The following is a 144,179-nucleotide window of genomic DNA, read 5'->3' as shown; positions in this document are numbered from 1 at the left end:
TTTTTCTCTATAAAGCAGGTGAGCTGTCTTAGCTGTCTTTTTTTTAATATGTACAGGTTCATTTTGTTTTTTTAGTATCTTCTGCTTTCTAGGAACCACCTATTTACCAATTTATTGTCACAGTCACAACCCAAAGCACTTACAGTATGTAATGAACCACTAACGAAGTAGAAATCAGTTTAATTAAGATGATGATGCTGAAAGGAATAGCACTGTATTATGTTGATTGTATTGATTTTCTAAGGAGCCCCAATTATTAGATTTTTGTAATTCTCTTGTTGTTAACTGTGACTGAATATTATCAGTGTGAAAATGTTTTAAATTACTCTGAGAGAAATGTTAGGTCAAGACATAATGTGTTTTAAACACACTTGCAAATACATAGTGAGAAAGCAGTCAAAGATTGCAAAAAAATACACTACACCTACAATTATTAACAATGAGAATACTAATAAAAAGAATGAAAAGAAAAATCCGGAATTTTCTAGCTCTAACCCTATAAAAGTTAGGAAAGTGTTGTACTGCATTTATATGAAAAAATAATTAAGAGTTTGGTGTTTAATTGTAGACATACTGTATCAAACAGGGATTGCAACATCCACACAACTGAAAATGCGGCTTTGGTCCTTTAATTTCTGCAGATCTTGTCAACCTGTGAATTTTCCTATCAGAAAAGAAAGAAAAGATGAAAGTGATTAAATGCAATTTAGGTGAGAGCTTTACTTGCGTCATATCATTGTGACTGGTGTTAACATGTCTTACGAAGTTGAATGTGATAATATTTAATTGTGGTTTGTTGGGTATGTGAAGAAGGCTTTGCAGGAAATGAAGGAATTATCATGTGGGCTCATGCAAGCACTGGATTTTCTGATGCTCCAGTTAAAGAAACTGTGCAATTCATGTTAGATCAAGTAATTGGCTACATGTGATTTGTGAGTACCCTCAGGGTTTGGTTTAATTTGCTCACAGCTAATTCAGCTTTAAGACACAAGGACTTACAAAAGAGGGAAATTAAGTTAAAGGCTTGGGCTACATAAACCAAAATAACAAATTTTCCCTAGCTTTATTTCCCAATAAATAATTAAACCAATAATGATGCTGCATTATTGCTGTTAACTGTTAACATATATTGTTAAATGGTGTTAACTACATATACTGTAAATAGAAAACATTGATCTCATGGGAAAATAACCTTGTTTCTTGTTACAGACTGTACAGCTCCATCTTTCATGCCACAAGCACAAAACATAGTGTTCTTCAGGTTTCACGTTTTAAAAATGTTTTCTCTAGAAAAATCTTCCTGATTTGTTAAAGGATTGCTGTGTTAGTGGACAGTCGGGATTCCAAGATTAGTAGGTTTCACAACTGACTGACAGGTTTTGAGGGAAGATAAAGATATTGAAACTTTGTACAGTAAGTACTTCTTGGTATGTTCTTTCTGACTAGGGTCAGAATTGCTGTTTTTCTGAAAACTCCTAAGTTAGTTGGTGGCCATTGTGTGTGATTATTCACTGTATGTCTTTAATATCATCATACATTCTTCGGATAACACTTAAATACAAGATTTAATATTTCACCTCATAACTTCATCAGGACCTTCAATATGTGTCATATACTGGAAGTAACCTACCTAGCACCAGCCTTCCTCACTCATGCTAGATGATTTGATAAAAGCCTATGTGCAGGAATTTCTTTCCTTTTCTCAAATTAAAATTGTATTGTTTGAGAGGTTTTTTTTTTGCTTTGAAACAAATATCTTCACCTAAGACAGGGAACTGCCTGCACAGACAACAATGTCTTTGTTGGGGGTAAATAAACAGTCTGAGTGTAACCTACTGTACACGAGGGTTTGACAAAATGTAAAAAGACAGTTTTCGACGAGTTTGACAGTATCAGCTGTAAAGTGTTATTGTACTTTCAGAAGGCAAAGAAAGGTTTTAAAAAGCTCAAGCTGTAGTAATTTAAAAAGAACAATTCAGGTGTGATGACGCCATACTATACATTTACTTGTTTATCAGCTTTATTTACATTATTTACACAGAACAAATACTTGTTCTGGTCTTGTTGATACCCATACAGTATAGCCTTCAATTGGAAATAAGCCCAAAATATGCTCAGTGCTTTTTTTGCTTACAATGTAATATGCACGTTAACAGCAAAGTGTGTCCAGCTTTTTCTTAATTCCTATACTGCATGTGTTTTTTTGTCAACTGCCAGTAAACCCTTGAGACAGCTCGAGCTGACACATTAGCCAGGTTTGCTATTACTTTGAGGGATACTCCAGCATGAGATGCACTAATGCTAATTTTTTTTTTGAGGTCCCACACCTTATCCTTGTTTCCTATTACACAGCTCAATAAGGAAATTGTTTGGTTTGTTACTGTTTTATAGTCCACATGAAACAATCATTTGGAAGAATGAAAGAGGGGGGGGCGCTTGAAACAACTATTGAATTAAATTTCATTTTGCCATAAGGATGGGGCCACCCAGGTTCACCCTCTATACTGCAAGGACTGAGCAAGGGAGTTGCTGCAGGGGTGTAGATGGGGGAGAAGAAGGGGTTCAAAAGCAACACTCTACAGGAGTGGGTTTGAGACTTATAGATAAGGATCTAACCTTCCCATAAAATATCTTTTATAACATTGTTATAATTCCACCAGCAGCGCTAAAATAATAAATAACATTCAGTCATTAAAAATCTGTTTTTTCAGCTTAAAGTATGGTCTAATAATAAAAATATTAAATGAGGAGTTATTTCAATATTATGGTAAGCAGCCATATCACCCTGCAACCCACTGAAGCTCAGCAGGTGTGAGCCTGGTCAGTACCTGGATGGAGACCTCCTGGGAAAGCTAAGGTTGCTGCTGGAAGAGGTGTTAGTGGGGCCAGCAGGGGCACTCACCCTACGGTCTATGTGGGTCCTAGTGCCCCAGTATAGTGACGGCGACACTATACTGTAAAAAGGCGCCGTCCTTCGGATGAGATATAAAACCGAGGTCCTGACTCTCTATGGTCATTAAAAATCCCAGGGTGTTTCTCGAAAAGAGTAGGGGTGTAACCCCTGCGTCCTGGCCAAATTTCCCATTGGCCCTTACCAATCATGGCCTCCTAACAAATCCCCATCTATGAACTGGCTTCATCACTCTGCTCTCCTCCCCACCAATAGCTGATGTGTGGTGAGTGTACTGGCACACTATGGCTGCACAATTCAAGTTCAAGTTTAAGTCTGTTTGTCAATCCAGCCATATACAAGAATGCAGATTGCTAGATATTGTTCTCCAGGTCTATGGTGTGAATACAAACAAGACAATGCTACTGTATAGACAATGTAGACACAGACATTTCTGACAGTGTACAGGGTACATAAAGTCCAATGTGCCTAGTGCAATTTACTTTACAGGATTGTGCAAAAAATACATTAGTCAGTATGCCTGAAATTAGGCAAAACAGATCTAAGATTCCAGATTTGGAGTAGGTGCAGTAGGTACCAGGGTGTTGAGGAGCCTGACAGCCTGTGGAAAAAAAGCTGTTTCGGAGTCTGGTGGAGCTGGCCCGTATGCTGGGATACCTTTCACCAGATGGTAGGAGGGCAAAGAGGTTGCAGGAGGGGTGGGAGGGAACGTCCACAATACTGGAGGCTTTGTGTGTGCAGCGTTTGTGGTAGATGTCCTGAATGGACGGAAGAGGAGGCTCCAATGATGTTTCCTGCTTGTGGTCTGAGACCTTACAATTCCCAAACCAAACAATGATACAGTGTTTCAAGATGCTCTCGATGGTCCCTCTATAGAATGTGGATAGCGGGGGGGGGAGTTTGCCCTTCTCAGTTGCCGCAGGCAGTGGAGACGTTGTGCTTTTTTAGCTAGGTGGTGGTGGAGGGGAGTCCCCATTACCTGTAAAGTGCTGTGAGTGGAGTGTCCAGAAAAAGTGCTATATAAATGTAAGCAATTATTATTATTATTAACATCCTGACCATTTGTTCATTAAAGACGCCACAGCAATCACACTCAAAGCTTGTACCTTCTGGGCTTACCTAAAGTTCTAGTGAAGCAATTTCACAGATCCACCCGATCTGCTGTATTGGAATGAGTTGTAAACTCAATCCATCTTTTAGGTACCCACTTAGTTGCTCAAAGACAACTGAAAACAACTCATTTTCAGTTTGCAATAATTTCTCAATTAAAAATGACAATGCGGAGACTCAGTTATCCACCTTACTGGAACAATGTGGTTGAGTTACCTCAAGGGAACAACAGCAGCATCCCACCTGAGATCTGAAGCCACAACCACTAGTCCACACTTCTGCCTAATAGTTATCACACCCTAGGCTGGTGGTGCATTTCAGTAGTAGATGAAGTGAGTCGATGAAGTGAGTCCCCTCCTATATGCGAAGTTTAAGGCAATACATATCAAATACAAATTGAGACAGTAGTGGTAACATACTCAGAAAATCTTTCATTCAATCTGCAAACTCACTCTCAATGTACTGTAAAACGACTTTGACAACTTTGTTGGTGATGTTTGTTTGTTTTTGTTGTAGGTTTTTTTTAGGACTCGAAATAAAACACATTTCCCCCAGGGGATAAAAAAGCTTAAATTGAATAGCCAAGTCTATTCTGCTCTTTTTAAAGTGTCTGCCTTTCTGCTGTGGTCTGGACATATTAAAATTTCATTTTGACTTTCAATATTATTGTAACATACACTATACAGTATGTGAGTGAAACTAAATTATCCCAAAAGGCAATCGTTGCATTGTGACTCCTGGCCACACTCAGCCAAGGCTACCATGCCATCTTGGCTTTCTGGAAAAGGTATATCTACCAAAATGTGTTATACAGTAACTTGATTTAACACAGGCTTCTGTTTAAAACTTATACTGACCAGATAGATTGGTTTGCAGCAATTTCACTCAAAATGTCTGAAAGGGCTGGCATCTTGTTTTGAAAGCTGAAATGCGGTGCATCTGCCAAAATAAAATCTAAAACAAACTTCAACATGCCAGTACACTCTCAAATACTTTTGCACTCTTCTGGAATGCTGCGGGGATCAACGACAATTTTCAGATGGGTTTTCAACACTTAAATCAAGAGCCTTACACAAAAATAGAAGTAGTAAATGCAGGACAGGCTTGAAAAATTTGTGTATAAACCCTTATAACATGTAGTACTTAAGAAAAACATTAATAGTTTGTCATTAACCTGGTACAAAGTGATCCTTACTAATGAAGGATCACTATTTGACTATTATCTTGTATGTTTTAGTAACGACTGATTGTTATCAGCTGTTTATTAACTAATGTTGTATATTTATCTTTTATAAAAATGCAGTGTCTGGCTGTTTCCTTGTTAATAACTGTTTGTTAGGCCCTGAAGTGGGATTTGTTCTTCCTAGAATAAAAAAAACATACTATGGATGTTTGCAGAGTTTAAATCTTCAGAAAACTAAAAATATTTATCTTTGTTTCTACTTCATTTTATCAAATTAATTTACAAAAACTGCAGGTATTTACTAAATCAAGTAGGGAGCTGCGTCAGCATGCATAAGCTGCAAGGAACAAGTACTGTACATGTTTATTCCCTGCTGAAAAGAGAAGCAAAGAAACACAACGTTTCATCTGAAGGAGGCTCCAGAGCCGTTTCTTTTCTTCTCTCTCCAGCAGGGAATAAAGCTTTACTTGTTATTTACAAAATGTTCAATATATATATACAGATATCACAGAACCAGAAATTGGCTCTGTTCAAAATGTTGGGTGATCTTTTATCCAGTATGTGCCAGCAATAAACTGGATTATCCAAGGTTTGGGTTTCACAATGGCAAATGAATTAGTTTCAATTATATAAAAATATGTACTATGATATTTAATACGATTACCTTGTTTCAATATAATTTCCAAATCTTTTATATATAGTCCAATATATTCAATATACTATGTATACAAAATTATTTCCCAAAATATTATAATATTACTGTTTTCTTTGGAAGAACAGGAAAAATGAACTGTAATTATTACTTTTTTTACAATATTCAAATTTAGGAAATTACATCGTGGGGGGTTATTTTCAGTTGTCTGCTTTAGGCTTTCTATGTGTCCGTTTTTTTCTGTAAAATATCGCTTAATTGTGTTTAAAAATGGGTGAATATGAAGTTATTCGAAGAGACTTCCTGTATCTTTGGACTGGGCATCTCTCCAGGTACTAAAATAAACCACTCCATGTGCCGTGTGCAGATTAAAATAATGTTGTACAAGTCTGAGGGACTGTTAGACACGTGAATCCTTCTTTGTGTAAATTCTTTATTTTCATGGAGGTCATGCATCATGATATGCAAACTAAACGAAGCAAGAATTCGTTTAAGAGTGAGCAAACACTGTTTTACATCTGATGGCACGTCTTCTGCAAAAACCTTTATGTCTCTTACAACAATTCAGCATGCGTCTTTAGATGGTATTTACATTTTTCAAAGACAAACAGGAAGGACGCATTAATATTCTTTCTTGTTATGGTTGTACATAAGTTATCTTGGTGCTTTACTTACTTCAACATGTTTTATTTCTAATATCCAGGCCAGGCATTTCCACAGATCTGCACTCCTGAATAATAGGCTGTACTTACAAAGTGATAGGCTGCAGGACTTATCAGAATGAGGGTCTATTGACAATGTGCAATGAACTACAGTATTTTAATCTAAGAGGCATCCTCTTGGGTGGCAAAGTGGGAACGCACAAATGTGATTGTACTGCAAAATGTAAAAATAGACCAGCTATGGGTTGTGTCAATGCAGGCTAGTTGAAAACGAAATCTTTTATTTGCAAAGGAAAAAAAGGCAAAGCTCAGGTATTTTTCCCTCTGCACAGTTCTCTTCACCGCAGATGGGTCAAACAATAAGAAAAACAAACATTTTCACAAATTTAAAAAAATAGACCAAGGTTTTTATAAAATGCGTTAGAACTTGAATGACCCCACCAACTGCACCATTTCACTGTATTAATGTTCATATTCATCTGAATAGAAAGATTTACATGTGGCTTAAATATCCATCTGTTTTACTTTCTCACAAACCATAATTGAAACAGTGACACCACTCATTATTATTCTGGTTTAAATAAAAAACTAAATTAAATAGGAGGATATTAAAGTACTTCATGTAATGTTTCAGATTGACGGACACATTATCACATTTCCTTATTCAAAATGAAATTATATTAATTATAGTCTGCCACTGATTCTGTAATTGCTCTTGCATTGTGATCTGATGAGGGAAATGTTCAGAACAGTAAAGAAAGAAGAATGTTAGGAACAAATACTGTATGCTCTGTACAAGCAGAAGTAACTTCAAGAGGTTATATTTTCCATTGAAGAAGGTTGGGATCAGTGCCTTCATGTACAATAGATGTATTAATGAGTTTCATTTGGGATTGTTTGATAAATCCACATAGACTGAAATCACATTTGGAAAGCTTCTGTCGATTTTTTGCCACTTTTCACATTCACATAAGATTGTTTTTTCTTTTTGTGAATCAGTTTTAAAATGTTGTTTCAGCTTTGAGAGCTGAGCAGACATTTCTTGCCAATTTTACCTTACTTTTCTCAGATCAGAACTGATAATATTCAGCTTTTTGTTGCAGTAATTAAAGGAGTTGTTTAGTATGAACGACTATTGCTATAATTGTTTCGCTAATCATATAATGGTTTCTGTTGTTTTTAGTTAAGATTAATATTTGCAAAGCTATTTGGAAAAGCTGATTGTCACAGAGAGCAGAGAGAATACAGCAGAGAGAACCTGACTTTTGCAAATGCATCTTTGCCTTTAGATAATACACTATGCAGCACAAACCTGCAATATTACACTTCAATTTGTCTTTTCCTCATACCAACATTTAGTTTTCCAAAGCATTGATTCTATTGCAACAAGCATGAAACAAGTAAAAACAGCAGATCATCAATCACAGAATTTTCTTCTGTGACAGCTTTCATTGAGAGTAAAGGTCTGTGGAGTTGTTTGATGAACTGTACTAAAACCCAATGAATGATATTCCTTCACAAAGACATGGTGATTGAAAGCATAGAGGTTGCACGGGTCTTCTATTCTAACTTATATACAGTATATGACAATAAATGTTCAGTTCTGTGCAATTATAGAGTATCCTTTGCTAGACCTGTAATATTATAAATACTGTAGTTAAAATAACTCATCCACTTAAGTTTTCCCTACCCTTTTGTGAATTGAAATCAATCTGTCTTTATGTCACATGAGCATAAGCACAGATAGTCCATCACAGTGTGTAACCATGCTACATACAGTATTAAGATGAGGCAAGGAATATTGGACCTCACTAATGCACAGCTGGTAGACATGTATGGAGTAGCTGAGTTATTATAATTAATGATGTCATACTATCAGCAGATTTAGCACTGTGACTCCAGTTCTTAATACATAGACTCCCCTCTTCTGGACACCTTCTGCAATCTTCCTTCTCATGCAGCAGAGCAGCAGTCTTGCCAGAGTTACTGAAATTCCCGGCTTGTTCCTTGCATTGCCCTCCTACCTGTGCACTGACCTCGACATCCATCTTATAAAGAAGTACAACGGTCCGCATTTTTAGTGGCCAAATGGGAAATCGTTTTTCCCAGAAAGCAGTGGTGTTCAATATCCTTTCCACCTCTTAAATCTTGAGGGGAATGACTAGTCTGTTGCAATTTGTGAACAACTGAAATCACACAAAGATTCTTCAGCAATGTAAAGCAAAACAATAAAGTAAAGGAATGCTTTCAGATATAACAATCCTTCTAGGTTAAAGCCCTTTGAAGTTAAAGAGATATTTAACTTAAAAAAATATTTTTATTTACATGTACATATGCACAACAAAACAACTGCTTCTAAACATTGTAGTAAGAATAGCTCACACGGTGTAGTATGAACTCTCATATATTGCTCACAGTCACACCCGAAGAAGTCTCCAGCTGAAATGTGTTTCTTTTCTTCTCTTTTCAGCATGGAATAAACCTTTACTTGTTATTCTATGCCTTTATATGCATTAGCCTGTTTAGCTGATATTAGAAATTGATCAAACTATTAAATTAATAAATGCAGATAAATCTTCCCATTTTATGAAAAAATACTTAGAACAAATTCTTCAAATTTTTGAAATAATATGAAGCATGTAACAACTAAGGGTAATTTAACAGGATTAATTTACTAATTTTACATAAGAGGTAAATTTTTCATTAGTCTTTTTCATGAGACATTTTTTTTGATTAGCCAAAAAAAAACCTACACTGGATTTCAGTGTCCTGTTTGGTGAAAGCTTCTTGCACCTGAGCACTGGAAAAATGTGATGAAGAAGAGACTTCAGGACTGTGTAGGTGAGTGTTCACCTTCAATTAATCTAAGCCATGGTGAAGCAAGCAGTGCTGCTCTGTGATGACCAAAGTCAAACTTTATTGATCACCAAACACGCCTTGAACACAATACAAAAACACCCTTACAGAAATGTCTATTTTAGAGACAGGGCCACTTTATTGAAGACAGCATAATAATTCAGTGCTCTATCAGAACACACTTATTACCATTAATGGGGAACATCACAGAAAATCTAGGCAATATCTGATAATGTGTGCCAACCATTAAATGCGCAAAATAGTTCACGCAAAATATTTTTCCTTTTCTAAAATAGACCAAGTGTTGTTTTATTTTACTTGACATCATGTTTTATGGTAGGTCTTTTTCTTTCTATGAAATTTTATTTAATTGACTTCAGCTGGCTTTATTCACAGCTTGCAATTCAAACTGAAGGGTCTAAATCTGGTCGCATTACATAAGAAATGTTTTTCATAAAGCAGGAATATCTGTTAAGAACTAGGGTGTGATCCTTGATTATGAATTGATGAGTAACATTTCCTTATTACCCAAAATCTTTTGCTCCAAACTTTTCAGATGAAGACTAAGTTGTTGTCGGATTTACTTTCCTTTTCATTTTCATCGCAAAACAGATGCACATATTATGAAGATTCAAAACCCAAGCTATGCTGAAGACTCAGATGTCATAATTGCAATTTTAACCATTTTGTGGATGAAATAAAAGCCTTAATGATAATGAATTATTATCTGAATCAATGGAAGCCTAATAACAAAACTTAGCTTATTTACCTTCTAATCAATAACACTATAATCAATAGATTAACACATAAAAGCTAAGTGACTAATTTGGCTGTTATTTTATATATCATGTAAAGCAGTGGTTCTCAAACTGTGGTACGTGTACCGGCAGTGGTACGTGGAGTGCCGCCAAGTGGTACGTCAAATGACCCTGGAACTGTGTCGTGTGCGCTGAAAAATCGGGACGGGTTTTCATATTTTGTATTTTAATACGTGTCGAATACGCAGCCTACGCACTACGATACAGTGCGCGCTAATACCTCAGTGGACACAAGAGATACTCTGTAATTCTATACCACTCTATAGGAATGCGTGCTACGGATGCAAGTGACCAATTGTATATAAAAAAGCTACTGTATCTCCAGCAAATAGGGAGAAAGGAGAATGTGCGTGGTTTTGGAACAATGCTAACGTTGTAAACACAGGAATGCATAGAAATACGTGCTACGAACGCAGGTAATCTTGTGAGCACACGAAAGCGTGATAACAGAAAAATATTTAAGAACTGTTCTAATTTGAGAAAAATACACCGAGCATCTCTGTGTTTCGCTCCCATGCGCATGAAATAAAAAACTTTAAATAAATACGGAAATAAAAACGGAAACGTAAAAATGCAAGCTTGCGGATTGCTAAAGCAGGTAAGCCGCACTGTTTTTGAAGAACCTTATTTATCATTGGCAAAAGAGCTGACACGTATTATGTGTAGAGAAAAAGCTGCTAAACAGCTCGACCTGCTGCCCCCCTCCCCCTGAAAGACACAGTCATTCATAGAATTGTTGAAATGAAGGATTATATCAAAAGTACACTGATAGAGCACGTTAAGATGAGCAGATGTTTTTCACTGCAATTAGATGAGTCTGTAGTCGATTTGGCCAATTTGCTCGTTTACGTGAGATACGGGTTTGAGGGCATGTCCCATGAAGACTTTCTGTTCTGTAAACAGCCACCAACAGGAATGGCCTTGACTGGATAAAATGCGTCTGAGTTTGTACAGACGGTGCTAGAGCAATGACAAGCCGACATAACAGTGTAGTTGCACGGATTAGATAGGTTGCTCCAGAAATTAATGTACGCATTACAACATCCACCGCGAGACCTTTGCCGTCAAGAAAATGCCTGACGATTTAATATGTTAGACTGTGTTGTGAATTGTATCAAGGCTCGAAAAATTAATTAACATCTGCTTTGCTCAACTAAACAGGCTCACCCCTCTCACTGAAATGGTGCTTTTTTATTAGTTGTTGTTAATGTTTTTTTTTCTGTAAAACACTTTGAGAAGCCACCTTTAAAGGCGCTATATCAAATAAAGTTTATTATTATAATATTTATTATACAGAATGTATGTGTGAGTGTGTGTGCACGCTCATGTTGGTCATTGAGAATTTCTGGGGTTCCTATGAGAAGATGACTTGTAGGTGGTACTTGGATGCTTTGGTTGGATTAGGGGTGGTACTTGGTCCAAAAAGTTTGAGAACCACTGATGTAAAGTATTGTGTGGGAGCAATTCCATAGGAAGTAGCCACTGAGAGATTCTGGTTAAATTCAATATTAAGGGATATATTTTCTCAGCTATTAAAAATTAATTTGGATGGTTTTTGGCACCATGTCCCAGTGATGAAGGATTGCTGTGGAGTCTTGACCTTTGTACGGTCAAGTTTGACATAGTGTGGAGTGAATAAGAATACCGTATGCATAATGTACCGTATGTGGTAGTGGAACCAACAAACAAGATCATTGAGACTGGAATTCTGTGGGGTTCTGCAGAAGATTTTTCTACCTGGAGAGAAGTCATAGACACTGACGTGGAGGTATCGATAGTGAGTAACCACTTGTTGATGGTTTCTGCGGCTGCATGGATGGGAATGGATGTGGAGCACACTAAAAGAAAAAAATAGTAGCATAGGCAATGTGATTATCCTGAATAATAGGATTCTGGTGTGCTAAAGAGGCCACAGATGAGTGTGGGTAGAGTCGAGGGTAGAGTCGAGGGTCAACACTCCACCAGTTGGACACCTGCTGCAAGGTTACAGGTTTGGGGATCAGCCAAGGCTGTGATTGGCATGGGCTTGAGGAGTCTGAGGTGAAGTACAACTGATGCCATGAACACCTTGAGAGATGTGTGGACATCAGAGACAAGAGGGGCTCCTATGTTGACAATGAGAAGGAAGACTGGGAAAGGAGGAGAGATGAAACAACAAACATAGGCTAGAGTGGGAGGTGAATTGTGCTGGACACATGTTTGACATGGAAAGGTTGATATTTAAGAGTAGCTATTTGCTGCTGGTTGCTTGATTGAGAAAAGGTGAGAAAGTACCTCCTGTCCTGGCTTGGATGAAGTGAATGGTGGTTTGATCAACAAGTTAAAAGGCTGGGAAGTGTGAGGAGATGATGAGGTGAGAGAGGAGCAAAAACATAAAGGTAAGGCCTAGCAGCTTCAGTCCGGACCCTAACAATTATTGTTTAATTCAAATTTCTATTGGATAAAAAGACATGTATTCACAAGCCTACTTGTTTACAGTGGAATAGGGCTGTGCATGTCACCGGAAGGTTTGCTGCCTTGTTCTGAATCACAGAATAGGGTGCTGTGCATACCTGGAATTATTTTTGTGAAAATAAAATTGTAAATCGGAGATTTTACAAGTTACTGTGGACATTGTTGTTTGAAATGCACTCATCAATTTTGATCCTTTCTTACTCCTAAAATATGGATACTGGCATCTGTCACGGACGTCCAAAGGGACAAACCGTGGGGAGCAGGAGAGCGGAAAAAGACCCATATGCGTAGCGGCGAGACGGGAAAAAGGCCCGGGCTCATAGTGCAAAGAGTTCAGGAATGCCGTATAGAAACCTATGCCCTCAGGGAGCGGACGTGGGGCGCCCTGGTGCTAGGCGGGTCTCAGGACATCCGAACGTCAATGCTGAGCGAGGACAGAGTGCAAGACCCGGAAATATATAGCCCAAGGGAAAGAGAGGGACAGGAAGGACAGCAGACCGGAAACTAGGGACAGGACAGAGAAGGAGCGCCCCCTGGCTGCAGAGGGCGTGACAGTATCCTCTTCAGGGTGTATCCTGCCTTGTGCTCATTGTTTGCTAGATTAGATTCATGTTCATCATGAACCTGTAGCAGACTAACCATCTCATGAAACAAATGCAAAATACCAGTTTTGAGAATGTTGATATTTCTCTTAAAGAAACAACTGTATTTTAAAATGTAGTTCAGATAAAATTCTAGAATATCTCAGTAGAGAGGATCTTTATTTGTACTGAAGAATGTAAACGGAATGTTATGGAACACCGAGGCAATAAATGTTCCATACAGAATATTTAACAGAATAGTTAAATATTAACAATTGACAGTTAACAGAAACCTGTCAATGACAAACATGTCAATGACAGGAACCAGCCATATTTTTCAAAAGAAATGTATTGTTTACATTGTTTAAATATGTATTCTAACTAAAAAAAATAGAGTACTAAGAACAAGTACTGCATCAGATACAAGTTTATTCCATGCTGAAAGAATTGAGACACAACGTTTCACTTCCTTCTTCAGGAGTGAGCAGCGTAGAACAAACCTTTAATAATAATTATTATTAATTATTATTAATTTACCTGTTCCTTTGCAGCCTATGCATGCTGACACAGCTACCTACTGTACGTGAAGTAATGTATCATATTAAAATCCTAACTAGATATATGGAAAATATGTGTGGATTCTGGACAAAGACAATGTTACGATCTGAATAGTCATCGCTTTTAGAGGAGTTCTGAAACCCCTAAGCAAGGACGCAGACAGAGAAATCAGTATGGTCATGTCCATTAGAAATGGGAAATTATGGATTTAGAGAGATCTAACATGTTCCCTGAAACAGTCTCCCAGTCATCTTCCTGTTTCAGAAAGAGATCCAAAACCAAAAATATCCTGAAACTAGGATCACACCTTCCCCCATCTCTCAATGACAGACTTGTATCCTTAATGTCACGATCGCAAGCCCCTCCTCTTAAGGGTGCTCCATCCCCTCCTCGTTTGTCTCATTCCCCGCACCTGTTCCTTGTTCCTACCCCGTTTCAGTTCACCTTTAAAAGCCAGGCGCTCACTTCACTCGAAGCTCTGCATCTGGTTTCCTAATCGTGCCAGCCCGGGACCTGGTTGCACCTGGCTCCGTTATGTTTTTAAGTTTCTAAGTCTGTTCCTGTTCCCCTCGCCGGTTCCGACCCGGTTCCTGTTTTTAATCCTGCGTTTTGGATGGATCACCTGACCATGGACATTTGCCCGTTTCTTGGATTCGCCTATGGATTTATTCTTCAGATTGTTTGCATCGGCCACACCTCCCCGGATCACCAGTACTTTATGGACACGCCCCTGTCTTTATTCCCGTCTCCTGCACGACTTTTTCCCTTGTGTTTTCTCACTTTAACCCGGATTGTGTCGTCCGCATAGGGTCTGGAAAGAACTGTACGTGACACTTAAATTGTTTTAAATATTGTCCTAACTCAGTTCTAAATTTTTCAAGGCCATAGTACATAAGTAAAGTGATAGAATTTACTATTATATCCAGTGCTGCTTTACAAATATAAGAGCATCTGCATACTGTATATATAATTTGGAACTAATTTGAAAATGCTACTGAAGGGCACACAAACAGATGGATACTCCTTAGAATCAGTGCTAAGTTTCAGCCAAAGTGTGTATGTGTACATTGGACTCCACAACACATTTCTGAAGACCACACAGGTTAAAGCAGAATGTCCAGATCCCTCTGCTGCCCTCTATCTGAGTCTAAAATGCTCTCCAAGGAAATGAGGTCACAAGTTCATTGCCAGCAGGGAAGCCTAACAGTGGCCAATATATTCAAAACGTTTAGTGTACAACTGCTAATTTATAAAAACTACAGCAGCTTCTGTGCACTGTATCAGCTACCCACATGTTATTTTTCTCTTTTCATCCCCTGTCTACATCTTGTTAATTTTCTTCAGAAACATATGGTTCCAACCTGCTCTTTGCTTCCTTATTATACTAACCATTTTTTTATCTGCAAATCTAAAGAACCTCAGGACGGTTTAAATAAATATACTAGCCAGTGATAGCAAAGCAAAACCACTAATTCTTGGTCAATTGTACTCATGTGCAAATAGACAGATAAATAGATGATTTCATTACCTACATAGCAGGCGTCAGGACTGGGGAGGAGGGTGAATGAGTAAGTGATCTCACTGAAAGTGCTGAGGTCTGTGTTATAAATGAGTTTGTCATACCGCCGTGCTCGGCAATAAATGATCTCACCAGACGTGCTTCTGTAATAAACTAAACTAATAAGAATGTGCAGGAAGGAAAATACTGCCTGTGGTGAGCAAGACTACTAAGGATCAAGATTCGCCCACTAGAAGCATAAATTCTTCCTTGATAAATCTCAATGGATGCCTGTCACTCGACATGCAAGCCTTGTTGTAGTAGGGCTAGACACAAAACAGATTATGCCCTGGATATCCACTGCAGTTCAGGACACTCTCTCTGCTGTGAAAAGAGACTTCCATATGTACTTGTACTTTCTGTGCCCTTCTAACCCAGAACAGATGTCCACAATAAATGTCTGTGACCCGTGGAAACATTTCCACCCCACATTCAAGGCCACGTTTTGTAGGAGGCAGGACTTGCATGTAGGAAACCTCACTGGTCAACACCTGACTAAACTGAGAGGTTTATAATCCTGATGTTTAAAGCTTTTTTCGTATTAGCCCGGGTTTAAAACTTTAGGAAACTGAGATATATTAAAATCTAATTGGGTAAGGGTAACAGATTAGCTTGCATACACTGGTGAATCTCAAGGGAGCAGTTCCGGAACAGCAACAATCTACCTCCTGTTACAAGGTCTGGTACTAAGTTATGACCTATCAACTTGCTGTAATAATCTTTCCACAAACATCTGTTATAAGAGATTTACATGTGCTGCTGTAATTTATGGCTGCATCTCCTCGTGTTCTGTCTGCGCTACAATCGTAATTTAGACAATTAAACGTGGTACCTCACAGTATTTATTTTGCTAAAGAGTGCAATTATTTCCAATTGTCTAGTGTATACTGCCTCATTAGCATTGCCAATAGTATCATACTGTACTTGTTGTTTGTCTACCTGACAATTGAATGGCTTAGGTTTTAGTTAGAATATTTGAATATCTCCAAATAAAAGAATGTGCTTTTTATGTACCCTACTTGCACCACAGACATTGTGTCCAGAATAATTAATGAAAAATGCAGAACAAAAACACAGAAGGTAGTAAGAGATCAGAAATAATTTAATTGAAATGGAAGCCACATAAGAAAGGCTAAAAATACAGTATGTTGATAATGAAAGTCTAATGACCTACAATATGGAATAACTATTACTGAATTATTCCAAAAGAAAACATCTATAATTAAAAGTCTCACTGCCTTTTGTAAATTTGAGAAAAGCCTACATTTCTGCATAATGTACCAATATACTGTGAAAATCATCACATCCACCCCCATTGCTAAACATTAAATTGCAACTTCTTTTCTTCACAAAGGCTTGAGAAAATGTGGCAATCAGACATAGGGACAGTGTATTAGATATTCAGATTCATGGACTAGGCAACATCTCTTTATGTACTGTAATGACACAGTCAGACATTCTAGTGCAGACTTTGACGGATAGTCACAGTCTCAAACGTACCTGCTTTTTCATGTGATAGGCTAGTCATTACCTACCTGTACATTTGCTGTCAGGTGTTAAATCCTTAAACCTTCTTTGGAATGCACAACTGTTACAGTGTATTGTAGTGTTATTATTCTAGTGTACATTGTCAGAACATTAAATAAACACAAACTAGTGCTGCAGACAGCACTGGTTGGTAGTTTCTAGGGAGCAAATATAGCTGGGGAAAGAATTTAAAACAGATATAAGCAATTATTATCACAGTATCATTTAATCAAAAACAAGACATCTTAAAGAACTGCTTTTCATTGTCTTTAATGGTGGTCCAACCTCATATAGTCATTCGTCAACAGGTCAACAGGTATCTACATGCTTTTGAAAAATATCAACGTCAGTTAAGAAGACGAATCAGCTCAATATTGTTACAAATGGGATATTACGAAACTGGGGGAAATCAGGGATTGACCAAGCAGTTTAGTCAATAAGTGAAATAGTTATTCAAAGCCCCCAGCTTCTAAGTGATTTTCTAGCGATATGCCCGAAAGGTTGGTATAATTGGAGGCACGTGAATTCTTTGTTATCTGGCACAGCTTTGTTGAGAGGAGTAACAATCCAGACACACTTGGTTAACGAGTATTTATTACAGTGACAAAACACAAACTACACTACACACAACATACTGTACAACACACAAGTTACTTTATGTACAGTATTTACAAACAAGGCGTTTCAGAGGCCTAACATGCTGGTCACCCAGAAAACCCCAGACTGCTACTAAGCATTTAACTCTTAATATACCTGCAGAGGCCACACAAAAGATGAGCTGCCTTCTAACTAATTTCAGTACAATGCACCCTGCAGTTAAATCTCTCTCTCTGCACCCCGGATGCCACATAATTAATGGGAGCCTATATCGCTATCCATAAAATGCACCCTAAGCAGGAAAGACATTTCTAACTGAGGTATCTTTTTCCCAGGAAACCCAAGTTCCCTAAAACACAGAATAGCACGCTCTGTCTAACAAGGTTCAAATACTTAGCTCCAGTCAGGTTTGATTTGGATGACCATGAAGTAGGGGCTCTCACCTGGCACAAACTTCAAGTCCTCACTCCTGAGGACTCCTCTCTCTTCTCTCTACTTCTCCTTTTTTCTCCTCTTTCTCCTCTCTACGCTCTTCATGTGATCTTATATTGTGTGTGTGTGTACTACTCCTTGCCAGTCATTAATCCACAAATTACCTAGGTATACTAAGGTAAACTTTAGGATTCTTTCTGCTCAAGAGACCCCCAGACCTCAGCAAACATCCTCTCCCACTTCAAAGTTAGAAGTGTTTACTATTCCAAGTGTCACAAACTTTCTGTATAATCTAAGAGACACTTATCAGTCACCTAAAGCTGTAACAATATGTAACATGTGGATTTTCTGGGAACCTCGAATGATTTAAAGATAATGTTCACAGCAGAGCCACGGTCAAATATTTTGCTTCTTTTCCAGGAACTAATGCAACTATTTTCACATACACACTGAGCACCAAGTACTGCCTCTGGCATTTTTTACCTGTGCTGCACTGACTTTATCAAAAACATTTACAACAGGCTTTCCCTCAAAGTCATTGAAAAAGACAAATTAGTAAGCTTCTTTTTGATAATTTAAATCTGAGAACCTTTCCATAAAGGGTTGTGGCAGTATGGAAAAAGCTACAGTACCTAGCCAATACAGGAACCCTAGAACTCTTTGAGGAAATGCCTGAATGAGGTCCTTGGATCAATTGGCTGCTACTTAATGTTCTAGATGGGCAGACATGCCTTGTCTGGTTTGTACGTGTTCTTATCAAGTGCTTATATTTTGAATAAAATAATTCATTTTTATTGAATTTTTTTATCTTCATCCACATAAGCTAAATGGCTTCACTCAAATTACGAATGTATGCTATGGACTACACCAGTGAAAGAGTTTGGTCTGTGTTAGACCAGATGAGACAAGAAATAGATTGCTACCGTATTTCACTACACAACAAAAGGTTCTACATGTCCTCAGGTGTTAGTCTGTGTAGCAAGACTTACCTCAAGGTTAGCTGAGATAATAAGCATGAGCATTCAGTCTCCCAGATCTCCCAGAGGAGTATGTGGAGAAAAATACCATGAGGACAGATGAAGTCTTTTACAGAATGAGTGATGAAAGATTGTCAAAGCATTCTGAGAAGACACAGGTATGAAAAAGTCATGCATTGCTCAAGAGTTTTCAACCCAGAACTGGAATAAATTCATAATAGAGCTGATCTGTCCTTCAGGCAATCTAGGTAGGCAATCTAGTTTTTAGTAGTTCAGGTGGGTAGCTGCGTCAGCATGCGTATGCGTCAGCATGCGTATGCGTCAGCATGCGTAGTCTGCAAAGGAACAATAGATTTATTCCATGCTGAAAAGAGGAGAGAAAACATAACATTTTAGCTGTGAAGACTTCTTAAAGGCTTCACAGACTAAATCCAGTTTTTAGTTGTGCGTTATTATCAGTTTGAGATACTGAAAAAGCATTCACTGTACAAATCACAGAACATCAACTTATCACTTTTATTTTGATTAGATTACAATGATTTTTCAGACAAGTTTCATTATGAAACATAGATGTGCAGTTACACTGTTTGGTGAAATTAAAGTGTTTAAAACAATCAGAGGATTGGAGGAGGTAAACATTTTGGATTTTGGATTGCAAAATAGAAGTTCCCTTCTTAGGGATGATGTTAAATGACATTTCTAGCATTACTTAAATATCCCAGAAAACCTTATGAGCAGAAAACACACTGAGGTTTTTAACAGTAATGCAGCGTGAGTTTTTTCTTTCATTTCTAAGCTTTGGTGGTCTTTGTTGCTTGCTATTAAAGCTGCATTATTTTTCTTCTCCTTGACCCTTGGAAATGTCTATAACACAAAGATGCCCCCTTTTAGAAATAACAGCTGCTTGCAGTTACATAACAGGAAACAGCTGCCAGCAGCCATCTTTATGTGCAGCTTTGTACAGCCAGGCTGAGCCTCTTTTGCAGGTTCTTATGTTTGTTTTCAGATGTTCTTGAACATGTATTATTCTCATAGCTTCAATGAAATTGACTATGTATGTGTTCTGTGAGCAAAGCCATGAAAGAAATGTCTTTAAACAAAAGAACAATTTTGCATACCACGGCATTTCAGAAGGATGTAATACAACGTATGTTGCTAGGAAAACATTGCCAGGTATATTTGCCTACATGGTGCTCACAAAAGTTAGGGAATCCATTATTGTTAAAATATTATTTTTCAAAATGACAGTGGAATAAAAGGGAGATTCAATTGCGTGACAGACATAGACGAGCACTGAGTACTTTTTTAAAATCTTGTTTGCTTTACATGTTAAAGGGGAACTGCAATGCTAAATTTATATTTCAGGGGTTAGAAAGAATTGGCATTGATGAGTGCATTTCAAATCAAAGTAAACATGCAACATGTAAAACCGCCAGTTTACATCACAAAATAGACACATTTCCAGGTATGCACAGCACCATATTCTGTGATTCAGAAAGAGCCAACAAAGCTTCCAGTAACGTGAAGCGGACTTCTTACATTGTAAAGAAGCAGGCTTGTCAATACTGTACAGTACATCTCTTGTAATTCCAATAGAAATATTGCTCTCGGCTTTGAGATGGTTTTGCTAACAAAGGCTACGTATTTGTCAACTCTGCCTGCAGATCACATTGGAACATTTCTATGCTGACAAGTGTGCTGCACAACCTATACTTATCAGCTCGTGCATCCCATTACATTGGTCATTACAGTGACTAGCGAGCAGGAAGGGCCGCTTCATGTCACAATTCACGCAATCTTTCTCTCGCGCTCGTGGCAAGACTAGGGGGTTACGACAACATGGTGATTATTTGGTACCTTCATAAAGTTCGCAATTTTGTGCTTAATTTGGAATTTGTAAAATTTTGCAATACCGTCATTTAATTTATTTTGTTACCAAGATTTATTAATCGGTCTGAGAAATTGGAACTGCAGTTTCCCTTTAAGGACAAAATGCCTGGTCATGATATATTACTAAATGAAACAATTCCATTTTTGCATTTTGGCTTCTGCAGCGACAAGACATGCCAAGTACATTAAACGAGAAGAAAAGGGTGTTAAATATTGGGGACGGGACTTGCAATCAGTTCGTTTTTAGCCAAGGTTGCTGCTGGAAGAGGTGTTATTGGGACCAGCAGGGGGCGTTCACCTGGCCATCTATGTGGGTCCTTATGACCCAGTAAAGTGATGAGAAAACTATATTGTAAAAAAAACGGCGTTCTTCAGATGAGGTGTAAAACCAAGAACCTGACTCTCCATGGTCATTAAAAATCCCAGGCTGTTTCTTGAAAAGAGTCGGGGTGTTACCCCAGTCTTTTGTCCATATTTCCCCCTGGCCTTAACCCACCATGGCCTCCTAATAATCCCCATCTCTGAACTGGCTAAATCACTCTGTTCTCCTCCCCACTGAGAGCTGGTGTGCGTACTGGTGCACTTCAGCTGCAGTTACCTTCAGGTGGGGGCTGCACACTGGTGGAGGGAAGTGTTCAGAACAGTGTTGTATAAATGTATTAGAAATATAAATATAAATAACTTTTGCTGAGTTTACCATGTTTAGACAACGGTGGACTTCTGATGAAGAAGTAGAATGAACAAAACAAATACTGGTGAACACATCGACCTCTCGATTGATTATTGTTTATTTAACCTCAGCGAAGCAGAAATGTCAAATTTAGTCCATAGCAGATATTTAAGAAACACTAAAGGTCACTACAATGCAGCTCAGCTGTGAAAACAATTGAAGTGCAGAGAGTCCACAAATTACTAAACCATGAAAAAGTGTTTGCAACCATCTACTATGCTACCTTTAGCGCACCTGTGTGCAAACTTTGGCCCACTGGCCGCATCCGGCCCACCGGCCAGTTTTAACCGGCCCTTGAGGTAAAAAACAAATGAGTCGATATTCACCATATTCTACCTTGTTTGATGCCATTTTTTCTTACATTTCATTATTCGTGCTGTTAGGTGGCGCACGAACGCATTACCACAGCGGTTCCAAACTGTGAATCGCGCCACCTAGGGGAATCACCAATTTTCGGTCAGGGTATCAGGTATCGCCAATCAAAGAAACATTTTATGACGAGTGAAACCTGCTGTTTATGCACACAGAATGTACGAATCGTGTGCTACCTAGCTAGACTGTTTCACATGACCTTAGGCAAGAGAGTCGGCAGTCTGTAAACAGCCTGCCAGTTGACCGCGGCTTCGCTGTTGCATGTTTCTATGAGTGGTCATTTTGTGAGTGTTTTGTTACATGATGGCAATGGGGAGGTTTTTGAGTAAAAAATCTGAAGGACACAAAGTCATTTTAGTTGCATTTTACAAAGATGTTGACTATTTTTTAAAAGTATTTTGGTTCTGAACATGATAAAAAATGATACAGATCGACTTTGTTTTTATTTTGACCCATCATTTCCTTTTCAGATGTATAATCTTTTGTAAAATATAACTGCCATAGAACTTATTTTTATGAACTGGCTTCATTACTCTGCTCTCCTCCCCACTGAGAGCTGATGTGTGGTGAGCGTTCTGGCGCACTATGGCTATATAAGTGTAAGCAATTATTATTATTATTATTATTATTATTATTATTTTTTTTTTTTTATTTTTTTTTTGAGACAGGGGAGGCATGTGGAAAATTTGATTGGTCAAGGGAGGCATGGGCCCTAAAAGTTTGGGAACCTCTGCTGCACCAATTTGATTCACCAGTTAGAGTGGGTCCATCTTAGTGTGAGGGAACCTGCACCAAAATGAGCAGATTGAAGAAGCGGAAAGTTGACAGTGAATGGAGAGTGTTCAACAAGGAATGGACTGCAAAATACTTTTTCACAGAGCTTGGAACAAAGGCTATATGTTTCATTTGTAAGGAAAGTGTCGCAGTGTTCAAAGAATACAGTCTCAGTTGGCATTTTTCCACCAAACATGCCAACTACGCTAGCAATCTGTCATGCGAGGAGCGGGCTAGTAGAGCTTCCAAACTAGCCGCTGGTTTACAGGCTCGGCAAAATGTATTTTTCCGCCCTTCTACTATCCAAGAGGCCAGCACAAAGGCAAGCTACCTGCCTGCACATAAAATTGCTAGACAAATCAAGCCGTTCTCAGATGGCTCTGAGCTTTTGAAGAAGTGTATGATATAAACCACAGATATTCTTTGTCCAGAGAGCAAGAGCAAATTTGAGAAAATAAGTTTATCACGCAGAACAGTTACCCTATGGGTCGAGGTAATCGGTGAGGACTTGGCTTGTGAGTTTATTCAGTTTTTATTTTTTATATATATTTTTTTTCTCTCAGGTTATCGTTAACCTTGAACTAATAAGCCTATGTTGGATTTTAAACGTATATAGGGCATAGGCTATCTGTAACAGCAGCCTGAAGTGGCCCGGTATACAGTTTCAAAATTTATGTGGCCCCTTGGGCCAAAAAAGTTTGCCCACCCCTGCTTTAGCAGCTTAAACAGATAAGTTTGATGGAGCACCGTAAATAAAAGACCACATTCTAGCACTAACACTTCAACTTCACAGTTGAATAAAGATCCATGTTAGATTTCTGGGATGCCTGAGTCATGTCTATGGTGTCTGTGATGTCATATGGGAAAATGTTAGGAGTTTCCTTCAACAGTTCCTCATGGTCAACATTTGGTACTTTGAATGTGCAGGAATATTGCCTCAAATAATGAGGCCATGCCATTGCTTCATACTGCCTGATTTTCCAAAAACTCGTATTTTCAACAATATTTGAATATTCATCCCTATTTCATTTAGTTTTTAAATAGAAAGCATCATACACTATTGAGATACAATCCCTATTAAGTACAGGTTAGTAACACTTTGGTTAGCACAAACATTGTCAAGTGGAACACCTTTGCTCTTACAGTACCATGGTGCAACTGTGCATTAAAAAACAAATTTCCTGTGGGTTCTGTGTTTGGCTATATTTCAGGTACCATTCTGCCCCAGTCTCTATAATGTATCTCAGTTAATTCCATCAATGCTTGACAAGTGGATTTTCTTAGCAGGGAAGACTGCAGTGCAGAAGAATATTCTGAGGAGCTGGATAGAGTCTGATATTGCTTTCCCTTTTGTTTGGATAGCATATTTCCCTGATAGTTTGCTTCTAGAAAGGTCCACAGCACAGCTGCACTATCATCATTAGCAGCCTGGGACACAGGTATTGATAAACTAGCTCAGATGATGTGATGTTTCTTTTTTTGTCCAAGTAGATTTCCCCCATGTTTTCTTTCTCTGTTTTTTGACTGAAGTCCTGTCATGTACTGTGCATGGTGTACAGTACCTCTGGGAGCAGCAGAGGTGGTCTGCTTTGTTCTCTAATTACTTCTGTCTCTTCTCCTCATGGGGTTAGGGTTCCCATAAATAAAAAATACTGAGCTGTGAAAAAAGAACTGTAAAGAATATTTAGTTCCAGGATCAAAAAAGAATCTCAAATCCTGTAGCTGAAAACCTTGACCAGGATGAGCTTTCCTAGTCATTCCATTATAATGGCAATGAGTCATTTTCCGAAATGCAATTGCTCTGAGTCACCATGTGCATGTTCTTATTAACCACCTCCAGAATATAAACATCTACAATTTGGTCTGCAGTGTTCCTGGACCTACAATACATACTCCAGAACAAGCTTGGGATATACTTAGGAGATATTTCCACTATGACTGCCTGCCTCCCACAGGATCTTGGAGTGACTGCAGCTCCGACTGCTCATGATTTGAGCAGGGGCTTTCAACCAGGGGTCCCAAGAAATTTAAATAATTCTTCTCACCGTGCACTGGGAAAAATGTTTTAAGTCAACACTAAGTCCGAATGCTTGTGCAAAGCACCTTTTCGCATGCAGTGTTTCTTGCAATTAGGAAAATGACTAGAAACATTTCAAGTCATGATACACTCAATTTTGTGTTTTGGTTAAACTCAAGGTTCTTACAGAGAGGGATGTGAAAAAAAAGGGGTCCTCTATTCAGATACATTTGAAAATCCCTGCGATGGAAACATGAAACTTCACCATTGAGTCTTCCTGGCATTTAGAGTAAAAGATACTGCTGGCAGCACATGTGAAAATGTTCTTAACATCCTGTCCTTATGTGTTTGAGTTTCAGAACAGGGTATGCAACTGTCCCTTCTGTAGAAAGATATCAATAATTATTACAGTTGCCCTTAAAAGGCATCCAAAATCAGAAGGAATGTAGGAAGTGTCTGAGTGCCTTCCATTTAATGATCAGCTTCACCATGCTAAAAGACTATGAGATATTAATGGACTTTTAAATGGTTTTATACCCTTCTCCTGATGTGTGTCTTCATACAACATTATCTTTGTTGTTTTCAAAGCTCCTTAGTCTTCATTGTTGAATCTCGTCTTGGAATTCACTGCCTGACTGACAGACCTTAGAGAGAGGGAAGCATTTATTTTGAATTCACATGAACCACTATTATTGCAGACAGACTGAGGCCACTCAATTAATTGTGTGGCGCTTTAAGGTAATTTTGTGCACCTATATAATTTTTGGTTCACCACAGGAGGGTTTGAATAGTTTTGAAACATGACGTAACCATGTTTCTTACTTGTTAATAGCAAATGGTCTATTTAGTTCTTCCTGATTATGCTCTAAATCTATGGAGATGGATGTGTACATAATAAATTGCTTTTTCAAAGTGTCATGCCTGCAAGGTTTAAAGTAATTAAATATGAAGGCTATGTAAAGATCTGAACACTTTTGCAGGCACTGTATGTGCATATGTACGTCAAAAATAAATGGTTAAAAACATACACAGTAAATAGCAATAATATTGAGTGGCATTTTAATTTTATTTTTTAAAGTGGCTGAAAAGATTAATACAGTACATTTAAATGAATGAACTCACAAAACAAAGGAATTTAAAAAAATATTTTTTTACACTTTTCTGAACCAAAGTAGAAACATGGAAATTCCAGTACACAAAGATAATACTTTGAGTAATTGTTAATGTTACTATTGAAATTAGTACTAAGGCATTGATCTTAGTCACCTTAGAAGGTAAAAGAAAATGAAAACAGACATATTGGATATTTAATTACCTAAAGGTGACTTCTGCCTTCACTTTCCAATTACAATTAAATATTTAACTGGTCTTAAACTGACATTTGTTTGTCTTCAATATTTCTCCATAGGGACACTAAATTTGTTCAGCGTAAGGGAAACTACAGTATACGGCCTCATTATGCTGCTAATTATAGTTTCAGGAAAACATGTTTCAAGAGCTTCGGCTGAAGATTCGAACTCTGAATGCCAATTTTTAATTCCCTGTTGTGAAACAGGAATCGTATCTGTTCCTTTGCAAATGGAAAAGCAACCATTAACAACATATAAAGTTCAAAAGTAAATTATCTCTACAGAAATCGTACATAAATAATTACACATTAAATGACAGCTTAATGTTCACTGCAATTAAGGAAATCATTTTTCTGTTTGTATTGTATTTGGTGGGAAAAAAAATCCATTTGCTTTGGTTTACTTAAATAAGATTTTCTCTCCTTTTTGTTTTAACATGTTGATTTTAATTGGCTTAAACCCCGACCACTTCTTGATATCTGAATTTAACAAAATAATATGTTCAGAGCAAAGGTCAGTGGCTGATATAAGAGTGATGATCTAATATTTTGACCAAGAAAATGTAAAAATTGTAAATACAGTATGTGATATACTTCAATCAAAATGTGAGTCTCATTTATGCTTTTCATACAGTGTTTCATGAAATATTTATACATTTCAAAATGGTCTTATACTCTGGCCAGTTATTATTTCTAGTGGAATACAGAATCACAAAAATATGAATTTACCTAATGAAATAATTAGGATTGATTAATTGTTGTTGTCCCTTTCCATTTACTTTAACTTAAGTCTTAAGTCAGTCAAGTCTTGTGACCTGCAATGCTCTGTTAGAAACAGAAAATAATGGGTATCTAGCCGGATTTTGTTTACAACTAAAATAAAAATTAGAAAGGTCAAAATAAATTGTACAGTATAGCAGCACTGCAGATGAGTGTCTCATTTGGTCCATACACAGACTAGAAGACTGGCTAACTAAAGGGCAGTGGGAATGAGCCAGGATAAGAGACCTCGGTTTGGTCCCTTCATAGGGGAATAACCAATGAGCATTTGAACTGAAATCTGAGTTGGACTTACACTGAGCACAATGAAATTGCAAAGCATTATAAAAGAAGGTAAAATGCATAAAAAATGGAACCTGGGCCTCTAAACCAGCGCTACCATTGTCCTCTCTCTGAAGAGCACTTTACAAACATTGTTTTTCTCTCTCACTCAGGCTACAGCGTTCTGAAAAATTGTGTGTCTTACTACAGTATATACAGTATGTACAGTATTCTGTATGTGGCCTCTGTATCTTTACAAAGCTGAAGTCTAGGCTAAATAAACACATTTCATGACAAAAGGGATTGTAGGGGTGTGCCGGGCAGAGGTTAATTCAGAGTTAAACCTGCAGCTGGGAAGCTCAGGCCAGTATCTAAGCAGGTAAAGAAAAAGGAAATCAACATTTCTGAGCAGATCTGACAATTGCAGCAAAAGGTGAATCTAAGAGAAAGAATTGAAGAATATAAACTGTTCTTTTACTCTTACTGTAATGTTTCAAAAATGGAATGATTATCATGATTCCAGGATATCACATCAGATTAGAGTATTGTATGAGAATATCGTACCAGAGTGGGATTTTTTAAAAAGCACAAGCTTTTTGACATTTTACTTAGAAACTCTGCTCTAATTTGATATTAATTTTTTTGTTTTTGACAGTATTTGATTTCAGGATGGAGCCTGCAAACCACAAAGAAACATTTGTGTATATGTATCGAAGTGGAATATTGCAGCAGGATATTAAACTTGAAAATAAACAATGAAAACATTTTGGAGATTTCTTTGTAAAAATTAAAAAAAAAAGTCCAAGAAATTAAGGTAAAACTAATTTTCATTTCAGAATGTAAACTCTGAACTCTAAACTTCAGTTTTCTCAATGTAATAAATACAGCCTTTGCTGTTTTGATGTACAGTACTGTATATCCAATATTCCTTTACTAGAATAATATATATATATAAAAATATGACATTAAGCCTACCATTTTGAACTTTATAAATAATATTTAAGGTAAAACCACAATGTTTAAATGTGAGTTTCTTATCTGTAATGGTCAGTTGGATTATTTTGTAATGAGTAATGACTGGAAGCAAAAAAGACTGATTTTTAAAAACAAGAAACTATCTTGCTCACTATCAACAAATATTGTGCTAACAGCAGGAGGGGGATACTGAAAATCCAACAAATCAACATTTGAAGTAATGGCTGATTAATTACAGATGAAACTATGTAATCAGACTGATGTTGCAACTGTTTGTAAATTGGAAGGTTAACCTGAGAGATGTGGCGTCATGTATCTCATAAAACTCTAGGACATGTGTTTAGTACCAGCCAGTAAAAATGCATCTCAGCATCTTCAGGTTACATGCCGAGACTCAAAGTCACAAAATATTTCTTGGAGTAAACTGATACATATTAAAAGAAATTCTGGTGCTGAATTCCAATGGAATTTATAACTAACTGGCCACTATTAAAAATCAGTTTTCAATCCATTAGGAGGAAACTAATCAAAGTAAAATAAATGCCAAAAAAAGGCATAATTTCCCTTATCGTGTAACATATTTTATTTATTATTACAGATAAAAATGTCCCATAATTACGTTGTGATGAAAAAAAGAAATACATTACTTTTAAGTAATAAAATCCCTTAAAGGCATTAAGGGCAAAGCTCAAAGGGACAGTACAAGAATCAGTGAGTAGATCTGAATTTCTGCCAGTATGTTTGGGTTTTGCCAAAAAATAAGAATAAATGCAAAAATATTTAACAGTAGACTTGCAGTCTGTGAAGTCCAGTATCTCTAGGAGGGAAATAACATATTTAAAATTCTCCCTACATAAGGCAATCAAAATTGGTCAAATTCAAATGTGAAATAAATATAAAGATTGATTTAATTTCAGTTCATATCTTCCATTAATTATTTCATACAAAGACCAAAATAGTCCAAAATGAGCAAGAGATCTATCTTCAGTATGGATTATTCTGGTTTTCTGCAAAAATTAACAGTCAGGAAGGCAAGACATAAATTAAAAACCAACAACAAACAAAACACACTTAATGTGGGATCTTTCATAAATACACAGAGGCAAATGTGTTACGTGTGTCTTAAAGAAAGGCATGCAGAGACATTACATTTTTAATCTACAGTAATTCCAAAACAACAAGGAAAAAAGGCTTTGTTGTGTGTGTGAAAACGATAGGGAGAAGGTTTCATTATATTAAAACCTTTGATTTTATGTACCTTTTAAAATTATAGATTATAGCAGAGATACTCTTACATTTCTATTAAATTCTATCATCTTAAGTTATTTAAATGCACTGTGAAGAATTTATGACTACATATGACTACAGTACTAACTTTTGAGTTTATGCACCTTTTACAATTATAGCAGAGCTACCATTATATACAGTTTCTATTAAATTTTATTGTCAAGTTATTTAAATCCACAGTAAACTAAAACAGAAATAGAATAATTTATGACTACCTTCGAAAAAGGTAAATAAAAAATCATACACTGGGAAGTATCCATTCATACATCACAAAGAAAATAAACACCTATTCGTTTTTACATACAATGGAATAGTAAACCACCTAGTAAAAAATATACTAGAAATACAATCAAATAGTGTAACAGACACGGTATTGGATAACTTTTGTATAAAATGTAATATCTCATCCCTCATGTAAGATAAGTGTGATTTACAGGCAATATGAAAAAACCCAATTTTAGGTACTGCAACTGCATGTATTTGAAACTTTATAAGGACAAATTTTAAAGTCAGGTAATAAATTTGACAAATGTGAGGTAGAATTCTAATATCTGACTTATAAATTGTTTTAATAGTTTATTGCTATAGTTATAGTTATTAAACAATTATGATGTTGGAATACAGCTCAGTGGCATGAATGTAAGTTAAGCAGCAGTAAGTAAGTCACTGACATCAGACTAGTTACAGTTGTGAACTTCAGGAGAGAAATGACAAGAGCTCCAAGCATTTCAGTTTAGGTGAAAAATACTTACTTGCAATATTCCTGACCTGGTTCAAGTAGGTAGCTGCGACAGCATTCGTAGGCTGCAAAGGAACAAGTAAAGGTTTAATCCATGCTGAAAAGAGCCTTCTTTGGGTGTGAAGAAGTCTCCACAGCCAAAACATTGTGTTTCTTTTCTTCTCTTTTCAGCATGGAATAAAACCTTTACTTATTCCTGGTCTGTGTGGTTTTCAAAGATACAGTTCACTTTGTTCATCTACAGAAGACCTTTCTAAAGTGCAGAGCATTAGTAAAAATACACACATTTCTAATTCATTGTGTCAGTTTCGACATTTATATACAGTATTCTAGATTACTGCACCCACGGGCATTTCAAAGAGGAAGTAATGTTATGGATTAATGTAAACATGTCAGGAGTGTACATAATTTATTCACTTGATTTTACGACAGTTTTAATCTATGAAGAGAGCTGCCCATGCCTGCACATTACAACAGTTCTAAAGTACTCAAAGACTAAGTATTTTGTGTTAGCTGTTCAAGTCATTTTCTCCATGTCCGAATCTGTGGCACATTCTCAAGTAGACTATGATAGAGATCTGCAGAAGCTGTCATAAATCTTTTCTTGAGAAAAGCACACTCTTGAATTATGGCACTTCTGGGAAATGGATTTCCATTTTCTTGGATTAGAAGAGGCATTGAAAAAAGTCTAAAATCCTGTTGCTGTTTTTGAATAAAAATCTCTGTTTTAGATGAACACAATAAATTCACAATGTAGTATTTTTATCTTGACGTATGAAAACAGCTGCTCCTGTAATCAGATTTTTCATTCAATAAAATATTTAAACATTTTATTCATTGTTCTCCTTTAAACGTTTCAAAAATAAAAATAATTTGAAATGCCGGCAACAATGGCCTCAATGATTTGTACTGTATATCAAGTCATATCTTATGCGGTGATGCCAGCAGTATGACAAGTCTGAAACACTCCCTTTACACCATGTGGAATTTGTATTCTTGCTTTGACTGTGATCTTCTGAAAAGAAATTCTTTTTGACTAAACATTTGATTTTAGCACTGATAACATTGTTCGCATACCGCAGAGAACACAGTATAATTCTTTAATTTTGATCAAAGTTTCTGCTTTATGGCCAATCATACTTTATCATCTTTTCACATACTGTAGGTGAATTTAAGTTCATTATACTAAATCTTTACATGAAATAAAGTCTTCCTTTTCTATAAAGAAACGGCAATTGTTGACTTGCTTAAGATTCTACACATACGAGCTTTGATCTGTTGCTATTCTTCCATAATGTGTGCTACTAGGTTTAGAGTGATAACTTTTTTTAATGTAATAAATTACGATAGGGAAGCATGTTCTCTAGTGAGCCCGCCCTGTAGCCTCTCAGCTCTTGGGTTCTGGGTTCAGTTCTGGGCTTCTCTTTGTTGCATCTCCCTGGTTCTCCCATTGCCATATGGGTGCACTGGTTTGTCTAGCTAAGTTAAGTGTGTGTGTTCTGTGACAGGCATCCCATTAACATAACATAACATAACATCACTTTATTAGCCCTATACAATTTCTTGCATTAGGAATTCATCTTTTCACATACCCCAACTTGCTCTCCATAAGACACACAGAGAGGGAGAGAAGCTTAGGGTCAAGGCACAGGGTCAGTCATTGAACAGCACCCCTGGAGCAGTTTGGGTTAAGGGCCTTGCTCAGGGGCCTAACGGAGAAGGATTCCTCTGCCAGCTGCAGGATTTGAACCGGCAACCTTCCAGCCACAGACCCACCGCTCTGCCCTAAGGATCTCACCTTCCAAGGCAGGCTTCAAGCTGCTGCAGCCTTTATCGGGATCACAGTGCCTTTCTGGTTATGGATCGCTGCATTAAAATAGACCTTTACACATGCAGGTCTCCTGAGTATACATGCATTTATGTACAGTACGTTTGTTACAAAGCCTGTTATTTAGTGGGTTCTTAAGAGCAAACGGTGCTTGGTACAGTTTGTAGACCTAATTAACAAAAGGCAGAGGAACATACAAAGTTTAAACACCCCATCTCTTACCTCCTTCCTTATTTCCACCTCCTCCCGGGGGAAGTGCGTCAGGTCCATCGGCCCACCAGGGGTCGCTCTGCTTGTAGTGCCTTTCTCCCCCATGGGTGTTGTGTGACCATTGCAGGCCTGAGTCTGCCAGCACACTGCAGCAGCCTTGCAAACTTTCAATAGGCAAAGACCAGGAGCCCCTTAAAAACACAGTGCAACAACAAACTGCAGAAAAGTCCACTTTCGTGTCTTTATGGCTCATATTCTGTTACACTCCATGTCAGTATTGCAACCCTGGCAGTGCAAGTTACCTTGTATATAAAGGCATCGAACTGACAAATGTTACAGTGTCTTAAAACAAAACTTAACATGAATTATAGAACATATGCACACTAAATTGCTAGAACCTGTTTCGAGATTAGAAACAGACATTTGCGTCCACGTTGAGCCTGTTAGAGAAAGGCGACGGGAACATGAACAGGACATTCCCTGCATGGAGGGCAGGGGAATTCTTCCATGTCTGGGGAAGGGGCGCTGCTTGGCTCTGCGGCCAGAGCTGCTCATGAGCAGCTGTGATCAGACCCCAGTGGGGAAAGAGCTGTACCTTTCACACTTCCCATGAAGCAGAATTAAGCCACTTTAGATGTTCTCTTTCAGGTTCATTTCCATGTATCGGCGTAATGAAGTCACGTTTCCTAATTGTTATAAATACTGTAGTGAGAGCCTCTATAGGTCTTCAGATTCCTCAACCAACAGCTTCCAGTTTCTGGCTGTGGTCCCATCTTCCTTCCTAATTACCAGATTGTTTTTTTCAGGCATTATTTATCGTTCTTTTGCTTTTACATGTTGTCATCATTTAAATGTGCTTTTCCTATACTGTATATACTGTAGTTATATAGACTGCAGACACTGCCAGCAGCCATATCACCCTGCAACTCACAACTGGCAGCCCACTGAAGCTCAGCAGGTGTGAGCCTGGTCAGTACCTGGATGGGAGACCTCCTGGGAAAAACTAAGGTTGCTGCTGGAAGAGGTGTTAGTGGGGCCAGCAGGGGGTGCTCACCCTGCGGCTCATGTGGGTCCTAATGCCCCAGTGTAGTGACGGGGACACTATACTGTAAACAGGTGCCGTCCTTCGGATGAGATGTAAAACCGAGGTCCTGACTCTCTGTGGTCATTAAAAATCCCAGGGTGTTTCTCGAAAAGAGTATGGGTGTAACCCCGGCGTCCTGGCCAAATTTCCCATCGGCCTTTATCAATCATGGCCTCCTAACAATCCCCTTCTAGAAATTGGCTTCATTACTCTGCTCTCCTCCCCACTGAGAGCTGGTGTGTGGTGAGCGTTCTGGCACACTATGGCTGCCGTCGCATCATCCAGGTGGGGAATCCCCATTACCTGTAAAGCGCTTTGAGTGGAGTGTCCAGAAAAGCGCTATATAAGTGTAAGCAATTATTATTGTTATTATTATTATTGTCAATCTGCTCTTTGATGGTGAGAATCCATACGCTTCTTTTTTCCACAAACCTTTGTTCATCCCCAGCCCATTCTTTGCTTTCTCTGTGTCATTTTCATATTCTGAGCAATGATTCACCCCAATGCTTCCTTTGGCAGTCTGTAGCATAACATTGTTATTCAAGACCGTTATAATTCATTGAACTCACCTCTCTGTAAGTAACATTTATGTCTGATTTTCACATTCACACGTTGCTGTCTGTGTGCCCTGTTAATTTTATGAAAACTGGATGAACAAATATTTGAGGCAAATACATAGACTTTGATAACTTTCCTATCTACATGCACAAAAGTGTACATTTATTGTATGCACTAAACAGTTTAAGTGTATTTTCCCCCAACAATCAGACTTTTCTTGTGAAATGAATGTATACAGTACGTACTGTACATACTGTAACTGTGTATGCCAAAGATGACCTGTTAAAACCTGAGGTATTGTGAATCTTATGTTTTGGTAGAAATAAATCTGAGGAGTGGTGCAATGACCATCACAGTGTGCCTCCTTACCATGCCTTTACATTCAGCTAAGAGAATGGTTTTCTGGGGTAATTCTAAACTAGCATAAAAGGTTGCAAAACGGCAAATAAGAATCTGGAACCTGAATAGAATAAGAAGCAGAATTTATAAACTGTACATAACTGTTTTCTCAAATCTTGCACAATTCAACATGCACCAAGTTGGAAAATTACACAAAATACTAGCCGATCTAAACTATTCTCTAATGGTGCTTGAGGGGAAAAGCTTACAAGTCACTGATTGCGGAAGAAATGTTTTCATGTTTCTGTCAAATAAGACCCAATATTCCCAAGCTTGTACCCAGTGGTTAGAACTAGTTGTAACTGGTAGATTTCAATTTGCCTGGAAATGGTAATTTGAATCAGAGTGGATTATATCAGACAGCTGATATCTATCTGAATTTCCAAACTATAGTATGTGTACACACAAATGAGGTACCATCATCCTTTGGGCTCTCCCCTCTTCTTGTGTCAATAATGGCAGGACTGCTTATTGTTAGAATTTATTTTTAGTCCCACAGTCATCTTTAAACACAAAACAAATTGCTGTTTGATGAGTCTGTGTTTTATTTTGCCACATCAAAATGCCACAAAGTTAAGAACAGCTACTGAAACGTTTCTGTGTCATTTAGTGGAAAGGAAGCCTACAAAAAGATTTCAGTTCCTAAAATGTTAGTAATACCTGTCATTTTTATGGGAAAAATATTTAAGGAACTGTGAAGAAGCAACCATTGTAAAACCATTTTCCTGTTCATTGACTTTCATAGTGCTGGCATCATGAACGGGACCTTGTTTGTACTGTGTCAGAAGTAGTTCTAATGCATTAAACTTTAAAAAAAAATTATTTCTAAAGATATGAAACTGAGGTACTCATGCACTTGCATCCAAAGTTATTAGTATAACAGTAAGTTTTTTTTTTTAAATAACGTTGAAGGACAATATCTGTGTAAATGAAGAAGAACAAAAGAGGTTCTAAATACATCACCAACTAAGACGGAAAGTATAATGTAAATACAAGTATAGTCTTTTACTTTCATTTTTAAATGATCCTTATTCCTAGAGAATTTTTACGAAGAACTTACAATATAATCTGTTGTTTACTTAGAGACAAAATCCGAGAAGGAGGGCTTTCGCAAAGAAAAAATGAAAAAGAAAAACAGCAGCTTTTTATGTACGTACATATCTGCGAAAGGGATATGTTGAAGCAAATCCAAACTGTAAGTGTTACCAAATCATATTCTGCCTATATTTATTTGCTAGCAAATTAATGTGGTGTGATGTCTAATTTTCCCATTCCACTGCCTTTTTTTTCACTTTGTTTGGAATTTTCATCTGGCAGTAGCTTAATCCCTAAATAGGTGCTGGTTACAGTTTGGCTGCTCTCTGCTGACTAAAGTGTGGGTGGCTTTTTGGAACTACTTTCAGTTTTAAGGGGGGAAGGGGGAAAAGGCACAGAACAAAACCTTATGCTCACAGGGTTTGTTTTTTTTTCTTTCTGCTTTTCATTTTTGAAGATGCACGTTTCCAGTTTTGTTTTTCAATCCCTGTTTGATAGTTTCCAACTCTGTAACCAACAAGCACTGAATTATTACCCTTGTATTTTTTTAAAACTTGGGTTAGAGCACTTAAAAAGCACAAATGAAAGTTGGGCTCACAGAAAGGATACAGAGAAAACGCATGTTGATGGTTTTCATGGCTAACCTGGTCTTTGAACCTTAAAATGCCATATTACATATAAACCTTCATTTTTTCAAGAATGTTCTTTGTATGAGACACTTTGTTGACTTTGTGTTTAGCCTGTTTAGTGCAAAATATTGATCTAAAAAGCTGTTTTCTTTGAGAGATGCCACGGAATCATTGTCCACAACATTTTTCCCTCCAGTCTATGCAAAACAGTTCCCAGTTATTTCCTGTTGTGCCCTCTGGTCTAGATTTCAATGTTGATCTAGGGGTAAGAGACAGATTTATCATAACTACAGGATTTGTGTAATGTAATTTTCCCTATAATTTTATTTCTTGCAAATTAAAGATTTTTAGTTGTGACTGAGAAACAGAAACCAGAGGGAAGAAGTGGAAACTACATGGATGTACATTAAAATCTAAGAATATTAGGCAGTTCTTTACACAAAAGGTTGCAGAAGTATAGAACAAACTTCCCAGCTACAGTATCTTACTGAAGCTAATAGCCTACAGTATCTTCCTTCAAGAAACTGTTGAGGGAGATCCTTGGATCAATTAGATACTATCAACTGAATATTCTGAGTAGCCTCCTTTTTTTTTTTCAATATTCTTATGACTCCTTTTTTGTACAGTTCTCATGTCAAAGTTTAGTTTAGTGCATTTTCTCAGTTTTTTATTTTCCTACAGAGCAGCGAAGTTAATCCTATAAAGTGAAAACTTAGTGTTTTTCAAATCTCAAATAAGCAACATCTACCTGTACAATGTTAGAGTTTCATTTAATCACTTGCAATCTAAGAATCCATATATTTTTAAAAAGGATATGACATAATTCAAAAAGAAAAATACATCCCAATATTTGCACCCGATATATTGTACATAGCCCTTTCACATTAAAATAAGCAGCACTAATGTAAAGATATACTGTAATGTGTTAGACACAATATACAGTGCAAAATGGAAGTTTTGCAAACAAAGCATTATTTACAACAGGAACTTGACCTTACACTTCACACAGGACCCGATGAAGATTCTGATGCAGATAGCTGATATTTATACCACAACATAGTATCATAAATTAAACAACCATTGCCGCCCTTAATGACAAAAATAACAGTGATCGCAAAATTGAATGAAAGCAATAATAAACAGAAAAAAACAAATGGTTGTTTTTTGTGTAGTCAATGGTTCTCCCGTCTAAGAATTTCAAGAGGTCCTATTTAGTCATGCTCAGATAGTTTTAACATAGCTTTTGTTTAACCAAAGCTTTAGTGGTTTTACTGACCATGTACAATGCTTGTACAGTATCTTACTGCAGGTTAGGTACAGTGCAATCATTTCAATATTCACATATTTAAAAGTTTTAAAGAGATTTAAAACTACTTTGGTGCATAGTGTGCTGGTGATAATAAAGGCTTTTTAATTGATTGGATTATTCAGTTTTATCTTTACTAAATAGTCGGTGAAATATAAATAGTCAGTTGCAGTTTAAAATAAAAGTACAGCCAACCTATTACAACCCACTGTGTGAGATACAATGAAGTGAACCTTTTTTTCAAGAGGAGATGAGAAAACATGCTACCAGCATTTTCTTCTGTTTGTAAGCAAAAAACCAAAGACAGATAGCTGGCTGTAGAAGCTAGGGGCTGTTATAAATTACCTTATGATGAGGGTGATAAAACCTTGTCAAAACAGCTCCCTGCTGGAATTAAGAAAGTAAAGATAGTCACCCATCTTTTCCTGCAAAGATTTGTCACATTTGATTAGATTAAAATCTGGATTTGGTTGACTTCAAGGTAAAAGATTTATTTACATGCGTTGGATATTAGCAAGCACGACCAACACCTTGCTATTGTGTAGCCTTTAATCTAATCCATACTGTGGGGTGGGACTTGGGGTGTGCAAAAATTGTGTTGGTACATGTCAGAAAAGAGCATTCACATGGTGAAAATACGAATGAGGATTTCAGCAGAATCTGAAATGGTCATTCAGTTTGGCATTGCAAGTAACAGAAGGTGCCTGTTTAAAGTGTTGACTTTTTGACCTGTTACTTTTTGACCTGTGGAACTCTGCGGAACATATTTTTGCAACAAAAGTAACTATGAGTACATTGTTTCTTTTGATACTACACACACTTCTTCCGTCTATCTGGTCATGAGTATCTCATCTGACAATTTGAATATAAAACCTACAGTACTATAGGAAAGGAGAGATAACATGGAAAATGTTATTGGCTACTTTGCATAAAAGGGCTAGCAGGGATCAGGAAAAATGGGCATGTACTGGTATCATTGATATAGAACATCCTCAACTCGACATATATTCTTTAAAACATGCTTTGTTTGCTTTCCAACCAAATCCCGTTGGTACATAAAACAAAAGAAATACATGAAACCAGAGATACAGTAAGTATCTGAACAGTAGGTAAATGTACAGTATGTAAGCCTCACCTTTTAGAAAATTTAAAACATTATTTAAAAGATACAGTACTGCCTGTACTACCCAAATCGGATTTCCAAAGCATCCCATCAAAACCAGAGGAAATTGAGTTATATTGAATGACATCTGCCTAAATGAAAGTCATAAGAATACACGCAGTATACCTGTATGCAGTATATATGATCATTATATTTGTGCAGCTAAAGAAAGTTTAAGTTTCATTAGCGTATATATTCCTGAAGTGTAATTTTATGAATCTTGATAAAGTTGTATTCAACCTATATTTTTATTTAAGCTTTAACTGCCTAATCATCCCATAGAGTTGTCTGTTCACCAACATTTTGTCCAGCTGAGGCAACAGCTACATGAACGTAGCAGTGGACAGTGGATATGGCTGCACCACGCTGGTCAACACCAAGCCCTTCCAATTCAGGTGTGAAAGGAGCTAGCATGGCAGCCATGACAGGACACAGCATGGTTTCGAGATAATGAATGGAAACCTTGTCTATTTTATCAGTGCCATCATGAGGCAACAGTGAAATTGACTGATAAAGACTGAAACTGTCTGCACCCAGTACAAGGGTGTATTTGATTCAATGACTACAATCAGACTCCTGAATCTTTAATGTTTCTGCTTTTCTTTAGAAAGCCATCTTATTGATACAGTCAGGTGACCAGTCACAAGGACCAACCCCCCTCATGTGCTGTACAAGGAATGACCTGGGGAGGCAGTTGTAATAGTGAAGTTGGGTGGAGGGAGGGCTGCTAGGAAGGTTACTGTACTGTATGTGCAGAGCTGTGAGCAGCCAGTGAGTATTTACAGTATACGTACTGATCAAATCCCCGTTAATGTGAAAATAGTATCTTACCTCCTTTAAAACATATGTTAAATAATTCAATTAATAATTTCAGAAAAGACAATCAATAAGGAATAAGAGTTTATGAAAATTATTGTAGAATGGGATAGGATAGATAAAAGGCAGCATGTTTGAAGCACAGAATGTGGTCATACGCACTGTAAATCTAAGATGAGTTAGTAAATCAAAACTAAGAAAGTCGTGGTTCAATAAATCAACTGAAAAAAATATAAAGAGAAAGAAAGCACTACATAAAATGATTTAAATATAATAAAAGCCAGTTAAATAAAATGAATATAATACATTGCAGGCACAGATACACAAAAGGCAAAGAGAGATATTGCAACAAATATTCAGTGAAAGCTAAACAGGCAGGACTACTGCTAGTAGTGGTAGATAGTAATGGTCATCCAGGTTGATTCTGCACATTGGTGGTGGTGGAGGGGAGTCCCCATTACCTGTAAAGCGCTTTGAGTGGAGTGTCCAGAAAAGCATTATAAATAAGTGTAAGCAATTATTATAATCTGGGATCTTTTTTGTTTTACAAGATCAATAGAAGCACCAAAGAATGAAAAAATATTTAAAGATTATACAACAGTGGAACATTTAAATGAAAGGGAAATAGCTAATGTTTTTATTAAGATTTCACCAGTCTTACCAAGAAAAAAGCTCATAACAAGCCATGTGTTGAGGAAGGAGAATGATCTATATTTAATAATACATAAAAGCATAAAAGAAGCAGAAGAGTTACTGTTATTGGAAGCAGTTAAAATAAATCTCTAGAGCCCGATGGTATGCTGCATATTGTACTTGGAATTATCAAGTGATATCCAGTAAATGGATATTAACCTACTCAAGAAAGGGTTAATGTCCATTTACTGGAAAAAAATACATGAAAAGGGGGGAAAACCAAACCGAGTAATTACAGACCAATAACTAGTATGTCTATTATACGTCAGGTTATGGAAACTGTAATTAGAACAAAGCCAGGATACTATCTACTAAGCAAATAAAAAAAAGAAAAAAACTAGAAGACCGTCCGTGTGGTAATATAGTTCTAAGAAAAATGAATTTAAAAAAGGCTGGTCTTGTCTAACTTGCTATTGGTCTAAACAAGCAAAACCAGTAATACACAGTAATATTCAGAATACATGATGTACTATATTTCAGTTTTCTGAAGGCTTTGATGATGTTCTGCATCAAAGATTAGTCCTTAAATTGCAAGCTGCATACTCTACATTCAAGATGATGTACTGTATGTGCAGTATTTGCATCACTGAGAACAAGATAATAGACCCAAATCTAATATACTGTAGTATGCTCCTGAGGAATACAGGCACATCTTTTAGGTAAAACGAGCTCCTTCATTTACAGTGCTAGAAAAACAAACTGGCTCCCTTTTAGGTCATAGCTGCACATCACTGAAAGTCTCTCTATAAATAGGTGGGCAGCTAAACTGCTTACCTACTGTACTCCCAAAAATCAGTCTCTGAAACTCTTCCAGAAAAAGCTCATACTTCTACAATGTGTCCATGGGCTTTTAGGCCAGTCAGTCACTTGTCTTCTTTCTCCCTTCTCCCTCTGGTGCAGCACAGAACAGAGGCTCTGCTACAGTAGGTTCCTAGCTGGCAGCTGCCACTAGAAGCCTCTACTGCCTTGTTTCTGCTTATCACCCAACCAACTGTCTTCCTTCAGCTGGTCAGGTGACTGACATTCTGGGAAATGTGGCTCAGATAAAAGCTCGTCTCAATCTACAGTACCTGCCCTTTGAAAATGCCAACAGTTATTACTCTATTGACATTAAGCGATTTAATAAATGGCATTGAACCACGCTGCCCAATTGCATGTCACTACAATCACAATGGGGCAAGGCGGCCAGAGAAAATATGACAGCTCAGAGCAAAAACCCAATGCCTAGATGTTCTTAAAATGTGTCTCCAATGTCGCTTTCAATGAATGAACCCTTTGAACACACCACTGTCTTTATTGCAGGACCACAACACTTGACCAACGAGTTGGAGAACTTGGCACCACAATGCGGTAATGGACAATGACCACTGGATGTCCTGCATTAAAAGCTGCTGTACCCTAAACAGTCAATTAAGTAGCCACTGGCTGCCTCATCATGTAGATCATAAAAATGCAAGCTGCTTGTTTCGATGAATGCTGCGGTGATTAAATGGGTGATGTCTCTGGCTGAAGCTGACCATTTCATCATCTTGTTGACTCCTTGCTTTTCTTTCTGCCAAAGAATGGAGTTATGTAGAAATTAAGCCACAACACTGGCGTTAACATACGCTGTCTCGTGTGTGTTAAAGGGGAACTGCAGTCCGCTTTCTCAGTTAGACCAGTTATTAAATCTCGGTGACAAAATAAATGATTTGTTATTATTATAAGTACTGTACAGTAAGTCACTGTGTTACTCGCATCCGAGTTCCCACGAAATGTGACGTGTTGCAGTCTTTTCTGCTCCACTAGTCACTGTATTGACTGACGGACTGCGATGTAGGAGCGATTAAGTACAGATATTTCACTGCAGAACTGTTCTGAAGTGATCAGCAAGAGTTAACAAGTAGTCCTTGATGAGATAAATATTTCTATTACAGTAGATTAAAAGAGATGTATTCACAAGCCTGCTTGATTACGATATAATAAGGCCCCACCACCTCAAAAACAGGCTTATAATGTACAAAAAATATACAGTATACTCATGCTTAAAGAAAGAGATTTTGAAAAAAAAAGAATCAAATGGAATTATTTTTGCTTGAAGTATGTGAGGAAATGTTTATTAAAATATATTAATCTGTTATTACTCCAAGTAAACCATTCCTTATGCATTAGTGTGTAAATTTTGAAAAACATCATTGAAAGAAGTCAAAGTTCTGCCAAACTTCAGTTTAGGAAGTTTTTTTTTAACTGCACCAGACAGTTAACCTCTTTATCAGAATGATAAGAAGGCTTTATCTAGCAGCTGCAATTGCTTTGAGGATAAGGTTTCACAGATAATAATTAAGAAGATACCGGTAAGTACTCAGAGAAAGCAAGGTCAATCTAATTGTTTTTACCAAACTGATAAGGTGCTTTTAAATGTACAGTACTGGTACCACAAGTAGTAGTCACTAAGTACTGTAGCACTTTGCAATGTCCTTTCATTATTTTACAATGTCCTTTCATTATTTTAAATGGGATCATTGCCTTATGATGTCTCATCCATAACAAAAAACAAAATATCCATGACCAATACTATGTACTGGAAATATAAAGCAAAAACATCAAGTTAGAACATAAATATGGAAGATGCTCCCTTTCATAATAGCATGATAGAATTTGTCAGGGTCTGAAAATCTACATGAGTGAGAAATATGAGATGATATACGGTATAGTATTCAGAGAACAAAAAACATGTAATCATTTTGGATAACACAATAAAGCATTGTCTATTGTCAAAACAAAACAAATAAGAATCTGTCATTTTGTACATTATAAGAAATCCAAAGCAGTTACTTACAGTACAAAATACATTTTAAAGACTCATAATAGGTCACCTAAACAGCAGGAATATATTACCGTAAGAATCAGTTTGCATGTCTAGCACAGTAACTACTGTTTTATTTTCACTAGGTCTCCTATATAAACAAGGTAAGTTATGCTAAAACTGCTTAGAATGGTTACTACATTGAGAAAACACAACCTTATTCAGAGCCTTCATGAATCCGAACAATAATATGCAACCAAATCTGATACCAGTGACTGGCTGGTCACCCTGAGCTTTTGTACAAATACACAGGCAGCTCACCCAGCAACCGATTTTATTATAGTGAAGAAAAAGAACAGGAACGCAAAGAAAGTTCTAAGTGTTTCATTATTGCTCATCAGACCCTTTTTAAACAAGCACTATCTTCTAATCATTACCATTACAGATGAAAGGAAATACTTGATTTAAATTTGTTTCAATTGCTCCAATTAAATACGTTGGTGGGGGTGATAATATCTTTTTTTCTCAATAAAAGAAAGAGACTCAAGCATTAAATAATCCTACAATCAAAAATAATTAACTAAAACTTTGATGTTGTTGTTTTACAGAATCTAAGAAATACATCAGGAGCTGAAATAGTGTGTTGTGGCCAATCCAGCAGGCGCCAGGCTTCCCGATCACAGGCCTGGAGGTCGAGCTGTGATACGGCAGCAGAGATGTGAGGCTAATCTGGCAAACTGACTACTGCCTGACTCACTGACTTCACCTCAACGGCCTGAAAGAGTGGAAACTCGCTGTCTCGGGAAGGCTGGGAGCATTGCTAAGGACAACAATCACCTTGGTTTCTCGCTTTTCTCTCCCCTGCCCTCTGGTAAGCGTTATAGGAGCATAAAGGCACGAACCTCCAGATTCAGAGACAGCTTCTTCCTGCAAACTGTCAGATTATTGAATTCAGTCTCTATTGCTGACTCACACTGGTGTTTTTTTGCACACCACTTGTGCTGAGTTTTATTTAAGTTGACTGTTACTTAACTTTGTTGTTGGTGCTGCTGTTGTTGTGTGCTTCATTGTTTTTTTTCCTTCATGTATTTGTATTGGTGCATGAGAAATAAACTGAACTCTGAAAGCGAACTTGGTGTCTGAATCCATTTAAATTAGCTTCCTCCCCCCCCCCCCCATTCTATCTAATCATGCGAAAAAATCAATTCAGTAATTTATATTCATAGATCATGTCGGTACTCCCCTCCCTCCTCTATAAAATATTAAATAACTCAGAGAGATGCGTTTTTAAGATTGAAATATACAGCAGCATCAGAACTGAAAGTTGTGCTCTTAAGTGGCTTTCACATTGGTACTGTTAGTGGGGTTACAGATTTTAGTTACCTGGTCACACTGAGTCCCAATTCTCACTTGTGCAAAACCATGTTCCACAGATGGAAGCAGGCTAACTGTTTTTCAGCAGCTACCCAATTCAGGATGTGGCTCGGTCTGCCCAGACCCAAGCAGAACAAAACACAGTGCTCTTAGCAGATAGCCACACCACATTGTAAGATTTGCTTCCACAAAGAATGCATGAAAATCTTGATTATAGTTTGCTAACAGTTTGAATGAGACAAGTGATCATTACAGAATTCAGAAACATCTGTGCTTATGAATGTTAGACCTGATAATTTATCCGCAGTGGTTTGGATGAAAACATCCATAACAAACATGTCTTTCAAGGAATCTTTAGAGCAGTCTGAGTGTGCACTTGTTAACAGGCTATAGGAGGGAAAAAGAACTGACTTCATGTGTGAAAATACCTATGCACCTGTTGATCCAAACGCTGAGAGCCGTGAAAATATCACTTTCTTCAAAGAGTCACATTTTTTGCAAGGAAGGACATTCAACAGGTTATAATAGAGGTGCTGTGGTCACTTTCAATAGCCTCAAGTAGTTTTACAGATTTCAGAACTTTGAATTCCACAAGTTTGGTCCCGGGCGTATCAGAGTCACTGCCAATCATCACAGAAAATATTTTCTTGATGTCATTTCCTCTTTCCTAAAAATGATTAATAAGCTATATCTTCCCCTGTACTTGTGCCATGGATGTAGAACAGCACTTCTTGAATTACTATGGCTGCTGTCGCATCATCCAGGTGGGGCTGCACACTGGTGGTGGTGGTGGAGGGGAGTCCCCATTACCTGTAAAGCGCTTTGAGTGGAGTGTCCAGAAATGTGCTTCCTGTGTATACAGTAAGTGTAAGCAATTATTACTATAAATTATTATGTCACAGTAACTAACTAGAATTTCTTATCGTGACACTGTCATTTGTATCCATGCATTTGCCAAGTGAAACACTAAATACTTTTACATTTTTTAACACCCGCGCCTGTTGTTTTATTTACATTTTCAGCCATTTCACTTACTGTATGAGTCTCACCAACGATCTAGCAGACACAGGTAAGTCCTTAATTCTAGAGATGATCATGTCTTTTTTGGGCAAACCAATTAAGAAAACATCCATACCACTATGAAAAATCTCTTCTATTCCCCACCTGTAAATACTTTCCATTTTTCATAACACATTGTACAGTTGTATAACTTGCTTCTGTGGCCTGATTTTTAATGACATAGAAATTAGTAAAGACACTGCTTTGTTTCCCGTCCCTCACTGTGGTCTGTTTGATCGACTTAGTCTTGTTTCCTTCATCGTTGAAGTGTTTGTTGTGTTTTGTCTGAACATGTTGTTGGACACTTGATGTGCAACAGACAACACTCTGACAACACGAAGAACAAACAGCACAAATCCTTATCCATCTCTCCAAAAGGAAACACCTACAGCACCTTTACTTTCTTAGCAACCTTCATTTTGTCCAAAATGTTTGACTTTACCCTAAAGTGTGAAAAATGTTATCAGCAGCATGGATTTGGAGCTTTCCTGTGAAAACAAAAGGCCAGCCCCGTTAAACATAATGCCGAAAATAAACTAAGTGGTTTAAGTGAATAATTTTTTTACACCACAGAGCTTTTATGAGGAAGCATCTTTAGAGAATTACAGAACAGCCAAGAATAGTTTTTATTATTTTTAACCTTAATGTCTTTGTGGCATATTAGATTTTTATTGCATATGCCACTGTCTTTGTACTGTACCTGACATTAAAAATCCCTTTATATGGCAATAATGGCACACATGCTATAGGTTGCTGACCCCTGATCTAGATTCTACAAAGGCGAAGTGGTGGCCCTGTGGCTAGGGCTCTGTGCCTGTGGTTGGAAGGTTGCTGGTTCAAATCCCATGGCTGGCAAAGGGATCCTACTCTGTTGGGCCCCTGAGCAAGGCCCTTAACCCCAAGTGCTCCAGGGGTGCTGTACGAAGGAGGTCCCTGAGCTCTGACCCCAAGCTTCTCTCCCTGTCTGTGTCTCATGAGCTGTCAAGAGCAAATGTGAAAAAAAGAATTCTGAATGCAGGAAATTGTATATGGTCAATAAAGTGATCTTATCTTGTCTAGCTAATTAGTCAAGTCAAGCAAACAATGTAGAATACATAATAGAAATTCAAAAAGACCAAGTTCAGGACCGGGCAAATATCTAGCAGGTGATGTTTAACAGTGAAAAACTCTTGGATACCTCATGTAATGCAGGAAAGCAATTAAAAAGGAAAACTGAATGTTTGTGTAGATTTCAGCTTAGAATTTTGATCAGGGGATGTTCTGTTAAAACTGTACCGTGTACTAGTAAAACGTCATTTAAAATACTGTGTACAATAATGGTGACCAAGATAAAGATGTTGCTGCTCTGGAATCCATCCAGAGAAAAGCAATTGGATACATTTTGGGGTTTAAGGGAGTTTCCTATACTTATACATTGAAGGAACTGATCCTTTTTAGTTTTGAATAGAGAAGACTGTGAGATGACCAGATATGAGTATTCAAAATCCTCAAGGGCGTTCACAAAATTAACCCAAGGTTACTTAAAATCAGCAAAGACACATGAAGCAGAGCACATAAGTGGAAAGGTTGACGTGCATTTAAAACTGAGAATGGGAGGCACTGTGCCTCACAAACATTGTGGGACTGTGGAGAAAGCCATGAAACCATGTTCTGAACTAACTACTGAAACAAATGCCGACTAGCCATCTCTCTTTTCTACCTATTCGAATGTCAAGTGCTATTTCCAGGTTAATATGTACAGTACTTGTTTCTATGCCCCTTTGTTGAACCCTTCTGTTGAATTTGCAGTGTGAATGAAACATGTTCATTCGACCATGTCACATTGGGACAACACAAAGGTAGGGTCCAATTTGAACAGAAGTTTGAAAAGACCTTGGGTGTCACTTGTATTCTGGTGTAGGTTTCTCAATGAATGTTTGTAGAGTAAAAGAGTCGTTATTGATCAATGTCGTTCACTAGTGATGCTGTAACATGTGAGAGGTTGAGGCACGGTAGTATACTGTATAATGAATAAGCACACTAGTATAGATTTGCACATGTAATATCATGTTTGCTTTTTTATTATTAGGCGTTATACTGAATCTTAAACCAAAGCCCAAGAAATCAATTCAATGTGCAAACTATAAACTAAATGAGATTTTCACACTTGCCTATTTGAAATGTAAATATGATGTTAAATGGCATGTTAGGCATGTTAATCCACCTTAAACACACCTTAAACGGACTGTAGTATCATTCTAGTTAACCTAGCATCAACGTCCTTATTAGTTAATTACTGTACATACAGTATCTATTGAATCAAATCGCATGTATATGCTGTGTATGCATCATTAAGGTATCCTTCATTTCTCAACATTTATAATTTGTCATGACCTTTAGTGTATGCAATTCCTAGGTTTCAGTGTAAATTTAAATGCTCATTTTATATACACAGAACATTCAAGAGACTCATCAAGGATGCAAAGCAGAGGAAAACTAACTGTTCAGGAAAGGTGGAAAAGTTGTAACATAATGGGTGCACTGATGCACATCCGTGCAGCATAGGATGAAATACAGTAAATACTTGACGCGTGATCGGTGTGTGGAACAAAATGTGCCCTAAAACAGTGAATAACTTTCTTGGTTTTGATAAGACCACAACCGGAAAGCGATAGGAAAGAGTAGTTATCTCTTTCTATTAATTGTTTCATTTATGGGTTATAAGTTCATTCTATGTAGTGTGTTTGTAACTGAACTGTATATGTTAGGGGCATATCTCAAGCTCATTAAATAATTCTACTTACAAGTAATTTCTCTATAAGATGCATTATTTAGGAAAATATCACCTTGAGTTATAACAGATATCCTCAGAACTCTATTTGGGTAGCTATATTTGAAGCACACACACGTGTATCTTTTCCCTATGGTTTTTATCCCTGTTCTATCCCATTGATTCTATTGGGAAAAGCCACGTGGGCAAGGTTTACACTTTTACAGTCCCTAACTCTACATATTTACATCATTTATTGTTTATTACATTATTCTTGTGGGGAAAAACACTCCTATATACTCTCCTGTATACTCTTTTTTTATTTCTACAACTTTTTACAACTCATCTTCCCCGAGTTGTTCTGAAAGCTCGTCCTGGTTGATTCTTTGCTTGAAATTAACTACCTGACTGCGAGACCTTACAGAGACAGGTGTAATTCATCTGAAATAAGGTTAAACACTATTATTTAATTATTAGGGCTTGTTACAGTAATTCTGTGCTTGTAAATTAATTCAGGTTTGCAACAGCGAAAAGTTTGATAACGTATGCAATTTGATGTTTCTCTTTCAATAACTAGATTAAATATCTGTTCACATCTTTCTTTTTGTTCTATTTTTGCTTTGAATATGTAGGGTAGGTTGTGCATACAGCAAATATTAATTGTTACTTCAGATCTTTAAAGCAACAACATGTGAAAACTGTGCAAAGGCACTGTGTGAGTGGAGCTATGAATTTCACAAACCCCATTTGAGAGATCCACAACAATTTCTAGCACAGCAGAATATGAGTTAAATACCATTAGTCCTAGCTTTGCTGTAATGCAATGATGCATGCTAAACAGAATACACCCTGATTGCTCTGTGTAAGAGCTGCAGATATTTCTTCAGTTGGTAGAAATTACAGAAGCAAATAAACAAGGCAATACTTTTCCCATCTTAAGTCAACAATATACAGAGGTCAACCAATGTGGCAGTTTATTCCAATCTAATTATCATTAAAATTAGGGGCAGCTGCAGGAAATGATACAGCAGAAGTATTTGAACTAGACTGATGTAGATATTTCATCTGTTTGATCATGAAACAAAGGAAATTTTAAAGAAATATACTGGCAATGGCATTTTTTATTATCGAAAATCTTTGTCTTTTATTAATTAAGAGTACAACATTTATTTCAATTTACATAAACTATCACTGTTTGTCTAAAACAGATCCCTGAAAGATATCATTATGTTAATATTTTCATGCTTGCTTTAAGCATATTGTAGACTAGAGACTATTTCTTAATCCTAATTCTTCACTTGAAATGAGATGGAAAAAATAAGATAAATTATTTTAAAAAATAAAAGTTTTGGGCTGTGTTTTTTAATGGAATGAAAACTTGAGCATGTATGAGAGCCTAAAAATAGTGTTGAATTTTTAAGCATAGTGTACTGCCAATGATTGCAAGTTGAACTGATTCATAAAGCACTTTCCACCACGCTAGGTTTACAGCTATTTTGGTGGAGGGAAAGAGGCAATAAAGTCTTAATGTTGTAGCTGAAAAGTGACAGCCATCTACAGTATATGAAGTTTGAAATTAAATAAAAAGTTGGCTTGATGGGTGAGTACCTGGCCCAGGAACTTGCGTGCTCTTATTCATTTTTCTTGTGCGGAACAGGAGTCTTTACTGTGATCCAAAAGACAACTTGGTTGTGTATTTTAAAATAATTCATTAAACCTCATTACTGGACCTTGAAGTTTTAATTCTTAAAAAAAAACAAAACATTATGTGATGTTTTACAACCTCTTGTTTCCCCCCCAAATGATCTAAAAAAAGGTGTGACATTATCATGCTGGAAATGGTTTGTTGAATATGAAATCTTTTCAGGTTTGGAACTTGTGTTGTAAAATATTTTGTTTCTATCTTATAGGTACTGTACATGACAACACTCTCTGGTGAAGGATGATGTTACGGTACCATATTCAATTAATGGTGTCTCCCGGTGTAATTACTGTAAGTTGCTGTTTGTTTTTCAGATTGGAAGCTTTGCAGCAATGGTAGTCTATGTTTATACTTTCTTTTCATCATTTCATCCTGGTCCCAGACCATTGGCTTGAAAACAGCCATGGCAAATTCTCTTCACAGGGGTAGAATGTTTTGGAGGATGTTTTTTTATTGTATTTTAGACTGTCTGAAGGGGAAGAGGCACTATCAGAGGGGTCCAGCTTCAGTAGGTTTAATATTACAGCAGTCCAGTACAAAATAAACTGTAGAACAACAGCACCTGAGGTCAACAGAATAATTTGGACTCATTTACAGTAATAGGAACCAACTAACCAACTGTCTTGCTTTTATAGCAAACACATAATCATGTTATTCACGTAATCATGTAAATTCTAAATTACTTTTAGCTGCAATTCCATGATTTGATTTGAGAATATAAGAAATGTTACAAATGAGCCTGTTTGGTACTGTAGTTCCCCTTATGTCCTCTGGTATCACTGTTGAATCTAAAGAAATTCATTGGGCTGACTTTCTCAGTACCTTAGAGAAGACTTGGATGTTTAGCTCCATTTGAAGTCTTCTCTATTTATGACTAAAAAGGTTGAGTTATTTCAGCTTGAATGTGTAGGACATGCTCTACACCCTGAAGTGCATGCACACTTCTCTGGACTGTAGAGATCTTTTTTTATAATGCAGTGTGACAGATTCCGAACACAATATTCTTAAATGAGGTTAATCTGTTTACAAGACACTAGCTGGCTTTTAAATGGCGCCGCTACAAAGAAGCAATTGTAGAATCCTACTGTATGTTACCGAAAAGTTACAAGATCACATGGATGATATAACAATATTCCTCAGACTGAAAATAACAGAAGTTAGCAGAACTAATGTGTTAATATCACTGGCACTTTAAAATTTCATTTTCATTTTTTTTTTCAAAAATGTATCTCTTAAGTATATGATTTTTTATAGATTTTATACCTGTCAAGCAAAAACGTATGTTGCGAATGTACATGTATGTTTTTGAAAATTAGTACATTACACACAAGGCTCCACAGCCAAAACATTGTGTTTCCTTTCTTCTCTTTTCAGCATGGAATAAACCTTTACTTGTTCCATGTACTGTATAGTGTCTGTGTGTGCACTGTATGTATTGTATTCCCTAAATAAAGAGTATAAAAAGGAATAGCTGGCCTTCAGAGGGCCAACTTATTCCATGGTCTGGTAAAATGTGATTTACTGTCAGATTAGATTGAGCGGTAGTTCCACTTTATTATCCTAAAGGTTGAACAGCTCTAATCACAGGCCCAAGCACTTTGGGATTTGTCGCAGCTACTGTAAAGAGAGAGTTTCAGGGAGTTATTTTCACTGTGTTTACATAAACTAGCCAGTTACTTGCATAGTTTACTTTAGTGCCAACATGTAGGTCACAGTGGTTTAATAATGCAGTCCACTTAATTGTGTAATTGAGTTATTTAAAAGCTCTGTTTATTTTTACTGAAGCCAAATCAAAAGCTTTAAAAATTGCCATGGTTAAATTTACAGAACATTAAGTTTTAAAGGACACTTGCAGATATAAAAACAAGGAAGAAAAGCAGTTTGTATATATGTGGATGTCACGATATGAAGTTTGAACACTAGGACAATTACAGATAAAAGTGGACCGGCGCACAGCTATTTAACTGATTGCTATTATTAATAGTTACTGTTTTAGGCTTTGTAGGCATATTCTAAATTAAAAGATAATAGTATTGTTATATTCTTAAATTACAGTTTCTCGCTTAAGTAACAAATATGCCTGCCAACATGCAGGATCTGAGGTTAAAAACAATCAAAGAAAAGATCATACAGTACTTTTAACGTGCTTGAAGTATTTCTATTAATATTCTTCCCTTTGTTGTTGGTTGCTTTTGGTTGTGACTAATTTAAACATTGACGCAAGGATGCTTATTTCTGTAGATTTCCACAAACAGGGCTTAATGAACAAAGCTCTACTGAAATAATAAGTTCTTGCCGTCTCATCCGTCAAGTTTGGATTAATTCTGTCAGTCTGCACTGCATTTTGACAGCCTCTCACCTGGTTTCCCTCTGTTTCCTCTTAAAGCTGTGGAGCCCAAACATTATTTCACTTCTCCATAAAACACTCCCCTATTGCTCTTTTAAAAGAACTTCATGGTTCAGAGTGGTTTCTGGGTGCTTTCATGGTTTCCTCGTCTGAACAGAATTTTTTTTAAAAGTGGCTCTCCCAATTATATCAGCTTCTCAGAGACATTTACTTTGATGAGGTGAGATTTGATGTGGGATGGCAGTAGACATGCTGGTTCAGAAATGATTTTCCATGGACAAAATTTAATTTTGTCCTCTTTCTTGTCTCTTTCTGCAGTACCTCAGTTCGCGGTGCCATTTCTTAAAAGGTGTTTTATATCCTTTAATGGAAGTATATGATGCAAAACACTGACCTTTCTCCCAGTTTTGCTGTCAGTACAGATGAAACCTTGATGCACTCATTTTTATACATCTTCCCTTAAGTGTCCAGGTATTGCTCTGCTCTAGAAAACTCCAAGTATACTGTTCTGCAGCTTAAAGTCATATATTCCCCAATAATTCCACAGTTATTTTTACAGAAGCTTTCTGAGCTGTTTCTTATGAGAAGCATGAAGTTTTGAAAGGAAAGATCCTAAGTAACGCGGATGTGATGAACTAATTCATGTCTCATTCATACCCTTAAGCAAGGCCATGGTCATTTTTGACTTCCGTCTTCTTTGCTCTGTTGGGGGTTCGGTATTTTATTATCTTTAGCCATGCGTAGCGAAAAATGCATGGATCCACTTCTAAATAAGAAAACAAAAATAGAAACATGAGCAATTAACCCAAATTTGTATTTCCTCTATGACTAACTCACTTCACATGTTTTAACACATAAGCAATGAGTGATAACTGATACTGCACAGCAAACGTTCAAACTTTGATAATGGAATAAGCTGTTACCTCTTGTGAACTTTGATAGAAGTGTGAAGGAAATATATCAAATTGCCCCAAAGGTACCCAAAGTCTACTTAACAACAACCATACCGTAACAAAGCTGCAGTAACAGGTAATTTTAAAGCTAATAGACTATCGAAATTGGAAAATTTAGCTTAGGTTACTGGAAATCAAAAAATGATGTTAGAATTCCTTTAATGTCAGGAGCTCAGAAAACATGAACCAGGCTAGGTATCAGCAGGCATGAAACGTAATTTTCATGATGTCATTGTAACACAATCGGTTTATTTTCTCGACGTATTGCTACAGGATATGTGCATTATTAAATGAAAATAGTATATTTCTATTACTTCTGAATGCAAGCCCTAATTATACATTTCTATATCAAGCAGTATTATCAGCACTATTGTATTACTATGTGTTTTGCAGCAGTTAGCTAGATTACTGTTAGTGTAGTACTGTAGGCAAAGCACCATTGAAGCCAGGCTAGCAGAATGGTTGCCCACTTAATAAACCTTTCTGGTAATATAATCAATACCAGAAGCAAAGAAGGGGATATTGGCATCTAGGAAGTGGTTGGTTAAACTAATATACTGTAATACACAATATAACATTTTTGTAGTGGCTCACACAGGTGAACCAAGAAGTCTGAAAGATACAAGTACAGTAAATGGGTTTTGGAGATTAATTTTAAACAACATTAATTATAATTTAACTGCTATTTCCCTATTGTGAAAGCAGATTTTTGTGACATTGGCCTAAAATATACAGTATTAGAAAATTGAAATGTTCTATATGAATGAAGTAATACACTAAGGCAACCACTATCTATTTATAAATTCTTTGCATTCCCAGTATGTTATACATAATCTTTCCACAGTCACAACTACCTACTTAATGTGTGATCCCCTATCTACATTACTCAGTCTTTGCGGATATATAATTTACAATTAAATAACATTTACAATCTGAAAATGATTCTGTGCAGTACATATTTTACTTGGCTTACCTTCTGAAAGTAAGAGAACACTGCTTCCTCCATGAAGAAAAGAAACACATGTATTTTTCTCTCGTCAGTGACAGAGGCAACATCTGACTTTGTACAACTCAAAAGCTCAAAATAACAGTGTCATGGGGGGAGGAGAGAGATCAGTATGAAACAAAAACTCTTGTGGAAGTACTATTCCTGATCCCTCTGACATCTAAGCTTCTTTGGTTGAGAAGTAACATAATCTTGAATCCTAGTAGGAGCATATTTCCTGGTAAATGCATAACCACTTAAATAGTTCAGATAGATGAATTTCAATAATATTTTTTCTTTTGAGTATAACTTTTCTAAATTATTATCAATACTACTAGTTTTAATACAGTAAAATTATAGATTGTATAAAAGACCTGGTAAGCTAACATACTGTAATACTAACGTTAAGGTTCCATTTGTAGAATATTAGCATGAAAGCTGGATATACTGTAACACCACAAATGGATTGATCCAAGTGGAATCTTTCTTTTGGCACGTTCCTCTTATACGGTCCATGTTTATAGAGAAATAATGTCTAAATTTATATTATCTTCATTTTGTATCTTTAAGTAGCACATTAAAGCTATTTGCATCAAGACTGTAATCTGGTATTCATTTTATAATTTTGAACATGATACGTGATGCCCACCTGGTTTTCATTTTCCTTGTTCCATGCTGGTCAGAGCCAGCATTTTTATTGGAAATCTTGTTCATATATTTCCATTTAGGCTTGTTTGACCTTTACCAATCCCCTGATACTGAGATGTTGTCAGCACAGAAAGAAACGCTGGTCTAATTTGGTGTCCTGGCTGTATCGTTTTTTGGGAGTTTGAAGTTGCCGAAAAACACTTTTTAAGCTCAATTTCTTTTCCCCTCCTTGCCAGCAGTTGTCTTCAAACAATTTCAAAACCAGAATATGAAACCAATTAAAATTTCACCCTAGCCTTTCTTTAAGTCTAAATCATTGTGTATCGGAGTTGAGAGGGGTGTTTTATTCATGGACAGGAAGAGGTGAAACTTGAATGAGCTAGCAGCACTGTCATTACATGTGAGTACATTCTATTTGGAGTCTGTAAGCATTTTTTTATGGGTAATGTCATGGTGGAGCATGTACACACTATAAGATAAGTTGAATTGTGCTTTAAACTAAATCAAACACTTTAAATTTGATTTATTTCACAGAATATTTTTAGCTCTACAGATTGAAAGTTTTGTTGTTGTTTTTTTTCTTTTACACACAGCTCTCAAAGGTTTAGCTAGTTAGAAATGTAAGAGAGAGTTTGTCAAGAAAACAAAGACACAAAGTAAACAAATGAGGCAGCAGAAAGAATTGGCCATCTTTGTCTACTGTTTCAGTCACGTTATGGTACGAGAAGTTTATATATTCAGAAACATTCAATGTGGTTGCTGTTTTATTTATACCTCTGCAATTCCATTGTTTCCATTATTTACAACCTTAAAGACAGAGGTAGGTACTGTAGATACAGAGCTACAGTTTATATATAAAATGTACAGGTACAGTACATGACAGAAAACAAACCAGTCTGATCTTTATCATCATGTTTTGTTCAGAATTCCCTGTTTCTCTAGACTTAATCAACAAGTCAAACAACATCTTTGAACTCAGTAATTGTATGACCATGTCTTAACAGTATGCAGTGTTGTGTAAATTATGTAGTTTAGGAATCTAATATAAATTATTGTAAATGACATATAAGCATGTTATTATAGCACTGCCAGATTGATGACAGAAGTACATCACAGGTTAGCTCTCAGCAAATGCAATGGAACATACTGTACAATGTTGGTGACTGTACTGGGAATTTAAATTGACAGCCCACTCATAATAGGCACTGAACACCAAATTAATACCTTGCATGTTGAGGCAGTAGAAGCTAGATAAACAGATGACAGATAAAGAACTGGAAGCTGTGTTGTAACCCAGGTTTAAAGAAGATTCTGCTCAGTTAAAAAGAAATTGAACCACAGTGTGAACTGAAGGTCAGTTCTGTCATTGTGTTTATGAGAACCACTTGTACCATACCACTGGTGCACTCCAAAGATGACAAGGTCATCAGCAGTGTGAATATTACTATTGAAGTGGCAGATAACTGAAAATGAACTTAAATGTTTCATATATGTTCCAGAAGGTGGCCAGCTCATCTCCAATACTGTATGTCCACGCCTCCATTTTCTGACCATTTTATCCTATCCATGGTTGTAGGGGAGCCAGAGTCTATCCTGGCAAGCTACAGAGCGTAAGGCAGGACACACCCTGGAGGGGATGCCAGTCCAGTACAGGACACACACAGACGCAAACATGCACACAGTCACACCAGGGCCACTTTTCCCAGAAGCCAATTATCCTTCCGGTATGTCTTTGGACTGTGGGAGGAAACCAAGCATCTGGAGGAAATCCACACAAACACAGGGAAAATATATAAAGTGTGTGCGGACAGCACTCCAGGAATTGATCCCAGTCCCACAGTGCTGAGAAGCAGCTATGATAATGACTATACCACTGTGCTGTCGTTCTCTGATGTATCATCGGTTGCCATTTTCACAGGCACTACAATAAACTACTTCTTAAGATGTGCATGCAAAGGTGGGGAACAGCAACTAATAATGTAGGGCCTTTAAATCTCTGTGTAGGGATTGATGTAATATTTGCAGATGGTAGGTATTGGTCTTTTGCATGGAAAAGTGCCTTTTAAAAATATCCCAGAGGGGCTCATCTCACTGTTTGTGTAAAATATCAATTCAGATTCTCCTTCTATATGAAATTAGTATTGCTGATTTAAAAATTGGAGCTGTGGACATTATTAATCCTGTTGAATTATGAAGTTCCTTACTGTTGGGCATATAATGTTTTGTCCTTCTATGGCTGTTATATTGTAAAAGTGAATTGGTTTATTTAATTTCTTTATCCTGAAATGATTTTTGATTCACTTTAACCTTTTGCAGAACATACAAATGTATTTTTTTAGTCATTTATTTGTGCGCTGCAGTTCAACCTGCTCTGAAAACACAGATCCATATTTATTCAAACTTCAAGGAAAAATGTACGGATGGAATTTTGTTTTCAAGAAATGTAACTCCTTAGGCTTCTATTCACTGAATTTTAAAAGAATAATTGAGAGTATGTTTAAATTATGCATTTTAAATGTTAAGAGTTTCTGCTGTGCTTTTAACAGGTCAACCTCCTGAGCTGTAAAAGCCACAAACCTAAAATGGAACTTTACAGTGAATTTATGTCTATTGCCTGCTGTTAAGGTGCACAACAGTCTAACATTAATTTAATAGGGAAATACTTGAAGTTCTTTAGTCTAGGACATTGGGAGTAGTATTATGAAAGGCTCTGAATTTGAAAAGAAAATGAAAAAAAAGAGAACAGCATAAATGGTAAAAGTGATAATAATAAAAAAAATTACACAGCTGGTTTAATGAGAAGGAATGCATGTTTTTTTGTTGTTGTTTTCAATGTGTAAGAAAAGCAACAAGTGGGACAGAGGTTCACTTCAGCTTAATCAAACACGTAAAGGTTTCTGTTCTTGAAGGCAAAGAAGATCCTTTTCTCTAGGAAACTGGCACATTCACTACAAGGGTAATGAATGTACATCAGTCACATAAATGCCATTTCCTCAAGCAGATAAAACCCACACACTCGCGCCTCAGATTTCCATTTTTAAAGAAAGATTATTGCTGAGATTTCTCACAACCTGCATACATGCAGATCTTAGACATTCATACTGAAGTTCAGCCAATATGGTTCTGTTTTTTTAACCATATTCAGTACATATTCAATGACTGGGGGTGGATACTTTGAGGGGCCACTTTCGATCTCATACAGCACGGAAGCATGCTGACGTATGCTGTGTACTATTGTATATGAGTTTGACAGTTTGGTCTGTGCGATTGCAGCCAAAAACAATCTGTCTTGAGGAGTCCTGGGATAATGTGTACGTTGAGATACCTTCACGGGGATCAACCAAGAAGTCAATTCAGTTGCTGTCCTATGATTGGCTAGACAATTATGGGCTTGTGCTGCCATGAATCGCAATCCATCTTGATCTTGTACGGTTGGTGTGAACTTGCCTCATCTCTTAGCGTACTGTTGATATTATCATACACAAGCAGGCATTCTTCATTGTGAATCTTGTTTCATGTCTGCGTGTACTGTGTGTGTGTGTAAACGTACATTCAAAGCCAGTTGTCAAAATTCCCATCGCTTAGATTTATTGTCTGTCACTAAAACATCATGACTGCTGCTTGGCTGTATCAGACCTGCAAATTAAGGTTTTACAAAAGATAAATAGTTTTTAAATCATCTAAAGGCAAAATGTTTTATATGCCTCATGGAAGTACCCATAAAACCAGATAAAATCTTCTGTACATAATACTCAGTCTACCTCAGTCCAGACCTTGGCATGGTAACTTTGATTTGCTTTAAATTAGAAGTTTCTTTTCTTGACATTAGTTAATATTCAGATAAAAAGCTGGCATTCTGTTTTGATTTAGAGCAATAATTTATTGCATATGGAATTAGGATATGCATTGGGAGACCAAAGACAGAGCATGGGCTTTAAAAAAGTAACTGATATTTCTGCCTGTAATAAGTTTAAGATGAGCCTTTCTTTGTAATATGTATTATTTGTTAGATCTATCAAACAAAACATCTTTCTACTTTCACCGAGCCATTAATAAAGATATAATCATAGGTTTTAAGGAAAAAATCTCCCCACGCTGAAAATAGCTCTACTGTAAAAGTTAGGTTTCTTTTAAAGTACAAGTGCTATGAGCAAATGGCAGAAAAAATAAGTGTGACAGATTATGTGAAACATAAATGATACTTCTCCATAATGGAACACATTAATTATTTTGTAACTGTTCCATGAAACGCACATAATCGTGATATAATGTAAAGTACAGTATATTTAAATATAATACAATAAGAAATAATGGGTCTTTGCTCTGTACTTGGGTTTATTCATTCAAGTTTTACACAGATACTGTATGTCTTGTAAAACAAACACAAAGGCCATGTCACAGTTCTCTAATCTGAGAACACTGCTTTCATTTTTGTGATTCACATTCTTGTGCTTCATTTGTCACCTCTACCATTCCAGAACTTTATTTTATATTATTTTCTAATCATGCTTTTATTACAAATATTCACTGATAATAGTGTTCTGCTTCTCCAGGACACAACTTAATTGATTATTTGAGATTCTTTTATGTACTGTACCAATATTATTATTACAAATGTCCATATGTAGCATACTGTACATTGTGCAGACAGCACTCACTCCTTTGTAACTTTGAAATCATAGTCCTTATTGTGTCGGTTGAGAAATCACTCATTTTGTCAATGACTAAACTAGGCACAAGTACTGTATGTTTTGGATAAATTATACATCAATGTGAACCTTTTTAGATTGAATCTCTATGCTGGTTAGCTATAAAAACAAGTTCAAAACTGCCTTTAAATACAGTACCATCCCAGCTAACAAGGTTAATTTTAATGGTTGAATAGCTACCAATGAACACATTTCCTTATGTGTTAAAAGACATCTCCACTACTAGGTGCTGTCTTTGAGAAGCTCTGGATTTCACAATGAGTGGCGCCATCAGCTTATAATTTAACACTGAGCAGTCGTCTGGCCAAGTGATTCTGACGTTTTTAAGTGGGTTAATTGTATTCAGTTGTGTTCAACCCCACTCCAATGTTCTTTTTCGAGCAAAAACAATCATACCTACATACAGTACAGTACAGTACAGTACAGTACATTTGGCCTCAGGTGCACTGTACCTGTAGAGCTCAGTGTTACATGTTCATTTCGTATTCTGATTTTTGATTCCAAAAATAACGAAAAAGAAAATAAGGCTCCGTAACAGGTTTCTCACGATTTCCTGGAAAGACTGTACTTGTCATACACTCCATGTGTATTTGTTATACATTTGTAATGTTCATTAATTGTTCAAAAATGAAACAAGCTTTTAATGAACAGCTAGCTTCTGTTAGTCATTTATTTTACAAGTGCTCATCTAACTTTTTACACTTTCAGCCCTGTCCTAATAGTGCTGTAAAGCAATCTGGGATACTGCACTCTGCACTACTGTACGAACACCTACTGTATCTGTGTATTTACTGTACAGTAAGGTGCAGGTGTTTTTAAGTTGTGTTGCTTAATATCATTACAACATTGATGGATATTTAAAATATTTATCTTATTTAACAAGGAGTATCACTTTATCTGCTGTGCAAAGATTCAATTTAGCTGTACAGTGCACCTCATATACTGTACAGTATCTTCCATACAACAAATGAGAATACTATTTTAAATAAGACAAAAATGTAAGAAAACAAACCTGAGGTACAATACCTGTTGTATACTGTACATACACATTTTTAATACACTTACACATATAATTTTATATATTATTAAATTATTAAATATATGGATCAATTAGCACCCATAGCGGTTTTTTTCCATTAAATTTTGTTTGCCATTGATGAACACGCTGTTATCGCTAACATTAAAATACATTTTACATATTTTAGAAATTCTGGTCAGAATGATGATATTTGTTTAATGATTAAATATGATAAATTTACTAAGTCATTCAAGCCAGCAAAGTGATTTACAGCTACTGAACACTCCTTGAACTACGCTACTCGGTTTAATTCTGTGCCGATATAATTTCATGATTTGGGAATTTTCCGTAAAAATAAAAGTTGGTTGGCACTTTACCTATCCAATGATTCCAAAAATAACGAAAAAAAAAATAAGGCTCCGTAACAGGTTTCTCACGATTTCCTGGAAAGACGGTATAGGCAAATTTCTGGTCAGTTGAAGGTGAAAGCTTCGGTATCAAGAGACAAGACGTTGTCATACAGTAGTTAGTGATCTGTGCGTGTTATACTGTACAAGTCCGTCAAGTTCCTATTTCTAGCTCAGGGTTTTTTTTCCGATCCTTTCCTCTTCAGATCTGCCTTGACAGACATTCGGTAAAATACTAATAGTTTTGCTTTTCACGTTTATTTGCAGATTGGTGGTATTTTTTAAAGTACAGCATACTGTAGCAGAGTAATTAACTACGAATTATTACACTGTGTTTCATTTATGAATTCTTCTTTGTATTCTTTTATGTATTTTTAAACAAACAATATCTTTAAATACAAGTATACGTGTTAATTAACTTAAAAGTGTGCTTTTCCCTGATCTTTTCTAACTTCAATATACTGTACCTACAGTATCTAACGTACTGTGTTTGATTAGCACTGTATTCACAGTATGCAACTGATGTGCTTATTTAAGCTTTACAGTACAGTATATAACATGCCTTGATGACATTTTAATTATGGTGAACGGGGGACACAGGGCTGTAAGAGAAGCTGCGCTTTGGGTGTAAAGTTAAACCAAGGATCTGACTACAGTATGTGGTCATTAAAAGTCCCCTGGCACTGTTTGTGTAAGAACAGCAGGGGTGTTGGCCCCACTATCGAGGCAGAATTTCTACTGGGGCGTGTACAATGTGGTCTCCCTTAATTTCCTTCTGTATCAGCTTGGGAAACTCCTGTAATTTCTTGCTTCTCTGCCTCATCTGCTCTGTAGCGAGACTCCTGGCACATACTGTAATGGTCTGGTGTGTCACCCAGGTGGGATCTGCTCTTCAATGGTACAGTAGCCCCCCTTTTATTCGTAGTAATGTTTTAGGATCTACTGGAATGTAAATTGATATAAAAGTAAGTAATTATTCTTCTGGGCATAATTATTTAGTCTTGTTGTGAGCAATATAGAACTAACATATTTTGCTATTAACGAGAAACATTGGAGATTTTCTTTCACGCTGTATTGAAGAGACCTTTTTGACATCCAGGACATCCAGAGAGGTCTTCACACTCCATGCTGTACATCCCTTTTGGGCTCTTTTCTAGCTGTGACATACGAATTTTACAAAAAAACGTCATGACTACATCATGAAAACAAACACACATTTTGTAATTTTAACTACAACATGCCAAAAAGGAGGAAAAAAATCAAAGAATTTCAACATACTGTATACTGTAACAATAGGATTTTATTATAGTTTTTTATGGCATATCTACAGTATAGCACATATGGTACCCACCATTCTAAACCCTGTGTTAAATTACTCCAGTATCATTGCCACACATGGTTTCTGCCATAATAAACTTCATTTTATTTCCCAAATGATTTTCAATGGTACTCATTGCTTTCACCGTAGTACAACCAAAAAGAAATTACTAATAACACGGTTTACCCCTTGTACACAAAGTTCCCACCAGAGTAAAACTTATATTAATTTCCACAGTGCCACATGTCCACCGCATCAATCCCTATGCTAAATGTGTCTAGTACCGTGGTTTACTATAGCTCACAGGACACCCACCACAGTGAGCTCCAGAACGTGGCATGGGAAACACATTTTTGAGAGAGCCGATATGCAACAGTGCTCTAATGTGTTTAGAAGACAGGAATCCAGCCCTTTGATGTTGACTGCTGTTGACCACTTGATAAGAAAAGAATAAGCAAGAGGATACAAAGCCAGTTTCAACAGCGCAGTTCATTTAACCTGCATACAAATTAATTTAAACACGAAGGTCTGTATCCTCAAATCTCTGCAGGCAATATACAGTACAGTATGAGATAGTATGAGTTAAACTTCATTAAAATCCAAAATCGTATTACCTCTTTTTCACTGCAGAGCGCCAGTCTAAATTACAACCAAATCTGAATCACCAATGATGACCATAAAAATGGTCCCACAATGGTCTAAAAATCAGGATGACTTTTAATTTGTAAAATTATATTTATGACAGTTTATAATGATTATGACTATTATATATGATTTCAACAAAATGTACACAAGAAATTTAAAAGAATGCTGAATGCACACCAGAATGATATTTTATTAAAAACTACTGGTATATTGTTATTCTTGAAACACAAATGCAGAATCAATCGATCATAAGTTCCTCATAGAATATGTATATTATATTAAATTATCTTTAAACATAATTTGAAATTCTATACATCATTGACAGGGAAACAATATTTTTAATTGGTTTTGTTATATGTATCTAAAATGGCAAACACAAAATAATAATAATAACAATAATAATTTATTATTATGCATTATTCTATACTGAATATAGTACTGTGTTTAGTTGTATGTGAAATTCTATATTTTATGTAATTCAGTAGATAGATACTTTATTGATCCCGTAATACGGATATTGTGTCGAAAATAAATACAAATATAGAAATATGTATATAAAAAACAAATATGCAGTATTCATTAGAAATAAATTATAAATATAATAGGGTTTATTACATGGGAATTATAATATTTGCACACTTTAGTGTTATTAAAGTATTATGATGTTAATAACTTCAAGGAAGATTCTCAAATAATTTATAAATTAACTGTATTTCAGGTACACCTCCTAGGTACCACTTTTTTACAAACCATTTTAAACTTTAGAAAACTTCCAACATGATAAGTTAGCTCTGTAGATCACGGTAAATACCAGTTGCTACCTTGATGGTTCAGTATTTTTATAAGAAGAGAAGTGTTCCTAACAAATAAATAGCCTCTTGCCACTCAAAATGATGCTTGTAAGACTTAACCAGCTATTGAATAACCTTGATTTGGGTAAAAGGAGCAAGCAATCTCATCATGTACAGTATGTGCATTGTAAAATACCTGTCATAAAAAAAAAACATTTGTAGTATGTGATGAGAGCATCACATTTAAAGTTTACTGGCTAAAAGAATGAATAAACATTTATTTTTTGCAAATTAATATTTGATTCACAGTGTCTGCTGAAGGCCTGAGACAGAGAACCATTTACCACTTATCCATCAGAGCCTGGCGTGTGTTGATCTTCGTGTTAAATAATCAAAGCACAGCCTGTGGTCCTGCTGCCTTGGGCTTTGTTCTGCAACACCACAGCGTAACATTCCAGCTACAGATTTGGCACACTGTGCAGTGAAAAGGCTTGTAGGTTATGGCCTGCATTTCACACTTTGGTGACTACCACTGAGTGTGGCTTGTTTCTGCTGAAAGAAAAACAATACAAGATGCATTTTTAATTTAGAGTTAGTGTAAGCATGGGTATATACATAAAAAAGCATTATGTACGTCAATCTCAAATGGATACAGAGAAATGAATTGTTTTTGACGTGGGGAAAAAGTCAGTATTAAGTTAAAATTTCTTTTTAAAAGTGTAATAAGGTCCTACCTAATATTTGATGTAAATTTTTGCATTTTCTGCACATATGAATGCTCATACAGCATGTGCTCAACTTTTTCCAGCACCGATTTAAACAAAAGGTTTTAGAATTCTTAGTCGTTTCTACAGATACAATCTAAAATAAACTAATGCTAATTTCTGATCACTTTTGGAGGTCAATCACATACAGCACAAAAAACAAATTGTTTATTATTTTATACAGTTTAGGAAACATTGGAAATATCCGTGGTTGCACTGATTTAAAAAAATAAACTATATGTATTTGGTAATTTGTGTCTCTTTTAGTAAAATAGTACTGTTGAAGTTAAATCTCCAAAAGGGACTAAAATTAACATTTTAAATGAAAGATTATGGTGCGTACAATGGTAAAGTCTCTTTAAATCTCCAGGCTTCTGAGATTAAAAAAGTAAAATCTATGTACGTAACAGTTTGGTAAAATAAAAGCAATATTGAAAGCCAAAGTAAATTAAAACTTTGCCTTGATGTGTTTATGCCTTTTAGTTTATACTGTTCAAATAACACAGAAAATTCTCAACATTTCTTCTTTTTCTATTTATACTTTTAATTATCTGTGGAACATCGAAGATTGACTGTGCAGCAAAGGGACCAATTAAAAATAATCTTTGTCTGCTTCTGTCTTGCACAAATTCTCCTTTGCTATTGTGCCCTGGTTTCTGTTCCATTTGTAAGTTTTGTTCATTCAAATTATTATTTTAACAATTCTTCTGACACTTTAACAAATAAATCTGAACAAATAACCTTCTAAATGTTTCTCACTGGATAGAAAAGTTTCAATGGCAAATTCTTTGACTCGGTTTTTCCTAGTGTTTAGAAATGTATTTTCGTAAGTGCCGTTGTGTTAAAGTTTGAAAAATAAACATATTTCTGGAAGAAGTAGTTTATCTCCAAAACCACACACAAAAATGTATTTTGAATAATTCAGCCATGAAAAGCCATTTTGTCTTGAAACAAAAAATATTTTTTAATGGGGATCCCCATAAATGCTATTACTGTATGTGAGCAGCTAAAAAATCTGAAAACAGGGAAGTGATTACTGATGAATTACAGTTGGGGTTTTGTCCACCTTATTTATGTTGTATTACTGAATTATTTTTGTATAATTAATTTGAAAAAATAATTGCACCTTGACTGCATTTTATAATTTCAGGTTTTTAAGTTAAACATCCAGCTTACAAAGAAAGATTCTATTTTATGGGTTTCTGCAAATAAATATTTCGCTTTACACAAAGTAGTGAATGCAGATTTCACAACTGAGGGTCATGGAGTTCAGTTGAACTTTCCAGCTGCAAGTATTGAGTCCAGTATTTTCCATACAGCTAATAAATAAAAGCAACAACTAAATACTGGTCCAAAGATCTATTGCCTTTAGCCAGCATCTCTGTAGCAAACCAGCTAATAGGAGAAAAGAGAAAATAGGAAAATAAACAGGACATGCACTAACAAGTTGTGTATTTTCAGCTTTAAAGATAATTTGCTAACAACACGGAAAAGAGCATTCATGTTAAGTCAAGGTTTGCAATTTTAAAATTTGCAATTAATTTTCACACCTAAATTGTTAGTTAATTCCACAGCAACACTGCCACCTACTGTTGGATTTGCTCGTTTTCTTCAGAATGAAGTTTTTCAGCCTTTTTAAAGAAATGTTAAATCAGTTTTTAGCTCCCAAGGTACTAATCTCGGTCAACAGTGTGAGTATGACCTGAACTGCATCAGAAGCTAAGATCTAAACTTCAGATAAGTGTAATTCCATTTTAAAAAGAGAGATCATGTTCGTTCTTTTCTATTTCAGTAGTCAGAACACATCCTACTGTAGTTTAAGTGGGGTAGAAGCATAATTTAAGTTTTGCGTTATTCTCCTACAACTACTTTAACTTACCTGGTTTCGAGAAGAAAGTGCTTCGAGAGGTGGCAAAGATGGGGCTGAAGCGTCCAAGGACGCAAATATGAAACACACGGGTAAGCTAGAATCGTGATATTTGTCCCTAGGTACAGTAAACTGAAGTGGGAGAGATGAGGGTTTGATCTTCTCCCAGAATTTTGTTTACACTCTTTTATATTGACACAGGCACCACATGCCTTCTTTTAACTGCAAAAGGCAGAGACAATAATCCCTTGAATTTGTTTAGAGTTTTTCATCCCACAGTATACCTGAGCTGCTTACTTTACATATGAGAGGGAAGCCAATTCATCCAGCACTGAAGCGCAGCACACACAGTTGCCCTTATGCACCATCTGCAGCTCCACTGCGCGACAGATTAGGTAGAGATGTGAGAAACACCTTCATCACTTTAAGAGGAAACTTTAAGAAGGCTAGATTGTACAAACCCACAGTGGAATTTAGCAAAGACGCTGTGGTTGGCACCCAGACCTTTTTGTAAAATTTTAATTGGATCTTTAGTGAGTATTCAGGACCTTTGTCTCATCTCAAGGACAGCACTGCCTACAGCACAGTGTCCTCAGTCACCATAGGCTTGCATTTGTTTGGAAATTCAAAAAGAGAGCTGACTGCTAGCCCGCCAGCACTATTTGCAACAACAACCCGGTTTTCCTTAAATACAGTATCACCCATCTCTGTAATGACCAGACCCAGCCTTGCTTAGCTTCTAAGAGCTGATGAGATCCAATTTCATGTACCAATACACTGAAATAATACTGAAAAGCAGAGAAACATATATATAATAATGGATGATACAACTGAAGATGTGAGACTTGTGTCAGGCCACAAACTAAATTTATGTAGGTTAGTTTTGAAATTGTGTAACGTTGTGCGTTTTTGCAAAACTCACTTTTATCAGCTGACATTTTACTATAGGTGACCATTTCTAGACTCTGTCTTCAGCTGCTTAGGAGATTGACTCGTTTTTGAAGTAGAGAAACTGTAGCTTTCAAATTATATTTATTTTATTAATCTATATGGCATAATATTAACCTTTACTTGCTCTTTTTTTAGATTGCACATTGATGAACTTCCTCACTCTAACTTCACTGAAAACTTCCTCAAATGGACTCCATTGCATACGAAATGGGAAAACAGTGACTGTTTGAGAAGAAGGTTACACATAGGTCAAAACAGTGTTAGAATGTTGCAGCTTCAAAAAAAGACTATTTGAGAAAAAAAAACAGTGACAACTTGTTGAAATGTTTTTCCACCCACAGCAAAAAATGTAGCTCGTGATAGGAAGGTTTTGGGCTGTATAGTTTCTGTATTCATGTGGAACAGATAAAAGAAAATCAGTTAAAAGCAGAGATGTTGTAGTTGCTAAGGAACAGTATACAGTAATTCTAGCCTTCCGTTTTATCTAAAAGCCTCAGGGAGATGACTTGTTAGTAAAGGAATTGTCACTTAAAAAGATAATGACTATAAAATGACTAAGGGGCATGGTGCAGGCTGAATTCATTCATGTAGACAGCAATAAACTGATTTCATTCCACCACCAAAAGTCTAGAGTGTGATTTCTTGCAAGAGGACCTACTGTATATTGATGAAAAACATCTGCAGTAAAATGTCAGCAAAACATATCTAATGCATGCATGTAGTTTCTTCTGAGAGGGTTAAAGAAATTCCTCCAACTCAGTCCTTTGTTCTGATTCTTCATTTGCTAATTTCAGTAGATATGTGATTTAGTATTATTTTTTTTAAATATGCATTTAAAACTACTCACATCACCCAGCACGTACTGCACTACCAGCTCAGCGTCACATTCAGTGTGGTGGCATAGCGAGCATCTGTTGTTCCAAGTAGAAAAAAACCCAAAGAATGAATGAGGAAAGAATGAGGAATTTAAACTGAAAGAAGGGTCTCCTGATAAGTAACTTACAGAGAAACGGGACGTCCTCTGCCTTACTATCTCATGCTAGTAAGTGCTGAGTGCACCTGACTCCCCTAAAAGCATCACCTGTATTTATTCTGGCATTGAATAAGGCAGTTTTAAACTTTTCACATGTGCCTACCACATTCCCATGTCCTTCCTGACTTGTGGTCAGTGTCAAAAAGTTAATACTGTAGGTGACGGACAACAAATTCGAATGGAAAATGTGGAGATGGAATACAGTAAGTAGGAAATAACAGATCAAGTGTATTACAGTTCATAAAGTAGAATTAATCCCTGAATATCTAATAAATAAAAGCAACAACTAAATACTGGTCCAAAGATCTATTGCCTTTAGCCGGCATCTCTGTAGCAAACCAGCTAATAGGAGAAAAGAGAAAATAGGAAAATAAACAGGACATGCACTAACAAGTTGTGTATCTTCAGCTTTAAAGATAATTTGCATTATATAATTTGTATATGATCAGTATAATCATATACTGATTACCTGATTCTTCTCTTCTTTTTTCCTTTGCTCAGCTACTGTACAGCACATGGACATTGATGTTTCTTTTGAACATAAGAAGAACGTCATAGTCAAATCTGATGCCATTTCATGTGGATACAATCATCTCTTATACAGTATGTGTGCCTGTCAATAGTTAATGCAAGGTAATCTGGTACACTAATCCTACTGCCAAATTACAGGGACAAAACAACTGAATGTGTTACATTTCTTTCCAATATTTGTGTGATTTTATGTAACAGATTAAAGGCATTTGTTAGTATTTGCTAGTTGTTTCATTCTTAAAAACAACTACAAATTCAGTTAGAATTTCAAATGAAAATTAGACCCTTAATATATACTGTATATATAATTATGACTTAGAAAACTTATATACTGTAGCACTTTTGTTGAAAACATGAAATGAAACATAATCTACTGTACATCTGCAGCAATTTTACCAAATTTGCCACAAATACCACATTTGTATAAAAAGTGTGTCTTTTTCTGAATTATTGTGAAAATATAAAAATAGTTTGCATGAGCACAAGGACCAGCCAATAATTTATGAGTCACTTTTTCAGATGAAAAAGTTGTGTGGCACGATTGATCGTCTAAACAAGCTTATAAGTAGGAAGAGAAGGAGAAATCAAACTACCTGGTGTTTGAGCAGATAGAACTCCATATATTTCTGTCGCCATTCCAAAAATTTGCTTTACTTGAAATGTTTGAAAGTCCCCTGCGAGGGCATATTTGTCTCCTGAGATATAGGCAACTACTTGTCCAGAACAGCTTTTTGGATGCCAGAGTTGACCAACAGCAGCGATGCATAAAAAATTCTGATTGTGTAGAGAACCTGGAGAGTCCCCTCAGGACCTAATGCTTGGGTGGTTCAGAAGATTGCAAGGCTAATGCACAATTAACTCAAATAAGCTCTGGGAGAATTACTTAATGTTTGTCAGGCCTGGAAGTATTCTTCTGAGTCAGTGCAAAACATGCATTCAGGGAAAAGTCCACTGTAGGTAATAAAATTCTGGAAAGATGTAAGTTATTAGATCATAAACATTAGTGCTAATTGAAATATCAAACAGCGTGAATTAACAAGACAGCTCCAGGTCTTTTGCTTCCTTGTAAGATTTTCTATCAACTAAAGCACAACAAGCAGGTTTAAATATGAATGCCATTTGCACTGACCTTTTTCATGCCCACACTGTAACTTGCTTGATTTGCCCTCTTACTTTTTATAATTAACCAATAGAAAATAAGGAATAAATTGTCCTACATGTATTAAGCCATTTGTAATGGTTAAAACCTAAATAATGTGTGCACATATACAGCATGCTGTAAAATGCAGTGCCTTCTATTATTTTTCTTATTAGTGCTAAATTTTTTAAAAATTGAGCTCCAGCTTACTGCTTCACAGCTGTTCTCTAAGAGCCAATAAACTCTAAGAATGTCTGAAAAATAATTTAAATTATATTGTGAGCAGCTAACCCATTTCAAATGAGCATTTACACAGTACAGTATGTACAGTACTACAGTATATACTGTACGTGTCTCTGTGAGTGCCAAGATGGCATGATAGCAAATAGAAAGTTTTATATTCCTATGTTGAATTTATCATAAGGATGACCATTAAATATGGAAAAACACGACTGTTTTAATTCCCACATTTTGTGTATATTAAATCTGTCAGGGATTCTCAGGTCTTTTTACATCAGAGCAATTTGTACTGTAGATTCCAAACACGTGCAGATGGAGTTGGAAGTGGAAAGCAGTCAAACATTAGTGAGGGCTGAATATTGTCTCTTTTCACTAATATGTGAGGGTTTACAGTGAAATGACTGGGAAGGGTGGTAAATGGAAGTCCTTTAAAACATGTCTGCAAAAAGAATATCAGAGGTATCCCCACTGTTGTTGCTCACTGAAAAAGTAGTTAAAGTTACATGTGGCTTTTCTGTTAAAAGAGAAAAAAATAGTAATTTATTGCAGGCCAATTTGCACTCTGCTCTACTGTACATGTGAAATATCACTTGTATGAGACAATAATATAGAAGACATAAACCATCACCAATGAATGGTTTGAGCTGGAATTAGGATATACCTCAAGTTTTCCATTGGTTTTACTTTTGTTGTGTTTGGTCTGTTGTGTTTCGGTCTTAATAAAAATGAAGAGATTCTTCAAACACCAAAAGTAACTTGATATCTGTTTAAATACAGTAGATATTCCCCTTCAGATAGACAGATAGACAATTTGGTATTTACAGGTAACTGGGCAATAGATATTCAACATCTGGTGTCATCGGATGCTGGCTTTGACATACCAAGTATTTATTCAAATGAAAATATCTTATGAGATAATGTAAGCAAAACAACAGCTCCTTCCACAGCATAACTGTACAGTATATGTATTCCTGAAGTGTTAAAAGTTTTTAAAATCTTATATCACCTTAAATAACAAAAAGATTAAAGACTATAGAGACAGATGGAACCGAAGAATAAAATACATATATTTCTTTGGGCTGCCACTTTATTCTGAGAAAAGAAAACTGTAACGGACTGTTTGTGATATTTTTGTAAGGAGGTAAATCACAGGGAAAACCACACTTGAAATCTGTTCATTTTTGCCATATGAGTTAATTTCATAATGTTATCTGACTTCTTGAACTGCAGGAGAAGAACTGTCTCTTGAGTGAATCTTTCTCAGATTTCCCAGAAGTCGGTTCAGACGGTTTCCCTCACAGGCCTCTGACCACGGACTGGGAGAGTCTTATAGTCGCGGCTCACCTAACACAGCAAACAATGATGACATAGCAGCCCTGAGAAAACCCCTACAGACTCCATTTAAACACCCGAAACAAATAACGGGTTTATCCCATGCTGAAAAGAAAAAGGAAACACAACGTTTCGGCTGTGGAGCTTTCTTCAGGTGTTTCTCCTTCGGTTTTCTTTTCTCAGAATAAAGTGGCAGCCCAAATAAATATATGTATTTTCTTCTCCGGTTCCATCTGTCTCCATAGTCTTTCATCTGTTTGTTATTTAAGGTGATATAAGATTTTAAAAACTTAACTAAAAGACTTCAGGAATACATATACTGTACAGTTATGCTATGGAAGGAGCTGCTTTATTGTTTAAATTATCGTATAACATATTTTCATTTGAATAAATACTTGGTAATGTCAAAGCCAGCATCTGATGACACCAGATGTTGAATATCTATCTGCCAAGTGACCTGAAGAAGGCTCCACAGCCGAAACATTGTGTTTCCTTTCTTTTCTTTTCAGCATGGAATAAACCTTTACTTGTTCCTTTGCAACCCACGCATGCTGACGCGGCTCCCTACTTGAACTACCTGAAACAAATATTCTGTCACGATCGGCATCCCTCCTCTTAAGGGAGCTCCGACCCTTTCGTGTTTTAGTTAATTACTGTATGTGCACCTGCCATCTGTTTTGTGTCCTATTATTTAAGCCTTGCGCTCTCGCAATTCCTGGCTCAGCATTGGGAGATGGACGCCTGGAAGCCTGCCTACCAGCGGGTCCAGGTGAGACCAGACGGCAAAGGCTTCATCACTGTGTCCTGACCATCTCAGTCTGGGGTTCGGAGCGCCTGTCCTTGTTATCTTGGTTATATTTCCTGTCCCTGTTCCGGATCCCGTTCCGGATTTTAACCTGTTTGTCTCGCCTTGGAGGGATCACCCGGTTTTGGACTTTGTACTGCGCCCCAGATTTTCCCCCCTTGGACTGTCAGAACTTGGTTGCCTGCGTCACACTCCCCCGAGCACCGGATCACCGCCGTCACGCCCCCCCCCCCCCCCCCCATCTGTCTGCCCGTCCTGACCCTCTACATCTCTTCCCTGCTGTTCTTCTCTACTTACTTCTGGATTATACTGTCTGCATAGGGTCCTGAACTATTATTATTATTAACTATTATCATTCACTCATTTATTATTGTTATTTATTGTTCATCCTACTTCCATTGATTAACTAATAAAAATAAAGAAATATGTATCTAGGCTGGCAGAGTGGTGCAATGGTTAGCATTGCTGCTTCGGAGTGCTGGGGCCCCTGGGCTTAGTTCCTGGGGTGCTACACTGTATCTGCGTGGAGTTTGTATGCTCTCCTTGTTTTCACGTTTCCTCTGGGTGCTCTGGTTTGCTCCCACAGTCAAATCACATACTGGCAGGTTAACTGGCTTCTGTGAAAGCTGGTCCTGGTGTGTGCGTGTCTGTGTCTGCCCTGCAAGGAACTGGCGTCCAGTCGGGGGTGTACCCTGCCTTGCATCCATTGCCTGCCGGGATAGTCCCTCATGACCCTGATTTGGAAGAAGCAGTTAGAACATGGAGGGATGGTTGGATATATTTACAGTATATCTAATACAATGTACCCAAAAGAGAAAACATGTGTGGATCAGACTGGTAACCATTCTCATTGAATGTGAGTGCTATTATTTCCAAGGAGCTGCTTGTCTGTTTTCTCCTCTATTATGGAGAAGGTGCACACCAAAATATATGAACCAGCATTACAGGAATTTAGAGTAGTTGCAACCTCTATTACTGTCATAGCCTTCTTTCGTAAATACATTCTCCAAGGTGAAATGTAAACATCATGGAAGTTTTCCACATATGGTATTTGTTTATACAGTAGATACCTGAGGCCGGAATTGACTAACTGCAATTTATTTCACAACCTCAGCTAGACCTTTGAAGAAATGTAGGATTTCAAGGATCCAACATTACATCATTTGCACAAAAATCTTGTTTTAAATCCTGGAACCTCCCATTGTATATTTTATTTGGCTGAAAATGTGTTACAATCCAATACCTCACATGTCCTTTGGTACAAGTATTTAATGTAGAAACTCCAAAACTCACAAATGTTGAATGACCGAATGTTCCAAAGATGTACCAGTATACTAAACACACAATATATCTCTGCCTTCTGCAAACAGAAATAGATTTCATTGAATTGTTTGATAAATTTGACCCAAGATTTCCAGTTGGCGTTATTGGAGTTCCTACTGTTTTTCTGCCTGTTGGTGGCCTTAGTCCTAATCACCCAAATCTCCCAAGGAGGCAATAAATTACTGTGATGAGATGGTGCTTTGTATTCCTACTGCTGGGGAGTAGGGCGAATTCACAGCAGTGTATTTTGACAGCCCGGGTGTTAAATCATTGTTTTATGACAGATGGGAAAACTCGTACATGTTCATGGAGCTGATTTATGTTCATTTGGGTCTGGAGGATACTATAATTTGCAACTAATGTGAAAACAGATGGATTGGGAGATACCAAAGGGCAAGCTGACCTATACATTCTCACCACTGCTTACAAATGGCATCCATATGCTTTCGAACATATTCTAGTTACATCTCCATTAATACCGTTTAGTTTTAGATCATTTGGAAGAGTTAAAAAAAAAGTAGAATAAAGACGTACGGTGAGGTTTATATGAAGATATCGAACGGCATCTTTTTCAAATAAAAGATACTGGATTTTAAAATAAAACTTACCAAAACATTTTAATATACTGTATAATGTAGAAAAACAGAATGGATATTTAAACTACTTTACTTATCTTGCATTATATATTCAAAATCAGCGTAACATCCACTATGGTCAGACCTTTATTTTTTATATACAGTTTATATACAGTTGATTTTTATACAGTTGACAGACGTTTTCACACACCATAAAAAATATGTTGATCTCGTAAAACCCAGAAATGAACTTAAATTCTTAAAGTTGTATTTATATGAGACAGCCTTTTCAGTTTTACCTAATGTAACACACATTACTTCCCATTAGCTGTTTAATTTTTTACAGCTTGTTTCTTTTGTTTATTTTAATTTTTTATGGGGGGTAAGGTCAGATACAGTACTTTTTGTCTCAGTACAAACACCATGACATATATTGTGTTTTATTTATTGTAACAGCATGTTATTCTTGTAGACTTTGCGACTTTTTGCAATGAGTCCCTAAAACAGGTTATTTCTTATAAGCTTAGTTCCTATTAGTCTTTGGTTGATAGTCTTTTTTCTTTTGCTCATTCTTTCTAATGGTACAGAAATTAACTATGCTTTCCAAAGGCATCAGGTTGACATTTTAAGCAACTGTGAAGAAGAATGAAGTTGAGTGTTTTTGAACACCATCAGCAGTCCTATAGGGATACTCTTCAGATGACTTCTATTCTTGCACCTGTAGACTAATGCTGACTGCATTCACATCTGTTTTTTTAAACTGAACTGGCCCCTCACATATTTAATGTCTACGTACTGTATGTTTTGCCTCTTCTGTTGAAAATTCTGTAATGGGCAATGGCAGTTTAATCTCACTTTGTATCTAATGAGATCTTTCAACCTCTCCAGTTGTGCTTAGATAAAGAAACAGCCCGAAACAGCCCTTGAGAAGTGAGGTAATGATTTGCAGGTGGTGTCTGATTCTGGACCATTTACTGTACATTCTTCTGCTTCTGGACAAAAGCACTACTGTCAATCATGGCATGCTACTGTAGTGCATTGAAAATGATTTTGGGATCACTGGTTCTTTCCTTTATTCATTTGGCTCATATTTGGTTAACAGTATTTGACTTATAAGTCTGGGTTGTTTTAAATCTGATGCTGGCACATTTACTCATAGGTTTCTGCAGGGGTCTGTGCTGGGACCTGTTGGTCAGATTACTAACTACTGTATCATGGATTTCACTGCCAAGCTAATGATACTCAGATTTACTTTCAGATCAAATCAGATGCTGCTGCTGTTTCTGCTCTTTACAGGCGCTTGTCTAGTAGTAATATATGGGTGCAAAAGGATTTTCACAGGCTGAACTGTGGTTAAGGCTGAGATCCCAGTGTTGGCTTCACAAGGTGTCTGATTTCAGTGTTGTTGTTGATGGTAATGATATTAAAACCTTGACTGGAGTTCAAACTGACATGTTACTTTTAACTCTGTTTTCATTTGAAGGAATCTTATTCTACTTGTGCACTCTCCACTCTCCATCATTTCTCCTGCTCTGTCTATCTAATACTGATATATTGATACTACCCTTTAATTTGTAAGGATGAGGCTACTGTAGTGTCTTACTTGCAGGATATTTAGAACCTCACTAAATAGGCTTCAGCATACTCGTAATTCGTCTTGGGCACTAATTGAGGCAATCACATGGCATAGTTGTTAATTGAACCCGGACTGATCTTCAGTTCTGCCCACATGTATAAGAGACCTGTTCAGTCACAGTCAACGCTGAAGCACCCTTGACATGTCCAATTTATTTGTTCATAAAAAACATCAAAGGTTGCACATTCCGTGTTTTAGCGTTAATGTACAATATTTGGACCTATTTTGCTTGGGGAATAACAATATCTTCTTTATTCCTTTTGAGAGGATAACAGTTGAAACAGGCATTTCTTTTAACAAATAGTTGTCTGTCATTGGTTAACCGTTAATCATGTACCGGTAACTACAATAGATATGGGTAAAAGAGTTTACTATAGTTAACTGGGGTGAATATTGTTACATTGCTTTGGAGTATATTTAGATACTATAAATTACTTTTGCCAAATACAGCAGTGAGTAATTTTATTTTCTGCATTAAGATGAAGGACTGACACCGTTGCAAAGTGTAAAACTGGATTAGTTTTGAATAGCTGTGGATTATGAAGTTAAGTCCTTTTATTTCCATCGCCTCAGGTGAGTCCAGGGTTAGGCATTGATATTGGCATGCTTGAAAGTTCCTCTATGCTCTGAAATTGATATAATTTCATTGGCCATGCTTTAAACAGCTGTTTAGAATTTCTTAACTTACCCTGAAGTCATTGTGGGAAAAGTGTAGAACGATTACATTATTGTCTAACTAAGTAGTCATGGAATACCACTTAATAAAATTTTCTTATTCTTTCATTCATATTTTATCAAGTGTAGTGGCTAGCATCATTTTATTTCAATTGTAAATATTGATTATATTTAAAGCCGTGATGGATGAGACATCCCTACTCCATGTACCTTGAAAATTAAACAGTTAGAATAGGTGGAAACAAAGTATTATTTTACTTATGCATTTGACTGAAATTATGCCACTTCACAGATAATATACAGAATATGAATACATATAATAAAAATAAATTACACTTACACTGAAAGGCATTAAAATCCCCACATTTAGTGTTTGAAAAACAGCAATGTGTGTGATATTATGAAACTTCCTAAAAACGGAAACACAAGAGACCATTATTTTTAAACCTGCTTGTTTATGTTTAGAAACCTCAAAAAGCTTATTTTGTTCTTATGTATACTTTTGTCGTCTTTTGCAAACACGCCTTGCCTATTTTAACCAAAATCGCAAGCATTGTGCAGTGAGTGAAATGTTGATGGTCTTTTAACGTTAATCCATGTTTGCTCTTGTGATGAATCTGACGACGCATTGGAAGTCTGTGTCCAGTCTATCTCACTCGTTTGGATGCATGTCGCTTAATGAGCCACGAATTCAACAAATGAATGACTTTGTAAATGATCCTATGTAGTCAGCCTTAACATACTGTATACTGTACAAGGCCATGGCTACACTCTTTACCTGCAGTGAAACTTGCCTGAAGATCACTGTATGCTCTAATGTCATCACCCTTTGCTGTAGAAGGCCCAATCCAAACTCTGCCTTTTCCTGCTGGGAAAAGAGAGGAACGTGGGTGCTCTGCATCCTCTGGCATTCTGCTTTCATCAGTAAGCTGTGGATTTTACAGAGGAGAGCTTGGCAGTGGCCCTCATTTCCATCTGAACCAGACCACTCATTCAATCATCACCTCTCAGTCAAGGACACACAGCCCCGGAGGACCAGAATCATGAAGGGAAAGAGGTGCTGTCTGATGTCAGGTTGAGTGCCAGATCCCAAGCTTTTCCCAGATAGTCAAGCTGAGATCCAAATTAAATTCAAACAAAGACAAATGGCTTCTGCTGTCTAATTTATAGCACATCTACTTTAAAAAAAAAAACTTGTTTTCCTTTATTGCCCAGATTTGTTACTGAAAGAAATATGCACTTCTTTATGAAGACAAATACTGTTATTGGTAACTTGTCCAATTCTTTTGGCTTTGGTTTTTTGGGACCCTTTGCAGTGGAATTAAATTATTTTGGGGTTCGGACCAAGATTCTCTGCAAAAGTGTGTCCTTTTATTAAATTGATTTTTCCACTCAGCTGTAATGAGCGGAGTGCCTGTCAGGGGTGCTCTGAACATGTTTGTGTATTTAATGATGTGACAGTTCTTAAGATTTGTGTTTCGTTAAGAAATAATTTTGAAAAAGCATATGGTCTGCTACGTTGAAAAGAAAAGGCAATGTTTTTCTAATCCCCTTTTTTTTTAAGCCAGAAAGGGAATACTTGAATTTCAAACAGATTTCCTGGCATGTGGGTAAAAATTTCCATCTCAAGAGAAGAATACAGGAAGTTGTACTATGCTTCATCTGTAAGTCACACATGCTCTTGGATTATTTATAATTGTATAAAAAATGGATTCAGGACATCATGGCACAGAGAAAGATATTTTGTTTGTGGTTCTCTAAACGGATTATTATACACTGAAGAACCTAGCAAGCACAAGACATACATTTGGACTGGTAGAAGGCAGAAAAAATCATTTTACTAAGTATTGTAAGTCATAAAAAACTTAAATAAGCAGTGCAGTATTAAATCTGTTTTTGGGGGGGATTATTACTGGTACACTTGTTGAACTTCTAAAAAATTAGCTTGGCATCACATGCGTGTGTTAAAAGTGAAATAAAAAAGATCATGTCAAACGGGCCTATGAAGTTGAAAAATAATGGTATTAACGAACTCTGGCCTATGACGTGTTACAACAGGCTGCTAAACTAAATTAGAGAATGTCAGGAAATAACCGCATACTCTCACAAATGAGAGAGGCCAAAGCTACGATCTGGCTGATGTGATGTCTCATCTGGCACCAGCACGTTTGGGATGATCAGCCACAAATGTCTGGTTCTTTTGTGACAAAGAATTTAGACAGAAGGCTTTAGCTATCAACAGATAGCTATTTCAGGTTTGTATTTCACTGTCCATACTGAAGAATCTACTGCTTTGATTTGATTCTGATTTGTTCTGATTTGATTTTAAAATGCTTCTACTTACAGTAAGTTCATGTTCAGCAAAGGATTCTATAGTTGAACTCAACTTTATTACTTCAGCAACATTAAGACAGTAACATTACAAGACATACTTTATATTTTGAAGGAAGAGGAGAATCTGAGCAATACATTTCAAAGACTGCCACCTTATCTTCTCAGACTCTTAAGCATGTATTGAGTTCTAAACAGTAAAAGACTGCAGGTCTTGTTAACATATGGACACTTTGACTTGCTTTTCCCATAACCAGACTTCACTAGTTGGAGAGCAGACATCACTGCTCTCCAGTTTGTTCCAGCTCCTAGGACATTTTTATATACTTGAACTAAAACCTAGCATTCAACGAATATGTTTCACGACATTCCAAACTATCCAGTACCCGTATTTCTAATTCAATTCAGAATTATCGTAATTCAATTTATATTTAATTAAGCTAAACAAAAGTGTAAAATATAAAAACAAACCTATTACATTTTCAGCAACCTAATATATACAAGCAGTCAAAGTTATTAGTATCAGGGAGAATAGGTATATAAAGCACTTTAATTAATAGTTCAAATTAATTATTGTAGTAGAAGCTCCTTTACAAATTGAATAATTGGTGCTAAGTTGCAATAAGTTTGAATTTATGATGATGATGGCAAAATTTGGAGAGTATAGGTTCAGCTTTTGCAGCAAGTGTATTATCTCAAAGTTTAAACATCTATTTTCCCTTAACGAAGAAATGCTATCCAGCTACAAACTGTACGTATTCTGTCATGTTTAGAGATCTGACAGTTGGGAACCGCACAGTTTCATAACCTGTTGTTATTCTAAAGTAATATATTGTACAGTAGGTGGGTAAAATTAAGCAGTATCTGTCCATTCCTCTACCTTTAATGTATCAGCAACAAAATTACAATAAACATTTTGCCATGGGCATCACACAACATTTTTACATTTTTCTCCTCTTTTATTCTGTTTCCTCTTGGAGCTAGAAAACCAAACCGTATTTTATAGAAACCACATACAGTATTTCTTGGCCAATCATTGTGGCAAACAGTAGTACTTATTCTAGCTGGTTCTGAAGTTCATCTAAACAAAATATTCTCAGACTGTATTTCTGCCCATTGTTTGATGATGTTTTTTGATATTCGAGATCTAGCACAGAATTGGATCTGAAGCAGGAGTGTTGGTAAGGAATGGATTAACTGCTCTTCAAGTAGTTCTTTCTGCTTCAGCCATTTGTACTTGCTTTGCTATCAGGTTTTTATTGAGCCTGCTGATTGTGGTTTGCAGTACATGATATTGCTACAAAATAGCTGGAAAAATCTTTGCTCCTATTTTTCATTAGACGTTTCCTTCTGTACTGCCATACTGTAGCTCATGGCATTACACATATGGAATGCGGACCCCTGATTCTGCAATGCAGTGAATCCAACACAGATAAGATAGCATTGAATGTGTTCACAAACCTGTATTGCAGTTACATACTGTAACTGTTACTCCAGTTTGCTTGGCAAGACTTGTGCATGGTGTTGGTACAGTATGTACTGTATGTGCTACTATTGGCTCTGTGAGTTCATTTACTTGAGTGTTAACATAACATTCTTGCAGGTTTGTTTTGCTGTAATTACAGTTCCCTTACTTAATTTGAAAGCGAATGTTTCGGTAGTGTTACTCAGCTGCACAATTTTTATCATATGATTGTCATTTTGCCCCTTTGTAGCTCTAAAAAAATCTCAATTTATCTGACTTTTAGGATATGATTGAGTGAAGGACACATGAAATTTGTAAATAAATTAAGGGCAGGTGGGACTGCACTATGGCCATGGGTTCAGTTCCAGACCTGGGGTGGTCTTTGTGTTGAGTGTGTATGTTTTCCCTGTGTTTGTGTTGGATTTCTTCTGGGTGCTCCAGTATCATCACCCAGTCCAATGACTGGTGCTTTGGCTAATTGGTATGAGTGTGCATGTCTGCCATGTCATGGACTACTGTCCCATCCAGGGTGTATCCTGTCTTGTGCTCATTGCTTGTAGGAATAGGTTCTGGATCCCCCATGACCCTATACTGGATAAAGCAATTGGAAAATGGATGGTTGGATTAATTCAGGCCCACCTTATCACCTTACTTCATTGAGTGAAATAATCCTCTATTCTCTTGCAGGTTATCTGTTTAGAGGAACTAACTTACCCGCCTATATTATATTTCCATGTCTATCATTTTGCATCTCATGCCAGCAGACATATCACCCTGCAATGCACAACTGGCAGCCCATTGAAGCTCAGCAGGCGTGAGCCTGGCCAATACCTGGATGGGAGGCCTCCTGGGAAAAACTAAGGTTGGAAGTGGTGTTAGAGGGCCCAGCAGGGGGCGCTCACCCTTCGGTCTGTGTGGGTCCTAATGCCCAAGTATAGTGGTGGGGACTATACTGAAAAAAAGGTGCCATCCTTTGGATGAGATGTAAATCTGAGGTCCTGACTCTCTGTGGTCATTAAAAATCCCATGCTTCTTGAAAAGACTAGGGGTGCTACCCCGGTGTCCAGGCCAAAATTTCCCCCCTGGTCTTTACCAGTCATAGCCTCCTAATAATCCCCATGTCTGAACTGGCTTCATCACTCTGCTCTCCTCCCCACTGAGAGCTGGTGTGTGGTGAGAGTACTGGTGCACTATGGTTGCCGTCGCATCATCCAGGTGGGGCTGCACACTGGTGGAGGAGAGATTATTATTAACCGTATTCTGAAGGCTTCCATCAGGCTTTTGGTTGCTAGTGAAATGTACAAGACTTAACAAGGTATTTTATATTCATGATGGTTACTCTGGTAAAATTCCAAAATTCCAAAATACTTTTGTATTAATTTTAGCTTCCTCATCATGATAAGATTCCCAGATAGTTTTAATCACTAGTGTGTGTAAATTGAAAGCAAAAAAATCAGATTCTGTTCATGTCCTTATTTTAAGTCATTTTTACTGTATCTGGAGATTTCATTAGAATGCAAGAAAGCAAGTTACCTACTGTATGTTGTCTTTCTTTAACATTTTGTACAATTGTGAAGTGAGAAGAAGGATGGAAGTCTTGCTATGTAATTGGAGGTGAATGTGGGCTTATAAACACCTTTCAGTGCCATTTGTTTCAGTGAATGATCTTTTATAGCTTCAGTGAATGATCTTTTATAGCTTCATTTTCATTTAATGTGGAAAGTACATACTTGCTTTGGTCTTAGGAAACCAGAAGAAAAATAAAACATTTTCATGATTATTTCTTTTAAATAACAAGATGTAAAGTATTTATCTTCAAGAACAGAAGAATATTTTTCGAAGACCATGAATGCTTTTACAAACTGTTTTCAATTAAATTACTGTCATGTGTAAAACATGTCATTCACGGCCAATATTAAAATTAAGTCCGAATTGTGAATTTGGTTCTGCACAAAACATCCTACAGTAGTGAGAAACCGGTTTGAATATTTAAGATCCACTCGAAAACATATACCAGTGCTTATCACCACATAAATTTCGCATTTTCAAAAACAAACGATCAATCATGTTTTTCTCTATTCCCTGTGGTGCTGGCTATGCTTGTAAAACACAGAAAACGCAGAGCTAATCGGGGTTAGAACCAGTGACTACAATGTAATTTATAAAATGAAAAAAAAAACAACACTACTTTTGGGAGCTATTGCAAACACATTACAAAACCTGTCTGCAACATAAAGTCCCTCTGAAAATGAAAGCAGTGAATACCTCATACTGTACATGACAGTAACTGACAGTTATATGTGAAGACACTGTTCAAAGTATTGCATGTTTTATTGGTCTTAGATGATTGTATCTACGGCGCTGACTTTCACTTCAACAAAGATTTACTACTGCTCTGTGGGATGAGCTCAGTGAATATCTGTGGTTAACTGCCAATTTCTTTGCATGTTATAAAGCTATTTTGATTGGAGGCCAGGCAGTATAACATTGGAAGAAAGGCTTGTATTGGCAAACGTGTTTGTTATTCATCCAAGGTTCGAGACAGGCAGAGTGTGTGTGTGGTTTCTAATAGTAAAAATAGCCGTTCCAATCCTATTGGTGGTACCATCTGGGTCCAGTGAGGATGTTTCATTTTCAAGAGACCTGGGACTAAGTGCAATGTACCCGATCAATACTTTTTTCTTCTTTTATCAATAGGTCTTGCATTTTTTGTCTTTTTGAACTGTAGTATCGATGGTAAAAAAGGAATAACCCCTGAGGCAAAGAGAACAATCTTAATTTCATATGATATACGGACTTTTCGCTATAGTGAACTTTTATTTAATTCTGACTAGGTTTTTTATTTTTCTTCTCAATTTCTTTGGTTTGATCGTCGACAACAGTATGGACATCGTTCTAGCCGATCGCTTGGATAATGATTTATTACAAAAGAATGAAAAATGTTAATATGATATCATTAATTATTTTACAGCTATAGTTGGCTTATTTGAGTAGAACTGCATTGCTCACTAAGCTTGATATATTGATATGTATGGTATATGGGTGGTTTTTGAGTTAAACCAAAAACCGGCTCGTCTTCGGTTCAGAATTGGGTGGAATTTTCTCATAAGAAAAAATTGAACCATACACCTTAGCTTTGTCACTGGAAGCGAGGTTCCGACCAAGTTTCGGCTCAGTGGATCTCCACTGTGCGACACCTGGTTGCATTTTGTTGCTTAACTGTCTCTTGTCCTCATTACTTAAAATTTTTAATATTGATTTTTAATATTGATTTCCTGGGAGAAGAACTAACATTTGCAGACTGAGCATTCATTCCTGATACTCTGAGTATGTGATACTATACAGTATGTGTAGTGAGAACAGTACTCTACTGCTAAGATCTTCACACAGACTAGTGCTGGATCAGTGAAGTATATTGAATTTGTGGTGCCTAAGGTACTGGATGATGTAATGCTAGGATGAGGCTTCCGTTCCCTTGTAAATTATTATTATTATTAATAATAATAATATTGAGTGGTTACCAACAAAATGATGACACAGGACCTGAGTGCAGCTTCAGAGTATTGTGGGACAGCACAGTCGAGCAATCCCATACTAACCAATAACCAATGGACAAGTGTACAGGTGATAAGCAGGACAGATGATGCCCCAGATAAAACCAACTCGATAAGTTATGGTATAGAGCAGATAAGAAGGGTGTAGCCCTTCTTGTGCCTTAACCTTCAGTCCACTTCAGAATGACACCTGAAAGAAAGCTAAGACATCCATCTTCTTGATGTTCCCAGGGTGGGTAGAACAGATGCCTCACTGAGGAAATTGTGAAAATGGACTGTAACATCGTCCACAATCCCACAGAACTTTCCATGGAGGACCAACCTGAGTCCTCAATCCTGAAAATGGACCGTTTACGGTACCGTTCCTCCTAAATGGGCAGTCACTGCAAGCCCTGGTAGACTGTGGGAGTGTACTGTGTCTGGTCTCCCCCACGGTAGTCAGACCCACTCAAATGGAGCAGCAAAAGGGCTTCTCCATGACTTGTATTCACAAGGAACAAAAGAATCATCTGGGCACGTGTCTGAACCTACATCTCCGCGGACAGAGTTTCACGATCCAAGCAGCTGTAGTCCCACAAATACCACATCCTTTCATCCTCAAGAGGACCTTTTCTCGCTTCCATCAATTATTTAAATCACAAGGCTTTCTGAGTGAAGATAAAATCTTGGAGAAACGTCCAAAACCATCCCGTGGAATATTTTTGGGGAGCCTTCTACCCCAACAGCACGATAGAAACAACAAAAAGGGGTAGAAAGGAAATCCACGCGGTTGGAAAGCGATGAGGTAAACAGACCCTGTGTGTAAAAGTCCTTCCCCTCAGACTTCCCCACGTAGGTCTACAGTATGTACACGTACACTGGAATTCTTAATCTCGCTGATCTCTCAGGACATACACAGTACATCAGACAACAACATCACACAATGTAGACAGTACATTACATACATAATAATTATTAACAACAGGAACAATAAATACTGTATGTTGTGGAGAACAATAAACATGTAGCAGTGAAAAAAAACATTGTAGACCACGCAAAAAGTGCGTAGTACAGATTCGTATTGAGTCTGAGAAGGATTCCACTTGGACCCATTGCCCGAAACCAGGGAGCTGAAATCAACAGGAGCCCTGTCGAGAGACTCCACAAATTACCTAATTGGTTTGTAATAAGAACAATCTTTTATACCAGCTGGATGGCCTGAACCCAGAAAGACTTTTAGTACCAGAAAAACACCAACAGTTAATTCTAAAATTCGCCTATTCACATTTATTAAAGGGGGCACCATGGGAGCTATAGGACTTGTGACAATCCTGAGAACATTCTTCTGGCTGAGGATATACTGTACAGGTACGCTGATATCAGGTGTTACTGCATCATTTGCCCTGACTGTCAGAGCAGCTGTCCAAAACCGCAGTAGAGCACGCCGCTACAGCCCCTGCCCTTTATAGAGGAACCTTTTTCATGCATCATCATGGATCTCCTGGGACCACTCCCGAAAACTTCAGGGATGCATGAATATGTTCTGATAATCATGGACTACGCCTTCCAATATCTGGAGGCAATTCCCCTGCGCAGAGCTGTCTGTAGCTCGATCAATAAAGAATTAGTGACTTAGTTCATGAGAGTTGGGCCTCCTCGTGATATCCTTACTGACCAGGCTACTCCGTTTACCTCAAGCCTCATGAAACATGTGGGCAATTTCCTTAAAGTTAAGTTTTTGAGGATGTCAGTATATCAACCCAAGACAGACGGCCTGGTAGAACGCTTCAACCAAAACCCAAAACAAATATCGAAGAAGGTGGATCACGGTGGAAAAAAGGATTGGGATCAGTTCCTGCCCTTCTTAATGTTTGCTATAAGAGAAAACTACCTGTTTGAGCTGGTGGGGTGGATATGTGGCATAGTGGAAGGTCTTTTCTTTTTCTTTTGAACTGATCACTACCAGAGGCCGTAGAAGGACAATAAATTTGCTTGCCTCTCATTGCCTTTACAGCCGTCTGGGAATGCAATGACAAGATCATGATCAACAGCCGCTCCCAGTGAAACAGGGCACCTACTGTATATAAGGTGCCCATGCGGATATCTAGGCCTTTGCTCACAGAACTTTGTCTGTGGCTCCCAAGCCAAGACGCTACTGTACCTCTCTCTCATAGAGACAACAATGGAATAAATCCACTCTCAGAGGTTTTCAAGCCCTGTTCTTTGGAAAAGAAATCTATTAAGTAAAATGCAGCATTGATATTCTCTCTCCTACTGGAGATATCGACAAAAACATCAGTGTTAAGACGCAGCTGGGAAATCAAAGTCGATCACACTATGTTCACTCCTTCGCCCAGTTCTCAGTAATGGACTGATTTCTTTCTAACTCTCAACATTCATTTAGCAACTTTCACACTTCCCTGTGTTTTTCCATTGCGTTGAAACCCCTTTTTCACTTCACCATACCATGATCACTTTCTCTATGTTTTGCTCTCCTTTTCCATCCTTCAGCCTCGTTTTCCTTCTCCCTCCCTCATTCTAGAACACATTTCAAGAAGGTTTTAAGCTGAAACATTGTTTCTCTTTTCTACTTCGCAGCATGAAATGAAGCTTTACGTGTTCCAAAAAAGCTTAATTTTTTTAGCCTCTTAGTGTAGGACACCCCATTGAGTCCAACAGTGTGTTTGGCTGCTCTTTTAAGGACTGACTCCTGTCACGGTAGCCGGGTCAGACTCCCGTGAAATGCATTGTTAAAGACCCTATGAGTGACGGTATAATCCGGAAGTTTCTGGAGAAGGACATCAGGGAAGACACAGCAGGACCTGGTTGGGTTGACAGTGGTCGGGGGGCATGGCATAGGCAAACAAATCCAAGGAAGTCTAGTAAGGGTAAGCAGGGCGCAGTCCAAAATCCCAAAACCCGGGAGGTCCATCCATGACGGAGACAGTTAAAAGCTGGGAACGGGGAAGTGGAACCAGGAACACGGAAGATTAAAAACATAACGGGACAAGGTCCTCCGAGCCGTGGACTCAGAGGTCAGGATGTCTGGGGAAAAGGCCTGTGCCCTTGGGCTGCTCCTGAGCCCGGTGGTAGGCGGGCCTTCAGAAGACCGTCTTCCAGAGCTGAGCCCGGAACTGCGGAGACGCTGGGCTTAAATAACAAAAAGGGGGACAAGACACAGGTGAAGGTACTGAAACATAATACGAAAAGGTAGGAGCGCCCTCTAGAGAAGGGGAAGACAACTGTGACAACTCCACAGCAGCAATATCTTTTTGTGTATTGTGCTGATTAGAATTGTATACAATATTCTAAATGCACTCTTACTAGTGTGGCACAACTTTAATACCTAAGTTAACATTTAACCTCATAACCCCTAAATTTTCAATTTTATTTTTATAGATTATGTTTTTGCTACCCGCATGAAATGCCCAGGCCTTGTGTAATGGACAGATGACCTCTAAATGCAGGAACTGTTTTTGCTTCGTAGAGGACTACTCCACCTATCATAAGGGTGCTAGGACCATTTCTCCCACTGCAGCAGGTTCTTCCTGTCTTCCAGAATCACCAACAGATCAGCAAAAGATGCCTTTTATTTTCTAGTAATTGCAACATTCGTCAACATTCGTACACACAAAAAGTATCTTGAGACCCATACAAGTATCTCCAAGTCACACTATTCCAGATATGGACTCCAGTTACCAAACCTAATGGCCGAAAGGGAAAGTCCTGCAGCAATATTCTCTGTCGAGTTCCTTCTCCAGTGGTTCTTAGGCGACAGTCTACAGTCTGACTGTCCCGAACAATGTTGTCCCTGATGTTGGTGGTGTTGGATGTGAGTCCCTATTATCTGTAAAGATCTTAAGTGGAGTGTCCAGAAAAGTGCTATATAAGGAACTATTATTATTATAATTATAATACTAATTATTGTTGTTGTTGTTGTTGATGATGATAATAATAATAATTCACTTTCATTCTCCTTATTTTTTTCTTAAATATTTTTTTACCCCTTTGGGCTACTGCTTTTCTGATTTTGATTTATGATGAGAATCTGTTTCGTTATTCAGGCGGAAACTCTTTATCCTGCTGCAACCCTTTTTCTGCTGATTTCATCCATACGTAACCTTCCCTACTATACTTCTTGTATGTTCTGCCTGCTTTCCTGAAATTATAGACCTTTGATGTGAATTTGATTTCAAAGTGTACCTCAAAGCATACCATATTATGATCACAGTTCACCACTGTTTTCTTTACTCTTGCTAGATTGTTTGGAAAGTTAAATCACCGCTGGAGCTTTCTTTAGTAGGTGTGACAAACTGAGTAAGAAAGCAAACATTAGCCACGTCTAATGTTTCAAATTCACCTGCAGATATTCTTATTGGATTTCCCACTCTTTGTGAGGAAGGTTAAATTTTCCCCACTAAACCACTTCCTCCTTTACACACGAATCCCTGATTTCATGCTCTAAACCTACAGCAGTCTGCAGAAGCAGGAAGATTGGAAGGCTGTAGGTTCAAATACCAGATGTGACATTGCTGTCGTACCCTTGAGCAGGGTACTTCATTAAAATTGCGCTAGTAAAATGCCTGCCTCTACGCATTGTGTTATACTTGAATTAGATGGTCTGTGTCATAGTATAACCACTGTGCTCTTTGAATGTGTTTTTACAAGTCTGATCTATCCAGAATTTGAGACCCTTGATTCATCTAGCTTACGTTCCTGTATATGAATGTCCCTACTTTTCCACCTTCCTTGTCTCTTCAAAACGCTGTGGATCCATCAATCCAATCACGTCATAATTGTATTTGCTTCTGTCTCGTTCTCTATTTTGTTCCTAACTATCTTAATATTAAGGAAAAAAAAACATATTTTCCTTTGGCTTTCTGTTTGTGTCCTTGTAAGTTTTCTTTTGATTCTTCTGCTCCTACGATAGTTTAAATGCTTTTCAATTTCACTGTGTGTCCTTCGTGTGTTTGCCTGTAGTCAAAGACCAAGGTGAATAGGTAGGGGTGTACAGTATAGTACTTCATAATGGTCCGGGGATTTCAGTGGGTCAGTAACAGATCGCCCTGGGTTAATAAAAGACATAGCTACAGATGCTGTACATTTATCCAGAGTGCTCTGTTAATTATAATCACACATTATGTAACCATTAATAGTACACATTTCCAGTATCATGAGCTGCAGAAAATTAAAAAAAAACAATCTCAAATTGAAGAAGAAACACTCCCCATAATAAAAAAAAAACACAGAGCACAGAGCAGTGCGGAAAAAAAAACGTTTTAACATCGAAACAATTATTTAAGGACAGCATCCTCGCTAAATTCTATTCTTCCGGCTAACGCAGTGGTTCTCAAACTTTTTTGATGACGGAACCCTTTTCTGTCGAAGCTAATGTCGCGGATCTCCAGCAACCTTTTTTCTTAACTTTTCAGGATTAGCTATGGCGGTGTTCTGGAAAAAGTATTCCAGGACTGCTATTCAGAGGCAATAGCCTATTATTAAGGGGAAAAAATATATATTTTTTTAATTGTAAGCATCGCAAGAACCCAATTAGTTTATTTCGGTCATTTATTAATTACATGATAACCTGTCTACGATTAGCACCCCTAGAGTTCAATAAAGCTTAATCACTGAAATACTTGTTGAGAATAAAAGAAGCGACGTTCTTATGGTCGGTTCGACCAAGTTAGGTTTTTTTTTCTGGTTTGAAAACTTTTGTTTTTTACATTGTAGCAAAGGGAAAACAACTCAGATTTATAGGACCAGACGACACTCTCCGTGGTCTAACCGGGCGCACATAGGAAAAGAGTTGGTAGCAAAAATTAGAACACGGTGAGACAACGATACATGAGGTTTTTAAAAAAACGGTACTAATTATTTTTTATTACCATTGACTTCAAACAAGCAGAAACGGAACAATCTCAGTGTGATGAGTGAGTTTGCCTCTTACTTTTATTATATATATTTTTTAATATTTGGAGTTATAGATGTGAGTTGCTGTCTCAGGTTCGGTTCTGCATCCAATCTGTTGCGATACTTTTTGTGGAAACGCAAATCCGGTTTCACACAGATACTGTAGGTGGTCGCAAACGGGAGAAGAACAGAAAGAGCTTTCTCTGATAATACTGGATATTTGTTTTTGGTGCTGCACCAAAACTCTGCCAACTGCACTTCATTAAAAGCTGTTTGTAAGGAAGTCTGAAATCAGGTCAATGGACTTCTATTCTTATGACGTGAAGTCTCCAGGTTTCCCTGAAACTATGAATGGACTCTTATCCCAGGAGTAATTCTGCAGTTTTTCATCCTGCTGGTTTGGGAAGTAGTGCATGACAGACTCACGTGTAGGTGGTTTAAATATTGGGTGATTTCATCTAGCACTTGGGCGTCGTCATCAAGCTCTTCACAAAAACTTTCCGGTGTAGCGAAACACCTCGTGCCGCTGTACTGCACGCTGCAGACCCCAAATACGAGATTCTCCTTGCAGGCACGAATTTTGTCACTGGCTTTGAATACAGTCGTGTGCTTCCCTTGCAAGATTAACTTAATTAATTTGTGTAAATATGTCCACTAGGTAAGCCAATCTGAGCAACCATTCCCTGTCATTCATTCGCTCCTTCAAATCAAAGATATTGAGAAAGCGCGCACACAGTGCCCGCAGTTCAAACAGGCGAAGGGAAGTACCCTTCAGCGAGACCGCTGTGAGGTACCTTCTGGCTCTAGCAGCGAAAGTACAGAAATTTCTTCAGAGAGTGAATCTGAAGATACTGTATGCCTACGTTTTCTGACTCTTGGACCCATGTTAAGCCTTCGTAACTCGCATGTTTGTATTAATTTTTTATGGCAAATTGATATTTTTCTTGTATCCTATTGTATGCGAGAGCTCACGGATTCCGAGGAACACGGTTCGAAAACCACTGTATTAATGCAAACTGCCTTTGAGAAACCAGTAGGTGTCCTCAAACAGGATGTACAACCTCTGCAATTCTGCCTAAAACAATAAAACCTATCCAATTAGAGTAGGTCAAAGATCGTGTCATTTTCATCTTTAACAAATGTATATTGTCTAAAGGTCCTGGTTTTAGGTGATCCACATCCACTGCACACCACAGACCTGAGATCACTCCTTCTAACTACCGACTGTAAAATAAATATGGAAAAACAATAGTTTAGAAAACTATCTAGAAAAGAATAAGATAATTGAAAATTGTCCTACAGTGTCTTATTTATCCCAAGTTCCACCCAAAAACTATGGATTTATACGTGAGACACTTTATAACTAGCAGAACAAAGAAACTGAAGGAAAACAAATGTTTGTTCAGTGCGATATGGATTGAGTCATTCATTCCTTAAGTAGCTGGTGACTGTTCACTAACTGATCCAGAGCAAATTCGGTCTATGCTGCAAGAGATCGGTAAATTCAGACAAGAGGGAGATCCTTGCTTTAAATCACGTTCTCAAGAACTGCTCCCTCAGTCAACTGACCATTTGGAAGAAGACAACTGGTCAAGTGATGATTTAAAAACCAGGAAGCAGAGGCTTTCAGTGGTTGGTTTGATCTGCCGACTGGAGACAGAAGGCAAATCTCCTGTGTAATCTCGCCCGAGTGAGAAGGAAGCAGCTGACCATGGGGCTGTGGAACCTGTACATGCGTTTTGGGACAAATCTCAGGGAGAGACTTAGTTTTGAAAGAGAGCAGTGTTTAAGTGAAACCAGTAAGCATCTTAGCTGCCTGATGTGTTAAAATGATAGAACAGGAGAAGTTTTGTTAAGATATCAAGGATAATCTTAGGCTTTTGTTTTGTTTGGTGGTTTTGCAATATTGTTTCCCTCACACTTAATAAAAGCAGCACTGTTATGATACCTTACAGTTGTGTTATTGATTGAGTTCCTGCTAAGCTATGAAATAATTACTTGCTATGGCAAGTCTGGGGGTGTCAAAACATGTTTATATAAGATGTGTACACCTTTAGAAACACAACCAGAGATTGAAGCTCATTTTACATTGGATTAATCCGGTTTAATTCTAAGTTTTATGTGTGACACGATTTCTGTATTTCTAAACAAGCTTCTTACAAAGTTTCTAACGGTCAGGTACTACTGTACTGTAAGTATAGTGTGTGTTCAGCTTGAACACAGAAAGGACACACCCTTAAAGTAATGTCAGTCTCTTGCACCTGTTCTTTCTTCTCTCATAAGAACATAAGAAAGGTTCCAAATGAGAGGAGGCCATTCAGCCCAACTAGACTGTTTAGTACTTAGTCACTAATTAATTCATGGATTCAAACCAACCATTCAACAACATTCATGGGTAGTTTGTTCCACACTCCCATAACCCTACTGGTAAAGAAATGTCTGTGTCCTGTTCTCAGTTTTGAATGCACTACCGTATAGTTTACATTAACGTCCTCTGGTTTGTGTTTGATTGTTGACCTAGTCCATTTGGTTTTCTTTGTCCATGCTTTGAAGGATTTTGAATATTTCAATTACGTCCCCTCAGGGATAATAAAAGAATTGTAGTCATGGGTGACAGGGGGCAGCTCTGCTCTTCTCCTGTCAGAATTCAATCGCAGTTGCCCCCGTTGTCTGAGCAGACATAGTGCTACTACCGATAACACTGCAAACTCCACAGACCTGTTCATTCTCTACAGCCTTTGTCATGGAATGAACTTTCTGAAGACATCGGGACTGCATTATCTCGAATCACTACTCTTTGTATGTTCTATCCCAAGCTTTATTACATCACTTTGTATCTAGGTTACTTACCGTAGTAACAGTCATCTGTGAACTTGTGGTGTTTCACCGTACAAATTGAAATCATGTGCTTCACTTTGGGCAGGTGTCTGCAAATTACAACAGAAATGTAGACACGCAGATTTGAAATATTAGTTGACAATGGGCTGACAAAGTTTAAAGAAGCTTTTGGCCATAACAAAGCATATTTGTGGCTATAAACGAATCCACAAAAGGCTGAACCTGCCAAACATCATCTGAATGACAAATGAAACAACGTCTTATGGTCAATTGAAATACGATGAGCTAATAGGACACGCTTATCAGTGTTAAGCTTGGTGGAAAAAGGAAGAAGCCCATGTTGAAAACACTTATGCCCACTGTGAAATATTGCGTGTGTGTGGGGTGGGGGAGCGATCTGTTATGTTCCGGGGTTGTTTTCCATCTACAGATTCTGGAGTCCTTTTCAAAAGAGGGGAAATCATGGACTCCAATGTGCACCAGGACATTTTGGCCAGACACCTGGTTCCTTCGGCCAAGAAGCTCAAACTTGGCTGAAATGGACATTCCAGCATGACCACGATCCAAAACACATCCAGACTGACAAAGGAACAGTTAGCTGTGCTCGGAATAAATCTTGCTAACTGGCCATCTCGATCCTCCAGACTTCAATCCAGCTGAACGCTTGTGATTCTAACTCAAGGTGGCAGTTCACTAAAAAGAAACTCAAGGGACTGAGGGACCTAAATGTAGGAATGTTCATAAATTTCCCCTCTGAAGTGCCTGATACTCTGCAGGCGGCATCTTGTTATTGGAATTCCTGCCAGAGGAGAATTTACAAAATTCTAAATAAAGGGGTGTGAATAAATGTGACCTTCATGTTTCCTGCATTAATAATGTCTTGATAAATTATGACTTTTGATCTTTTTTATTATCCATGCAATGATCATTTTAATGGCAGTATAACTTATCATGTTATACAGTGATTTTTTTAGCATTACTTGTCTTTGTCTTTAAGGGAGTGACATATAATATGTGCAGTCAATCTTTTTGTTACTTGATGTTCATTATTGTTATTTTATCAGCGATATGAGGGCACTGTATATCAGCATTCTAGCTTAACTGTCAATGATCATTTCCATCAGTGTTTGAATATCTTTGATCTATAAGCAATTCTGCTTCATCTGCTGTCTGATATTTTTTTACAAGAGGATCTGATACTGGTTTCGCTGGAGTAGAAGAGAGGTTAAGCAATCTGTCTCACCACAAGCTAAGAGTGGTTTATCCCTGGGTCTCAGGCTAGGAGACTGATACCACTTTTCCAGAAACATTTGTGTGAGAGTAGAATATACGAGCAACAGAAAAATTACCTGATACGACTGAAAGAGGATCCTTACTTCACAGAGCAAATCACCCCCTTCTTGAGATCTGAAACAGCATACAAATACCACAGTACCTTATTGCCTGGGTTTACACTAATGTTTAACAGATATTGCCAAGTACAAATAAAAAAAGTCATACATACTGTGGAAACTGTTTCTTAATGTTTCAGATCATATAATTGGCATACTTTTGTAAATTTATCCAATATTGGACAACATATATTTAGTAATTATACGTTACTCTAACTAGCACTTCTTCAAGCCACATTCTTCAGCGCTAGTTTGTGAAATAAAATCAGCGAACGCAGGTATTCGTGCTCCGACCTAATTTCAGGCTAGTAAATGTTTCCTGCCCCCTAGTGGGAAAGGTGCCACACTGCTAACATTTTCGCATAATCCACCATTGCATAAGGAACTTGTTATACCTGTGGTTAGTTCGGCTGCCGTTTTGAAATGTGGAGCCCTTTGAAAAAAATACAGCAGTGATTTCTTTAATGATTAGAGGGTGCCTTAAAAAGCACAAGGAGTCTTATGAGTCAGGCATGTATAAATCATGCCAGATTCTGTTAGCTGTGGAATGAATATCTGAGCACTGCTGGAAACAATACTGCTTTAAAACGATGTGAGCATCAAAGGTGAGTGTATTATGCTTTATAGCTGTTTATGGTCACAATTTACATGATTATTAATCTGTGACGTGGCTTCAAAAAAAGATGCCGTCCATCTCCCTGTCACTGCAGAAGCCATCTAATCTACTCAATTATATCTGAAAATCCTATTTTTCCTCACATGTATTATGGCTTTATTACTGGTTTATCTATGCTCCTTAGATTTCAGTGTCCTCTAGCCCTGAGGTGATTGAACTGAAATACACAGCATGGAATACAGTATAGTAGGTCCCTGGTGATTTTCATTTTTAACACTTCTTTCTTGATATAAAAACATTGCACTTTTGCTGAGTGTCTAGTTTGGTTTAGCTCATTTGATAATAATTTAAGCCAGCCTGTATTGCCTGTATCTTTTCCCTGTGCTAATATATTAAATGACAGCATTGCTTGTTTTAGGGTGGCACAGTGGTTAGCATTTGTGGCTCACAATCCTGGGGCTCAGGGTTCAATTCTTGAGGTGCTGTCTACGTGGAGTTTGTATGTTCTCCCTGTGTTCCTGTGGGTTTCCACCTGGTGCTCTGGTCTCCTCCAACAGAGACATACTGGTTGGTTAATTGGGTTCTTGGGAAATTGGCAGTGGTGTGTGTATGTCTATGTCTGTGTGCCCTGCGATGGACTGGTGTCCCAACCTTGGTGTATCCTGCCCTGTGCCCTTTGCTTGCCAGAGTAGGCAAAGACTCTCTTTATCCCGTATTGGATAAAGTGATTAGAAAATAAATGAATAGATTATTCAATATACTGTAAGGTCAAGTGTACTACCAAGTGTAGCTTGAGTATTTTGTTTTTAAACAGAAAATTCTCTCAGGTAATGCAGTAATGCCTAGAGAAACAAATGTCCTTCAGGTCCTTAAGTGAAATGTGTCTAGTTATTCCATTATTCCACACCAGTGTTAATATAATTAATATAATTACACACTTCACAAAAAAGGAGATTTTCACAACTGACATTCCATTTTTTAAAAGAATTTCTGAAAATAGTCAAACTAGATGGCGATCACTGTTGGTGTTATTTACCCACGAACTGTCACAAAGGGTCTTTTTCAGGACCCTAAGAAGACAGCACAATCCGGAAGGGAGTGAAAAAACACGGGGAAAAAAGACTAGGATAGGGGCTAGGAGAAGAACAGGGGGCATGTCCAAGGTGCGCTGTTGTCCAAGAGAGTCCGTTACAATATCCAGAGAAAGCCAATGTCCAAAGCCATCCTGACACAGACAAACGAAGTTCAAATCTGGAGTGGGATCCGGCAAAGGGTCGAGGGAAATAAAAGGGGGTTACGGGGCCAGGGGCTCCAGTCCCGGACCCAGATGGTCGGGACGCCGTTGCGAAGCCACTGCCGTCGAGTCGCTCCTGGACTCGCGGGTAGGTGGGCTTCCGGGCGTCCATCTTCCAAAACTTTTATAGAATGGGGGCAGGAACCGGAGGCAGGTGCAGGAGATCAAGAATAAACAAGGAAAGGCTGGAGCATCCTTAAGAAGAGGGGTTTACGATCGTGACACGAACCAAGTAGGAGATGTATGTGTGTAGGGGTGGGTCACATTCTTGGAGGACCACCCTCAGTGACGTTTTGCTGCCCTTCAGATAAAAAAACAGCAACACATGATGGGAAATCAGATTTGTTCATAATGTGTTTAACACCAGGAACAGGAAATGAACAAAAACAAACACAGACATTTATAACTTCTGCCACTGACAAGTGTGTTTATGTATGGTACTGTATATCAAAAGGATGATTCAAATGAAGAAAGCAAAATGGAAGTCGTCAAAAAGTCACAGTCAACTTTCACTCATGTTGCCTCTGTGCTAAGATGGAAAGCTGACAGACTTCGCAATACTCCCTCGAGATCTTCAGACAGAAAATTGCAGATTGTAACTTTATGATTGCTAATATTCCCTTGGCCTATATTGGAATTCTGCAATGAAGGAAAAACAATCGTACTGTACGTTTGAGAGCAAAGGTACCACACCAGAGTTTAAGGAACTATATATTGAAAATTGGACAAAAAAGGTCTTATTATGACAAGGCCTGGCAGGAAGAGTTTTATATGCTGTGAATTCAGTTTCACTCCTACCAAATCTAAGTGAAGGTCTTCAGCAGACTCAAAAAAAAAATACTCATCCTGTTACGATTTCATAACCATAAAATTACCTTACCCACGTTATCATTTACAGTTCCTTCATGCATCACATGAATCCAGAGTGTTAATCCAAGGGAATAGGTTAAACAGAAATTTGACTCCTTGAAAGTGATTTACTAATTCCCGTGAAACATACTTAATTTCCACATTAACATACAAGTGCTGCCTCGGCGTTTTATCGTAATACACTAAATGCAAAAAAAAAAATCCAAGCGCAAACCACGAGGAAAGTAATTAGGATAAATGAAAATTCAAAAGCATCTTTTTTTGCAAGTGCGATTCCGATAAAAAGCACAAAAACGGTAACTGAAAACGTTTTGAAGATCGCCAAAGTGGCTATCCGATCAAGTCGACAATCCCAAGAGGCAGCGTGCGCTTGCGTCATCCTGTGGCTGTGATTTTGAAAGTTTAATGCCAGTGTCGGACATAGAACAAGCACAGCCAATGGAAGAAACTATACTGTAGGCATCAGTAGCGTACTCTCGGAAAAAATAAAGTGCGTTGCACAATCCAGGAAACAGCTATACTTTATTAACAGAAGAAGTAACGATGTCTGAGGAAATGATCTATGACACAGCTAAACGTCCAGAAAAAAATAATGAAAGTATATACAGTAATCGTATAGCCTCTTTAAAAACAGTTTTGTCAGGCATTTTAAGTACAGCAATTGGAAGCAATTACTACAATTACTAAAATACGATCTGTATATGCTACGCATACATTCTGTTTCAACAAAGTAATGTAACTTATTTACATTTGTAACACATTATTTAAAAATAGTTTTTACATACTGTACTTGTACTGCTCCTTGACCTCACCTTCTTCTTAACTGACCACACTACAGTAATATGCTGTTGTTTGTTAATATTATAAAACTATATTCAAGACTATATGTTGATAACAACACATTAGCTAATATGTCCAAAGATCAGAATTCATATTAATCTAAGCAGTGATATTACTATGCATAAAATGTTAATATTTAAGTGTTAACTGCACACTAACTGACCCCTGAATTTCTATACCACAACTTACAGTCCTTTAAAGAAACCAGTAGTATACAAACCTAAAGCTGCCAACACTTCACATACTGTATCCCAGTTTTATTTGCTGCACCAGGATGATGTTAACTGTTGTTTCAAATTTAACAAGCACTACTGTTGACATTGTTGATTAGAGAGGGGTGTTTTTTTCTGTTTTGAAGTGGCGGTTCTGTGTTGCTCTTTATAGTTAATTTACACCTATAGATGGTTTATCCATATATCTGTTGATTGTTTATTTTGCTTCTTAAATTTCCTCTGTCACTACTTGAGTTGAAGAGGTTTGCTTTTTATACAGTCTGTCTGGTTTCTTCAAACTTGCTTAGCGCTTATCTCAGGTTAATTCACACTGCAGTTAATTTGGTTGCAGATTAGTGTTCACTGGGATTTGTGGGACTTGCCGACAGTGTGTACAGAGATTGGACATTCATTATTTATTACTGACTTTTCTAACTGCGGCGCCACTAAATAGATCAGGTGTCAGCAGGTCTTAACACAATGCCCAGCCGTGCAATGGGACCCCATTGCTTTGTCATCAGTATCGCTTTGCCGATAAAAGCACATTTCCAATTGAATTCCAACCCTTAGTGCTGAGAAGAGACATGTCTGCAAAATGCATAGTGTTTTTATGTCTGTATTCATTTATGCACCACAGAATCGGTCTAACACCAATTATGTACCTGTCGCCATATACAGTATTCTTCGTTGATATTATTGATTGAAATCCTCAAATGTTGTCACAATTCTTGCTCAGGCTTGCTTGTGCTTTGATCCATCAGGACAAGTGCTTTCCTGTCCTTTAAGACAGGTCTACTGACCTGGATATTTATCGCAAAAACACGATGTACATAATGACTTTGACAAATCCTTTTGTACATTATCAGTACTATTAAAGCCAGTGATTTATGTTGGTGAAAAACACTTTCCATTTTATATTTTACTGCTGCATTGCTCCTTTCTCAAAGATCAGTTCCCACCAAATGCCTCGCAAAATTCTGAATTTATCCTGTTTTTCCTGACGTAGGTGAAAAATAATCTTTTAAAATATCTTTTCAGTGACACGACTCAAAGATCTGTCTCAAGCAAGAGCCTGCTCATCTCCATTTCCTCTGGCTTGCGCAAAATGGCTTCTTTTGCATCACCCATCATTTTATTTTCCAACAGGAAGACGTGTGTTATGCTGCCGTTGGCCTTTTGGTAGAACAGATAGCAGTCACATCATGTAAAACCATTTGTTTGTAGACTTTGTGTTGGTGGCCACCCATGTATAACTGGGGTTTTGGCCTGTCTCCTAATGATGAGTTTTCCAAACCTCATTATTGTCTGGCAGATATGCTGCCTGCTCTGGATCCCAAGCAGACACTCTTCCCAGCTTCCAGTGTATGTTTATTCTCCTTCACCTTGATTCCTGCAAGAGTCAGACATCTGATGCACAGGTCAAAGGGGAAGGAAATGACTATCCCAGCTGAGGACAAAGATGTAACCTTCTCACTTTCAAAGTCATGTGAGGAAAAAAAATGTATTTAAATATTTTTCCTCTTTTTATGTCGGTTTTGGATTTTTTCTATGAGTAAAATTGGATGACTGTACTTTCCTTGTGTACATATACCGGAAAGGTCACATATATCATTGAAAAACCATGAATTAAATTCAAATTCTGCTTTTATTACATTTGCTTTGTGTTCCGTTCATTTTTGTGATTTACTTTAGCTAAAATGAATTCTTATTACAGACATAAAGCAAATAAAGCATTCTCTTTGTATGAAATGGGCTCCTTTAAAACTCTCTAATAGGTCATGCATTTTTTATTATGAAGTACAGATGTTTGTTATTTCCTGTTTGCTGTTTGAAAATATGGGGCTAAATTTTCTTCGAGTTAATTTGATGTTACATATTTAATTTTAATAGAGGATATTTTCTGAAAGCTAGATAATAGTTGCAAAATCCTGCAGTATAGTGAGGGGCTGTGTTCACAACTCCAACTACAATTATAAAGGAACTATTGCATTTTTAACATACAGTTCAGTATTATAAAATAATGTAAAAAAGAAGTATGTCAAAAATGATTCATCTGATAAAAAGATGGTGCATATGGAAATGTTGTACCTTTCTGTTAGTTGTTACTTCCTTTTACGTCCATGAGGCACTAAAGTTTTCAGCAGTAACCTCCTGCTAAATTTTAATTGCAATTTTTTTTGTTCTTAGAACTGAAAAATTGGTTATTTAAGCATTTATCTTTAGTGTAAAATGTATGTAATTAACTAAATTGTCTAAAATAAGTTGCATTTCAGTTCTGTACTAACGCTTAGGTAATGGAATTTGAAGTAGTGATACAATAAGTCCATTTTTGTGTTTATATGAGGTATAGCAAATAAATCTTTGTGGAGGAATAATAAGCCTTTTCCATTTTACAGTCTGTAATATTTTATAGCTGAGTTTAAGAAATTGACTGGATGTGCTACAGATTAAATAAAAACCACATTTAATCCTGAAATAGATAATATATTACTTGCTAGTTTAAGTCATACTCACTGAATGGATCCAAATGTCTATGCTGGTTGCACAAAGCAGCTTCTTTTGGCAACCCGTGTCGCTTCTATAATATTAACACAGATTATTTTGTGTTTTGTATAAGGAGTTGCGTTTTAATTCCCTCTGTTTAATGCACTGCTTGAAAGTGCAGATGTTTTGCAAAAAATAACGAAATATGTTGACGGCTAATAAAAGGTTTGTGTTTGGAAGTATGTATGTTTGAAGTCACTGCCTTCTGAGTAAAACCAGGAATTTGGTGGTGATTTATTACTATTTAGACAAGTGGCGAACAGAGAGCTATAGGATATGGAAATACTGCTTTCACATGAAATACACAGAAAGCGTCATCTGGGCTTTGGTGACCACTTAATCTGTTGGCAGCCTTTCATTGAGGCAGTGTCCGATAGACAGTGCTCCATTTCACCAGTCACACCAACTTTATTTTCAAATGAAACTGACAGTTATTGCTGGCCGTAAGTCCGGAGGCTCTGTGAAATTATATTACAGTTTCTATCTTTGCAGAGGACAGAAACATGTATAAACATTGTGTCTGTTTATTGTTTTGCCAGCTTCAAAACATATTTATTTCATTTACTGTGTGCGGTAGTTATTAATTAATGCATGGAAATATACTGCCTGCCTCCCACAGAGCTTATTTATATATTTATACAGTCTGTCTCTTAAAAATAACTTATTTCTCTGTGGCCCAATCTTAACCCTTTCCTGACTTTTTGCTTCACACTGTACATAAGAACATTATGTTGTTTTGTTTAGTAGTAGCCCATGTTTATCACTTAGCAATTTCTAGCATGATCACAAGGAATGAGGCTTTAAGAACACCATGCTTAATATCACTTCTTCGTTCATCTAATTTCTTTTTGAGGGAGTAGATCAATCGTGAACTGCACCTAGAAGCTACCAAGAGCTCAGCTGGCAATGTGGGTTTAGTGTCTAGTGCTGCAACATGTGCCCAGACTTAGTTTCCATTGGGGGTATTTATTCAGAATGAAATGGTACAATTTGTACCTAATGTGAACACAATTTTAACTATGAGGACACTCACACATATCCTTAAACACGAATGAGTGTACCGTGTAATCGATGATAAAACTGAAAGTCAGCTAATGATAATGGAGATATTTTATAACAATTGTGCTAGTGCATGATAATCACGTACAGTAAAGCACATGAGAATGTATTGTACTATCTCGTATTTACGACACAGTCTGATATCTTGTAATTAAGATATAATTTGCTGTCTTGTACAGTAGTAACAAGATACATTTCTTGTAATTATGAGAAAACTCATGAAATATTTTGGTTGCTCATGAGGTGTTAAAATATATGTGCATTAAATTTGAATGGATTCAATATTTGTGCTGAATTGGTTTATTTTAATTTCTTGTGTGGTCCATATTGATTAACTTTAATTTGAATTGCAATTGATTTATCATTTTCTGAACTGTCTGCTAATTTTCATGAAAATATATTTTCATTTATAATAATAATAATAATAATAAACTTTATTTTATATAGCGCCTTTAAAGGTGGCTTCTCAAAGCGCTTTACAGGATGACAATAACAATAAATAAGAAGACTACAACAATAAATAAGAAAATTTCACAAGACAGGACACAATTATAATTACAACAATACAACAATAACAATAGAGGAGACCGTGGAAGATGGTATTAAGAAGAGCAGAGGGGTGAAGAATGGAACCAGTTAAGTAAAGGCTTTTCTGAAAAGGAGGGTTTTGAGTCTGGATTTGAAGGAGTTTAGAGAAGGTGACTCTCTAATATCCTTGGGCAAAGAGTTCCAGAGCTTGGGGGCATAGCAGGAGAAGGCCCTGTCGCCCATACAATGTAGACGGGCTTGGGGGACAGTAAGGAGGGCAGAATTTGAAGAGCGGAGGTTGCGAGGTGGGGAGTAGGGCGATAAAAGTTCAGACAGGTATTGAGGTGCCAAGCCATGTAAAGCCTTGTAGGTGAGCATGAGGATTTTAAAGTCTACGCGGAATTTGACCGGAAGCCAGTGCAAGGACTCCAGGATAGGAGTAATGTGAACACTTGCACTAGACCTGGTCAGGATTCTGGCTGCTGAATTTTGGACATACTGCAGCTTGTTCAGAGTAGATTTAGATACCCCAGGGAGCAGAGCATTGCAGTAGTCAATTCGAGAGAATACAAATATGTTGATTAGCTTTTCAGCCACAGTTAATGATAGCATAGGGCGTAGTCTTGCGATATTTCTAAGGTGAAAAAAAGATGTTTTGACAGTATGCTGTACATGTGGGTCGAATGTTAAGCCAGAATCGAATATAACCCCAAGGTTTTTCAATTTTGATTGGAGCTCAAGTACAGAGCCATCTACAGACAGGGTTACAGGACTGGCTTTACGAAGTTGATGGGGGGTACCAATAAGCATGACTTCAGTCTTGTCACAGTTAAGATGAAGGAAGTTTTGAGTCATCCAAATTTTTATGTCAGAGATGCAATTAGATAGAATAGAGACAGCCACATCAGTGTCGGGTTTGGTATGGTATTTATTTGGTTTGGTATTTATACAGTATTACCCCGACAATGGCAATGGGTGAAACAGATAAGATGATTCAAAAAATGTTTAAAAAAGCAGATCAATTACAGGCAACAATTAGCGCCAGTGTTTTAGGGCCTAGTTGGACCAAAAACCAATAGACAGAGGTCTGGCAGGACTAGGAATGAGAACCACTCAGTCCTGAGGTACAGAGGAAAAACATAAACATGTCAACATAAACATAAATCCTTTCCAGGTCAATATCATTTTCAAAGTTTCAAGTATGTCATGTTTCAAATATTGTCCTAGCCTATATTTAGAGTTCACATTTTTGTTACCTACAGTATGTAACAAATACGTGTATTTTCTCCTCTGTATTAAATATTATCTGCCAGGTGCCCAGTTCTGAATTCTTTCAGTTCTCGTAGTGTTTACTACTTTTTTATTACAGGGTAATGACAATTGTGACTAGTTTGCTAGTTATGTCAGAATATACACCATTGAGAGAGCTATAGGATATGGAAATACTGCTTTCACATGAAATACACAGAAAGCGTCACCTGGGCTTTGGTGACCACTTAATCTGTTGGCAGCCTTTCATTGAGGCAGTGTCCGATAGACAGTGCTCCATTTCACCAGTCACACCAACTTTATTTTCAAATGAAACTGACAGTTATTGCTGGCCGTAAGTCCGGAGGCTCTGTGAAATTATATTACAGTTTCTATCTTTGCAGAGGACAGAAACATGTATAAACATTGTGTCTGTTTATTGTTTTGCCAGTTTCAAAACATATTTATTTCATTTACTGTGTGCGGTAGTTATTAATTAATGCACCATTGATCTTTATTAAGAAAAACAGCATTTTGAGGGGGGGTTTGCTGACCTCACACCAGTGCCTCCGCCCCCTCAAACTGGAAATTTACCGGTGTTCGCCATGGCCCCTCCCACTCCCGCATTGTACATTTTGGCACCCAACTTGGGGCCGAGGTTGAGGAGGTTAGCAAAATAGCAAAAATTTTTGTTTTACTTTTTCTGCTGCCACGTGAGAATGCAGCACCAGCAATACAGCTGATGGCAATCTGGCCCAATTACAGGGCCCTCCTACTGTAGCTACTTCAGGGTCCAGTCTGTCCCCCACTGTCAAAGGCAACTTCCCCTTTTTCCCTATCTAACAGAGTCCAGTCTGGAAGAAAAGGAGCGCAAGGCCAAACACAGAAGAAACGCAACCTGTCCCGGTGGGAGACACACGGCGGGACAAGTGAGAAGAAAAAGAAAAATACAAAGAAGCAAAAACACGGCCTCAGAGCTCTCTCCACGACCCCCTCCGGGGCTGTCGCTGGAAGGTTCTCCCCTTGCGGGGTCTGCTTGTTCCTCCAGGGAGGTGCTCACTGTGTTCTTAAAGGACCCCCAAAGCTCGTTGTTAATTAGCCAGGACAGCTGTGGTTGCTTAGGCAAGGTGTCCCCCCTAATCCAGGGCTCCACCTCCACACTGAACACGCCCCCGTATAATGCCACACTGTATTATGTAACAGATTTCATGGTTATCATTGGGCAACAAATGTCAGATGGAAAAGCTGGAGAGTTTCACAGTAATTGTTGGTGGCTTCCCCATTCAGGCATCAGCTGTAGTCAGGAATCTAGGACTCACTCTTGAAATTCTCCTGTCTTTTACACCCCAGGTATAAAAGGTTTTATATTGTCTCTTTTTTTACCTTAGAAATATTGCCCACATTCGGCAACTTCGTTGGAGTTAACATGTTTGGTCAGGAGAGTTTTCCTGTTGAAGCCTGAAAGTTGCTTCCTGCTCCTGGAGGAAAGAGCTAGATCTGTGTTGAAACTTCCTGCCCTGTCAGTGTCCGATGGACTCAAGGAAACATCTCTGTTGGAGTTTGCGGTTGCAAGTTGAGACTTAGCTAGTGAGACACTTGTACAGTCCACTGATCCATACTTAGTAGCTGCACAGGTAAATATGCTTAGGTATTCAGTTATGTCCACAAATGTCCCACGGTATAATCACATTTGGGAGCGTCACAAAACTTTTCACGCTTTTTGGCAGAATCCGACTTTCAATTCTCTGTCAGCTCGGTAGTTTCTTTAGGCGAAGTTCTATTGCATTGGCAGTTTCCTGTGCAGCGACTGGCAGAGTCATGTGATTAGATTGTCAGCAAGTTGCCAGGACTGTGGAAAGCAGGCCCAGAATATGGGTTGCAACAGTATTTAAATTGGATCCTTTTGAATCGTCATTGGTTGGAACATGGTTAGGGACAGTGGCAAACCCACAGAGTACGTCCCACAGAGGTGCAGCCCTGTCAGTAAATATGCGATAGGTCATGTCCAGCCAGGTCGTGAGTCCAGATGTGCTTTCTGAGAAGTGTAGATGTAAGGTCAGGATGGATTATCACTCATGGGGTGTCAGGATTGTCCCAAATTCTAGTGGCTTACTTCAGGTTTTGGAATGCCAGGGCATCATAGTTATCAGAATCGTGTCTCAGAAACATTACTAAGGAAGCCAGCTCAGAGGAGGTGACCAGTTCCTGCACTTATTACAGAGGCAGGAGAACTATTAGGATCAAATTATTTCTTGAACAAATAATTCTAGGCCTTGCTGCTGCAATGTAAAATGAAAACGTTCTGGTTACATTGCTCCCTGAGCTCTTTCAAGGGCCTTCAAATTGCCTCCATGAGGGGAGCAGTCTTCCCGGTACAGCAGGTTTGGCAACTGTCTAAAGGATAAGATGGTGTGGCAGTGGATAAAATCCAATCTGCACATGGCTCTTGTGTTATTGCTCTATTTCATTCAAAACCAAAATTACAGAAATCTGTTTGCTTTCAGAAACAGATAATATTATGATAATCAGAGTGATGAGGATGTAATCATGTTATTTTACCACAGACATCTTCACATTGCCCCAGATCACAAGATGCTATGACTATGTTTTAGCTTTTCAATGGATACAAATATAGAAACAATAATAAACCTCCAGGCCATAAGTTAACATAGCTGGTTTGCAACGTTGGAGAGAAGATCTCCTAAAAATATTCCTCAATGTGTTTCCATTATTTTCAAAAGTATAACAGAATTTCGCCGCCCACCTTGTTGTGGGCTGGAAGCAGTTTATTCTGGTATTGATAACAACTGATTATGCGGTCAGTTCTTTAATTCAGTAATAAATAACTATTCCGTTTATGTACATAAACAACAAATGTGTTATTTTACAGGTAACTTGATTTCTCAATTATCCCACTGAAAGTGTGTCTTTGGGTGTGGGGCAACAGGTGTCAGAGACTATGCTGACTTTATGTTTGCGTAGAATATCCAGTGGAACTGGAAGGGTGGTGCATTCGTCTTTCTTGTTCTGGGCTTCCCATTGATCAAAGGCCCTCCTTGCACAGACACTTGTCAATTAGCACACAGTCCAGAAGGGAAATGGGATTGCAAGGGACATCTAACTGGGCCTCAGCAGGGGAGTCTACAACAAGGTGAGGATTCACAGTGCGTCGTTGCCACTGGCCCAACGCACAGCCAGTTGATCAATGAGCTGTTAGCTCTGCCCTCACCCAAGACGTCAAAGAGACACTTCCACCATCCCTGCTCCACCCAGATTAAGTCCTGAGTCCTGGATAAGAGGGCTTCAGAAACCCCAGGAGAGGACTCAGACCCCAGGAATTTGGGACACGGATCAGCAGAGTAAGGCCAGTCCTGCCCCAGCATGATCTTCCTTCTTCCTCTACTCCAAACGGACTTGGAGACAAACAAGGTACGAGGCACATAAGGGACCATTGTTGGGGACTGAGGAGGATTCCTGAAACTACATGGAGTTTCTTTGCTGTGGCAGAAAGAGTCACGTCAGGTCACCGTCTTGAGTTGGTTTTAGACCACAGAGATACTGGACTGTTCTGTTTAGGTTTTAAGGTGAATGGGGTTCTTTTGCTGGTTTGTGAGAGTGTGTACCTTGTGGAGAATTTGTCTTACTGTATGTATTCTGTGTGTAGGGTGAGCAGTTACAGAAATCAGTTATAGAAAGCGCTGTGTTATGGGGGTACTTATGTGTGATAGGTACAGTACATTGATAGACATTGATAGAAAAATATGTGGGAATATTATCTAGTCTGGCACGTGGATGTACTGGTGGTTCTGGAAGATAAAAAAGGTTTTTGAGAGGGGTTGGAATGGTTTCTCTCTCCCTCGCTCCCTACAATAGCTAAAATTATCCTCCATTTTCACATGCCACCATTCCATGTCATTTACACCTCATAAAGGCAGCACAAAAGCCCTCATTGTTTTCTTCACGTGTTGCTTCCTGCATATCTGCTTTCCTACTTCAGAAGCAAGCCAGCAGCCATATCACCCTGCAACTCACAACTGGAACCCGCTGAAGGTCTGCAGGTGTGAGCCTGGTCAGTACCTGGAAGGGAGACCTCCTGGGAAAAACTAAGGTTGCTGCTGGAAGAGGTGTTAGTGGGGCCAGCAGGGGGTACTCACCCTGTGGTCCATGCGGGTCCTAATGCCCCAGTATAGTGACGGGGAAACTATACTGTAAACAGACGCCGTCCTTCGGATGAGACGTAAAACCGAGGTCCTGACTCTCTGTGGTCATTAAAAATCCCAGGGTGTTTCTCGAAAAGAGTATGGGTGTAACCCCGGCGTCCTGGCCAAATTTCCCATTGGCCCTTACCAATCATGGCCTCCTGACAATCCCCATCTATGAATTGGCTACATTACTCTGCTCTCCTCCCCACTGATATCTGATGTGTGGTGAGTGTTCTGGTGCACTATGGCTGCCATCGCATCATCCAGGTGGATGCTGCACATTGGTGGTGGTGGAGGGGATCCCCATTACCTGTAAAGTGCTTTGAGTGGAGTGTCCAGAAAAGCGCTATATAAGTGTAAGCAATTATTATTATTATTATTATTATTATTATTATTATTATAATTTTGAGACACCTGTTAATGCAAACCCGGCGAATCAGTAGTACAAAGCAGGCATGGTACATACAGTAGCAAGCACTTGTGTTACCAGATCCTGGACTGTTTCGCCTGAGGAACTGATCCAATCTTTGTTATCAAGGTTGGGCTTTTGTGCCCTCTGGGAATGCTTTAACCCACCTAGGATTTTGTGTTCGTTCAGTTCTGTTTAAGCGAAGTTCAGTCCCCCAATTTTTTAAGGTTCAAGTAATCACGGTTTATGTGCAAAGTGAGCTCAGTAACGGTTCTGAAAAGTGAGAGTGAGGTTTCTTCTCAAAAATGAGAAGTAGAAAAGGCTTCCCAACTTACGTGTGATAAAAGATGTTCATACTTAAGTGCAGATGCCACTCGAGATGCCACTCGAGATTCTAGTATGTGTGAAAAGAGATCTGCTGTGCAGTTTATGGTACCAGAAGCCTAGTCATGAGTATTATACTGCAGTGTAAATGAGAATACAATCTGCTATCTGGAATAATTAACTCCCTGTCTCACGAGACTCCATGCGAATGTAAAGCTTTGGCTCTGATAATCAGTATATCAACAGTCTTATTTTTAATCAAACAAATATTTTTAGATGTATTTGGCAAATAAAGATAGCAATTATCCATGTGCAACATACTAAAACAAGAACCCCCGACAACAGCTCAAAGAGAGTGCCATTAGCCCATATCTGTTGACCTATATTTTAAATATTATTTGCACAACTGAAAACAATGTGGGGTGTACTGTCCTTTCTGCTTCGTTTGTTTGTATAGCACGTGTGTTGCGTGTCTGGTGTATGCATTCTATCTTCATTGTCATTTTATTAATTTCATGCTTTTGCTAACACTCCATTGAACTCTTCCGTAGTGCAATTCACTCTTGATATGGGCATATGCTAAGCAAATAAATAATAACAACAACAAAAAGACTAAATACATACAGTACAGTATACAGACTATTCATTGGATACATAGAATCTCTCTCTATATACATTTATATATATATAATATTTTCTCTTATACTGTATATACAGTGCCTTGCAAAGCTAGTAAGACACTTTCTTGGGTGTCTCATTTAGTCAAATTTCAAAATGATGCATACACATTTTCAGCTTTAAATATTTTATTCAGAACCCCAATGCTCAAACCTGAAAACTTCTAAAAATAAGAGCAGTTACAGTAAGCGTCATCACAATGAGAAGAAACAAATATGTTGTAATATGTATCCAGACCCAAGAATATTTGGTTGAAATGCCTTTGGTAACAATTACAGCTGAGAGCCTTTTTGGATAAGTCTCTGCCGCTGGCTTGATTAAATTTCCCCCTAACAGTTTTCAAGGCTTTCCACAGATTCTCAATAGGATTCAAACTGGGCTCTCAAGGACATTCACTCTCAAGAAACGGAACTATGCTATAATGATGCTGCCACCACCATTCTTGACAGTGGGGATGGTGTTGACTGAGTGACACACTATGCTGAGATTTCTGCAGATGTGATGCTCTCAATTTTTTTTGTTTGTTTTTTGTCAGACTACAAAAACAATTGTCACATTTTTGCCGTATTGCTTAAGTGCTTTTTTGTAGAATAGTCCCTGTGGTATCTGAGAAGTCTTTTTTTCAGTTCCAGACAAACCCCCTTTGTGGAGTGTCCAGGATATTTCCTCCCACCTCATCTCAGCCATTGAACGCTGTAAATCTTTCATTGCCACCATACAGTAGGTCTCACTGTGACCTCTCTCACCAGTTTTCTCCTTACTCAGCTACTCAGTTTGGAGGGACAGCCTGGTCTAGGCAGTGTATGGGTGCCTTATACTTCTTAATGATCAATATCACCATATTCAAAGAGATATAAAGGGTCAGTGAAAAGTTAACATACAGTACAGTACCTTTTTCCCGATCTGTGCCCTTTTTATAGCACCCTGTGTCGTTTTTGAAAGTTCCTTGGTCTTGATGGCTGAATCTGCTTGATATTCACTGCCTAAGAGACTTTACAGAGACAGGTGTATGTATTCTGAAATCACGTGAACCACGATTACCGCAAACTAACCGAGGCTAATTAACCCAATGTGTGGCTCGTTAATATAATTTTATCCACCTATATCAATTTAGGTTAGCCATTTCAGTGGGTTTTAGTATTTGTACAATCATGACTTTTGTATTTTTTCTTTCAAGTTAATTTTGAAATTACTTATTTCTTCTGTTGCTGTTTCTTTGCTTTGAATGTGTGAAATAGGTTGTGTACTGTCATAGCAATAATTACTCTAAATGCTACTTTAAAATGTCATGACTGCAAGCTTTAAAGCAACAAAACTGCAAGAGCCTGAATACTTTTTCATGGCACTGTATATTCTGTTTATGTCCTTTCGGCTTCCTCTACATTCTGTGTCTCAGTGGGTGTGGGTGACAGTTAGGCCATTTATAATGAGTTCCAGTGGTAAAACTGCAGAGCAGGTCTTGCCTCCACATTTGTAAAGTTCAGGGTTTGGTTATTGTTCAGTTGTTTTCTGAGTACCTTTTCATATAGTTTGATGTGTGTATATTGTATTGCCAAAATGCCCATAATGACCTTTTTAAAACTCTGGGATTAATGACTTCCTTAAATCACATTGAATTAATATTTGGATTTTGGCTTTGCATCGTGGAAACTTTGCCAGCAATGTGCTGGTTTCCAAATTCCTGCACATATAAAGAAAGCCCTCTCTTTAAAATGTTTTTATTGAGGTTCCACTCACTGAATTCCATTCAGTGCACATTTGGAATACTTAATTTACACATTGGTTCTCTCTTACTCAAACTGAAATGAGGGAATGCAAAATACATATTATATGTATGTGTACAGTGGATATGTAATTTTAGTTTAGAGCATGAAGGTGCTGTTTAGTTTGCTCTTCTGACTTCTGTAACATATTCTGAATTACATTTTTACTCGTGCGTTGAGACAGTAAAGAATCAGCTTATTAGCTGTGGCTCTATAGTATTGTTTAAATTCTAAAATCAACTTCTTATTCTGTTATTTTTTTTTTGCTTTTAAAAATACCTTAATTTTTTAGTATTTAAATGTTAAAATAACAGTTATTCTTACCTTCAAAATAATGTTCACTTGACTGGAGAATGACTGCCGGAAACAATAACTTCACTATGATCTCCAGAAAATGAGGATTTTTTAAAAATATGTACAGTACACAATGCAAGTCTTTGATTTTTCCTTTGTTTCTGTTTTGCCCTGTAGGAAAGCTTTCAGGTTCAACTTCACACATTGATAATCAAGATTTTTTTATTATTCAATAAAGCATACTTATCTCCCATCCCAAGTAATAAAAACAACACATGATAATAAATTATGCTTCATATTCTGCTGTATATTTACTGCAGAGTTTTACACCTACTGATGCACTTTAAGATAATTTTATTCTTTTTCAGTCTTTACCATTAAACTGGCCATTAAGCCACATTATAATGAGCCAGGTATACAGTGCCTTCATCACACATGGATAAAGCTTTTCTTCTGTGCTAACTAATGTCCCAGCAATAGGAGCAGTTAGAAATATACCGTTCTGAATATAAGCACTTGTAACAGTGGCTATGTGACATACTGTAAAACAAAAGTATATAAGCCTGTGAAGAGCAACACCTCACTTACTGTGCAATACATTGTGATGTGCTTGTGTACTTATGCTTATATTTCTTTTATATGCAGATCATGTATCAGATCAGCCCTTTGCATACTGAAGCAGAATTATTTATTTTCTCATCTTTTGTCATGACAGAATTGAAAATTAATTTTCTGTACCACAACTGTGTCCTCTTAATGGATTATTATAAGAAATGAGCACTGAATGAAGTCTTTGGATGGCGTATCTTTCATCTAAGCTCTTATTATTATATAATCTTAAATGTGCACCCAAGTATTTTAGTCACATAAGGCTTTTAATTATTTCAACCACTTAACTTGCATACATTTATACAGCACCACTCTTCTTACTATTTTAAGAGAGACTGTGAATAATTGTTTTGGACTATGTATTTTATAAATCTATAAACTGATGTTTTTCTTAGTTATTTTAGATCAAGCTAATGTTTTAAATAGCTTTTGTTTTTTGAACACTGTACTGAAGACTATTAATAACATGACACAAAAGTAGAATGTATGGACAGTTACTAACAGTCCTATGATTTTGCTTCTTAAAATAAGACTACTGCCACTTACTGCTACTATCTTAATTAATTTGGTACAATTATGGATGTTTCACTCAACTGGAAAGTAAAGCGTTCGTTAAAGGTTTGTGGGTATATGTATTTCTATTGCCAAAAGGTCTGAAAACCACCAGTCAATCGGTTTTGTTCTTCCATATTACAAATTGATATCAAAACAAGGATAATCTATGAAGCACACATTTAAAGAATTATTGACAGCTGTCACCTCAGAAAGTGTGCTTATTGAATTTTAGGCATGTGAAGAAGACTCTGGCACACCCACATCGCATGCCCTCTGTTGAGATCTCTCATTTTTTACTTTCTTAACTCTGTTATCTTTATGTCTTCTGTTTATACTGTACATACATATACGTACAGTATATATAATGTTGTGGTTGTTATTGCAAATAAGTGTTATTAATTTATTCTATATACTGGTCATTTTTTTTAGTCTCACCTGTTTAGTCTCACCTGTGGATGTATGGTGTTGTCCTTGTCTGTTTGTTCCACCATTTTGTACCAGGTTACAGACTCTGACCCATCTCTGGTTTAAATGGAGGCTCACCTGTCCATCAAGAGCTGGGGGTGGAATTTAGGGTATTTATCCTGGCTCTCACAGTCCACCACTCAATTCTTGTCCGAGTCTTTGTTTTAGTCTTTGGAGTATGCTGCTTGCCTGCATGTTGCCAGACTAGTTTTTTTTAGGCCTGTTTTTAAAAAATTCTAGAAGAAAAAGTCCTGGGAGAAATTTGCAGTTTATTATTTTTATTGAATGTCTTTCTTATTTCTCAAGAGCATTTTCAATAAACAGCTGTTTGGACTATTTTTGTCTGGCCTATATTTTAACGACTCCTGTGACCAACCCTGGACTTACTGCCAGGAGGGTTAGTCACAAGACAAAAAATCTGTGCCAAAATGCTTATCCTTTCATTCTCTCACCGCCAACCTTCCTCCTTCAACAGCGCTCACGTCACATTGCACTCATGTTCCTGATCTTATTAGAAGTGGGAGGGGAGTCCTCCAAGGAAAACAAGGTTGTTGCTGTATGTAGAATTGGTGGGCCAGTGGGTGGTACACTTCCTGCTGAACCAGACTTTCCAAAACCAATGTCCCACTATGGTAGCCAGCCACTGCGCTGCAGGAGATGCGCTACTTCAGATGAGCTGTCCCGACTTCTTGATCATTAAAGGTCCCATGGCACTGATCATAAGAACGTAAGAACGGCTGCAAACGAGAGAAGGCCGTACAGCCCATCCGGTTGTTTGGTTGCTCATAGAGAATTGGTCCCAGGATCTCACCCAGCCTGAAAGAAGACAGTATATCGGCTTCAACAGCAATAAGATTTCAGTGTACTGAATGAGGTAGATTCAACTTGTGCTTTCTAGTTTACATTAATAAAGATTTCTAAATTCTATGAAATCTAGCCATTCTAAAGTTCACTCTTTATAGAAATGGAGAAGTATTTCTGACCACACTGGCCCTAACTCTGCTGGGGCTTCGGATACATAATGTCATAATGTCAGGTACTGTAGGTGCTTCACTTCAGTGGTGGGTGAATTGAGCCCTCTCCTATTGTGTAAGTGAAGTGCTTTGGGATTATTTGGATCCTAATGGATAAGACACTGGCCCCCTAAGCCAGGGAGGGATTCTTTTGAACGAAAAGTACTCTTAAAAATACTATGTTAATTCTCAAGCTTCTAATAAACCTTGCTAATTGCACTTAAACACTACAAGTAATGTATGTATACAGTACCTCTACAGGGTTTGAATTGCTGCTTGGCTTCCACACAATCTGTATACTGTTTTTATTCTTCCTGTTTCATTGTGCTTCTGATCTGATTTGGACTAATCTCGCTGTTATTTTGTTAAGTCAATTCATTCATTTGTTCTGCCACAGATCTCTTTTCATACCGATTTCTCCAACACAGGGTCCAGAGCCGGAGCTCTGGGGGAGCCAGAGCCCATCCCGGCAAGCAACAGCCGCAAGAAAGGATAGACCCTGGACAGGATGGACAGGACGCCAGTCCATCGCAGAGCACAGACAGATACAGTACAAACACAGACACAGAGAGGCACACACTCACTCCAGGACCAATTTTCCTACTAATATTATTAATATCCTACCAATTGTCCTACCAATATGTCTTTCGAGCGTGGAAGGAAACTACAGTACTCGGAGAAAACCCACACAGACATAAGCAGAACATACAAACTCTATTGAGACAGCAGCCCAGGAACTGACCCTAGGGCTCCAGAGGCACAGTACATTGTATGTTGTATCGTACACAGGAATCTCCTCACCAAGTAAATAAAATGAATAATACAGTTAACAGTTCATTACATTATCTCTGATAATAATCCATAACAATGTTGCCACTCCCCTACAGTGGTTAACATCAGCCAGTAAAAATTACCATTATAAAATATTTCTTAGAAGCAGGAAGAATCAATTCATTTGTTTACCTTTTCACTCATACTTTTTACAGTATGTACTGTAATCAAAAATATCACTTTTAAGGAATGGAAACTCTCTCTCTGTTTTGTTCAGTAAAGTGGATATTTAAAAACTTTTTTAAATAAACTTTTTTTTTAAGTGCTTCACACTTTACAAAGGTAAAGTTTGTAAAGTGTGAGGCACACTGCAGCATTCGTAGAAAAATATTAGGCTTAAAATGAGCAAAAGAAATAGAAACTGGCCATCTGTAGGGAAATCAGGTTAAAATACAATTTAAAAAGGCAAAATTCAGACAAATGGACAAATGTTGTTAGCAAATGTAACAGCAGCGTAGTAAATCTGTTGTTCTTTGACTCTGGTGTGTCTACATTCCTATCTAACCCGGTGAAGGAATTCCATTTATACTTTGTGTAAAACATAAAAAAACACCCTTTTTACACTACAGGTCTTTTCTACAGTACCTTTGTACACGATAGTTCACGTTACTGTAAAACAAAACATATGTACAGTATATACTGTACAGTGTACTGTATGTATACTTCAAGATCAGAAGAAAGTCAAACAGCCTTGTAAATATTTTGTTTTCTGGACCCTTGTAACGTCTTCTGTTTGCTTTCATTGAAAATTTCAGTCGTCGTGAATTATTAACGTTAGAATAAAACAATCCTATTTGCTATACAGAGTGCATGTTAGGCAGCTCCTTCCAACAGAGGGAAGCATCGGGCAACAAGCACCTGCTTTCTTCTGTTTAATAAGGCTGCGTCCCATTCTTGTGTGCTCTTTTATTTACTCTTCTTCCAATTATTTTTGTCCTCCGTTGACAAAGATAAATGAAGGGATTAATATATATTGGAGAAATCTCCGAACAGTTTGCAAGGACAGAGAGAGGATTGATATTATTTCCCTCAGGTAACCAAGTGCAGACAAACTGGATTAAGAGTAATTTGCTATGGGGCTTAACTGTGATCAGAAGCCATTATCGGAACACCGTTTATAAAGAAAAAAAGAAAACGAGAAAGAAAAAAAAGAGCTATAATTGCCTTTCATGAATTAAAATTCAAGGGAGGGTGGATCTAACTAGCTTAGACAACGCCGTCTCTGGAAAATATTTGTCTTTAAAACAGCTGTGTTTTATTTTGTTTTGTTTTGGCGGTGTTATTTTTCAACAGGATAACAGAATAAACAATACAACTGAACTGGGACTTTTGATTTGGATAGTGTGATATAGTATACCACTAAGGTTGTGAAAATTGTTTTTACTAGACAGTTAATAAATATCAGCCGGAGTACTGCTTGATTTTACAGTCAAATTGTGTGTACATTAAGTAATCTATCTAAAGATGCTTACTCTTTGGGTTTTTTTTTTGCTTTCAGTTGTTACAGTATATGCAGATATATATTGGTTTATAAAAGCCTAAATTTAACAATATATGAGTATAACTGAAAACATTATCGTCTTCACCTGTACAGTATGTGCAGAGTGCTTGCCTTGCTACAGCTTGGAGACAACAGTATTTTAAAACATGATTATTATTTGAAAAAATGAGTACAGAATCAAAGTCCAACTTTTTCGAAAATGTTGGAGACGTGGATATACAGTACAACTAAAATCTAACTAAAATCCTTTATTTTCTAAAGAGGTTGTGTGAAGTTAATGAAATGTAGAGATACTGTGTGATATGGTGCTTTTCTTGAGCTGTAACTGTTCAGATTTAGTAAAAAAAAAATGTCTGTGAATAAAAAGTAGCGAAAGTGGGCCAAACTGTTGTAAAAACGATTTTGTACACATGCGTCTTAAAGTCTTGAGCCGCCTAATACAGTAGGAAGTATTGGACGCTATTGTGATTCTTTGTCCATGTAAGGTACTGTACAGTATATTCACAAAACATTCTAGATTTTGTTCTCGTTAGCTATTCAGGCTTTCTTATTTGCGCAGTGATTATAAAACCTGGATGTTTGTCTGTAATCAACGTGAATTTTTATGTCACGATGTTATTTAATATTTCCTTCTTCACTGTCTTCACAAAATGCCCCATATTTTGTGTGTACCTTCATAAGCAATCCAGAATATTCGACATCTTTTTTAACCTAAAAATGGTACAAGATCGGGGAGGTATTTCTTTTAAAAAACCTCTTTTACTTTTACTTATGGAAAAAGATCAATAATAAAATGCTAGATCATTTCTTGTAGATTTGTTTAATCATATGAGAATGTTTTATATCTTTGTATAATCTTCTAGAATTTTCATTATGTATTTTGCCTAAAGCAATTGAAGGTGTTTGTATTGACATATACTGTATATATTTCTTTATAAATAGCAACCTTATTATTCTAAGCAATCATTGTTGGGGAGGATTTAGGTTATAATACCTTAACCTTTAAATCATTCTTTTTATTGATATATGAATGTGAGTGCCAACAAGATAAATAGAAATAGAAATAAACCATTTTTTATATAGGCTTTATTAAAACATACAGTATACAGGTATTTCTCTTGGAGTTCTGTGAAGTCTCTAAACTACTCCTTCAACCTTAAAACAAGACTAGACCTAATTACAGTATGTATTTCTGAACAATAGTTCATTACTCCTAGGGGACTTCTGTGTGTTCTGCCTTTTGTCGTACCTGGGTTCATAGTCAAGGACTTAGTTTTCAATTTCCAATTTGAAGTCGATTTTTAAATGTTTTTCATCTGTGTAACTGGCATTCATTTCTGAGTTCCAGATCTTCCCTCATTTAAGTGTGTTAGCCGAAATATATAGCGCTTTTCTGGATACCCCACTCAAAGTGAAATACAGTATAATCTATTTTACCCCTACAGGATGAAAATAAAATACAAATTGTTTGAGAGTGTGAAACTTTGTCATGCCACATTAATTTGTCCGTCTTAAATTGATCACATAACAGTACAGTACTAACGGATGGTTAGGCAGCTATAGGGTAACAATTCACAGACGAAATGAGAGCTGTTTTCGTACATTCTGAATACAGACACAGTTGGATCCTTATATGCCAACTAAGGCATTTTCCAAATAAAGTCTGAAACAAGTAAGCAGATCAATTAAATGCATGAGTTGACAGCGGTGATTAACAGGTTCGCTGGAATCCATGATTGCATCATGGGTATGTAATAATATATGTAAGCACTGGGTGGCGCTGTTACACAACATTAATGCTGTAAGAGGTTTTTTTTTTAGAGATGTGTTTTTAATCAATTGCTGTTAGTTCTGGTGCCTTTTTGTTAAATCACTTGTGTATATACACAATAATAATAATTGCTTACACTTATATAGCATTTCTCTGGATACTCTACTCAAAGAGCTTTACAGGTAATGGGGATTCCCTCCACCACCACCAGTGTGCAGCCCCACCTGGATGAAATGACAGCAGCCATAGTGCAACAGTACGCTCACCACACATCAGCTATCAGTGGGGAGGAGAGCAGAGTGATGAAGCCAGTTTATAGATGAGGATTATTAGGAGGCCATGATTGGTAAGGGCCAATGGGAAATTTGGCCAGGAATTACACCCCTACTCTTTTCGAGAAACACCCTGGGATTTTTAATGACCACAGAGAGTCAGGACCTCGGTTTTATGTCTCATCCGAAGGACGGCGCCTGTTTACAGTATAGTGTCCCCGTCACTCTACTGGGGCATAAGGGCCCACATGGACCGCAGGGTGAGTGCCCCCTGCTGGCCCCACTAACACCTCTTCCAGCTGGGACCTTAGTTTTTCCCAGGAGGTCTCTCATCAAGGTACTGACCAGACTCACACCTGCTGAGCTTCAGTGGGCTGCCAGATGTGAGTTACAGAGTGATATGGCTGCTGGCCATGAAGGACAGACCAAAATCCAAATGCAGTAGTTTGTAGAGAAAGAGAGGAATACTATTGGATATAGACCTATATTAATATATAAACCTTGATTCATTGCACGCTTAATCAATGCACAACATATAGTTTAAAAAGTTTTTGGTAGTTTTTTGACAAGTGGTAATACATTTAAAATAAACGAATAAAAAATCAAACAGGATACAAAAAAAATCTTACCAAAGTATACAAAGAACTTTTTAATGAAGTACACAGATAAAAAGCAGTCTCCATCTAATGTGGAAAATTGCTGAATTTGCTGGGAAGAAATTAAAACTGCGAGTATTTTAAATGCAATTACTTTATTTATCCACTAAGGGGAGCTTTTGGCTGTAATATCAAACCTAAAAACCAATTTCTCCCTCCCTTTGAATGATCAAAACATTTAGTTAATGTTTTACTTATTTTGCTTATGATAGAAGAAGCTGTTCATTATCATATGAATTGGTTTTTGCATATTGGAAATTGCAAAAATAACTTTATTTCTACCAATTTGAAAGCCAAAATTACAGCTTTGATTGATGCTCAATGAATTCTGCAAATGTGTTGCATTCAAAGCTCATTGGGCACATACAGTACACAACCCTACATTTTAAATACTAAACAGATATGTCTGTTGATTGGTTGTCTGGTATCATTTTTTGGGAAAACTAAATACCGAGATCAAGTTGTGTGACCTCTTAAATGGGGATTATCAGGAGGCCATGACTGATAAAGACCAATGGGAAATTTGGCCCCAGTGTCTCCATCACATTAGAACCCACACAGACTGCAGGGTGAGCACCCCCTACTGGCCCCACTAACACCACTTTCAGCAGCAACCTTGGTTTTTCCCAGGAGGTCTCCCATCCAGGTACTGACTAGGCTCACACATGCTGAGCTTCAGTGGGCTGCCAGTTGTGAGCTGCAGGGTGATATGGCCGTTGGTACCAGCAATCCGCAGCCTAGTGAAAGGAAACCAGCTAACTAGCTCTGAGAGGGATGGATCATACCCTGGAAGACAAAGGTTGTTACACTAGAGCGGGTTCAGCACATTTGTCTAATCTTTCTATGTAATTATTTTCAGATGGCAGCGACTATAGTGCAAGAAACTGCAGGAATAAATAACTGCATCTGCAGAGTGATTGTAGATCACTGCCGGCATGAAAACGATCTGCATGTTTAGAAGTGTTCGGGGATCATAAATACAGTATGTTGACAGCTGAGAGACGAAATCGCTGTTTTCTGTTGCGCGGGCCAGAGAACATCTGAAGTGGTAGCAGAAAGAGTGGGGGAGTGCTCTACGTCTTACAGATGAATGTTTGACAGACCTGATGGAAGGAAATGTGTGCAGACATCATGCTGAAATTTATGCTGACTGATACATTGTTCAAACCAAAATGTGGTTTGAATGAAAGTGTGATGATTTATGGAGGGACGATCTTTAAAATGAGAACATTTTTGGTGCAGATTAAGGGCAGCCTTACTCCTCAGCAAGATGCTGTATAGATGAATCCTGCAAGGTGGTCTGGAAGTGTCAATTTTCCAGCAGGACAATGCGAAACCATACATTGCTAGTATTACAATGACACACTTTCGGGAAAGTAATATCGATCTCTGGGTACTACCAGATTTTTAACCTGATTTGAGACTATCTGAACATACTGTATGTGGGAACAGCTCACCATTGTCATCAACAGGAGACAACCACGACTGGCTAACATTAACCAGTTAGCTGCAGCTGCACAGGAGAAGTGGCAAATCTTCTTGTTGCATTAGGCTTGACTGTGTTCATAAAAGGAGTACTATATAACAAGTAGTTCAAGTAGGGAGCTGCGTCAGCATGCGTAGGCTGCAAGGTAACAAGTTAAGGTTCATTCCATGCTGAAAAGAGAAGAAAAGAAACTCTTCTCTTCTCTTTATATGAATATGAATTACCTCTGGCCATTTCATGAGGCTCATCAGCATGGCATGACTTACAGTACCTTAAATAGTAACATCACAGCTTCTTGCTTGTTTTTCGCTATAGGTTGTTTGTTTTACCACCATAACTCTTAAATGTACTTCTTGTAGGATGCACATACTGTATACAGTACACCTCTTCCACTACTCAGACTTTTTTCCTGGTGTTTTTTGTTCTACAGACTATGCAGACTAAATAGCGTTTTTTTAAATCTCAGAAGGAAAACAAATATTGTAATTTTCCTACCTGAATTCTGCCTGAATGTTCAATGGATTTAATGTTGCTATTTGGAGGAAAGTCATAGTGAAGTTAGCCTGAATATCCTTTTGCGGATATGGCAATGGCATAACATAGGATGTTATAACAACAATAACAAGGATGGCAATGAAGATGAAAGTATTTCATTAAATGGAATAGCTGATTTTAGATTCTGAACTGATTCACAATACAGAATAGAATACTAATTAAAACAGTTGAAATCACGTTATGTAAAACTAAATAGAATTACAATTAAGTATTGTTTTTAAATTTATGGGTGGCCTGTGTGTTGCTGGCATGGAGACAGTTGTTTTTTATCTTTTATCTTGTTTTAGGTGAAAAAGAACTTCTTTATCCTCCACTCATTTTCCAGCCACTTGATTCAATATATGTGTGTGGGACCCAGAGCCTATCCCTTCAAGCAGAGGGAGAAAGACAGCATGACAGTAGACAGTACTCTAGTCCATTGCACGACACACATAGACAAGACACACACACATTCATGAGCTCTGCTCATTCAAATTAAATTCAATTGGTCTTTCCATCATTTTGACCTTCCTTTTAATATTTTATATATTATATATTTTAACATAATTATAAGTGGTGCGTTAATGAACACATTCAAGTAACTTAAAGGAAAGTTTGAAGGCTGAAGCAAAATGCACAATTTACCATCTCTCATATTCCACACTACAGATGTCAACTGGGAATGAACTGTGTTTTAATTAGTCTCTTATGTAGTAGTAAATTTTATGACATTTTGAATAGTATAAATCTTTAAAGATACCATTTAGAGAAGATGCCGAAACTAGTTGTCTTAATTTGTATCGTAATTGTATCTTAATTTTTTCTCAACTACTATTCATAAAATGTTTCTGCATTGTTTCAGTTTTTATAAATATTAAATAATACTCTAGCTTTAAAAATCAAAATTTTTGTCTTTTAAACATTCCCCTAACTTAGAAGGCTTTTACCTGGAGATCTGATGTCCTAGCCAGTGGTCTTAGTCACAAAATATAAAATTAATGGATTCTGGTATCCAACTAGTTTAGTACGTCTATGCTGACATAGAAACCAAAGGATCTTACAAATTATAATAAAATTGGTGAGGCCACATAATTGCATTTCATGGTTGTTGATTACTAATGTTGAGAATGTAAAAATAATACTGTACTGTTCATTCAGCTCCACTTCTGATTTCTCTTGTTCAGAAAAAAAACTGGTTTCCATTCTGTTCACTGTCGAGACTTCTCCTTTTAGAGCATATTCTCTTGAAAGGTATCTTACACCTCAATACACACAAGCTATCAGACAAAGAAAGTGATTAAATAAAGGATAAAATAATGAAAAGCTATTAATGAAGGAGCATATTTTGTTTCTTTGTAAGCTTTTGTATTGTAAGCAATAAAAGGTTAAAATTTGCATCTTCCATTAATACCACTTCATCGCTCTAGGGTTATTGCCCTACTTTATTCATGCAGTGTGAATTATAATAACTGGCACCGAGCATCAAGGTTCCTCTGTATAGTAATATACTAAATGAATTCAATATTTTTGTCACTTTGACATTCCTGAAAAAATGTATTAAATTAATGTTTTAATAAGCACCATGATAGCCTTGACTTTCAAAGCATTCAGTGGTAAATCATAAATCTGTGAATGCGCTCTATTCAGTTTCTGACATTTGAAGTATTAAGAAATCCCTCTGTGTTTATAGAAAGGGAGGTGCCAGTGGCTTAGCGCTCAGGCTTGAAGGTCTTTCAACACCTTCATCATTAGCTATCTGGCAAAGGATTTTGATCAATCAGGTTCTTACAAAAAGGTAACTCCCACCTGTGAAGTACAAAGGTGAACACTCCTGTTTTCAGCAAGAAAGTGGCAATACTAAAAAACTTAATCTGTAACCTTTTCACTTTCATTTTTTTAAACTTAACACTCCGTTTTCAGGCCAGGTCCAAAAAAAATTAAAGCATTGACCCTCTTAATGTTCTTTATCCTATAATTTGACACGGTGAAGAGTGAGAATACATTAGATAGATACTTTATTGATCCCGTGAGGGAAATTGCAGTGCAACAGGAGCTTAACACACACAACACAGCCACAGTGTAACGAATTATATACTAATAGTACAATACATACAATACAATACAAGAGTTACTCACAGTCCGGACACACAAGAGGAAACTAGAACAGAACAGTACACAGAAACATCGCATCACACATATGAATATATATATAAATATAGATGTAAATATAGATATAATGTATTGCACAGGTCCCTGGCATATATTGCACAAAAAAAGGTTGTAAACTGGAAAAAGAAAAAGAAAAAGAAAGAGAACAGATGTAGCAGTAGATGTGTAGATGCATTCAGTCCAGAAACAGGTTACTGTGTGTGTGTGAGTTTCCTCTGGGTGCTCCAAGTGCCTCCCACAGTTTAAAGACAGACTGGGAAGTTAATTGGATTCTGGGAAAATTGACTCTGTTGTGAGTGCACGCATGCTTGTGTCTGTGTCTGCCCTGTGGTGGACTGGCGTCCTGTCCAGGGTGTACCCTGCCTTGCGCCCGTTGCTTGCTGGGACAGGCTCCAGCTCCCTCACGACCCTGAAATGGATAAAACTGGGTGCTGTGTCTGCTGTAAAAATTGCCAAAGTAGAAATTTAAAATTGCTTGCATAGAACTATATTTTCTCCTCAATAGAATGGTTCCACCTGAAGTATATAAAATACACAGAAGGCTACATAAAACATAAACGTGAAAAGAGCCCAGATTTTGGGGAACATACGGTATCATTACACTTGTGATAACTTGAAAATGAAAGGTACTGTAAAAACTGTACAGAAAACAAACGTACAAAATGCTACTGTATGCTGTCTACATACAGTAGTATATGTGATGGAATTGAAAAATTTCCACAAACATGCACTTAAGTATGTATGGAAATGTATAGCGACATACATTTAGTTGAACGTTCCAGTGTTTACCTTTAAAAGTTGATGGTTTCAAAAGTATTACAAGGCATTTTTTCTCCAGAGTACTAAATATTGCATTATACCGTATGTCTGTCTTCCATCTGACAATGATCAGACCCTATGGAAGAAGTACCCAACCTGGCCAATCCAATTATCCTTATAGATCACTCTGAATCACCTGTTATTAAAAAATTAAGGTTGAAGGATAGACTAAATATTGACCAAATTATTTAGAAATGGCTTAATTGATCACCACATAATTGGGCATGGTTAAATTGTTTCAGGCTTTTTAAAATATATTATTTAAATGCTACTTTACCTATGAAATGTATAGTACTGGGGCTTTACAGGGCCTGAGTTAGAGACCCCTGACCTATTTCTATTTTAGTCACATTTCACCAACTTTCAATCCACATTTTAATTACAGATATGAATTAGGAAATACAGTACGTGCTCAGATGTTTCAGTACGTGTTTCATGCAGCCACAGTTTATTTATCTGTGTTGAGGTTGAGGTTCAGGTCAGAAATTACACTGTTTTGTTTAAACACCTGTTTGACTACATATGGGTTTTCTTAGATGCAAAGTTGCTGGCTAGATGTATGAATCACCTTTTTACTGTGCTCAGAGTCGGCAATTCGTTTTATACAACGTGGGAGGGACAGCAATTATAGTCTAGACTACCTCCCTCACTAATAAGTAGATAAACAGCTAACATTATAATTGCATATTAAAATAATATAATCCTTTAAACAGTTCATTAACATAATCTGTTCAGTTTTTAAGTAATTCAGGTGCTGCACAAATTCTATTACTTTGACTGATTTGGGGGGAAAAATCTGATTTTCTGGACAGATTTCATTAATGACCGGTTAGAAAAAGTATACAAAATTACATTTGAAAGTCTCTCACTTTGGTGTGTTAATCAAATCAAAAGAAGAAATTACTCTATTGACTCATCTTTATGTTTAACATTTCAGTAATTAAAAAAAACAATGATTCTCCATTTTGTAAAATTCTCAGCAGCAAATAAATATAGTAGTGTTTCTAAATTCTGAATCATGGATTTAATTTCTTACAGTGTCCTTTGCCACAGATTGCTTAACAGACTTCTACAGCAGTAAAAAGTACAGTAACAGCTGACCACTGGCAATGGAGAAGAGGAACAAACTCTGAGCAGAAGAAAAACAACCTCTGAGGTCCCCAGCCCAGCAATCGCCCCTTTCCAGGCAGATATTTTGATATGTTGATAAGGTATGTAAATGATCAACAATTGAACATGTAACACTGTGAATAGTAAACATCATACAGCTGAAGTACTGTATATTTGTCATGCCCTGTACCCCTAGAGGGCGCTGCTCTTCTGTCCTGTTCCTAGTTCCCTGTGATTATTCATGTCTTTCCGCTGTCTTGTTGTGTAGCCTCTTTACTTCCTGTGTCTGCTCTGCTCCTGGCTCAGCACTGAGGGTTTGGTTGTCTTGAGACCCGCCTAGTACCAGGTCGTTTCCTCCGCGGTCTGAGGGCACAGGTTTCTACCCGACATCGACTGACCTCCTGAGCCGGGGTTAATCCCCTTTTCGCCGTTACGCATAGGGTCTTTTGTGCTCTCCTGGCCTTCCGACATCCGTAACATTTCTACTCTGTACAATTTCGTGTCTGATTCTCAAGGGTTTGCTGACACACTGGTAGACTCCTGTTCTAGAAGGTCTTTGAAGGTCTTTGAAAGTCACATGAGGACTACATTGAAATTAAAACATGCAGTTTCTCACCTTGCTGTTTAGACTGCTTGTTTATTGCTCGTTTGAAAACAGCTGTACTGTATAAAGGCACCCTGACCATGTATCAAATAAATATCATCAGTGCCGCCTCCTAAGTTTCTTGTCTTTTGGTGGACCTCAAAATATACTGCTACACATTATAAAATGTTTCTTGTGGAAACATGTACTTCCGACATCCTAATGTAATATGTTAACGGTGGAGGGGAAAAACTGAAAATGGATATTTTTTCTTTAAATTCTAAAAATGAATTTAACTTTCCAGTGAGCAAATTTTGTGTTGGCTTGCAATTTTATTTGCTTTAATGATATTCAGCTGCTTGAACAGAATTTGTATCTACGATATTCAGCTGCCACTTTGAAAGTAAAGATCGCCATTAAAATATATACACATAAATGCATACATACACTTAATTGTTACAATAAGAACATGAAATCAGAGATTCAATGAAATCGTTGAATATTTAACCATGGATTTAACTAAATCTCTAAATATAAAAGTAAACATTTGAAATCCCGGGTTACACATTCTTACTGTGACATAACACATGTAAGAAATGTATTGGTGATGTAATGACAACTGAATATCATAGTCTGATCTAAATAAAACACATACACCAGTACTTCTGCTCAACAGTTCAGTTGGGGTGCCTTCACCACTCTGCAAACAAAATTTGAATCTGACCATGAGAACTGTTTGACTTCGGCTTGCTTCTTGACCACTGCTTGAGTTCAGGAGCATGTGACAATACAGAGTTGTCTTTGTGCTGTTCCAGGAAAAGTGATGTTCATTTCCTTTTTATTGGAACCACAGTCCAGGCAACAACAAGCTCTTGTAATATTAAACAGTCGACTTAAGCAAAATAAATTGGGTATTAACATAATATGTTTCCAACATTTAATGGATTTAGATTTCATTTTTCATAAAGTGTGTGGTTTGTACAACTAACAGTTGAGATAATACAAAATAGATTTGTCATTATTATGGAATATTGCTTCCCTCCAGCCTACAAAAATAACTTTTCTCTCCTGTATTGCAGTCATTTATTGCTGTTCAAGTTACACCTTCATACTCCAAGCAGAACATTTGCACTGAACGTAACAGTAACAGAACAGTTTCCTTTACCTAACAATAGCAATGCCTGAATGGCACTTTGTGTATTTATGGACACATCTAAAGTTTGACAGCAGATTGCTATGCAAATAATATCAACCCATGAAGAATTTACTTCAGTATAAATGAAATTAGAATTGCTTTTATTTTTAGGTGAATAGAACTTTCCTTTTTTAATTTTTTGTTGACAGAACTCCTTACTATCTCTAGAGACCTGTAGTCTGTTGGTATGTATGTATTTCCTTCACTTAAAGATCTGTGCAATTGAGCAAATCCTGATATTGTAAGGGACTCCAAATCATGGGTGTTGCTGCACATATAAATTATGCAATCGGGAATGTATAGAGAATGTATAGACATTAAGTCCTTGATTAGATCCCAAACTACCCTTAAATTAGTTTACAGTTCAAGTTTTGGGCATCTATTGTGTCCACTTAAAAACATGCGGAATAACTGCAATGGCAGCCAGTCCAGGCTCCTGTGAAGCGTAGTTCAGGACCCTATGCAGACGGTATAATCCGGAAGTGAGTGGAGAATAACAACAGGGAAGAGATTTAGAGGATCAGGACAGGTTGACAGACAGGGGGGCGTGATGGCGGTGATCTGGTGCTCGGGGGGGGGGGGCATGACAGCGATGATCTGGTGCTTGGGGGGGAGTGGCGAAGGCAAACAATCCAGACAGAAAATCCGGGGCACAGTCCAGAGTCCAGGAATCAGGGGATCCATCCAAGATGTGACAAACAAGGTTAAAATCCAGAACGGGATCTGGAAGAGGAACAAGGAGTAAAAACAGGGAAACGAGGCCAGGAGCTCTAAGCGCCAGACTCAGACGGTCAGGACACCGTGATGAAGCCTATGCCGTCGGGTCTCTCCTGGACCCACTGGTAGGCAGGCTTCCGGGCATCCATATCCCAATCCTGAGCCAGGAATAGTGGGAGCTCCAGGCTTAAATAATGAGAGACAAAACCGGGGGCAGGTGCACATAATCAACTAAAATACGAAAGGGTCAGAGCGCCCTTAAGAGGAGGGATGACGATCATGACAATAACTCCCTCAAAGTTCCTTGTTTTCTTAACATTCTACACATCCTCCCCCTGCCTCCAGATGAAATGGCTTTCTGCTGTAAAAGGCTATTACATCCCTGATGGCTTTAGAGGCTTTTATTATAGGGGCTTGGCTCCTTTAATTACATAATTACATGTTCAGCAGTTGAGTTCAAAAAGCTGTAAAAACCTAAATCAAAAATACCTAATCGTGAGTTATGGTCAAGTTGAAAAAAAAAAACAATAAACCTTGCACAACAAAAAAATAAAAACAAACACAGTTGAAGTGTCCAAAGCATGACAAGTAATAGATGTGTCAGAATGACAAGGCGTTTGTTAAAGGTAGATTGATAAATTACCAAAATGGTGTCATGACTCACCTTTTTGCTTTAGCTGTGAATCACAATTGTGCAAAAAATATGAAATCCCCTAAAGGCAGTGTGGGTACCTACCACACCTTGCTAAGTTTGGAACAGTCTGCACAGAACAGTTAATAAAACTTTGTTCAAGCTGAAAAGAAGCAGAAGTGCCTTTAACTAGGTCACACTCTTTCTGTGGCTACCTGGGTCTCATTTGTTTGTTGTCCCTGTCTGTCCAAATCAACCCCAGTAATAAAGCACATTCCTACAAAAATGAAAACCTCTGAGAAAAAAATGTGAACTTGTTGTGACTCTTGATTGCACTTTCCAGGTACAGTGGCTAAGTAGGGGACAGCAATCTTCTGGTAGCAACACAAGCATATCCATGTTCTCCTGGCCACTGCCCCACTGTGGCCCCACTGACGTGGACGTTGGTGGCCAAACTCATGATTAACCACACAGTGTTGTTAAAAAACATACTGTACACTGGTCTGTGTTATAAAGATGTATCTGTTAGTAAGATTGCCAAGTCTGGGCAGTAATGTTTACATTTAAACGGAAACCATTAATTCAATTATAACATTAAATAAGCATATAATTAATCTACTTCCCATGTTTAGAAAGTCAGATTGTAAAATCAGCTTTTAAGACAAGGGAACTGCTAGCCACAGGAAACAGAAAGCTTAAGAATATAAGAATATTTACAAATTAGAAGTGGCCATTCAGTGCATGTAGCTTGTGTAGTTTTCTTAGCATAAAATTGGTCCAAGAACCAATTGGTTTCTGTAACAGTATTGGTTTCTGTAACGTTGTTGGGTGTTTGTTAAACGCCCCCACCATCCTTTGTATGAGGACGTTCTTCTGGTTCTCAGTTTTAAATGCACACCCCTGTAGTTTTCACTTGTGTTGCCATGATGGTTCTAAAGATGTTCATCATACTAACAGCTTTGTCTATGACCAAGAATTTTGGATAATTTAATCACATCTCTATGTACTGAAGTCTTGTACTGTTCAAGAGTGGCTCTTTTTCCCTCGTCAGCTTAAGACATTCCTTTCAGTCCAGGACTGTGTTTGCCCTCTCTTCTCTAGACTGATTCCAGAGCTGCAATATCTGTTTTGTAACATGAAAGGTTCCAAAAGTGAACAACTACAAATAATAATTCTCGATGAGTACAAGAAGACTTGAGCTTCCTTGGATACTGGAAGCTTTTCCATGGAAGAGGCCATCTGTACAGATGTGATGGATTCCACCCACATTAGATGGGCATCAGACATCTTGGTGGGAGGATCTACAAGGAAATCCAGAAAACATTTTAAACTGGAAAAGAAAGGAGAAAAACCAAAGGATTAGATCATTAAGCGCTTACGTATAAGAGAATGAGATTCTGTTTACAAACTCTGTGCAGGTCTCGAGACGCGGTCCGAAAGCTAAGGTGTCCAAGTCGGGAGGCGAAGAGTGGTCAGTAATTCCAAGCGGGGTCAAATCCAGGTAGTCAGACGAAGTCATGCAAACAGACCCAAGAGGGGCAAGACGAGAGAGAGAGGAAGCGAGAAATCCAAAGCCAAAGAGTCATAGGTGAAGGGATCCAGACGAGGTAGAGAGGGTTTCAGGAAAGGAGGGTGAGGCGAGGCGAGGCGAGGCGAGGCGAGGCAGATGAAATCCTAATACCGAGCGCCGGTAGCAGTGAGCAGAGGGTTTAAATGGTTGCGGGGAAAAGGTGTAGAATGAAGATTGAATAATTTGGAGCTAATTGGTGCCTGCTGTGCTCGTAACAGATTCAAATTAAATGATAGGAGCTACCAAATTAGCGGGCAATCATGCATGGTTAACTGAAAATGTTGGAGAGGAATGTAATATAGTGTAAGTGGTTGCATTGCTCTAGAAACAGGAAAGATGAAGAAGGGAAAGTGTATCACTATATACCAAAAAGAGTATTCAAACTCAGGAACTAAAGCAGAATCTTCAGTCTCTGCAAATATATTGGTCAGACCCATCACAAAGGTGTAGTGTTGGGAGTGTACTATATACCACCAATTATACATGTTAATTGTAATTCAAAAACATACAATGAACTTATGAATTTATATCCAAAAGAAGAAACTGTTTTTACGGGAGACCTCAGTTTTCCCCACATGGACTGGGAAAGACCTAGTGGAATTTAAAACCAAGAACAGGAGGCTCTTCTTTACACAAGGTGTTGTGGGACTACGGAACGAGATACCCAGCCATGTTGTCTGTATGGTTGAACGTACAGATGGTGATGACTGGGTGAAGTTAAGCATGGGATTTCTTTGCATATAGACAAACAAACAAAATGTGATCTCAGTTGGCCATAAAATATTTTGTGCTTTCTCAGCCATTGAACTCTGTAGCCCTTTCAAAGTCACCGGTGGCATCCCTGGCCTCACGGTGACATCCTTCTCCAGTTTCCTTTCCTTGCCCAGCTGTTTTGAATAACTGCTTGATCTATGCAGTGTCTTGGTAGTAAGATTGGCCTCCCCTTCTTAATGACCGACTTTGTCATGCTCAAACTGATATTCAGTGTGTTTGAATTTTTTAGAACCTGTTCCTGAAAAGTACCTTTCTACATCTTCATTGCTGAGTTGTTCTGAAAGCTTCTTGTTCTTCCTGACTTAATCTTTTCTTTAAATTCATTTCTGACTGAGGAACATTAGAGACTCAGGTGTATTTATTCTGAAATCTGGTGAAGCACTGTTATAGCATACAGAGACCATTCAACTACTTGCAAAGCTTTTCAAAGTAGTTCAAGTAAAGGTTTATTCCATGCTGAAAAGAGAAGAAACACAATGTTTCAGCTGTGGGTCCTTCCTCAGGTGTCAATGGTGTCTTCTTGACACCTGAAGAAGTCTCCATAGCAGAAATGTTGTTTCTTCTATTTTCAGCATGGAATAAACCTTTACTTGTTCAAAGTAATTTTGTGCACCTGAACTAATTTAGGGAGTGAATGCTTGCATAAACATATTTCCATTTTAGATTTCTTTGCAGTTTTTTGCTGCGAATTCAGGTTTTGAATAAAATATAAATTCTAAAAAATGTGTATGCACTTTATCATTCAAATAAATGGGATGCCATTGGAACGAAGTAAATACTTTTTCAAAACACTACTGTATATCTAAATTCAATTTATTAACTCATTACAAGTTATCAGAACAGGTTTTGACAATGTACTGATTCTATATGTAAGGGTTTATGTAAAGTATTTTTGTGAGCATTCTTTCTCTTTGGAAGCTCTTCAGGTTTGGTTCTACAGTACATACACAGTAATCTCTCATTCATCACTTCTTCAAGCTAACTTTTCATTAAACCAAAATTAACAGAAAATGCGTTAGTCACATTTAAGCTTATTTTTACAAATGCTGGAGTTATTGATAATATCATCACAGTATCCAACAGCACAGTAAAAGGTTCATTATAAAAATTACACATAAGATGAATGACTTTAGACATAAACTTTTTTACGACAAAGAACGAGCATTATGCTGAAGAGATTAACAGTCCCTGTTTAGCTACAGATGTTGGGGGTTCTTGAATAAATAAACCTCTGATAATCACTTGAACTACACTTACAAATATTTACAAATTTGTATCTTGATTCTGATAGCACAATTTACAAGCTTCTACCTTATAGGGCAGAAATAAATTGATATGGTTATTATCTCACTACCAATATTTTATGTACAGTATAGCAGAGCAGGTCCTACAGTCAAACTAATTTGAAAATATTACCAAGCAGTACTATAACATTTGTGTCGTCTGGCACTGGCGAAGTAGCTAACCAAATATTTAAGTTCTCTACATCATTCTAACCATGAAAAATTAGTATTATTAGCATGAAAAACTGACAGTTTCCATTATAATAGGATAGAACTCTTTTTGGATTGCAGTCAAGTGGTGAGTGTGATGCCCATGTTCCCTCTGCTATGTACACCTTTGCTATAAAGCTGTTTCTCTCACAAGTTGGGCAGATTGTCAGAATGTCAGCGCTACATTATCCATACACATTTAACCACCGCAATCATCCTCCAAACAAATCAGCAGTCAAATAAGCAACAGCATCTGCAAAACGAGCCAACGTAACGAATTCTTTTAAAGACAATTTAGAAAAGGACGTGGCCGGCAATGTAAATTTTTTCTTTTCATTTTTGTAAAAAACGTTTTCATGTAATTGGAACTATTGTAATGAATAGGAAAATATTGCCCATGAAGATTACATGTATTTACATACCTGTTGGGTTCTTTTTTTCAAATCGCATCGGAACGAAATGGCGAATGAGTACATGTAGACGCTCAACCTTGTCCAATATTTAACACCTGCATTACCATAGGCACTATGTGACGACAACGGCCTACTCCAAATCCCTTATTCCACCAAGTTTAAGGCAACCTTTAATTATTGGTTGTATTTAAATTGTAATGAAATGTCTGTAGTAGAATAACTGAGCTATATATATATAGAGTGTTACACAAGAGAAGGATTGTCCTTATTGATATCATACACTTCATTTTTATATGCACGTGGTTGATTATTTTGTGACCACCCAATAATAATTTGCACAAGTATTCACAAATACTATATTAACTAAGTTTTGAAAATTTGAAAAGTACACCGCAAAATCTTAATTATAAAAAAAGGTGAAGAAACGACTCAACCACTATATATGTACAGTATATACCGTATTTATCAAAAAGGCATATCCATCCATTTTCTAACCACGTTATCCAATGCAGAGTGGTGAGGGAGCTGGAGCATATCCCAGCAAGCAACTGGTGCAAAGCAGGATACACCTCGGACAGGATGCCAGTCCATCACAGCACAAACACAGGCACAAACATGCATACACTCACACCAGGACCAATTTTTTCAAAGGCCAGTTAACCTACCAGTATGTCTTTGGACTGTGGGTGGAAACCAGAACACCCAATGGAAACCCATGTAAACCCGGGGAGATCGTACAAACTCCACTTAGAGAGCGCAACAGGAACCGTGAGGCAGCAATGCTAACCATTGTGTCATTGTACAGTAGTATATATCCTCCAGAATTAATTATGTGCACTATAAAGAAATTCTAAAGGATGTCAAGGACACGCAGTCTGAAAAAATAGAATCCAACAAAACTACAATGTAAGTATTTTAATGATTTTGCTTGAACAGCTAAGTTCATCATCACTTTGAATTCTCAACTATTCATCCTCCTACCCAGCCAGGGATATCACAGTTGCTGTCACCCTTGTATAAGCTTTGCACTGTTTGTCTGTCTTTGTCACCTAAATTTCTGAGAAAATCATGGAGGAAAAAAACACTCTTTAAAACAATCTTATTAAAATAGAAATTTACAGTAAGATTCTCCATCGCTAAAGATTGAAACAATTCAAAAACCATTCAAAATCGGAGATAATGGTTCAATAAGACTTGGCTGTGACCTACATTTGTCATTTAACTAAAAAAAATCTAAATACTAAAAACTTACATGCAACACATCTTAAGACTGAAATTCCGTTGTTCGATTTATACTAGACAGTAAAACCTGGAGTATTCACCTCTAGTTTGAATACAAACATCAGAAAAAGACTATAAATGACAAAGACAATGTCATTGGTCGCAGCCCTATCATAGAGGTGCACCCCCATTCAATGTTTAAAGCACCTAATAGATCATTAATATTATTTCAATGGTTGACATAGACATACAGTACACATCTGCCCGATTTGTACCGCAGATGGGTGATTTTGTTAGCGGCACCCAGAAATTATAGGGGCCCTGACCACAGACTCATGCAGAAAGTATTGAGTGACCCTTGACATGTGGTGATGGGTATTTTCATGGTAAATATTAATGGATCATATTGGTGTTATTGGTCACTGGCTACATCCTGTAGCTGCAGCTAAGGATTTGTAATCAAGTTGATGGGCTTTCCATCATGTTCAGTTGGGTTAGCACATGTAGGTGGTAATGTGCAGAGGCTTTCCCTCTGGCTGATATTCCTGTGACATTACAGTTTAATAGGTCCGAGTAGACTACAGATGCTACCTTTCAGTTGGTAGCACTGCAGGAGTCTAGTCATGGGAGAAGGATGGACATCTAATGTTCTAGTGACTTGATGTTTCTGCCAGGAGCATGAACTGTGTATCTTTCGGCCATCTGTGGATTCACTAGGAATAACAACACCCAATAATTAACTGTATTAAAAAGTTCGCAAAGTGTTTTAGTCACAATTTGGCTAAACCCTCTTGACTGAGGAGTGAGGAGTGACCAAGGGGCAGCTGCAGAGGTGGAAGAGGGGTGCAAGAAGCTGAAAGTGAGGGAGAGAATGGAGTCACATACAGTATTTATAGTTTTTTTATGTGAGGAAATGGCATCATGAGTGATTGCTAATTACTGGCTGCCGAGATGGATTGAATTTGGCTATTATCATCCCTCTCAAACCTATGTTACAAACACCATTTAAAACATTGCATTGTGTTTTAAATCAGCATTTTCTGTATTCAGCATCCCTGGCATAAATTTCCTATTAACATACTCAATGATCCAATGATTTTTGTCACTGGAGTATTTAATTAAACCCAAAATTAATGGGTTAATTGATGGTTGTCATCAGCACCTTGTCTATTTACCACTGTGGAGGTAAATCATGTTATTATGTGAATGTTCTGGTCCAATTGTGATATCTTAAAAATAGTTTTGTTAAAAATTGTTTGTGTCATGGTGTTCAAAATGTTATGATACTGTATTTTCCCAAAAACTAATATACAAATAAATACTACACTACATCAGCTTTTTGAAGATTCTGCAAAAGGGAAAGTCAGTTAAGTATTTTTTATCTCTCAACTGTTGTATGCAGAAGAATACCTTATTTCATGTTTCTGTGTGACTGAAAGTTAGACGATAACTGTCAATATAAAGTCCATCAGAAGAATAAAAATATTTCAAATCTAATCTAAAATCAGATTTCCAACAATCATGACAAGATGTTTCATAATAAAATGTTACATGCACGACTAACCATTTTAACTCACCTGAGTCATTATGTTTCTATTCCAGTAGTGGCACCATCAGATTCCTCAAAGTCCTTCTGGTTTATGTGCTTTTTGAGATTGAACAAAAGCCAGGACAAAGCATTCTAGCTGAAAAAATGTTTTGGTCCTTGTCCATGTGACACGTGCAGCTCTGTTGTGTTCCTGCTGGGATTCGATCGTGGTCATTCACTGGCTCTGAGCTCGCAGTGCCACCCCTTGAACGTTATCTCAGTCCACCACTCTAAAAGACTGGGTCTTCCTGGTGTAGCACAAACTACACCATCTGGCTATCAATGGGTGATGTCACTTCTGTAACACGTGCAGCGTACTGAGCCCTGTGTCATCTAATTTGTCTCAGTCATGATAAGAAAGACTTCTTTTCTGAATGTTTTTTTTTTACTTTAAGAAGAACCTTTAGTATACTCTGCATTTACACGCTCACATTCACAATTCCATTCTGTGGCATTACGTGGGGGCGTGTTCAAGTTCAAGTTCATTGTCATTATTCTCATATACAGGTATATGGTATAACGAAATGCTATTAAGCTAGCTCTCAGAAAAACCAACAACAATACAATTGTATGAGAAAAGAAAGACAGAGACAACAGGCAGTGTGCAAAACAACAACGGGTAACAGGTAATGTGCAAAACAACATCAGATGTGCAAAATCATACATCAACAGAATGAAATAAAGGATAGAAAATTATGGGGAGTGAGCTTCTTGACATGTGAGGTAGAGGTAGATTTCAATGTGTGTTTAACTTTTGATCGAAAAGAAGGCACTGTGAAGGTTCAGATCGTTCAGATAGTGAGGGGCTAAAATTTGTTTCTGAGTCTGGTAGTCCAGGCCCGAATGCTTTGGTACTGTTTTCTAGACGGTAGAGAGTCAAAGTCTGTAGCTGGGGTGTGTGGGGTCTTTGATGATGCTTAGAGCTTTCCTCAAGCACTGTGTGTCATAAATGTATGACATGTCATAGATGGATGGGAGGGCAACCCCAGTGATAGACTCGGCAGTTTTCACCACCCGCTGTAGGGCTTTGCGGTCAGCAATACTGACCCAATGACAGAACTTGCTCTTCTGATGAGCTTGTTCAGGCTTTTAGAATCCCCTGCTCTAATCCCAGAGCCCCAGGACACCACAGTGTAGAAAATGCCGCTCGCCACAACCGACTGATAGAACAAACATTATGTAACCTCTTACTACACACATTGAAGGACCTCAGCATCCTCAAGAAGTAAAGTCGGCTATGACCCTTCTTGTAGATGGCCTCGGTGTTCTTACACCATTCCAGTCTATCGGTACTTGTATGAGTCCATTATTCCCACGCCACTCCCATGGATGTAGACAGGAGTAGTTTGGACCCTTTTCCTCATGAAAGCTATCATCAGCTCCTTCGCATTTGTCACATTCAATTGCAGGTGGTTCTGCCCACACCACTCCACAAAGCCCTAGAGGGGTCTCTAGACTCACATTGGTCATAGCACCTTGAATTAAACATACTTAAACATAAAATACGCATTAAACATACTAATTACTAATTAAACACTAATATTGGAGGATTTTATAACACCGGTCCAGTCTCCCCCCCCAAAAAAAGATAGTGTCTACAATGGAGAGTCCTGCATACAAGTTTTTTCCCTAACATTATCTAGTCAGAGATGGATATTATCTTTTTATATTTGCCACCTAAGAGAAATGTTTTGTCATCATTAGGCTTAAGTCTGTTGTGTTTGTTGAGTGGAATGTGCATACGTTCATCCACCGATTAATAAAAACTATAGCTGTAAGATGGGAAGTATAAACTTGAAGAAACCACTTATGAAAAAGACTTGTGTATTCTGGCACACTATGTCTTGATCTTCTAGGAAATATTAGGATATATTAATGAGTGTGGAATTTTAATCATGAGAATATTATGTATGGTTTTGGTCAAAATGTTACCAAAAGGTATTGCTGCTCCAGAATAAGTCCATAACAAAGAAGAACTACATTCCCAGACTCAAAAGAATGTCTTACTCTGACAGGTGAATATAACTAGATCATTTCAGTCTTGAAAAGGGAAGCTTTTAAGGGGATCTGACTATTCATTATCTTCAGAGGCACTGGTAAAGGCATCCCAATAGACTTTAATAGAATCACTAGTGAAACATGAAACCACAGGACTCAGATGGAACTCAGGGGAACAGCATTTAAAACCTAGAATCACCTCTTTACCCAAAGGTTTGTGGGAGTATTGAACAAGTTATCCAGCCATGCCAGTGAAGCTGATACCCTGGCACACTTCATGAAACAGCTGAGTGAAATCATTCACACTACCAAATAAGCTAGATGATCTAAATGGTCTCCTCTCATTTATTGTACTTTATTTAGTGGACAATGTCAAGAACAGGACAAAACTACCTTTCCTTTTTTCAGTCAAGAATTTTAACACTGCAGTTTTTCTTCAGAATATACAGTCACAATCTATACGTGTCCTTCCGTTGTGAAACTGAAAAGCAAAAAGACATATTGTATGGTTTGCAGATAGAATATAGAATAAAAATATATCTTTTTATATGATCAAAATGGGGTTAGAATGAAATAACTATTTTGAAATAAATGCTGGATCCCTTTTTCTTCTGTCTTTTTAAACGTTTTTGAGACTTTTTCTACAGTCAAAACTTTTCTACACTAAGATTTAGTTTGAAAACCATCGCCAATAGGTAACTGCTATGTAACAGATTAGCTTACATTCGTTTACAGCCTCCACTCTCTTTCTCCATTGTGCTTTTGGTGAAAAATCCATTAATATATCTGAAGTCTAAGTGAAACCCTAATCTCTGAAAGCTTTAGCCTGCATTGTGTATTCCCAGGAATCACCAGCTACCACCTGGACAGCTGCAGCTTGATTTAGATGTGGCTTTTCTAATACCTTTGTCATGGGATGTTGTTACTATTAAACAGCCTGTGAAGAACACAGCTGTTCATCAGGTTTATGGTAAAGAGCAATGAAAGACTTCTCTCAGAACGCGCTCGCCGATCTCTATTTCAATGGGAGAGACTCTGAGACAAAAAGAACTTTTGGTGGAGAAGCAATTCGTCTAGCAGATGTTCGAAAGTTGTAGAAAAGACAACATCACGCCGTTTTCTTTCCTTTAAAGACATGGAAACTTTCCAAGATCCCCCTTACTTTATACATACGTAAAACTCTCTTTAGGAAAGATGCCGAACACCTGGAAACTTTAGAGACCTTAGGGTTTAATGGAAGGTATTAAAATGTAACTCACACACAACTGGTACAAAGACAGATACACACCGTTAATAAGAACGTTTTTTTTTTCTCATGTATCAAACGTGATTTCTTGTAAATGTCAATTCTATAACAAACAGCATTTTTGGGGAATGAGCAAATCATTTTCACGAGAGATGCAAATATTGGCTTCAAATTATTTTTTTGTGATCTTCTTAAGAAAACTGGTAACAAAATCTCCAGCAGCATTATGTTTCAATTTTGGTTGTAAAGAAGTGGACTTCTTATTTTAATCCAGTTCATGAGTAAACATAATATGTACAAAATGCATTATGATAGATTATAGTATATAATACATATTTCATAAAAAAATATATAATAAATGATTTCATTAAATGATATCAAGTGATTTAATTGAATGGTATTACACCAGCAAATCTCTGAGACTTCCCCATCGTAATCTTTTTATAGTTTATCATTGCTCTCTTTGAGGCAATGTTAATGTGAACCAAATATGTCCAGTTTGTTTTCTGACACAGCTATTTGGATTTTAGTTTTACGAGAGCATGCAGGATATGAGGGATTTTTCTTGTTGAAGAAAACATGGCTTCTTTTTTTTAAATAAACATAGGTCCAACCTGTCTTTGGAATTAGAAGATTTACACATCTGCCTTTTGTGAAAGTTGTTTTCCTTGGAAGCTGCTTCATAAAAAATATTTTTATTGATGCATATAGAAGAAAAACAAATGCAGAACCTTTCATAATGAATAGTTTAGCTACAAAGTAATCAAAATTTACTTTAAAACTCTATTAAAGTGTGTATTTTTGTTACAGTTATACATATGCAGTATTGATATCCACTTCATTATTTAAGTCATTACAGTACCTCAATACCTTATTCACAATTGGTCCTTTTGGCTTAAAGATAAAGTATGACGCTAATTTTTGTTTCCAAGTGATATTATTTTTATGGTACTGTATATAAAATGTGGAGAACTGCAAATGCTGTCTTTATTCAGAGAGTACTTTTGTAGTTTCCGAAGGTTACTACACAAAATGTGCAGTATGGGATTGTTAAATTCACCACCATACGGTATATTCTGACATTTCAAATCAATTAAAAGTAATAAAAACATAAAAAGTTAGTTGTTTGTAACCTCTTGTATTTAACATGTGAAGCTTCTCTGGGTTGCCAGTACTAAACGATCTGAGGATCTCATCTAGTCAGTTTCTCGTTAGAAGCTACTGTCATAACCCTTTGTGAGAAAAAGTAAAAGTTGCCTCCTGGTCTAGGTTTTGCAGTGCAATTCCTTGTAGTGCTCATGTGTTTTTTCTAGTTCATGATTTGCTGTGGTGCAGTAGCTATTGTTGCCTCATAGTGCTGGGGTCTTGGGTTCAATTCCTGGGGTGCTATCTGTGTGGAGCTCTCATGTTCTGCAGCTGCTAGAATTTAAAAGAAAACCGCAGCTGGAAAATGCATATAACTCTGGGGAAAATTGACTAGGTAAACAAAACCACAGTTAGAGATCACTGAACATGATCAAGAAATGTAATGTGTAAAATGCAATAAATGAGAAACAGCTGTTTTTTGTACAATACAGTATTGTTTTGTTTTCCTCAAATCCAAAGCATCGATTTGGAACCATTAGCCACTGAAGCAAGAGTCACCGCAGGCAGACTTATCTAACACTTACAGTATGTCATTCCTTATTGATATCATGTTTCAAGGCCTTTTGGCAATATTTTCATCACTGGTCTTCTTCAGGTTAGTTTGACCCTGAATCAGTAGTTGTACCCTACCAATGATGTGCTGTTGCAATTGTTATCTTGCTCAGTACGAGAGGAGTCGCAGGTTCAGACATTTGGTGTCTGTGCTTGGCTGAGGAGCCAATGGTGCGAAGCTGCCAGGTGTGGGATTATATCTGAACAGTGTTTTGGAGCCGTGATTTTAACATGCAAAAAGCACTCAAATGGGAAGGAACTAAAACTAAGGAATTACAGGGCACACACAGCACATGTGATCACTAACGCAGTGAGCAAGTGAGAGAAAGCAGCATCCCTGGTTTGAAGAACATGGGCCAGAAGCAGAAGCAAACACAAAATGGAGGACAGGCTACATGGCCACTTATAGCCACTGACAAAACAGTCGCTGCCACTCATGATTTCCACATTTGAAACCACATACAGTATATTTCACTTTGTTACCAGCTCCGGTCACATAGGTAAAACTGTATACTCAAATTCCATGGTTGCCAAATCCACCGTTGACAAGGGCTGATTGTGTACCATAATATGTGTCAAAGAAATACAGTAAATTAGAGCATTAGTCCTATTGGTCCCACTGACAACACAGAATGTATATACTGCATACATAGAGGCAACAAACACACAGGCAGGATCCTCCAAGACGGAGCTTCATATTGATCATTTCTTTTTGTCCTTCCATCCTCTGAACACTGCACCCAACTCAGGCTCCCAGGAGAGCTGGGGCCTATCCCAGCAAGCAACAGGCACAAGGCAGGGTACACCCTGGATGGGAATCCAGTCCATCACAGCGCACACACAAGCATGCACACACTCATACCTAGGGCCAGTTTTCCCAGAAAATCGACCTACCAGCATGTCTTTGGACAGTGGGAGGAAGCCGGAGAACCCAGAAGAAAAGCACATGAACTCAGGGAGAACATACAAACTCCACACAGGCAGCACCCCAGGTCTGGAAGTGAACTCAGAGGCCCTGGCACTGCAAGGCAGCAAAGCTAACCACTGTGCCACTCTATCAGCATACCAATGCCATAAAAATTACTAGAATTATTAGATACTGATAAACTGCTGTAGTTGAGTATTGGAATTCCTAGAGTAGGGCAACTCAACTTGCAACGTCTCCAATGCGTTCATTGATACAAACAACTCATTGATTAATTAATATTTATATGGATAAATACGCACACACTATCACACACATATCAGAAAGGAGCTGGTTACAGTACATCAAATTACAGCTATGGAGTGAACTGGAGAGACAAGTTGAGCAGAGTATGTATCTGGAGTATGTGCTGTAATTTCTACCAGGGGATCTAAAGGGAGCTAAAAATGTTCTTAGTCATATCTCCTCGTTAGAAATTTAATCAGCTTTACTAGAAGCCACACATTTTATGCTAGTTCTCAATTTCTTAGCCCTGTTTCTGTACAGCATATGCTTTCACTGTATCCACGTACTGTATATGATTACCTGAAAGAAAATGCTGTGGCTGTTTTAAAAACAAATTCTTGAGCCTATCACGCCTTAACAGAGTTTGTATGGAAGCCGTGTGCGGATAGATACCTACTGTCATGTCAATAACATTGACCTAGAGCTGAACCCTAGCAGGCACAGCTGAAAAGGGAAAGGCAAAGAAAAGCAGGTGTGGCCAACTAAGTGAGTAAGTCATAGACTCACTGCTGAGTGACAAATAAAACACATCTTGATAGACTTGCATAGGGATTTGAGGTCTCAGCACTGGTGGTCTCTGTCACAAACTACCATTTAGGCGTTTAGCAATAACGGTGTTCAACATCCTGAGACAATTTTGTCTTGTCACAATAAATATGCCTTTATACTAAATGACATGTAAAATCAAAATGCGCAACGCATTAGGCACAAAAGGAGTTGAAATGTAATACACATTTGTAAGACAGGTTGAAAAGGTATTTTTTAAGGAAAAATTAGAAACCTCTTTAGCAAATATTATTGTAGGTGTTATTGTTTGGCATATTTTACCTCACTCGATTATAACATACTTGTTTATTCAAGCATTGTAATAAAATATATCTGTCCACATTTAGCATTTAGTATTGTGTCATCATTTCATATTAAAAATGATAAAGACACCTAGTAACACACCTAGTAAATGCAAATTGTTTTTACATATGAAACAGGAGAACAAAGTGTTCTTTCATTTCAACCTAATCCCAGAGGTTTATCTGAAATCTTGATTAACCTAATGCTTTTCAAATATTTGAATTCTCTGCTGTGTTTAAGAAGATTGTGAAGTTATTTTAACATCTGACCTCTACATGACCTTGTTCTTTATTTTCCAGAGTGTACCTCAGGAGAAGCTGAAGGCTATGTATGAAACCTGGTCTTTTGTCAACTTAACACCTTTTAAATGTTACAAAGAGAAGCATGAGATTTGCTCAATATCCTGGCATGTCAAGATAACATGAAAAATTCCAAAATGAAGGTGGCTCCTGAAGCCACCAAAATCATGCGCAGAAAAGTCTTATACTTCACAAGGATTGTTTTTTACAAATATTTTATTGTGCAAAACACTGATGTGTTCAAATAGACAACAAGCAACATCTTAGGATATGTTACCTTTCCTGACTTCATTTAACAAAAGTAAAGCAGATGTTTTTTTGTAGTGTCATGACATCAATTTGACATCATTGTGCTCAGATGTGTCTATTTTGAGCACTTTATTTCATGAAAGGAATGCATGCAGCCAAACAAAGGTGAATTTTACTCACTTTCCTGAGAACTATGTGGATATACACAATATTAAGTGTTTTGTCAGAAACCCTACTTTCTGAAATGACAAGGAGAATAAGAGGATCAATAAATATCAGTTAAAGAAACTACATTTCAGACTATTTCTCCATAATTTAGTCATCTGATCTGGGAATACATGACCCAAAACTCATTGATATTTCAATTTAATTTCATGTTCACTTTTTTGTGTATTTGCTTATTAAAGTACTGCATTTTTTTACAACCTCCCCAAACATTTGTGATTATAACATTTTGGATAGAGTGTGATGCATTACAACAAGCTTTATTATCTTAAATGATGAGATGGTTAATTTAAAGCTTTGGGAACAAAAACTTAACAGACCCTTCATTATTTGTATTGTTAAGATTCAACAACTCATTGTAAAAGAATGTAGCTAAAAAAAACAGTTCTAGCACATGTCAGCTATCACATCTCCTGTCAGGTTACTGACAAGAAAATAAAAGAGGAATCTGCAAACAGAGTAAGTAAAAAAAAGCACACACTGCTTTACATTGTGTCAATCAGCAAATTGGTTTACTATGATTAAATATGCTGTATTGTAAGATTTTATCTATTATGGGGATGTTTGCAAAGTTAAGAATCCTAAAGAATTCATTATTTACTTATCTCTTAATGATGTTTGAATCATTTCATAGTATAAACTCTACAATATTTATAAATAAGCACAATAGAAAACAACTTTTTAAATAAACAGCCCAATGCAAATTTACTTTGCAAACATATGCTCACAGAAGGTTCTCTGGCTCTGAACTTCAAAGTTCTCAAGTTAAGACAGCCGCTCTCTGTATTTTCCATTCCCAATTTGAATTCCACTATAGGAGTAGATTCAAGCTATGGATCATACTTAAGGAGGAATTAAAAAAAGGATGAAGTCTGAATTCCTACCTTGCCAAGATTTCACCTGGGACAGTGCTGAAAATCTGTCCTACTTCATGAATACTTGATCAATTATGTAAGTTGTTTGTAGGACCTTGGACTTTATTCTATTTATGTGAGCCACCTAAATCTTCAATGCTTTGAAATGAAATGAAAAAGGTCTCAGCACCTGATCCAATTAATGCTTGCAGCTTGGATTAATGACCAATTTCCTGCTCCAGAAACTGCGGTTAATACCATCCAACTTCGTAGCACAGCAGACGGGCCAGGATGCAGTAAACCCTATCTCTCCCTTCTGGGAAGGATAAATGAGACTGATGAGAGAAGATAATACCTAGCTTGAAACACACTCCCTGTTGAAGATTTCACAAGGCCCACTGACATCTGGCTGTTTCCTCATACAGGGCCAAGACGTTACCCATGCAGTCATGAAGCCTGGCAAGACTCCTTGAATTTTCTGCAAGCGTTTTACTCTGCTTTCCCGCTGTGCTTACAAGTATGAGCCTGTGGCGATTCTAAGACAGCGAAGTGGACAAAATAGCTTTGCCTACCAGATGAGCCATTAGGTTTCATAGTGGAGATGATGTTTAACATTTTCTAGCTTTTAGCTTTCAAACTAAATAAGGTGCTTTTCATGCATTGTACATCATTCTGTAATGGATGCGTGAATACATTAATCAATATCAAAATAAACAATTAATTTCTGTCCTCATCAAAGTCTTCAGTACAGTGTGAATCCTCTTAATGTACTTGAAAATGTCTCAAGGGAGCAGTTGTAAGGTGGAATGACACCATAATGGGAAAATATATAAATGACAATTAACCTTGAGACATATCTTACATTAGTATATAACAGGTGGTGAAAAAAGCCCTTCCAGAATCCATAAACAGAGCATAATTGTGTTACTTAAGGGATATTGCAGCCAGATGTCCATTTGGAACAAATTTAATGTTTGGAATTGCCCTGGTATTTAGCCTAAACACATATACTTCTAAAAACAAAAGCATCCTCTAATTTCAAAGTTATAGGGATGTGATTATGAAAATGAGTGACTCATACATGCGATTATTAC

The 144,179-nt window shown here is 37.5% G+C and overlaps 3 long non-coding RNA genes across 4 annotated transcripts; 1 reads left to right on the top strand and 2 right to left on the bottom strand.

The window, feature by feature from the left end:
• Nucleotides 1-27,900: 27,900 nt before the first annotated feature.
• Nucleotides 27,901-60,614, bottom strand: LOC148675370 (uncharacterized). Its single transcript, XR_015935499.1, has 3 exons — nucleotides 60,476-60,614; nucleotides 32,100-32,278; nucleotides 27,901-30,114 (listed from the first exon to the last, which is right to left on the bottom strand). It is a non-coding gene; the product is annotated as an uncharacterized LOC148675370 (long non-coding RNA).
• On the top strand, nucleotides 49,098-99,348 carry LOC148675369 (uncharacterized). Of its 2 annotated transcripts, none has more exons than XR_015935501.1 (3): nucleotides 49,098-49,336; nucleotides 49,647-49,729; nucleotides 98,471-99,348. It is a non-coding gene; the product is annotated as an uncharacterized LOC148675369 (long non-coding RNA). The 2 variants fall into 2 exon arrangements; XR_015935500.1 differs by lacking the exon at nucleotides 98,471-99,348 and adding an exon at nucleotides 66,977-67,453.
• Nucleotides 99,349-125,167: 25,819 nt separating this feature from the next.
• LOC148675368 (uncharacterized) lies at nucleotides 125,168-134,575 on the bottom strand. The gene is made up of 2 exons (XR_015935498.1): nucleotides 134,447-134,575; nucleotides 125,168-128,699 (listed from the first exon to the last, which is right to left on the bottom strand). It is a non-coding gene; the product is annotated as an uncharacterized LOC148675368 (long non-coding RNA).
• Between the last annotated feature and the right edge of the window lie 9,604 nt (nucleotides 134,576-144,179).

The sequence above is a fragment of the Lepisosteus platostomus genome, chromosome 3 (genome assembly GCF_059453375.1).
Source record: "Lepisosteus platostomus isolate fLepPlt1 chromosome 3, fLepPlt1.hap1, whole genome shotgun sequence".
In the NCBI taxonomy this organism is placed as follows: Eukaryota; Metazoa; Chordata; class Actinopteri; order Semionotiformes; family Lepisosteidae; genus Lepisosteus; species Lepisosteus platostomus.
Note: the sequence above shows the minus strand (reverse complement) of the source record. Positions and strands in the feature narration are given on the sequence as shown.